This window comes from Rosa rugosa, chromosome 2, assembly GCF_958449725.1.
Source record: "Rosa rugosa chromosome 2, drRosRugo1.1, whole genome shotgun sequence".
In the NCBI taxonomy this organism is placed as follows: Eukaryota; Viridiplantae; Streptophyta; class Magnoliopsida; order Rosales; family Rosaceae; genus Rosa; species Rosa rugosa.
The window spans coordinates 8556597-8700775 of NC_084821.1; the positions used below are offsets into that span (position 1 = coordinate 8556597).

The window sequence follows — 144179 nt, forward strand, 5'->3', positions numbered from 1 at the left end:
AACACAAAAACAAAGAACTTGCTGTATAGGTGTACGGTGTACCAAAGGCTTTTAGAAGCTTTTCATGTCTGGGACTGGAAGAAAAGTTTAGGTAAAGCTTTTATGAAGTATGTACTTTGGTGGTGAGTTGTGGGGTCTCTACTCTGTATTTTCAAGATCCATGTTATTATTGTGTGACAAGGACATGGCTGGTGATAGGGAAGAGAGTCAAACCAACAGACTAAGACTAGGACTAAGACTAAGCTCGGGGTTACCACCATTACAGTCTGAGAGAGACAAAGACAGAGATAGAGAGACTCCACATTTTACATATTCTTGAGAAGTACTAGGCTAAAATTCTGCTCTTTTGGGTCTGATGGGTCGCTGCAGTTTCTCCTCGGACGATATAGTAATAAAGTCTCCGAATGATAAGAAACTGTACAGATTAATCAAGCTTGAGAATGGCCTCACTGCATTGCTCATTCATGATCCTGAGATTTACCCACAAGGGCCCAAAAGCCTTGAACCCAGTGAAGAAGATGAAGCAGCCAAAGGTGGAGATGGTGCCTCTGAGACTAAGACGGTTGGTCTACTATGATCCTCAACTCACATTCAAGTTTTTGTAGGGAAATTTGAGAAAAGAAATAGCCCAAAGTTGGACCTTTTAAAGAAATTTAGCTCTGATTTGATGTAGAGGGAAGGTCTTTGTGACTTCTCAGGCATTGATCATATCCCCTTGAGTTAAGGGTCTTTGTGATCTTTAAAGGGTCAGGTTTTTGGGTTGTTTTTGCAAATTTTATGTTTCTCTATTGAAAACCCAGTTGGAGTAATTTGAGAAGATCAGCATTACATTGATGAAAATAGCTTATTAGGTAGGAAAATTTTATGACTTTGATATTCTGCCGTCTTCTTTTGTAGCTATGAAGCATATTTTGTATTGTTTTGGTACGATTTTTCACACAAATTATGTCTATTTAGTTTATATGGTCATAGTGGAACCTGTCATCCATCCTGCTCGACTACTTGTCTTTGTCTGTTTTCAGCTATTAACTCTATTTCCAAGATGAATTACTTGCCATGATACTGATTTAAAATCTATAATCTACTTCATTATCAGATAATGTTGAGTTATTGACTCAACTCCTCATTTTGTAAGAGAAGAAAGATTGTAGCAAGAAGAAAGCTTTAAGTCGAATAATGATGTTTGATCTTCTCTGCAGGCAGCAGCAGCAATGTGCGTTGGAATAGGCAGCATGTCTGACCCTGTTGAGGCACAAGGGCTTGCACACTTCCTAGGTTTGTGTCACGTGTATACACCTCTTGTAAGGTGACTGGATGTTGATATGAACACAATACTTATATGAATTGCATGTTTTGTAGAACACATGCTCTTTATGGGGAGTACAAAGTTTCCTATTGAAAATGAGGTATGTACACATCCAACTTTTTTTCATTTTTTTGGGCCAGTTACCTTATTAAATGACCTTTCTTATGCTTCTTTTTTGCTAGTTTGGTAGTTACTTGTCCAAGCATGGAGGATGGTCAAATGCATACACAGAAGCAGAGCAGACTTGCTACTATTTTGTTGTAAAACGAGAGTTTCTTAAGGGTGCCTTATCAAGGTAAATAATAAGATCTTATACGCCGAATGTGAAAAACTGAAGTCCTTTTATTCAAGACATTCTTGGTTGGGGAAGTAAGCTTTTAGCTTATGTTTATGCTTGCTACATTGATATTGAATCTTGTCTTTGTTGAGCTAATTCATATGAGCATGTGAAAGTGAGAAGTAATGAAACATCTATTTATGTATGCTCTTTGATTTATCAGATTTTCTCAGTTCTTTGTTTCACCTCTAATGAAAAGTGAAGCCATGGAGCGAGAGTTACAGGCTATAGATTCAGGTACTTGCCAGTTATTCTGAACTTATCACTTCCAGTATCTCCACTGTCCTAGATTTGGCTTAAAGTCCTGCAACATACAAGTTCCTTATTGCTGAATTATATTCAATATTGGAATGCAGAATTTAACAGGGTTCTGCAAAACGATTTTTGCCGCCTTCAGCAACTTCAATGCTATACATCATCACCTGGTCACCCATTTAACAAATTCTCTTGGGGTAAAACTTGAATCATCTGTATTTTATTTTTCTATTTCCTTCTTTTCTGGTTAAGATTTTATTTGACTGAAATCTACAATTGATTATTTGTATACATGAAAGGAAATAAGAAGAGCTTGGTTAATGCAAAAGAAAAAGGGATCGACTTGCGTGAACAAATAATGAAATTTTACAGTGACTATTACCATGGTGGATTAATGAAGCTAGTTGTCATTGGTGGAGGTGACAGTTTCAATCCTCTTCTTTTTTTGTTTGCTAGTTGTTTCTTCTTCTCTCTTCCATTTTTAACATTACTTTTTGGAGGTTCATTAACAGATTCAGTGATGAAGAATCTAAGGCTAACATATAGTTGCATCTTGTACCACGTAGAGTGTTTAGGAATGCTAGAGATGAAAGAATTTTAAATTTGTTGGTTCATTCTAGTATTTACAGCTTGGAAGGATATATGTTTCTACTTGCTGTTTCTGATTTCTTGGTAGAAATTGGATTGTGTATATTGGTAGATGTTTATATTGGAATAGAAAACACATGCACTACTGTGATTGTGTATTATTTTTGGCAATAGTTATTGACGAAAAGAATTTGATAACAATGAAGGCGAAATTTTCAATGCTATTAGAAACTGAATGTTTTAATCTTTTAGCAGTGCCATTGTTGCTTGTAGTTTTAAATACTATCAACATATAACTTCTTTTCAGTGCTGCTCATTAATAAAAATGATTCTAATTTTTGCAGAATCTCTTGATGTACTTGAGGAGTGGATTTTAGAACTGTATGGAGATGTTAAAAGTGGTCCCCAAGTAAATCTGGAGTTCAAGGCAGAAGGTCCTATATGGAAATCTGGAAAACTTTACAGGCTAGAGGCTGTTGACAATGTTCATATACTCCACTTAGCATGGACACTTCCATGTCTTCATCGACACTATTTGAAAAGCCCAACATATTATTTACGTCATCTCCTTGAGCATGGTAAGATGATTTATTGTAAGGTAGTTTTATGTTGATAATTACCTCTGCAGAGCACAAACTGTTAAATTGGACAACAGGAAGCTTAAATGCTTCTCTCCTTCACTAATTTCATAAATGTTTATTTTCCTTGGAGTGGCCTCTGTCTATAAATTTCTGCATGTGACTTTGTTCTTTTGCATGTCTTGTATATTGAATTTTAGAAGTTTTTTAGTGCAGCTAAGTATTTTCTCCGGCTAAACAGTGCTAAATTGAGCCTTAACACTGATAAGGACTAATTTTGGTTTTCCAGAGGGCAGGGGAAGTTTGTATTTCTACCTCAAAGCTAGAGGTTGGGCAACATTTGTAAGTGCTCCAGTGGAACACTATTCTGTGGCTGATGTCTTCTGCATGATCATATACCTCACTGACTCTGGATTGGAGAAGGTAGTAGTTCAATTTTTGACAATCTTTTGGCAGAAGATTGACTTTGATTATCCCATTCCCATTCCGGAGTTTGTCTTTCATCACAGGAACCAACTTTTGTTTAGAATTTTCTTTCCTAGAAAAGTTTGGGGAACATGATGACTATAGAAATTTTATTAATTCCACTCTACATGCATGGCTTCTGGAAAGTTACCTTTTAACGTATCTAATAAAGCAAAATTAGCTCCATCTTTGTCACTTATCATCTGCTATACGTGATGCTTATCTTGCAGATTTTCGATATAATTGGGTTGGTGTATCAATACATTAAGTTCTTACGGCAAGTGTTGCCCCAAGAATGGATATTTCGTGAACTCCAGGATATTGGGAACATCTACCTTAGGTTTTTAGAGGAGCAGCCCCAGGATTATTATACTTTAAGACTTGGAGGTTTCTTTTGCTATTTAAAAGTGCATGTCTTTGTACCTGTTCCCATTGCTCATAAAATGCATTTGAAGATATCTACATTTGTTTCTTGTTAACTATTGTCAGAATTTCTGTTTTGCAGGAAATTTACTACATTATCCCGCAGAGCATGCTATTTATGGGGACTATTTGCTAGAGAGTTGGGATGAGAAATTGATAGAATATACTCTAGGTTTCTTGAGACCAGAAAACATGAGGATTGATGTGATATCTAAGTCCTCCACGTTGTCAGAAGGTAAATTTTATGCCCTTGCCAAAGAACGACATCTTTTCTTCTCCATCTAATGGTTTTCTTGTTTTCAATTATTTTTTTGTACGAAACTGTTGCAATAAGTTTCTCTAGCTGGTATTTTGGATCTATCTCTTACATTTTTGAAGATGATTCTTTATGTCCCCATCTATAATCTGATCTAGCACTAACAATTCCATCTATTTACTAACGTCTCAGATTTCCAGTGCGAGCCTTGGTTTGGGTCACATTTGACCGAGGAAGATATATCTCCGTCTTTGATAGATTTATGGAAGGATCCTCAAGAAATTGATAGTTCATTGCATCTCCCAGAAAAGAATGAATTCATTCCCTCTGATTTTTCCATCCGTTCTGATGTTCTTGATACAGCAAATACATCTTGTCCTAGATGTATACTTGATGGGCCATTGGTGAAGTTATGGTACAAGCTTGATAGTACTTACAAACTTCCGCAGGCAAACATATATTTTCGCGTCAGTCTAAAGGGAGCATCTGGTAGTGTGAAGAGTTCTGTCTTGACTCAACTATATGGCGACCTTCTTTGGGATGAGCTGAATGAGGTTGTATATCAGGTAATTGTCTCATCTCTTATAACTACTAAGTTTGTTGTTCAGTTCTGGATAGCTGAATTATTGCTGTTTTTGGGAAACCCCCTGCTTGCATTTAGATCAATTTTGAATCTTATATATGCAGTCTGCATCCAATTGTTCATTAGAGGGGCTTGGATGCTATAGTAGTTCATAGCGGATAATAGAAAAGTAACTCCTTGCTTCTTGTATATCATGTAAATTTGAACTATAAATGTCTGTTGCATCCACGTGCAGGCTAGTGTCGCCCAGCTGGGAACTTCTGTATCTGTGTACACTAACTATCTGGAGCTGAAGGTCAGCGGTTTCAATGATAAGATTCCAACTCTCTTGTCAAAAATTATGACAACAGCCAAAAATTTCTCGCCAACTTACGAATGTTTCAAGGTATGCTTGCATAGCCACTCATTTCTGCACTCCACTCTTCTGGTTAATCTTGATGTCATCTAGATGAAAATACCTTGCTGGTTCTGGCTGCACATGACAAATTCACACGTAGCAGGTTATTAAAGAGGACATGGAGCGAGCATATAAGAACACCAATATGGATCCTTGGAGCCACTCGACATACTTGAGAAATGAAGTTTTGTACCAAAATTTCTGTGATGTAGATGAGACGTTGCATGTTTTAAATGGATTGACTGTTTCTGATGTGAAGTCATTCATTCCCGAGCTTTGGTCCCCGGTATAATAAACACTTCTTCAGCTTTCATGTGTAACATGCTGTAAAGAGATTGGCATGAAATAGTAAAGACTTGGAGGGTGGCTGTCAAATGTGAAATCAAATAATTATATTTGGAGCATTTTTGTGTGAAAATGATAGAGGTACTTCAACTTACTGTCTCCCTTATTTGTGCAGCATTACATTGAAGGCCTTTGCCATGGAAATCTGTTAGAAGAAGAAGCAATCAGCCTTTTAAATATAGTGAAGACAAATTTTTCTGTGCAACCACATCCTATCGAACTGAAGCATAAAAATAACTGTATTTGTCTTCCTCCTGATGCTAACGTCATTAGAGATGTCAGAGTGAAGAATATGTCTCAAACAAACTCTGTTATTGAGGTAATCAAAAGGGTTGATTATTCTTCATATTTTTTTCTTGTTGTTTTCCATATGTAAATGTTCATTTGTTGTCTTAAATGTGAATGTCCCTTTGGTTTTGACATCCCATTGCAGCTGTATTTTCAAATTGAGTGGGCAGTGGGGATTGAGTCCACCAGATTGAGAGCATTGATAGATCTCTTTTGTGAAATTGTAAGCGAACCACTTTACAATCAGCTAAGGTGATTTCTTAAAGGCTGAAATTGTTACTTGCAACTCACCAAAAGCTCTTATGTTTGATAATACAGTCTATTTAGGGGTTGGATGACATATACCGATATGTATACTCTTATAACTGTTATGTATTTCTGGAAATAGGACAAAGGAGCAGCTGGGATATGTTGTTCAATGTAACTGGAATGTAACACTCGATGTTTTTGGTTTTTATTTTAAAGTTCAGTCGTCTGATTACAATCCAATCTACTTACAAAGAAGAGTTGACAACTTTATCAGTGATATGGAAGAGCTTTTGGTAAGCTTTCAAGGTTCCTTCTACATATTACTAGGCTCTGCCTTGAAAACAAAGTGAACATTTCATAAGCTTTAACTGGTGTTCTACTATTTGTACATTGTTCTTATAAACCAAGGTGACGTGCCTATATTTTCACATCTTAACCGTTCAGTTTTTAGGTCCTAATGTATAGATCACCTCTGCAAAATTTCAGCCAAATTAGTGATCGTTAAGGCATCCAAAACTGCAATTTACAACAATGTGCACGAACGGTTCCGGTTCGGCAGATTCGGTCCGTTCGTGTAAATTGCAGTTTTGGATGCCTTAACAATCACCAATTTGGCTGAAATTTTGTAGAGATGATCTATACATTAGGACCTAAAAACTGAACGGCTAAGATGTGAAAATGTGATCGGAAAGTGGGGAAAAAATGGAAATCCGCACCTTTTTTCTTAGGTGCGGATATCCGCACCTGAGAATGATTCTATATATATATATATATATATATGTATTTGGAATTTCTAGTTCGTGGGACAATTCTCTTTGATCTGATTTTATTGTGTTATGTCTACTCCCATGGTTAAAGTTAATTGCATGCTTTTCATACTCGTGCATTCTCCCATGAATATTTCGTCACTATTGTATCTGCATTGGAATTCTCATTTATAAAAAAATGTTGGCATTTGCAGCTAGGATTGGATGATGAATCCTTTGAGAATTACCAAGGTGGGTTAATAGCGAAGCTATTGGAGAAAGATTCAACCCTTATGGATGAAACTGCTCGATATTGGGATCATATTATCTGCAAAAGGTATTGTTTGTATCATCTCTGTCTAGACGTCAATGATTGTAATCCCTTGAGCTTTCAATGCTTGTGCTTTAACTCCCCGTCTAATAAATGCTGATCTACTACAGGTATAAGTTTGACAAATGGGAAAAGATAGCAGAAGAACTCAGAAGTCTACAGAAGGGGGATGTTATCAACTTTTACAAGACTTACTTGCAACTATCATCTCCCAAGCGTCGGAGACTTGTAACTCGTGTTTGGGGTTGCAACACTGACATGAAAGAAGCTGAAGAAGCGCGAACGGAGTCTGAGCAAGTCATTGAAGACCTTGCAGCCTTTAAGAGGTCATCTCAGTTCTATGGTCATGGAAGTTGTCAGACAGTTGCTCCTCCGATTATGTGTAAGCTTTAGAATAATGCTCTTAGAAGAGTTTCCGTTAAGTTGGCACAGTATCATGATATCATCTGTGTAGTTAAATCCCTTTAGGGGCAGAGCTGTTTTCTTGCAAAACTTGATGGATTTGCTTTTAATAGGTAAACGCAAACTTGGATTCCAAGAAACAAGCTTCCAATGTGCTAGGAAAATTGGATTTTTGTGTAGGTTTTGCTTTAACAACTTGCTATTATATCATCTTAAAGGTAAAGTTTAGAAATGGTGCATGTTTAGAGTAATGTTCAATCTTTGTCATTGTGGTTTCAAAATGTTGGGCAGAGAGGACTAAAGTCGCTCTAATTCTTGTGATTTATAAAATAGTCAATTTTGTAATAAACAAAAAAGAAAAGAATAAATTGGGGCAGGTGGTGTAATTAGGAGTCATGATGGCTCTTGGGTTGCTGGATTCTATGCCAACCTGGGAAGTGGCTCTGTTCTCCAATCTGAGGCATGGGGTCTGTTGTTGGGGCTAAAATTGGCCTATGATAATCAATGCTCCCATTTGTATGTTGAAAGTGATTCTGAAACCCTTGTTAACATGGTAAAGAATGGAGTGGATGAAGTGCATCCACTAAAGACTATCCTCAATTGTTGCTCATTCTTGCAGCAAAAGTTTCTGAGCTTTGATATTAGACACACCTATAGAGAAGTGAATGCAGTTGCAGATATCCTATCCAAGGATGGGTTGCAGGCTGAAGCTGGGGTGCATGTCATGTTGCATCCTCCTCCACAAGTCATTACCTCTCTTCTTGATGACTTGTGTGAATTTCCTAGAGTTAGGATCGTGAATTCTGAAATTTAGTTTTTTCTTTCTTTTTGGGCCTCTTGGCTCCCACTTATCCAAAAAAAATAAAAAAATAAAAAAATGAAAAATAAATAAACAAACTCGAAAATCGAAACCCCTATCAAAAGCGCAACACATATGTAGGGATAAACTTGTCTTTTTAAATGATAAGTATGTGACAAGCTATATCTCAACTTTTTATTCTTTTGTGAAGGTGGCTCATGTAGGCCAAATGGGTAATGGTGTAGCCCATCAGTTAGCAGCTTATGCTTGCTCTTTGCAGCAAGATTGTTTTTATTTTTCTACTCCTCCATTTCTTCTAGCTGCAGTTGCGGCGGAACTTTGTATGGTTTGATTGGTTTTCCATTGAAATAAAGGGCTGACTTCTTCTTTCAAAAAAAAAAAAAAAAAACAAGAAATAAGGTTTTATTATGAGTTGAATCAATAGAAACCCAAAGCACTTATTTTTTCCTTTGTTTTGTCAACATTGCATGGGTAGAGAGCCCAGTTGGTCCAACTATATCCATCACATTTTTTGTAAAACCATTCATTTTCCACTAAAAATGTTCAAAGTGTTGTAGGAAAAAGAGAACAGAGAGATTGAAGAGAAAGTAGATATGCATTCCATTGATAACATGGACCTTCATTGATTACAAGCACAATAATTTTTAGTACAAAGAATCATATTCTAATTAAGACTATGATATCTAGAATAATCTACCCTAATTACAATTAGGATAAGGAAACCTGTTTTGGGCTAGACACACTAAATATGAATTTCCTTCAATACAAAGCACCTTTGTGTCATTTAAAGCGTTCAAAGAAAGAGCTTCTGAGGCACTGTGTAAGAGTGTGCAGATTTGGGAAAAATGTGCCTTTATTGTTGAAGCCGATCAATCTCTTGCTCCTTCTCCTTTCTGGGGAATGGCTTTAGTGCCACAAGCAACCAGAAGGAGGCCAAGAGTGAAAACGAGTCCCAACATACGGTGCGCGCTCAGCAACGTTGACACTAGTCTTCCAACTTGTGCTACAATACCACCCGTACGTGTTAATTTAAAATGAAGCTGCAGAGAGAACGAGAATAGTTGTTTCCCCTGCTCTTTAATGGCTTATTAATGGATATTAGTGTTGACATTTTCTTTACTCATAAAAACAAAACAATGTTCTCAGGCTGGGAAAAATTGAGTTTATGATCAGTATGAGGTGTACCACGGTGGTAAGGAAAAGTTGATTCCTGGAAATTAAGTTCTACTTCTAATGCTTGCATTGCTCTCTTCTGTATCTTGTTTGGTTATACCAGGAAAGCAGAGAATTGCTCTCTGGATCGGTGCCGATGTCTCTAAACACGGTGAAAATATGTAAACAAGACGTCGATTTAGTTTGTTGGTGTACATGTAGCAGCAAGGAAATAACTAAAGTGGATAAATATATCACAACCTAAAGTGGTAAAAGCAAATAACTAAATCAAGATCGATGCAACTCATTCTCAGCCATGATCATTCATAGATGGCCAGCACCACAATATGAGTAGAGAAAGCACATCACTTTGTAACTAAGATCAAGTATAACAAACAAAAGTGGATAAATGTAGTAATAGCAATAGTAATTATAATTTTATTGAATACTTATTGGTGAGTTGATTCAGATACATAAAAGTGACCATGTCACTTTGAGGCATGGTGGAGATAGATGAAGGCTAGCAGCAGCACAACTGGAATGATTAGCAGAACAGTAAAAGAAGGAGGGTGCAAAGGACCCATGAGCGTTGGCAGAATGAAAACTGAAGCAGCAATAACCAGAAACAGCAATATCGCCATTGAGCCGCATTCCCATTCAATTTGGCTGTCCATGTATCCTTCAAACTCCAAGCTTTCAGACAATGTATGTGTGTTAAATTTGAGTTTCCAAGGAAGGAATGAGGAACCCCGTGGATGGACGATGGTGCATATATATATAATGTTCATGGTATCTTTTGGTGTAGGGTTACAACGTTTGGCTGGTTAGGAATGCATGCATGCAAACTGATTATGCATACGTCGCTTCGTTCATTATAGACGGTTGAAGGAAGGCAACTGTTGCCGGACGGAAGGGTGCCTTTGGCGACGTCGCGTCGTTTGCGGCCGTGGAGTTGGTCGTGGTTGAAGAAGGTGGTTTGGGCTTCGCCTGGTCCTCGGGGTCGGGGTCGGGGTCGAGGTCGGGGTCGGGTGGGTCCGGTCACCGTACACGTCGTTGTTGATTCCAACGGAGTCCTAGGGTTGATCCATTTTGAGGGATAATCTGGTCTTTTACTATTAATTTTTAAATAACAATTTTTTTTTTGAGAATAACATTAATTAAAATAGAGAATGATCAATGATCCATGTGGTTTAGACTTTAGAGTATTGTCATTGTGTTTGTGGGACAGAATTGGCACAGGCTCATTCGGGACAAGTGATCTGCTCCGAAATGATCCATGTGGTTTAGAGTATTGTCATTGTTGTTTCAAAATGTCTAATATGAGCAGAGAGGTCTCACTCTTGTGGTTTGTAAAATAGTCAAATTTATTTTTTTTTAGAAATGTAAAATAGTTAATTTGCCACTATTTAAAGCACAATAAATACGTAAGAGTTTCAATAAGAAACACGTGACAAGCTATTTCTGACTCTAGAATTTCAAAAGAATAGTAACAATGAAAACAGCGGAACTTCTACTATATGACTAAGAAAACATAAGGGTAATGAGTTGAATCAGTAGAAACCCAAAGCTCATTTTAAAAAAAAAGAAAAAAAAAGGCCATATGACTAAGAAAATATAAAACTTGTGCTCTCTAAATATGATCAAAGGAGTTGTGGATAGCGACATTTTGTGTGTGATTCTGTGGGCGTAAAATGCCAAATGATTGGGTAGAGGAGTAAATCTTTATATCATTTAGAGGACACATGAAATTGTTGTGAGCAACAGACCCTCATAGTCTGCATTACAGTCTGAGAAAAACAGAGACCCTGGTCTTTTGGGTCTGATGGGTCGCTGCACTTTCTCCTCGGACGATATTGTAATAAAGTCTCCGAATGATAAGAAACTGTACAGACTAATTAAGCTTGAGAATGGCCTCACTGCATTGCTCATTCATGACCCTGAGATATACCCACAAGGGTCCAAGGGCCTCGAACCCAGTGAAGAAGATGAAGCAGCAGCTAAAGGTGGAGATGGTGCCTCAAAGACTAAGAAGGTTTGTCCACTATGATCTAAATTTCAATACCTGCAATGCTCATATCTATATCTGATAAAGAATAAAAAATAAAAATAGCCCAAATAAGAAAAAGGGTGGTGCTTTTTAGACTAAGATGGTTAGTGTATCATCTAGACTGAAACTCTGTCACGCCCATCTGGGTTTTGAAGTTCTTTTGTAGGTAAAGTTGGAATCTTTAGAGACATTTACCCCTGAGTTATCGCATAAAGGAAAGATTTCTGGTTAGACATGTACCGATTGTACCCTTTGTGTAATGATCAAAGTATCAAACAGCTCCCTCTGAGTGGTTGTGTTTTGAAGAACATCAAAAAGTTGGTCATATGTGTTTAAAGGGTCAAACTTTTGGGTTGTTTTTGCAAATTTTGGTTTCTGTATTGAAAACCCAGTTGGGGTACTTGATAAAATCAGCATTACATTGATGTAAATAGCTTATCTGGTAGGACAAAATAGTGTTACTTTGTCCCATCATTGACAGGTTCCACTATGACAACTCAATAGGCAGAATTTGATTAGATTATCAACTCAACTTGGCTACATGCATTGATTAAATTGGATATATAACGATGTTTGATCGTCTTTGCAGGCAGCAGCGGCAATGTGCGTTGGAATGGGCAGCTTCTCTGACCATATGGAAGCACAGGGGCTTGCGCACTTTCTTGGTTTGTGGCACACTGGCACACATGCGCATACCGTTCTTTATAGGTGACTAAATGTTGTTATGCAGACATTACTGAATTTGAATGTTTAAATGTTTTGCAGAACATATGCTCTTCATGGGGAGTACAAAGTTTCCGGTTGAAAATGAGGTATGCTTGCATCGAGTACTTTTTTTTTTTCCTTCTTCCAGTTGAGTTTGTTTTGATGCACCAGCCATTAGGAAATGCACATGTTGTTTGTGTTCTTCATCATGAATTATAATAAGGTTTACTGAGAATATGTTCATGGCAATAGCATATATTCTTTTTACCACAAAAACATGATCAGGCTGTTTGGAGGACTTGCTTGTTCTTTTGCTGCCAACCTGTTCGAAGTTGTATCAGGCTGCACATTTTAGTTTTTAGAGCTCAAAAAAGGGGGATTCATGCAATTCTAACTTCAGTACATGAAAAGGAAATAACTCGCAGTTTATTCAATTTATTATCCCCTGACAAGATAAAAAGTGATTTTCTTTGACTTTGTGCGAATTCTTGTGTTTGCAAGCTAATTGGGAGACGACTGTATGCTCACTGCTATGTTCTCACTTTGTTTTATTCTTCTCTTTGCTAGTATAACAGTTACTTGTCCAAGCATGGGGGCTCATCAAATGCTTACACAAAGGAAGAGCACACTTGCTACCATTTTGACGTGAAACGAGAGTTTCTAAAAGGTGCCTTGAAAAGGTAAGTATTGAGCTAGCTCTTCATGCGTTTAATTGTTATAACTGAAGTCTTCTGTATTGAAGTCTTTTGTAATGCTTCCTGCATTGAGATTGAATCTTGTCTGGCTTACACTCATTGTTATAGGAATTGTAGTTAAAAGAATGTATGTTACTTTCTTTATATTTAAGTTGCATACATTAAGCATATTATTTATTGGTGTGACACCAACTGTATCAGAAAAATTATGGGATTGAAGTGAGGTATCATACCTACATCCTCAGCTTCGTGCTAATCATAATTATTTCATTAGAGTATAATGTGATGTATGCACTGATTTCAGTTTACTACAGAGAATAGAATGCTATAGTCTGCATATGTTCATATACAAATGTATATATTTGGCCAGTACTAGCATCTTATTTTTCTCATTTTACAATTAAAGATGCTCCCCTTAAAGTGTTTATGCTCAACTTGCTAGAGGCTGTTAATGATGTTCCTATGCTCATCTTATTTTTCTCATTTTACAATTATAGCTTTACAGGCTAGAGGCTGTTAATGATGTTCCTATGCTCAACTTGGCATGGACGCTTCCATGTCTTACTCAACACTATTTGAAGAGCCCAGAATATTATTTATGGCATCTCCTTGCGCATGGTGAGATGATTATTATTATGTAGCTTTATGTCACTGCAATCAGAGCACAAACTGTTATATTGGACAAAAGGGAGCTTGCATGCTACTATCCTTTCACTTTTTGTTTGAATGGTTGTTTTCCTTTGAGTGGCCTCTGCTCATAACCTTTGTAGTTGACATAGTTTCGATCTTTTGCATGTCTTGTATATTAAATTTTACTATGGGTTTAGTCCATCTAAGTTTTTTGGCGGACTACACTATGTTCAATGGAGCCCTAATTCTGAGGACTATGTTTTTGGTTTTCAGAGAGCAGGGGAGGTTTGCAGTTCTACCTCAAAACTAGACGGTGGGCAGTATCTCTAAGTGCTTGGGTGGAGAGCTATTCTGTGGCTTATGTCTTTGGCATGAATATTTACCTCACCGACTCTGGATTGGAGAAGGTAGTACTTCTAAGTTGATCTTTCATCAGATGAACAAATCTTAGTTTATAATTCTCTTTCCTAGAAAACTTAGGAGAACATAAAGATGCTCCCCTTAATCCCACTCTACATGCATTGCTGGAAAGCATCAGTTACTGTTGAACATATTCAATGAAGTGAAATTTGCTCCATCTTTATCACTTCTCATTTTCTATATGGGATGCTTATCTTGCAGATTTTTGAAATTATTGGGGTCGTGTATCAATACATTAAACTATTGCGTCAAGTGTCACCACAAAAATGGATATTTCAAGAACTCCAGGATATTCGGAACATATGCTTTAGATTTGTAGAGGAGCAGCCCCAGGATGACTATGCTTCAGAACTTGCAGGTTTCTTTGTTAGTGAAAGTGCACGTCTTTCTTACCTGTCTGCAAGTATCGGTGCTCATAAAATATATTTTAACAAGAAACAAATTTTCTGTCTTGTAGGAAATTTACTACTTTATCCAGCAGAGCATGTTATTTCTGCGCAATGTGGGTATGAGATTTGGGATGAGGAATTGATTGAATATGTTCTTAGTTTCTTCAGACCAGACAACATGAGGATGGATGTGATATCAAAGTTTTCAACTATGTCCAAAGGTAATTGTCTGCCCTTTTATGCCAAAGAAAGAATGCTTCTTGTCCATGCTAGTCCATCCAAAGTGTTTTGTTGTTGTCGAACTTCTTTTTTTTTTTGGTACTGAACTTGTTGTAAGAAGTGTCTCTAGCCAGTATTTTGGTGCTATTCTTATATTCTTATTATTTCTAACCAAGATTGGATGTGAAAATGATTTCTTTACTTACTTAAACTTATTTCAGACTTTCAGTGCGAGCCTTGGTTTGGGTCACATTATATTGAGGAAGATGTATCTCCGTTTTTGATGGATTTGTGGAAGGATCCTCCAGAGATTGATGTTTCGTTGCATCTCCGAGAAAAGAATGAGTTTATTCCTTCTGATTTTTCCATTCGTTCTGATGGTCTTGATACTACATATACATCTTCTCCGACATGTATACTTGATGTACCTTTGCTTAAGTTCTGGTACAAGCTTGATCGTACTTTTAAAGTTCCACGGGCAAATATATACTTTCGAATCAGTCTAAAGGGTGGATTTGATGACTTGAAGAGTTCTCTGTTGACTGTACTATATATCGACCTTCTTAGAGATGAGCTGAATGAGATTTTATATCAGGTCAATGTCTCCTCTCTTATAATTACTAGTTACTTTGTGGTTCAGTTTAGAAGGCTGATATTAAATGATGTTTTTGGGAATGCCTGTTTGCACTTGGATCAATTTTGAATCCCTATATAGTCTGGATCCAAGTGTGTCACTACAGGGACTCGGATGCTATAGTGGGTTGTAATGAAATCTACCATTAGTTTTTGTCTTGAAAATTTGTGTTTCTTTATTCAAATCTTTCTAGGCTGTTCTCTTCTATTTCCATTCTTAACACACTCCGTCATCTCAACATTTATTAATTCAGTTGTGATATACAATTTCTACTAGCAGTGTTCCACAACATTAAGTAATTTGTGCATCAAATGTTGTTTTCCCTGGAAAGTAGAAATGGTCAATCAGTATCTATACATGACAGTAACCTGTATTCTCTGTATTCAGGCCAGTTTTGCCCTGCTGGATACTTCTTTGTATGTGAATAATTGCTATCTGGAACTGAAGCTGTGGGGCTTCAATGATAAGCTTCCAGCTGTATTGTCAACAATTCTGACAACAACCAAAAATTTCCTGCTGTTGTAAATCATTATGGCTATATCATGTAAATAGATATAGGGTAAATCATTATGTTGTTATAGGCTTACCCTTTCCATGTTTTATGGATGACTTTAGGAATCCTTGTTTTATGGAGGACTTTAGGGGTCCTTGTTTTATGGAGGACTTTAGGCTACATGTTCCCTATCTTCCACTATATGTAGTCCATTTCTCATCCATGTTATGAGATGAATACAGAAAATACTACACTCCTTCTCTGCATCTAAACTCTCTCTCTCTCTCAAGTTCTTTGAAGCAAAGCTCTCTCCATTTTCTGCATGAAACACTTTCTATGTTCGTTTTACAACACGTTATCAGCACGACTAGCTCTAGGATTCGGATTGCCGATCGACAAGAGAAGAGGTGAATAACTCTTGGGTTGCAGAAAAGAAGAGGTTCATCATTCAATCAACATCAATCTACCAGCTCTACAACCAAGTATGTTTTTCCAAGCAAAAACAGATTTTACTGTTTCAGTTTACCTTCTGTCCTCTGTGTTCCCGTATTTATTTAAAATAGTAATTCAACTCCAAAATTCACCAAATTTTGTATGCTAGAGCCTCTGTGTGTTTACTGCATCTCTATAATTTTTCATATTTTTCTGGGTTGTTTTGGTTGGGATTTTGGTTTGTTTTTCGACTGCTATTCAGTAGAAGCTGCAATCACGATTTATGACTTTTATTGAAGCATCTAGTTTAACTTAATCATCTATGAGAGACACTTATTTCTCTTGCACTATAATTGGCATAATGGAATGAGTAAAAGGAAAATCAATAGCTTTTTAATTTAGCTATTAATTCATGTATATTGTGACAAATATCTATAAATACTTGTTTGGACTTTGTGATAATGATACATCTTTCCTTCATTATTTATTATGATAATGTTTTGTGGTGTTACCTGCTCATATTAAATTTAAATATTTTACCCGCTTAAATTCTTTGCATTAGAATATATATGTGCGGAATGCAGGTACTTAACGAACCGGAAGTTCACACACATAAACATTGAACCAAAATTTCATACATAAATATTGAACCAGAAGTTCACATATAGTATCGAACCTGTAGTTTTGACAACACTGAAATATTATGAATCTTTCCAAGTAGGCTCACCCAATTCGATGTGATGTCTAGGCAAGATACAATGAGGCTGTGTACTTAAGAGAGCCTCGCTCCACCCAAACCTCATACTCTTACCTGGTCGTATTTAATTGGAGTTACCAAAAGGGTTGAGTAATAACTTTTCATTCCTTGGCAGACCAGCTTGAGCCCAGCAGGCCCACTCTCCCTCTGCGGGACCTAGCAGCCCAGCAGGCCTCACACACCATTTAAATTACGCATGAAAGGCCGGGTCACAAGCCCGCAGACTAAGCCCGATAGGCTTCACTATCAAGCCCATTCCTTTGGTCCAGCAGAATCAAATAAAAGGAAAAATAATTTGATTCTACTGAGATTTGAACCCAGACAATGTACATGTCATTATGGCTATTGCAAATAAATTCACCATATTTCATATGTGTAATTAATTGCCAGAAGCATTTATTCACATAATTGTGTGACAATTAATATGTTATATTACTAGCATGCAATTAATATCTCAATTGATTTGTGATTTCCATTTATTCAATTTGTGAGATATTATTTCAATTTGCTCTATTCAATATTATTGTGTTACTTGTCTAAATTTTCGCACTAGAATATATGTGTAGAAAATGCAGGTACCTAATAAACTAGAAGTTCTAAATGAACCAGTAGTTCATACACATATCGAACTTGTAGTTTCGATAATGCCATTTAAGAAACTTGAAGTTTCCTTCATAAATTCACCACACATGATAAAACCAGTAGATTTTACATGTTTAATCCGATTTTTCATACCATGTTATAGAACCTGAAGTTCCTATTAGTTGCTTATGGACGATATTACCCAAAGCACTAAGATTATTTGTTCCTTTCCTGTAAGAAATACCAAATCTCAACAAACTTGACTTTGTTTCTTTGGAGGTTTCCGGAAGAAACTATCTAAAGTGGTTCAAGATGTGATAATTCATCTAACTGCAAAGAAGATGAGATCAACAATCAATGCTAACAATGTCGTCATTGAGGCTTTTAATATGAGTGCCATAATTTTCAAAGGAAACATATGGAGAAAACACTCCAAGTTGAGTATCCGATGAAGAGGATACACAGATTCTTTGGGTCGCTCTAGAAGAGCACTTTCACCATCAAATGACCATTTTCTTGCTTGAAGCAAGACATGATTGGCAGAACGAAATTAGCCCATATGACCGTCTGCCACTTGGCCAAAGCCCAAGAGGCCATGTAATCAGGCTCCACGTGGCCAAGGCCCACGTGGTAGGAACCATGATGCCATAACTCAGCAAGCCCGAGTTGAAAGGAACACTGGTCCGGCCCGCTGCCACCAGAATCGATCAGCATGATCTTTGTTATCAATGTGGAGGAATTGACTGCTGGTCCCGCACCTGTTGTGCGATAGCCTAAGCAGTAGATGAGTATTACGCCAGTCGCAGAACTCGAAATACCAACTTTATTAAAGGGTCATTTTCTATCGATTCCACACTAGAGATCATGGATTTTCAGGCAGTTACTGAACATACCGAGGATTAGAACTCGAAGACATGGGTATAATTGGCCCCTTGTGCCATATCTATTTCATCTTAATGAATGAAACATCTTCGGATTTTGGTGATTTATGTTTTCAATTATTTTGGATTATAGAAATGTGGTTATGTTCGAATATATTTAATTCAATAAACTTATTCATACATGTGATCCATTGAATTAAATAAATGAATAGGCATATTCTGTGGGGAAGTTTGTTGTCCGGTTAAAAGTGCTATTACGCACACCATACTCCGAGATCGGAGATATGTTTCAAACTTATTGCCCATGCATACCTCTGTGACAACCATATCAGGCCAATCCAACCTGATAGAGGGCTATGGCAAAGCCCACTTTATGTTGTCCAATGGTACTAAATTTACCATTAATGAGGCCTTATATTCTCCACGTTCCAGAAGAACGTTATTGAGTATTAAGGATATTCGAACCAACATTTATCACGTTGAAACCCCTAAGAAAAATGAGTGTAATATCTTTGCATAACCTCTGAATGTGCGGCCAGAAGCGTATATTGGAGAAATTGAAATTTGTTAGCCAGAAGCTAACCAATTCGAGCAACTACTTGCTATGGCATGACCATTTGGGACACCCAGGTCAAAGTATGATGCACCGTATCCTCAACTTATCACACGGGCATCCCCTTCTGAATAAGGGTCCTGTGTTTAGTAACACATTACGCCAAACTTGCTCGTTAGGAATGTTAAACTCTAGACCATCATGTGCAAAGACTAGTATATACACACACCATTTTTCTGCACAGAATGCAAGGAAAATTTGTGGACCTTTCCAACCACCATGCGGACAATTTAAATATTTCATGGTTGTGGTTGATGTATCGACAAAGTGATCACATGTTACACTATTGTCCACAAGAAAATGCTGCTTTTGCTAAACTCTCGCCCAGATCATGAAATTGTGGATCACCACTCGGATTATCCCATAAAGTCCATAAGACCTGATAATGCCGGAGAGTTTACAGATTGTCACTTTGATGAGACAGTCTTCCCGCCGTTAGGGGGAGATAAGAACGTTACCGTTCCTGATGAACGACGTGAATTGACGTGGAATGTCCCCACTATGTCTCATCTCGATCCCCGAACCGCACAATGCAATAGTGAAGTGCGGAGAATTCTAGATCTACAAAGTGTAGCCCAAAATATGCCAGACGCTTTCTCTGATCTAGCTAAAGTGACGAGATCACATATACCTGCTGCAAATGTGCCTGCAAGAATAGATGTCCCTGTAGGACGCGTTGTCCCGGATGGACGAGGTACGACCATGGCGGCTAACCAGTCACATGTCCCTGCCCAGAAGCGAGGTAGACCACTAGGTTCGAAGGATTCCTATCCCCGGAAGAGGGTAAAACCGGCACAAACGAATCCACTAGACATCGCGATCTCAGCTGATCCATCTCACGAGATAATTCCAGATTATGGGTCCGTCCTAGAAGAGACAACGTTGGGGGACGCTCCAACGTCTGAACCCACTCCCGAGAATAGAGAAATCTCGGTAAATTATGCATGCTTAAGTGAGATCTGGAATCGAAATGAGATTATCATCGATGATATATTTGTATTCGCAGTAGCTACCGAAATTATAAATAACGATGACATCGAACCTCGCTCCGTTGATAATGTCAACGTAGAGACGACTGGCCAAAATGGAAAGAAGCAATCCAGGTCAAATTAGATTCCTTGACAAAGAGAAAGGTGTTTTGGACCTGTTGTTCCTACACCTCCCCATGTTAAACCTGTAGAATTTAAATGGGTATTTATAAGGAAGCGTAATGAGAAAAATGAGATTGTGATACACAAAGCTCGTCTAGTGGCGCAAGAATTTTCTCAACGCCCTGTGATTGATTACGAGGACGCGTATTCTCCCGTAATGAACGTCATAACGTTCCACTACCTTATCAATTTGGTAGTTTCCGAAAAACTGAATATGCAGCTTATGAATGTGGTCATAACTTATCTCTAGGGGGATCATAATACAGAAATATACCTGAAAGTTCCTGAAGAACTTAATATACCCGATGCAAATAGTTCTAGACCACGGAACACGCTCTCCATTAGTTTTGAGGCGTTCACTTTATGGATTGAAACAATCCAGACGGAGGTGGTATAACCGTCTAAGTGAATATTTAATCAGGATGGGATATGTGAATAATAAACTATGCCCATGCGTGTTTATTAAGGAAACAAGTTCCTAGTTTAGAATTGTGGCGGTCTATGTCAATGACATGAATTTGATCGATACTCCTGAAGAGATCAAGGAAACCGCAAAGCACCTGAAGTTGGAATTTGAGATGAAAGGCCTTGGGAGAACAAATTATTGTCTCGACCTAGAGCCCGAGCACAGTGCAGATGAAATTTTGGTCCATCAACCAAATTACATCCAGAAGATGTTAAGATGCTTTAATGAGGATAAAAGCAAGCACACCCATGGTCGTCTGAAGTCTAGAGAGAACCGTATCGTCCTGCAGATGATAACGAAGAGATATTGGTACCAGAAGTCTCATATCTAAGTGCAATAGGCGCATTATTGTACTTGGCTCAATGCCCTAGATAGGACATCTCATTCGATGTGAACTTGTTAGCTAGATATAGCTCTGCGCCAACACGCCGCCACTGGAATGGCATGAAAGACATTTTTCCGCTACCTTAGAGATACAACGGATATGGGCTTATTCTATCCCTACGCATCAAGGAATGGATCAAACCCCCTTGATCCTCAGAATGATGCTCGCCTTGTTGGATATGCTGATATAGACTATCTATCAGACCCGCACAAGGCACGTTCCCAAACTGGTTATGTCTTTACCATTGGGAATACTGCAATTTCTTGGAGGTCTACGAAATAGACACTTGTTGCTACCTCTTCGAATCATGCTGAGATACTAGCTCTTCAAGAAGCAGTATGTGAATGTACATGGCTAAGAGCCGTTACAAAGCATGTTCGAAGCACATGTGGACTGCATTCCACCACTGATGAACCAACCATTATCTACGAGGATAATGCTGCTTACATAGAGCAGATGAAGACGGGTTTCATCAAAGGAGACAACACCAAACATATTGCACCGAAGTTCTTCTTCAATCAGCAACAACAGGAGCATCAGAAGATTGAAGTCAAGCAGATTCGATCTGAAGATAATCGTGCAGACCTCTTTACCAAGTCACTACCAAAGTCTACATTCCAGAAGCATGTTCAAGGTATTGGTCTACGTAAACTATCTGAATTACCTAACATGTAATTTTCAGGGGGAGTCGAAATCAGGGGGAGTATCCCGAAGCATATACACTTGACCATCGTGTACTCTTTTCGTCCTTCGTCCAGGGTTATTTTGTCCCACTGGGTTTTGTTACCTGGCAAGGTTTTAACGAGGCACATCTTTAGAATGGTCACCCCACTTATACTACATCCTGAAGATGCTTTGATTTGACATATATGCATTTGCTCATCTTTTCCCTTCGACCACGGGTTTCTCCCACTGGGTTTACCGGGCAAGGTTTTGGTGTAGCAAATCTAAATGCATCCCTCTCGTAGACATACTACCTACTTATGATGCTAATAAGAAGACTCCACTTATCTCCGAAGCTGTGATATTACTACTCCACACTCATACGCGTTGTGCTCTTTTTCTCCTTCGACCAAGGTTGTTTTTTTCCCACAGGGTTTTTATTACTTGGCAAGGTTTTTGATGAGACAACTTAGAAGCGCACAACCCATGCAACACTATTGACATGAAATATCCAAGGGGGAGTGTTGTAAATCATTATGGCTATATCATGTAAATAGATATAGGGTAAATCATTATGTTGTTATAGGCTTACCCTTTCCATGTTTTATGGATGACTTTAGGAATCCTTGTTTTATGGAGGACTTTAGGGGTCCTTGTTTTATGGAGGACTTTAGGCTACATGTTCCCTATCTTCCACTATATGTAGTCCATTTCTCATCCATGTTATGAGATGAATACAGAAAATACTACACTCCTTCTCTGCATCTAAACTCTCTCTCTCTCTCAAGTTCTTTGAAGCAAAGCTCTCTCCATTTTCTGCATGAAACACTTTCTATGTTCGTTTTACAACACCTGCCAACTTATGATCGTTTCAAGGTATGCTGGCATAGCCATTGTCTGCACTCTAGTGTGTTTTGGTTTAAGTTTGATTATTCATGTCAAAAGGAAGTACCTTGCTGGTTTCTGGCTTGTTTATGATGAATTCACACGTAACAGGTTATTAAAGAAAATATGGAGCGTCTGATAAAGAACACTAATATGAATCCTCTGAGTCATGCTGAATACTTGAAAATGCAAGTTTTGTACCAGAGATTCTACGATGTAGATGACCAGTTGCATGTTTTAAATGGATTGTCTGTTTCTGATGTGAAGTCATTTATTCCAGAGCTTTGGTCCCAGGTATACTTCACATATAGTGAAAACTTATTCACTTCCTTTTCTTCAACTTTCATGTCGGTATTATTAAATAGTGAAAGAATCAGAGAGTACATAGCTGTCAAATGAGAAATTACGTTATTGTATTTTGGAGTTTTTTAGTGGAAAATGTAGAACTATTTTCAACTTACTGTCATCTCTATATGTGCAGCTTTACATTGAAGGCCTTGGTCATGGAAATCTGTTAGAAGAAGAAGCAATTAGCCTTTTGAATATGGTGAAAACAATTTTTTCTGGACAACCACTTCCTACCGAACTGATGCTTAAGAACAAATGTATTTGTCTCGCTCCTGATGCTAACCTCATTAGAGATGTCAGTGTGAAGTAGAAGACTGAAACAAACTCTGTGATTCAGGTAATAAAAACGGATTTGTTTCTTTTTTGTGTATCCATATATAACTGTACTTTCTTTGCCTTATATGTGGATTTCTTTTCTTTTTTATGTCACATTGTAGCTATATTTTCAAATTGAGCGGGCAGTGGGGATTGACTCCACCAGATTGAGAGCATTAATAGATCTTTTTGATGAAATTATAGTCGAACCACTTTACGATCAACTAAGGTAATTTTTTAGAGGCTGAAAGTGTTACTTAAACACTGACTTGCTAGAAAACCTGAATTTGATAATATAGTCTTTTAGGGGGTGGATGATGTATATTGAGATTTATACTCTTAAAATTGTTTATGTATTTCTGGATATAGGACGAAGGAGCAGCTGGGATATGTTGTTCAGTGTGACTGGGAGGTGATATTTGGTGTTTTTGGCTTTTATTTCATAGTTCAGTCGTTGGAGTACAACCCAATCTACTTGCAGCGGAGAGTTGACAACTTTATCAATGGTCTGGAAGACATTTTGGTAAGCATTCGAGGTTCCTTTCATATACTGCTAGTGAGTAGTGCCTTAATAGCTAGATAGCAACAATAATATATATGATAATGATAGGCTTAATACTAGTTAAGCTTTTTTGATCAAAATTTTTGAATCAACATTTCATAAGCATTGTAATTCTTATGCTCTACTAATTCTCCTTCTTCTTCTTTTTTTGACCAAGATGATAATCCTATGGTCTTGCAATTTGAGTTTCCATAATGCAAGATATACAAGGCATTTCTAGTTTGTGGGACAATTGTTTTGGATCTGATCTTGTCGAGTTCTACTTCTATGGTTTAAGTTGTATTGTTTTCTTACTTGTGCATTCTCACAATAATATGTCATGATTATTGTTTCTGCATTGGATATATTTTATTGAAAGCTGTACGTTGGCATATGTAGCAAGGACTGGATGATGTTTCCTTTGAGAATTACAGAGGTGGGCTAATGGCAAAGCTATTGGTGAAAAATTCATCCCTTATACATGAAACGATTAGATTTTGGAATCAGATTATTCATAAAAGGTACGGTGTAAATATTCTCTGCCTGATACTGTGCTTGGTCTAGAGTCTAGACTAGCAAGAAGTACTACATTAATGCTTCTGCTTTAACTCTGTGTCTAATAAATGCTGATCTTCTACAGGTATACATTTGACTATGCAAAGAGGGTGGCAGAAGAGCTCAGCAGTCTACAGAAGGACGATGTTGTCAACTTTTACAAGACCTACTTGCAACAATCATCTCCCAAGCGTCGGAGACTTGGCATTCGTGTTTGGGGTTGCAACACTGACTTGAAAGAAGCTGAAGAATCGCGACCGGAGTCTGTGCAGGTCATTGAAGACCTTGAAGCCTTTAAGATGTCATCTGAGTTCTATCCTCACGGTTGTTGAACCATTAATAGAAGCAATGAAGTTATGAAGGCCTAAGTTCAAATCCTTTCTCCTAGATTCCTTCTGTGGGGTATTAATATTGGTGTTACTCAGCTAATTAAGGCTCAGCCATGTGTGGTGTTGGTGTAGTTCTTTCCCCAGTTAAAGAGCAGATTAGTATGATATATACAGGAGGGCTGTAATGAAAAATCCAAAAATCCAATAGATTTACCAAATACTAAAGCATGTTATCATAGGTAGAAATGCATGAAGGCTTTGAGAATCAAGATCCTAAGACAATCTGGAAAAATATGGTTTTAGAATCAGGATCATTGAGCACTTATGTTTCATAACTTGTTACATAAGTGCCCTCTTTATTGTCCAGAGCATGATAACTACAAGGTGGCATGGCCTTATTTCAGAGCAGCTTGTGCATTAAGTTATGCCAATTCCTGCGAACGGTTGAGTAGCATTTCTATTAATTAACTGATCTTTTTGTTCAGACTTTTACTTAATCCTGCCCCAGTTTAGTGAAATGTAACTTCAACAATATTGAACGCTGCTCATGGTAGAATGCACATCATGAATGAGAAAAGTACTTCTGTTCCAAGGTAGTTGACTTTTGCTTATTCCTTTATTTCTTGAAAGAGATCGAGAGGAGACTGCTGAGGAAAGGAAGTAGGATGAACTCATAACATGACACGGGTGTTTCCAAATCTGCCATAACATAAAGGATAGGTGATGAGTGGAGAATTCTAATCTAGAACCCATAGCAGGTTTGGAAGTCTAACCTTGAAATATAATATACTTTGCAAATGCATCAGCTATGGATGCATCAACAACCAACATCCATTAACTTGAGAATCAAACAACCATCTCAAATGAGGCTCAATCCTCATTTGTAAACAGACTTGCCGTGTTTATTGTGTTTCTTCATTAATAAAAGATTAAAAAAATAAAAAATAAAAAAATGAAAAACTAAACAGAGTTTCAGAAGAAGAAAAAAATTGCAAATTATAATTCATGAGAGCAAAATTGGTATTTTTTTTTTTTTTTCAGAAGGGCAAAGTTGGTATATAACCAAAATATAAGAAGGAAAGTCAGAGAAGTAAGATCTGAGTTCCGAGAAATCCTACCAAAAACAAAGCTGTGAGAGCAGAAACTCAAAGGCTCAAAGCAATTGTTGAATGTGAAGATGATGCGCAGCAGCAGCTCAAGAGGTATGCTTTCTTCTCTCTCCGTCAACAATGTCATCATGGCTTTGTTTCATTCGAGACAGAGACAAACCCAAACCCATGTAGAGAGGCTTGTGAGAAAACCACCCTCAAAGCCCAAAGTTGAGGAGGATGCCTTGAAGTTGTTCCGTGAAATGCTTCACAGCCGTCCTCTGCCTTGTGTTGTTCGTTTCACTCAGTTATTGGGTCAACTTGTCAAATTGAAACACTATTCTGCCGTCATCTCTTTGAATAGACAGATGGTTCTCTGTGGAATCGCTTCTGATCACTACACCCTGTCTATTATCATTAAGTGCTACTGCCATTTGAATCAAATGGGGTTTGGCTTATCTGTCTTGGGAACATTCTTCAAATTGGGTCTTCAACCAGACGTCGTCACCTTCACCACTCTAATCAACGGCTTTGTTCTCCACAATCAAGTGCCTCAGGCTGCACGAATTTTCACCAAAATGCTGGAGGCAGGAGGTCATTGTGAGCCAAACGCGGTTACGTTCAACACACTAATAAAGGGCTTTTGCATGAGGGGAGACAACACTGCTGCGATTCAATTACTTGGGAAGATGGAAGAAAGAGGATGCGAGCCTAACATTGTTTCCTTTAGCACCATCATTGACAGTCTTTGCAAGCACACACTAATTGATGAAGCATTCAACCTCTTCTCAGAAATGATCAGTAGAGGTATTACTCCAGACGTTGTTACTTACACGTCTTTGATTCACGGAGTTTGCAAACTAGGCCAGTGGAAACAAGCTACGAGGTTGCTTGATGAAATGTTGAGTAAAGGTATCTTTCCAGATGTTTGCACCTTCAATGTCTTGGTTGATACTTTCTGTAAGGAAGGGATGGTCATGGAAGCCAAAAGTGTGATTCAAAAGATGATTCAAAGACATATTCAGCCTGATACGATTACATACAACTCACTTATGGACGGTTACTGTTTGCGAGGAGAAATGGACAAGGCAAGACAAGTTTTTGATGTTATGATTAGCAAGGGCTCCATGGTTGATGTTCGGAGCTGTAGCATATTGATACATGGATATTGCAAGGGTAAAAAGGTAGATCAGGCTTACAAGATTTTCAAGGAAATGGCTCGTATGGAACTTGTTCCTGATACCGTTACTTATACCACTCTTATTGATGGTTTTTGCAAAGTGGGGAGAATTCAAGAAGCAGAAGAGTTGTTCTCTGAGATGCAGGGTTGTGGCCAGCTTCCAAATGTTCAAACTTATGCTGTGATACTTGATGGCCTGTGTAACAATCAGCAACTTTCTACGGCAGTAGAATTGCTCAGAGAGCTGGAAGCCAGAGAACTAGAACTCGATATTGTAATTTACAATATTGTTATTGAAGGTTTCTGCAAAGCTGGAGATATTGAATCCGCAAGAGACCTCTTCTGTGGTTTGTCATCAAAAGGAGTTCAGCATAATGTCAGAACAAACACTGTAATGATTCATGGACTTTGTCATCATGGCTTCATAATTGAAGCAGAAAAGTTGCTGAGAGAAATGGGAGGGAAAGGATGTTCTCCAAATGGTTGGACCTATAACACCATTATCCGAGGTTTTATCAATAACAATGAGACATCAAGGGCTACGAGACTTATTCAAGAAATGCTTGAGAGGGGTTTCTCTGCAGATGCATCAACTATGGAATTGATTGTTGATTTATTGTCGAAGGATACAGTAGATCCTGGTTTATTAGCATTGCTTAAAGATTCAGTCTGAAGTTAGGCTTTAATATCTGTGAGACTAATCAACCCAAAACCCTGGTCTTTTTGGGTCTAATGGGTCGGTCCACTTTCTCCTCGGACGATATTGTAATAAAGTCTCAAAATGATAACAAACTGTACAGATTAATCAAGCTTGAGAATGGCCTCACTGCATTGCTCATTCATGACCCTGAGATATACTCACAAGGGTATATGTGGGTATAAGAGTCTTGAACCCAGTGAACAAGATTAAGCAGCAGCTAAAGGTGGAGATGGTGCCTCTGAGACTAAGAAGGTTGGTCCACTATGATCTAAATTTCAATACCTGCAATGCTCATATCTATATTTGATATTAAAAAAAAAAAATAGCCCAAATAAGGAAAAGGGTGGTGCTTTTTAGACTAAGATGGTTAGTGTATCATCTAGACTGAAACTCTGCCATGCCCATCTGGGTTTTGAAGTTCTTTTGTAGGCAAAGTTGGAAACTTTAGAGATTTACCCCTGGGTTATCACATAAAGGAAAGATTTCTGGTTAGACATGTACCCTTTGTGTAATGATCAAACAGCACCCTCTGAGTGGTTGTGTTTCGAAGAACATCAAAAAAGTTGGTCATATGTGTTTACAGGGTCAAACTTTTGGGTTGTTTTTGCAAATTCTGGTTTCTGTATTGAAAACCCAGTTGGGGTAACTTGATAAAACCAGCATCACATTGATGTAAATAGCTTATCTGGTAAAACAAAATAGTATTAGTTTGTCCCATCATTGAGAGGTTCCACTATGACAACTCAATAGGCAGAATGTGATTAGATTATCAACTCAACTTGGCTACATGCATTGATTAATTTGGCTATATAACGATGCATGCTTGATTGTCTTTGCAGGCAGCAGCAGCAATTTGCGTTGGAATAGGCAGCTTTTCTGACCCTATGGAAGCACAAGGGCTTGCACACTTTCTTGGTTTGTGGCACACATGCGCATACTTTTCTTTATAGGTGACTAAATGTTGTTACGCAGACGTTACTGAAATTGAATGTTTAAATGTTTTGCAGAACATATGCTCTTCATGGGGAGTACAAAGTTTCCAGTTGAAAATGAGATATGCTTTCATCGAGTACATGTGCTTTTCTCCTGATGCTAACCTCATTAGAGATGTCAGTATGAAGAATAAGACTGAAACAAACTCTGTTATTGAGGTAATAAAAAGGGATTAGTTTCTTTTTTGTGTATCCATATATAACTGTACATTCTTTGTCTTATATGTGGATTTCCTTTCTTTTTTATTTCACATTATTGCTATATTTTCAAATTGAGCCGGCAGAGGGGATTGAGTCCATCAGATTGAGAGCATTAATAGATCTTTTTGATGAAATTATAGACGAACCATTTTATGATCAACTAAGGTAATTTTTTAGAAGCTGGAAGTGTTACTAAAATACTGACTTGCTAGAAAACCTGAGTTTGATAATAGTCTTTTAGGGGGTGGATGATGTATATTGAGACTTATACTCTTAAAATTGTTGATGTATTTCTGGAAATAGGACGAAGGAGCAGCTGGGATATGTTCAGTGTGACTGGAAGGTGATATCCGGTGTTTTTGTCTTTTATTTCATAGTTCAGTCATCGGAGTACAACCCAATTTACTTGCAGCGGAGAGTTGACAACTTTATGAATGGTCTGGAAGACATTGGTAAGCATTCGATGTTCCTTTCAAATACTGCTAGTGAGTAGTGCCTTAATAGCTAGATAGCAACAACAATATGATAATGATAGGCTTAATACTAGTTAAGATTTTTTGATCAAATTTTTTAATCAACATTTCATAAGCATTGTAATTCTTATGCTCTACTAATTATTCTTCTTTTTTTTAACCAAGATGATAATCCTATGGTCTTGCAATTTGAGGTTCCATAATGCAAGATATACAAGGCATTTCTAGTTTGTGGGACAATTATTTTGGATCTGATCTTGTCGAGTTCTACTTCTGTGGTTTAAGTAGTTTTGTTTTCTTACTTGTGCATTCTCACAATAATATGTCATGATTATTGTTTCTGCATTGGATATCTTTTATTGAAAGCTGTACGTTGGCATTTGTAGCAAGGATTGGATGATGATTCCTTTGAGAATTATAGAGGTGGGCTAATGGCAAAGCTATTGGCGAAAAATTCATTCTTTATAAATGAAACCAATTGATTGGAATCAGATTATCCGGGTAAAAGGTACTGTGTATATCCTCTCTGCCTGGTACTGTGCTTGGTCTAGAGTCTAGAGTAGCAAGAAGTACTACTTTAATGCTTGTGCTTCAACTCTGTGTCTAATAAATGCTGATCTTCTACAGGTATACATTTGACTATGCAAAGAGGGTGGCAGAAGAGCTCAGCAGTCTACAGAAGGAGGATGTTGTCAACTTTTACAAGACGTACTTGCAACAATCATCTCCCAAGCATCAGAGACTTGCCATTCGTGTTTGGGGTTGCAAAACTGACTTGAAAGAAGCTGCAGAATCGCGACGGGAGTCTGTGCAGGTCATTGAAGACCTTGAAGCGTTTAAGATGTCATCTGTGTTCTATCCTAACGGTTGTTGAACCATTAATAGAAGCAATGAAGTTATGAAGGCCTAAGTTCAAATTTTTCAGTTGTTAAAAGAAGAAAATCTGAAAGAAAGTAAGTGATTGGAGAGAAAAGATGCTTAGTAACACCTGCCAGGAAATTTTGATCAAAGTTGCACAGCAATTTATATGGCGAATTGTTTCGAACTTCACACTTCATCTTTGTACGAAATGCAACATACAGTCGTTTGCGACATTTTGGTGGAAGAGAAATATGATGGATAAAAATCACTGGAAATTCTGGGATGGGAGAAGTTGTGTTCTCCGAATAGAAAAGGTAGCTGGGCTTCCGGGTACTGAATCTAGCTAGCCTTGCTTGCTGAACAAGGATGAAGACTGCTTAGGCTGAGGCAAAGCTCCTGAGGACTTGCACTGCAACTCTGCAAGTGACCAGCCAAAAATAAAGGGTCTTTCTAAATGTACCCAGCAAAAATCTTTTTACACCCAGCAACATAGTTTTTACTCCTTATTTCCCATAGTACCCTTTTTTTAATAAACTGAAAATAGAAAAACAAAAGCAGCAATAATAGTAACTGCACCTGCACTCTCTTAATCAAAAGAACTGCACCTGCCCTCTCCATCGAAAAAAAATTGCCCCTGCACTCCGACACCTTTGTTCCTCTTCATCCTTTTTTATTCTTCTTCTTCTTTCTCTATATTCCCTTCTTCTTTTCGGTTTTCTCTTTTTCTCTAATCTTGGAGATCTAGATTAAGCAATCTAAGTTATAAAACCAGCAACTTGGTTGCTCCACTTCTATCTCTCACCTCTCATTTTTAATTTCATAGTTTCATATATTGTTATTGATTCACTTTTCTAACTGAATCAATCACATATATGTATATCTTGTATGTCCAAACTAATGTTAACAACGACATAAGTAAAATTTCATACGAATAACCAGTTTCACTTGAGAAAGAAAGAAAGAAAGAAAAAAGCAAAAAAAAAAAAAAAAAAAAAAAAAAAAAAAAATAGAAGCAATAACAGCAAAAGTAGAAACCTCTGTACGAGGCCTTGAAGAAAATAAGACAAGATTCTCCCTCCCTTCAATAAAGAAGGTTTTGAGACTCTCAAATTGAGAGTGTGACAGCAGGTAGCCAATGAGAAATTTGGGGAGGAACGTCTCATGGCGGGTTGTAGGTTTTTCTCTTCTTTTTCTGTTTTTTTTTTTAAATTTAAATAAGGGATCAAAATAGAAAATTAAGAACAATAATTGTGTTGCTAGGTACACTAAGAACTTTGCTGGGTACAAATAGCAACACCCAAAATAATTTCACGCGCTTTGGACTTTTCCTTGCTAACAATACTCCATGTATTCTTTGTATATAATATTGCCTACTCAACTCCTCGCGCGCTTGGTTCCTTTGCTTAATTGCTAGTTTGCTACGACTCTCATGTCGTTTAAAGCCAACACAGCTGGAACAGGATAAACTGAATTAGAGCTCATTCCCATTCCATTACATATCAACTCCATGCCAGGAGTCCTTGCACACTTTACAACTTCCAGATATCTAACACTGGATCTCAAAAGCTATGATTACAACTTCCATATACCAAAAGCAAATCCCATTCTTAGCCACATTTGTTAGTTCCTATGAATAATTCAGATAATGAGACAGAAAAGAAGACCTAAGAGAAAAGTACATGAATGTAGAAGAATCTGAGATCAAAGTATACCAAACCAGCACCTAAAAAATGGTTTTACCATGGTGCTGTGGCCACAGCCATGTTTCTACTAGTGATTTTTTCTCGCAAGTAAGTTGTTCAAAATATACACACATACATGAAAGCCAAAACACCTTGAATACAAACCTCTTACATCAAGTCAAACATTAATCATACAACATATTTTACTCGACAAAAAATAAAAATGACAAAGCAACGAATCCTTGCAAAGGATCAAGTATGCCTATATTAAAGATTTAACATCGATCCCTATAAGATTTAACCTTAGGTACTATAAGCGACTTATTTCTATTAGAGTAACAACCTCCTCGTTAAAACAAACTTGACTTCAAACTGTGCTGGGGCATGTTCAGCTACTTACTCTTGCTCTTCATCAACTGCTTCTTGCTCTTCAATATCAATAATCAACTCATCAACTTGAAGAATTTGAGGATCTATTGGTTGATCTTCATTTTCTTGATGTTGAGTGGTTGTGCAAATGACAATAAAAGTAGGGATGACTAGAAGGGTGTGATAAATACAGCACAAGACGTGCTTGAACGCATTCATAAGCAATGGGTACCAAGGAGTCAGAATTATAAGTACAGGAAAGGCAAACCAGAAGAGAGATGCTGGTAACATGATTGAGGCCATCAACAAGATGCAAAAAGGACCTGAGAAATCCCCGACTCGAAAATGGATTGGTCGAGCCGTGAGACCAAGTTTGAAAGAGGTAAAAAGGAAGAGCAGCAAGATAATGGCAAAAAACAGATAAGCGAGTTTCATAAAGGGTTGATGATTTTGGGGAAACATGCCAAGTTCTGATGCATCACCTGACTCTTTGTCTTGGGAGGTTAGGAAGAAAAGAGTGAGGTTTATTAGCGGGGGAATTGTGTACCTCAAATCTATCAGACAATGCATCTTTGTATTTCTATTACACCGTTTGAGGACGCCTACCCTGTTTTGTGTTTATGACATGCAAGTTAAAGTGGAACACTGCTCGGCTCTGAACCTTTGATATGTGAAAACATGAGGAGGTGGGGCTTTATATAGAAGGAGAAGGAGGAACCCATGTTGAGATATAGGATCATATAGGAAGGAGAAAAGGACCAAAGGAGAAAGGGGGACCCATCTCGACCTATCTATACAGGAAGTGTAGGATCATATGCAAGAATGATCCTACGAGAAATATAGGAAGGAGAAAATGACCGAAGGAGAAAAGGGGGCCCATGCCATCTCGACCTATCTATACAGGAAGTGTAGGATCATATGCAAGAATGATCCTAGAGAAATATAGGAAGGAGAAAATGACCGAAGGACAAAAGGACCGAGGGAGAAAGGGGGACCCATCTCGACCTATCTAAACAGGAAGTGTAGGATCATGTGCAAGAATGATCCTAGAGAAATATAGGCAGGAGAAAAAGGACCGAGGGAGAAAGGGGGACCCATCTCTGTTTCCTACCCTAAAAACACAAACGACTCTGCTAGGTTGGTCTCGATCTTCAACAATGGTAAGCCTTTTCCCCGCAGATCTCTAAAACCCTGGTTTTGGGTATCGCTGTTTGTTCTTAATCGCTATGGATTTTGTGGAATTTCTCAGGAAGTGTAGAGGATCATATGCAAGAATGATCCTAGAGAAATATAGGCAGGAGAAAAAGGACCGAGGGAGAAAGGGGGACCCATCTCGTACAGAAAGTATAGGATCTTTAGTCCTATATGGAGAAAGAGGGACCCATCTCATAAAGGAAGTATGAGATCAAATTTTTTTTGGTCCGAGTGAGATCCTTATGGGAAATTGGCAACCTGCCACATAAGCAGCTTAACTTGAATTGACAAATTGCTTTCGGTATCTTCATTAAGATGCTCTTAGTATCAATTTGTAATAACCACCAACCTCACACAATGCATTATAAATTGATAAACTCCAATGATCGAAGCCAGTTCCTCCCATAGCTTTTTAAATAAATTTCCATCTTAGTCTATCATAGACCTTCGATAAATCACTTTTCCATGCCATACAGTGATATAACCGATATGCCTTCGCCTATCTTATTCACTGTATGTTTAATCTGGGATTTAGGAGTTAGGATATTCATCAATAATGCAAGGGGAGTGAAATTCACCCTCCGCATTTTACAACCCACTCTCCTTGTTTTATTTTTTAGTATCTTAAGTTTTGTTTTTTATTTGGATTAAATACTGTTTACTCCCTATACTTATTGGGTTTCATCGTTTCAGTCCCTGACCTTTGAATTTCACCTAAAAAATCTCCAAACTCTCAATTTCCTCCCAATTGGTCCCTACCGTCAAAATTTTATGTTGGGCTAAATACTAGTTAGTACCCTGTGGTTTAGGTCCAAAATCAATTCAGTCCGTGGACTTCTAATTTCATCAAAAACACCCCTGCACTTTCAATTTTGATCTAATAGGTCCAATTCGTTAATATTCTTTCAAATAGTTGGATTATTTGTTGAAAAACTATTTATTTTTAATATTAGGACTCACTCCTAAATTGACAAGGCAGACCACCTTGACACCACATCATAAAACATAGGTCATATATGATCCACATTAACAAGTTAAATAACTCAATTGTCGGAAAACTAACAAATTGGACTTATTAGATCAAAATTGAAAGTGCAGGGGTGTTTTTGATGAAATTAGAAGTTCAGGGACTGAATTGATTTTGGACCTAAACCACAAGGTAGTAATTTGTATTTAGCCCTTTTATGTTAAAGTTGCCGAAAATGTCTATTATGCCCTCACTTACTTTTTTTTTTTTTTAATTTATTTTCTCTTTCTTTTATTTCTTTTTTTCATTTCACCTCTTGAAGGTCTGTGGATTGGAACCATCTTGATGAGGAGATGAACAGAAGGAGGTGAGAGAGCCAGAAGAAGAAAAGGTAAAAAGAAAAAAAAAATAAAAAAAAGGGAGGAAGAGAAATATTTTTTTTTTAAGTAAATGAGGGTATAATAGACTTTTTAGGGGAAGATAACGGAGTTTTTGAAGGATGCTTGACGGAAGGGACCAATTGGGAGGAAATTGGGAGTTCAGAGACTTTTTAGGTGAAATTCGAAGGTCAAGGACTGAAACGATGAAACCCTATAAGTATAGGGAGTAAGCAGTATTTAACTCTTTTTATTTTTAGTGTAAATTGTAAAACTGCAATGTTGAGATACTAAAAAAAGAAACATGAAGTGTGAATTTTTAAATAAGGAGTGTGAATTTCACTTCTCTAATGCAAATGTGATGGACCTATGAATTCAAATTTCACTAGTAATCATAAGAATGATAAGATACATGACATGAGATGGTATAAGTAGGTGTGAGAATAAAAAAGAAGACCAATACAAAAAAGAAAAAATTTATGGAAATAGAAATGGGCAACTTCTTTTTTCCTTTGACTAGTTATCATGTATTTATCTGTCAACAGAAAGCGTAGTTCAACCAAAAAACAAGAAGAGCCGCCTCCCTTTCTATCTACTAGGGTTAGGGTTAGGGTTTCTTTGCTTCTCTTTCTCAACGTGACCATGAGTTCCGTTGCCATGACCGCCAGGCTGTCTTTATCTCTTACGATTGCTGAGGGAAAGAAGCAAATTGATCTCCGGCCTACACAAGGCCAAGGTTTGCGACAATCAGAGGTTTTTATAGTGGGGAAGTTGTTCACTGCTCAGGACTACAAGATCAGATTTTTTCTTGGGATGTTCCGCAATGCTTGGAGGATCAATGAGTCTCTATAGGTGGAGGAGGCCGGCAGAAGGTCAGAGGGTCATGTTCACCCTGTCAGACCCTTCAGATCGGGTTCGTATTTAGAAGGGTGCACCAAGGGGGTACAACCATGCACCGGTGGCGCTGGCATGTTATGATGGAGTGATGCCCATAGAAAAGGTTCCTCTGACCATGGCATCATATTGGATAACGCTACAAGGCATTCCTCTTGCTTTTAGGTCTGAAAGAGTGATGACTATGATTGGCTATACGCTTAGGGATTTTCAGGAGATTGATAAGACCGGGAAGAAGGCTGGAAAGCTTCGCATTCAGGTGAAAATCTCGTTGAACAAACCACTACCATTTAAACGTTGGTATTCAGTGGAAGATGAGGTTGAATTTTTTTGTTAATTCAAGTATGACAAGCTGTTTGGCCGGTGTTCCATTGTGGTTTGGTGACGCATGTATGCCTGCCTTGCTCGAGGCCAGCGTTGGAGAAAGATGATGATAGGGCAGAGAGGACGGTGTTGGGGACGCAATCTGCAGCTACAATGCCGACAACTTTGGCTGGTGGTCTACAGCTGCAGTCGGGTTCTTCTACGTCCAGTTCGGGGACGAAGGGAGGCGGTAATTTGGGCTGAATGCTAGGGTTTTGGTTCATGGTAAAACCCTAGTTTTTAAGACTCCTATCCCTAATCCATCTCAAAAACCTCATTTGAGCTCTTTCTTGAACAAACCTCGAAGACATGCGGTGATTAGAGAGCTATAAGAAACTATTATGACACCGGAAAGAATTACCGGTAAGAGTAGAGGTCGATCTGAGGAGGGAGTAACTATCTCCCCAAACAAGCTAAAGCTTAGCTTGGCTGTGGGCAAGCGTAATCTGAATTTAGAGCCGGAAAACCTTGGTTTGTTCTCTTTGTCAGAGGAGGGCAGTTCTGGTAGTGGAAAGAGGAAGCAAGGTCGTCTTGTTGGCAGTAGGAATAAGCTGCCGTATGGGGAGAAAAAGAAAGGTGTAGTGAATGATGAGGTTGTGCAATTGAAAAAGTCTACCACGAAGGATAAGATAAAGGTGACATCTGCTGCTATGAGCTCCAACTCGAAAGGGAAGGAGCTAGTTATTTATTAATTTCCTTTCTGTTGGGTATGAGCCTGTGTGAGTTGGGACAAGGTTCTATGAGTCTGCTATGACGTTTCTAGTTTTTAGTTTGTACCACAATTGCGTGATTGACAAGGTAGTTGAATGATTTCATTTCCGTAGGAGGCGAGGTTTGTTCTATTCTTATATATGCTCGCTTAATTATGAGCGTCCCAGAGATTTTTAAGAGTTTGCTTTGGTTTAGATAGGTAGTTTGGATTTTCTTGCCGGATGGCTTATGTAAACTTTGTAGACTTTAGCCTTTGGCTGTTGATCTAATACACTCAACTTCTATTTCAAAAAAAATATATTTATCTGTCAACATTGCCTGCGTAGACTCGTAGAGCCCTGTCGGTCCAACTATAAGAACATTTTAGTAAGACCATTCATTTTCCACCAAAAAAAAAGGGGGGTGAAATTTGCACACCCCTCTTTACATTTGGCACACCCTTCCTAATTTTTTAATATTTTCTAATCTCCTCTTATGTTTATTTCCCATATTACCCTTCTTCTCCAACATTTTTCTTCCGTCTCTCTCTCTCTATCTCTCGCTCTCGTGCTCCTACCGGCGACCCGATTCCATTAATGAAACCATTAATATTCCTCTAGTCAATTAATCTTAGACTAATAATGCTGATAAAATAAGATGACGGAGCTAATAGTCCCCAACTCGAAGTAAATATCAGTACTGCATTTCAATTGTCTCTGATTTTACAAAATGTAGTCTCGAACCACAAAATGTGGCATTACAGAAACTGTACCTACAGATTACATATCTAATAGTTTCCAGCTTGTAGCAGAAATGTCTAGAAACTAAAAACTAAAAACAATGGCTAGAGGTAAACACATGTTTGCATGATCAAATTGATTTTAACATTAGAATTCTTCGCTGGGGAATCAATGACCGAAATCCTATACAACAACCTGAGTGGGAAGAATTGTTCAAGCTAAAGCATATTATCATCACTACATGATTGTTATATACAAATATCAGATAGTATAAAAACTTTAATGTACACTGAAGTTCCCATTCTGCATTGCATCAGCTAATTCAATCACTTGACGGAAAGCATCTTATCAATTTCACCATTCTTGTTGTAACTATCCACAATTTTCTTTGCATACGAAGGCATATGTCGATCAGCTCTGCATGAAGATCCAGTTCAAGGACGACTCCAGTGGTGTCCCGGTAGCCGGAATTCGATGACGACCGCCGGAGCTCCAAAAATTTCTCGTCGTCGATTCTTCCTCCACTGTCGACGATTGAACGAACTACCACAATAAGTGTGACAGCGACGTCGAGACGAAGAGAACAGCGCCGGTGCGCCGTCGTGGGATGGCCGGACGCCGGAGTTGCCGGAACTTGCCCAAAAACCGTCAGAGGATCATGAACTTCGGGCCTTCGATTCTCTTTCTACAGCCAATGCCTGGATGATCCGAGACCACCAAGAGGTCAACGATGAAGAGACGCTTCGATTGGTGGTGGTCCGCCGTCGTTTCGTGGCCGGACGGCGAAGATGGAATCGAGTCGCCGGTAGGAGAATGAGAGTGAGAGATAGAGAGAGAGAGAGAGACTGAAGAAAAATGTTGGAGAAGAAGGGTAATATGGGAAATAAACATAAGAGGAGATTAGAAAATATTAAAAAATTAAGAAAGGTGTGCCAAATGTAAAGAGGGGTGTGCAAATTTCACCCCCCCCCCCCCAAAGAAAAAGGTGCAAAATACAAAAGTAATGCAATATTTTCTTCTCCTCCGAAGACCCGTAAAACCAGTAATAGATATCAAGACTCTGTGAGAGCCATATAACTGAGAGGTCCTTGGCTACATAGTCGAGTTTATTGTCTCTCCCTCATTCCACACCTCTCAGTCTCGTCATGACTTGCTGCACTTTCTCCTCAGACGATATCGTAATAAAATCTCCGAATGATAAACGACTCTACAGATTAATTAAGCTTGATAATGGCCTCACTGCATTGCTTATTCACGACCCTGAGATTTACAATGAAGGAGTACCCCAACACAAACAAGAAAGGGAAGATGAAGCAGCAGAAGAAGGCGAAGGTGCTTTTAATGATTCTAAGAAGGTTGGTCTGTCATTTGTATTGAAAATTTGCTTAGTAATTTGAGTTTGTTTATATGATAAATTGGCAAATATTGATTAAAATGCTCGAAGTAAGGAAAATAATAAGAATTTGTGTCTGCATGAATGATATCAATCACAGCAATTTCAAAATCAATGCTTGGTTTTTTACTTTATCATCATGCATGGTTGGGGTAATTGGTTTTCTTAGAATCCAGTGAATCAGTATGTGTAATTTTTGTAGAAATTCTGACACAAAATGAGAAGAGTTTCTTGATCGAGAGTACTTATCGTCATAATCTCAACTGCACCCTATCATCTATCCCTTGCACAAAATTTTGCTGTGTTACTGGCATGGTGATTCTGTCTCCAAGCCTGATAAATGAAAACTTGACATATCACCATTACAACATTAATGAAAATTGGTTAATATAACCTTTTTTTTTTTTTGTTAAACCCCACCCCACTCCCACCCTTGATGGGGTTCGAACTCTTGACCTCTCATATGAGAGACCAAAGCCTTACCACCCCACCAAACACACACACCCTGGTTAATATAACCTTTGTTATCACTCAAAATTATGCCTTAATTCACATTACGCCCGATTAGCTTATTATTATTATTAGTTTTTATGATACAAATTTTTATTAAACAAATCATAATAGTACATACATTAAAATAAGCTAATCTAGGCCTACACTGATACACAACCAGTCCATAAGAAATAAACGCTCTAGGGCTTATTACAAAACAAAAGATGTCTCGCTTTCAAAGGGAGAAATAAATTTTGCTAGTCACCTATGCCGAGCACGCAATTATGGTACATGATCGAACATCTAACACTTCTAAGAAGACTCATAGAAGCACCATCGATTTGTCCATATAAGCTAACCAATTAACCTAGCTATATATGATTAAACAGTTGAAACCTTCCCTTAAGGGTTAGACTTTAGAGAGGCATCAGAGTCCTTAGTAAAAGAAAAAAGGGTAAATTACATATAAGTGTATCTTTGAATGTTTTTTTTGCCATAATGCCACCAACTAGTTTTTTCCCTCATAAGGCCACTAGATTAAAAATGGTGTTATATTTTGGATATTAAAAACCAACATATTTACATAAATGCCACTAGAGTACAAAGTCAACCATCATTCTCTCTCTCCTCTCTGGCCGACCTCCGGCGAACTCCGACGGGTCTCCAGCCAACTCCGGCGGGTCTCCGACCAACTTCCGGCGACCACAAAAATCTACTGTCACTAACACCAAAAGCTACTGTGGCTAGCAACAAAAGCTACTTAGATGAGATTTCCGGCAACCTCCGGCTAGGTCGCAAAAGCTACTGTCACCAGTAACAAAAGCTACTATGGTGAGATTTCCGGTAAAGTCACAAAAGCTACTGTCACCAGCAACAAAACATACTCTCACCAACACTAAAAGCTACTCTCTCCCACCAACACGAAGTTACTGTCGCTAGCAACAAAAGCTAATGTCGCCAGCAACAAAAGCTAATGTCGCCAGCAACAAAAGCTACTGTCACCATAAACAAAAACTACTATCACCAACACCAAAAACTGCTTAACCATCATCAAAAGCTACTATCACCGATACCAAAAGCTACTACTAAGCAAAACAAAATCTATTCGCAAAGATTGAGAAAACTATTACCATAGCCTCACAAAACTACTATCACCGACTGAGAAAGCTATTACCAACTAATACAAAAGCTACAATGAAAAATCAAAACAACTATAAATATAGCAGAGATTGAGAAAACTATTACCATAGCCTAACCAAACTACTATCACCTAACAAAACTACTATCACCGACTGAGAAAACTATTACCAATCAATACAAAAGCTACAATGAAAAATCAAAACAACTATAAATATAGCCTTGCACTGCTCAAATTTGAATGTATTGCACATATCATAATCCATCAACATAACTTGTATCCATGAGCATCATTCACTAGAGTAAGCCGTAAAATCCATAGGAATTACTAAAATCAACCCAAGGCTATCAAACTAAATGACAAATTTCAACAAATGAGTTTCAACATTTTCCAAAAACAGTAACAATGCATAATTCAAGCCTCAAATCTATACAAAAATTAAAAAAACTCAGCAAAACGAACACATAGAACAATCAAATTCCAAATCTCCAACCCTTCAAGATGATCCAACCCTTCAAATTGAAACAAAAAAACTTGTATTAGAAAAACAGGTTTCAAAATGATTGAAAAATCGACAAAACCAGACCATTGAAGACAACTTTCTAAGGGCTAAGGTCGATGGCGAAGCGAAGACAGTAAAAGTAGCAGTAATTGCCGGAATTTGGTGTTGAAGGTTCGGAAAGCAGAAAAGCAGTGGGGATTCTGGAAATCAGGGACCGGTGCCGGAATCTCAATTTCAGAATCGGAGGACGGCGGCGTCAGCTACACGCTTAATTTGGAGGACGACTCCACACGCGTCGACGACATCCTCCTCCGGTCGCGGCTGCCGGCCTTCGCCTCCTGGAGTCTGACCCCGCCGGACTTCCGCCGGAGAAGTCGACCGCAAGCCGACATATTCTAGATCACGTTCTAAAGGAAGATGAGGATAACCGGAGTTGGAGGTCACCGACGGAGAACAATCTGAAGGAGAAGCGTCACCGATCGATGTGCTGACGGATCTCCCGAGCTCAAATTGCGACACCGCTATCCAAGACCCGAAGGTTAACCCGCTTGTGGAGAACCAGATGCTTCGGGTAGGCTCAAAATCTACTCGCCGTTCAACGATCAGGTACTTCGCCGGCGAGATCGTGAGGTCTGCAACGTCGTCGTGTCAGTTTGTGAAGGAGAGAGAGAGAGAGAGAGAGAGAGAGAGAGAGAGAGAGAGAGAGAGAGAGAGAGAGAGAGAGAGAGAGAGAGAGAGAGAGAGAGAGAGAGAGAGAGAGAGAGAGAGAGAGAGAAATCTGAATTCGATCTGTTTCAGATCGAAAATGAGAGAGAAAGGGGGTTGAGGGCAAAATAGGAATAGCACAAAAAGAAGCTGATGGTTTTGGGCTCTAAAGTGGCCTTATGTGTACAAAAAAATTTAGGTGGCCTTATAACTAATTAAAGTCTCAAAATGACACTTATATGTAATTTGTTAAGAAAAAAATAGGCAAACCATTCTCACCCACATCAGCTTTCTTCTTAGTACCCTTTATACGTTTTTTTGGAGATCTTTCCTCAATTAGAATCCGAACCAACAGTAGTCTTTTTTTGTGAGGCCTTGTTCTTGCTTCCCCTAAGGCGCCACCTTTTCTTCGCAGCCTGCAAGACAGGAACCAATGCAAGCCCCACACTCTCAGCATCTAACTTAGACTTTCCCACAGCCAAGCTCAACTTGGCTTCTTTGGAGAAGACTCCAATAGCTACTCCCTAGGTCGCCGTTTCCCACAAAGGGAATCACCAGAAGACTCTCCAGCCTCCAACTCCCTTATCACTACCTTCTTCTTTTGTTTAGGAGTAGCCAGAGAATATCCTCTAAAAGGCAACGCAGCAATTGATGTAGGCACCACAGAGGTAACTTATAGCCTTTAAGACCAAAGTAGGTCTTGCAACAGCCTATACCACCTCCATCACACCTAAAGAGGACGCTTGAGAACTGTGCCCTATTAGAAGTTTGTACCTGACATAGCTTTGTTGCTAAAAGTGTCAATCTTTTATTTTTTATGAGAATAGACGAAATTTAATTGGTAAAAGAAATTGAAAAAATTGTGTGCCCTATTTTATCAATATTGGGTTGTAAATGGGTCTGTCCACTTCAGTATCGGACCAAACTAGAAGATAGGCCAAGCCCAGAAAAGAGACTCCGTCCTTGTCCCTGTGCCTACTCCCATAGACCCACGGACGGACCCGGCTGGTTGCCCTACATATATGTCCACACTTGGGTTAGTTGTGAACCCAATTACAATAGGGAGTGTAATTCTTAAGCCCTCGTCAATTCTGTCAACCCTTATTGGCCCCTATTTCGTAGTAAAAGGCTTAAAGCTGTTTGAAACTTTGGAAGAGACCCCTCCTAGCGGCGCGAGACTCATACAACGACTTTCTCATCGGACGACGTCGTTTTGAAGTCTCCGAACGACAGACGACTGTACCGATTGATCAAGCTCGAGAATGGCCTCACTGCATTGCTAGTTCACGATCCTGAGATTGGAGATTCCCAACTCTCCAAGGGCTCTGAGGAAGCTGAGATGGAAGAAGAAGAAGAAGGAATGGAGGAGGAGGAGGATGAGGAAGACGACGATGAAGAAGACGAAGATAGTGAAGGAGAGGATGAAGATGAAGATGGACTGAAGAAGAAAAAGGGAGGGGATTCTCAGACTAAGAAGGTTGGTATTGTGATTTGTGTTCAAAATTTGTAATGCCCAATTAGTATTGGAGTTTATTATAGAAAACCCAGTTGTTGGAATTTGATAATTTCAGTGTTAGGTTGATGAAAAAGCTTAGAGGTTGGAAAAGATTGGAACTTTATGGCTTCGGGACCGAAACCCAATTATATAAACTTAAATATCACTGCTTGGTTAGTAGTACTTATACATGGCACCATCATTCTTTTTCACACAAATGTTTAAGTTTCTTGAGCTAATTTGGATGGAGCTTTTGCTCTGTGTTTGGTTGTCTTATGTTCAAGTATAATTACTGAGAATGATACGGTGGAATGGTGATTACCAAGTCTAGTTACTAGTATTTTGTTTGATTGGATAAGTGAACTTGATTGCTTGTCTTTGCAGGCAGCAGCGGCAATGTGTGTAGGAATAGGCAGCTTCTCCCTATCCTCCTGAGGCACCGGGGCTTGCACACTTTCTAGGTCCGTGTTACATGTGCGCATATGCTTAACCAAAGCGTGGTTAGATTTTTGATGTGTCGACTTAACTTATACATTGTATGTTTTGCGTGCAGAACACATGCTCTTTATGGGGAGTACAGAATTTCCAGATGAAAATGAGGTATGTTTGGCGTTTAAGTATTTTCTTCTTGCCAGTTAACTTGGTTTTGATTTACAAATCTTTGGGAGTGCACGTGCTCCTTTGTCTTCTTTTTCATAAATTGAGATTTACTGAGAGCTCATGGCAGTGATTCAGCAACATCATTTTTCTTTCTAATAGAGGTTACTACATGGAAAATCAAGAATTATATCTACTTGTCATTTACCCACATCATCAACATGCCTTTCTAACTATACAAGTTGGGGATGACTTTGCTGCAAACCTGCTTGCCTATATGTCAGGCTGCATTTAACAACTAAGTAAATGTTGTGATTTCTTTAACTAACTATTAGTGTTTAGGAGATTAAAAGATGGGTTTTTTTTTGTTATTCTCACAGTCTCACTTGATTAGGAAATAACTGCTGTTTCATTCAGTTTGTTATGCCCTGAAAAGATTTAATGATGTTTAGGGTGGCACTGGTATGGTACTGTGACTTAGGAATCATCTTAGCTGTTTGACTTATACCTTACTGGATTGGATACTAATAGTTTGTATCTTGGTTAATGGTAAATAATTTTTGAATGAATAGCGTTTAGTTGATAAAACTTTCAAAGCTTGCATGCAAGTTAATATGGAAAATTATCTGCTACACTGCTATAGCCTATAGTGCTATGTTATGGTTATAACTTGTTCTGACTTGTTTTGTGCTAGTATGACAGTTACTTGTCCAAGCATGGAGGATGCATACACGGAAGTAGAGCATACTTGCTACCATTTTGAAGTGAAACGAGAGTTTCTCAAGGGTGCCTTGACAAGGTAAATACTGAGCTCTTCAAGTGCTCAATTTGAGTAAGTCATTTCCTTGGTATTGAAGATATTTGTGATTGGTAAACTGAAGCTTTGTCTCACTCATTCATATGAAAATTGAACGGATATATGTCTGCTGGTCATACTTACGTTCCAAAACAAATGTGAACTGACAACAGGATCTGTGGTGTAAAAGTTTATATGCATGTTTGATCGTCTTTGCAGGCAGCAGCAGCAATGTGCGTTGGAATAGGCAGCTTTTCTGACCCTATGGAAGCACAGGGGCTTGCACACTTTCTTGGTTTGTGGCACACATGCGCATACCGTTCTTTATAGGTGACTAAATGTTGTTATGCAGACATTACTGAAATTGAATTTTTTAATGTTTTGCAGAACATATGCTCTTCATGGGGAGTACAAAGTTTCCGGTTGAAAATGAGGTATGCTTGCATTGAGTACATATTCTCTTCTCCTGATGCTAACCTCATTAGAGATGTCAGTGTGAAGAATAAGACTGACACAAACTCTGTGATTGAGGTAATAAAAAGGGATTAGTTTCTTTTTTGTGCATCCATATATAACTGTACATTCTTTGTCTTATATGTGGATTTCCTTTCTTTTTTTATTTCACATTGTAGCTATATTTTCAAATTGAGCGGGCAGTGGGGATTGAGTCCACCAGATTGAGAGCATTAATAGATCTGTTGATGAAGTTCTAGACGAACCATTTTACGATCAACTACGGTAATTTTTTAGAGGCTGAAAGTGTTACTTAAATACTGACTTGCTAGAAAACCTGAGTTTGATAATAGTCTTTTAGTGGGTGGATGATGTATATCGAGACTTATACTCTTAAAATTGTTGATGTATTTCTGGAAATAAGGACAAAGGAGCAGCTGGGATATGTTGTTCAGTGCAACTGGAAGGTGATGTTCGGTGTTTTTGGCTTTTATTTCATAGTTCAATCGTTGGAGTACAACCCAATCTACTTGCAGCGGAGAGTTCCTTTCAAATACTGCGAGTGAGTAGTGCCTTAATAGCTAGATAGCAACAATATTATGATAATGATAGGCTTAATACTAGTTAAGGTTTTTTGATCAAATTTTTTAATCAACATTTCATAAGCATTGTAATTCTTATGCTCTACTAATTATTCTTTTTTTTTTTTTTTAACCAAGATGATAATCCTATGGTCTTGCAATTTGATGTTCCATAATGCAAGATATACAAGGCATTTCTAGTTTGTGGGACAATTATTTTGGATCTGATCTTGTCGAGTTCTACTTCTATGGTTTAAGTTGTTTTGTTTTCTTACTTGTGCATTGTCACAATAATATGTCATGATTATTGTTTCTGCATTGGATATCTTTTATTGAAAGCTGCACGTTGGCATTTGTAGCAAGGTCTGGATGATGATTCCTTTGAGAATTACAGAGGTGGGCTAATGGCAAAGCTATTGGCGAAAAATTCATCCTTTATAAATGAAACCAATCGACTGGAATCAGATTATCCATGTAAAAGGTACTGTGTATATCCTCTCTGCCTGGTACTGTGCTTGGTCTAGAGTCTAGACTAGCCAGAAGTACTACTTTAATTCTTGTGCTTCAAGTCTGTCTAATAAATGATGATCTTCTACAGGTGTACATTTGACTATGCAAAGAGGGTGGCAGAAGAGCTCAGCAGTCTACAGGAGGATGCTGTCAACTTTTACAAGACGTACTTGCAACAATCATCTCCCAAGCGTCGGAGACTTGCCATTCGTGTTTGGGTTGCAAAACTGACTCAAAGAAGCTGCAGAATCGCGACGGGAGTCAGTGAAGGTCATTGAAGACCTTGAAGCGTTTAAGATGTCATCTGTGTTCTATCCTAACGGTTGTTGAAAAATTATGGATTGTTTCTGAATTCTGAGTATTTATCAGAAACTGAACCATTAATAGAAACAATGAAGCTATGAAGGTCTAAGTTCAAATTTTTCAGTTAAAAGAAGAAAATGTGAAAGAAAGTAAGTGATTGGAGAGAAAAGATTCTTAGTAACACCTGCAAGGAAATTTTGATCAAAGTTGCTGAGGCCGATCAATTTATGCGATGAATTTGTTTCGAACTTCACACTTCATCTTTGTACGACATGCAACCCAAGTTGCATGCGATATTTCGGTAAAGGAGGAGCATGATGGACAAAAATCATTGGAAATCCTGGGATGGGAGACGTAGTGTTCTCCAAATCGGAAAGGTGGCTGGGCTTCCGGGCATTGAATCTGGCTACCCTTGCTTGCTGAACAAGGATGAAGACTGCCTAGGCTGAGGCAAAGCTCCTGAGGACTTGCAGTGTACATAATATTCCATGTTTTCACGCGCTTTGGACCTTTCCTTCAACTCCATTGGACAAGCAATACTCCCTGTTTTCTTTGTATTTAATATTGACTACTCAACCCTAACTACTCAACTTCGTTTGAAGCCAATTGGTACCAAAATACCCAAAAAAAACTATAAAATTACCAATTCATTCCATTCTGGCTTACCCATGGACCCCATCCAGAGTTGTTTTATGGTAACAAAATTGATTCCTGGTAATTCTTGCAGAGATGAAATTCTCAAAGAAACCCAGTTTTAATAGTTCAAACCAAAAAGCTATGTATAAATTCAAACACATCTGCAAACAGAAATAATTCCAACACATCTGGAACAAGATAAACTGAATTAGAGCTCATTCCCATTCCATTACATATCAACTCCATGCTAGGAGTTCTAGCACACTTTACAACTTCCAGATATCTAACACTGAGACTGGATCTGAAAAGCTATGATTACAACTTCCATATACCAAAAGCAAATCCCATTCTTAGCCACATTGGTTGTTTCTGTGAATAATTAAGATAATGAGACAGAACAGAAGACCTAAGAGAAAAGAACATGAATGTAGAAGAATCTGAGATCAAAATAAACCAAATCAGCACCTAAAAAATACTGATTAGAACTATATAGATTCCAAGAAAGCAATGACTGAGTCCCATCTCATGAAATAACTATCCTTCATAAGCACGGCCAGGACAATAAATTGTACAGACAATTACCAAGTAAAACAGATTAGCACTGCTCAAGATTAATCTTCAGAGTGGATGAACCAAATAATGAATTAACAGTAGGAAAAGCAAAGTACTGAGGCATATGAATAAATTTAAACATCAAGAGCCTAGCTTTCAGAATGTGTATACCTGGTGGAGATCCCTTCCATTCGGAATCAAATCCCTAGCCTCCGTCAGTTTTGAAAATTAGGGTTGTCAGACGTTTCAAATTTTTTCAGCTTGAATCATCCAAATCCACTTTCAGGTAGCAGATAGCATTAGTGTTTTAATATTAAAAAGCTTTCATGAATATCTAGTAATAGATAAAGCTCTTGAACCTTATAAAATTCAGATGGTTTGTGAATGGAGTCATGCAATTTAACAAGGTGATAACATGTAATCAGAGGCTTCAAAAGCAGACTTATAAAATGTGAGTATCTAGGCCATGCATGGAGGTGTGATATTACCTTACAGAAAGAGACTCTGGACGAGGAAGTGCATGCATCAAATGGATGGTTATCATCTTTAAACAGTGGGGCCGGCGTGTGAATTTTTTTCTTTCTTTTATCATGGATAGTTGGATACTGCGGCGATGGGCCATATTTCTAGTATTTCGTCGAAATTTTCATTGACTTGAAAGGTCATTACAATCAAAAAGTATCATCTTCCCCACAAAAGTTAGTTGATCAGAGCATACAAATGGGAATCACCACACAAAAAAATATATACACATGGGGATATACACATACATGAAATCCAAAACATCTTTTATCATGGATAGTTGGATACTGCGGCGATGGGCCATATTTCTAGTATTTCGTCGAAATTTTCATTGACTTGAAAGGTCATTACAATCAAAAAGTATCATCTTCCCCACAAAAGTTAGTTGATCAGAGCATACAAATGGGAATCACCACACAAAAAAATATATACACATGGGGATATACACATACATGAAATCCAAAACATCTTTTATCATGGATAGTTGGATACTGCGGCGATGGGCCATATTTCTAGTATTTCGTCGAAATTTTCATTGACTTGAAAGGTCATTACAATCAAAAAGTATCATCTTCCCCACAAAAGTTAGTTGATCAGAGCATACAAATGGGAATCACCACACAAAAAAATATATACACATGGGGATATACACATACATGAAATCCAAAACATCTTGTATACAAACATATTACATCAAGTCAAACATTAATAAAACAACATATCAAAGAATAAAAATGACAAAGCAACGATCCTTGCAAAGGATAAAGTGTGCCTATATTAAAGATTTAACCTCAATCACTATAAGATTTAACCTCACTAGCTATAAGCGACTTATTTCTATTATAGTAACGACTTCCTCGCTAAAACTGTTAAACAGCGACAAGCGTGGCCCGTGGCCCACCATTGTACCGATACTGTCCCAACTTAACCACCCGTTAGGTGTTGGGTTTTAATCACAAAAGACCTCGGTACAATTGGGTAAGAGCCACCCACTTATAAGTTATATTTTATTTGTCACTTTTCCAATGTGGGATCTTTCTGTCACGCCCCGAATTTTGAATAATAAATTCAAATCCGAAACATGAATAATTACAATTACAAAATCCAAATCTCGAAACTTCGAGTTCATTATTACAATTCACTCTCACAAGCAATATTGTAAAGCTCAAATGAGCATAACACACCTCACAACGTACAATTGCTGTAAAACTCTAACAATTGCTCTAACCGCACGATCACCGTCCTGGTTCTCCTGTCCTGTAGGATTACCCGCTACACAATTTGAATAGTGTACCGGGAGTTGCAACAACACAAAACCCGGTAAGCTTTTTACAGCCAGTATGAGTAAACAAGAAGAACTGTTGATTTAATAAAATACATTTCCTTTAACTCAAGTATAGAAATGTAGAAACATCACAATTACAATGATCACCACAAAACCACTTCACTTTCTCACTCTCATATATATATAAATATATATATATATATATATAAATATTATACACTTATGAGTCACTCCCCGTTACCCTCATAAGGTCACTCAACATTTGGCAGACAGACTAGAGCTCTAACTGATCGTTTCCACCTACCCGGCGCGAGGGCGTGGTTCACGATTTAATGCTATTAGTTTCCACCTACCCGGTACAAGGGCGTGGTTCACTAATAGATGCCATGGTCACCCCCGTGACCTATTGATCTCCACAGATCAATATATCTCAACAAATCAACAATTTATTGTTTCTCAACAATAAATTTAATACCTCTCACAATATTGTTGCTTTTCAACAATAAACTCAACACAACCATAACAGTACATAATATCTCACAATTTCAACAATACATATTATTTCACATAAATAATATATATATAGATAGACATTCACACAGGAATGCCCATTAATACCAACTATAGTTCATATGATTGCAAAATAAAGCAATTAAATATATTGGGTTCGTAATATGAACCACGTGAGGTTTACTCACCTCTAATCCAGCTGCGTCTTCTTAACAGCTCCATTAACAATCTCACGAATCGTCCGCCAAATAAATCCATCGATCACCTAATCCAATAATGATCTTAACTTAGCCAACAACTCAAAAGCACACATATACGGAAACCCACGGTCGGATTCTAATTTTAATGATGATCCAACGGTCAGATCGAAATTATACGATGATCCAACGGTCGGATCTGAATTTAATGATGATCCAACGGTCGGATCCTCACGGATCGCCTTTAGGATCATCCTCCAAAATTATCACGAAGACTCAGATCTTCTTGAATCACTCTAACAAACATCTCCATAAAATTATATGAAAATCCGACGGTCAGATTCTCACGAATCGCCTTCCGAATCACTATTTCTCAATTATACGAAGATCCAACGGTCGGATCTTCGCCCGTGACCTCACAAAGTCACCGGGACAGTCATACGATCAACATATCCAAAATTGAAGCAAAACCGATGGTCAGATCTTCACAGATCGTAAACCGAAGATAAACGTAAAAACGTTAAATAGTAACGTCAAAACGTAAATCCACTATTTATCAACTTTTTCTAACATGACCATGTTATATATCAAAACGCTCGTATGGATGCATAGATCATCGCCTAGATAATGAAAACTCGAAATATGGTCTGATGCGCCGCCACAAGCGGTGGTCAGTGGGCGGTCAACGCGGCGGTCAACGCCGGTCAACCACCTCAGATGGCAAAGTGACCAACTACAAACTGGTTCAAAATGAAAGGGTGGTCGACTTTCATACCTGGAGCTAAGTCTGGTTTGGCCTAGATCGTCCTAGATCAAGCGTTGAAGTTGGATTAATCTCGTGCGTCTGATCAGATTTCAGATTAAATCAGGGACGTCGAAAAAGTCAAACCATGATCTAGCGTTCTATACACAAAATCGTGATGAAAGGCTTACATGGGGATGATCAGCATGAAGAGGAGATCACGAAAATGGGAACGATCGGCCCATGCAACGCCGGAAAAGTGGTTTTCCGGTCGGGTCGGGTTCTAGCTTCGGGGGGGCTTCGATCCACTTCTGGGGGCAGCGGCGGAGCAAGATGACACCACCAGGCGACTGGGCGTGCGGCGGCGAGTTCGGGAGGCGCCGGGTCCTGAGCTGGAGGTGGCCGGAGGGTGGTGAAAAAGCCGGGTCGGGTCGAGCTCGACCCGCCGGGTCTGAGGGTTTTCGATCGAGAGAGAGAGAGAGTCCGGGGGACTATTCCGCAAAAACAGAAAAGTTTCGTCCTTAATGAATAAATCAGAAATTTTTCCTATTTATAGAAAATTCCCAATTTTCAAATATTCATAACTTAATCATACGAACTCGGAATAATGCGTTCCACATGTCCACGAACTCGTATCGACGAGCTCTACAACTTTCATGAAGGAAGTTTTCCCAAATTTTGAACGTATAAAAAGTCAACTTTGTTGACCCCCTAAAAACGTTCGTTTTCGAAAATAAAATCGTTCGAACTAATTCCACAACTTCTCCAAGCTTCGTACTCGCTCCTACTATCGTGAAATCATTTCTAAAAATCCACGGAATTTAATTTGGATTTTTTTTCCGGGGTATTACACTTTCCTCTCCAACACGCCCCCTCACGTGCAACCTAACTCTAGGTTAGTGCACGTGAAATTAATTAATCCAATTCCCACATTGGAAATTGGGACACAAGTCTCATATCGGAGACTTGGTCAATACAATCCAAGGCCCACATTGGACACTTGGTAATTTCAATGGCAATACAAGGAACCCCAATTTGGGCTCATGATACGTGCCTACGTGGAGACGCAATTGGAGAAGGACCCGCTCTGATACCATGTTAAACAGCGACAAGCGTGGCCCGTGGCCCACCATTGTACCGATACTGTCCCAACTTAACCACCCGTTAGGTGTTGGGTTTTAATCACAAAAGGCCTCGGTACAATTGGGTAAGAGCCACCCACTTATAAGTTATATTTTATTTGTCACTTTTCCAATGTGGGATCTTTCCTCTCCAACAAAAACAAATTTGACTTCAAACTGGGGCATGTTCAAGTACTTACTCTTGCTCTTCATCAACTGCTTGCTCTTCAATATCAATAAACAACTCATCAACTTGAAGAATTTGAGGATCTATCGGTTGATCTTCATTTTCTTGATGTTGAGTGGTTGTGCAAATGACAATAAAAGTAGGGATGACTAGAAGGGTGTGATAAATACAGCACAAGATGTGCTTGAACACATTCATAAGCAATGGATACCAAGGAGTCAGAATTATAAGTATAGGAAAGGCAAAGCAGAAGATAGATGCTGGTAACATGATTGAGGCCAACAACAAGATGCAAAAAGAACCTGAGAAATCCCCGACTCGAAAATGGATTGGTCGGGCCGTGAGACGAAGTTTAAAAGAGGTAAAAAGGAAGAGCAGCAAGATAATGGCAAAAAACAGATATGCGAGTTTCATAAAGGGATGATGATTTTGGGGGAAGATGCCAAGTTCTAATGCATAATCACCTGACTCTTTCTCTTGGGAGGTTAGGAAGAGAAGAGTGAGGTTTATGAGCGGCGGAATTGCGTACCTCAAATCTATCAGACAATGCATCTTTCTAATTCTATTACACCGTTTGAGGACGCCCCCTGTTTTGTGTTTATGACATGCAAGTCATTTATTGGGAATGCTATATATATAGTGCTCCAGATCGTTTGTGTTCTTACATATTTTATTGAGAGGGTGTGGAAATTAGTGATAGGGCTACACCATAGGGGACTCATAGATATGGTGACATAGTGAAACGACGAAGATTTATACATATTTTATTGAAATGGTATGAAAAATGATAGGGTTACACTGTAGGGGACTCATAGATCTAGTGACATAGTGAGACGACGAAGATTTATACATATTTTATTGAAATGGTATGAAAAATGATAGGGTTACACTGTAGGGGACTCATAGATTTAGTGACATAGTGAGACGACAAAGATTTATACATATTTTATTGATATGGTATGAAAAATGATAGGGTTTACATATTTGATGGTGTGAAAAGTAATACGGTTACACCGTTGACATAGATTTATACATATTTTATTCAGTTGGTGTGAAAAGTAATAGGGTTACACCGTAGGGAGGACTAAAAAGCTCCCCCAAACGTACCCATAAGACATCATTCTAATTTCCTAGTAGCTGCAAAAAAGTATTCTCATTCTTTAACTTGAAAAGGGATCTTAGAAGCTATTAGAAGCTAGAGATTTGGGTGTGTTTGGTATGGCTGTGCTTTTAAGAAAGGGTAAAGCTATGGTATGTTAAAATTTCTCATACATCAACTATTTTTACCACTTTAAGGACTCATGTTACCACTTTGAGGACTAATATTACTATTTTGATGACTCATATGGTAAACTAAGAAAATTTACCACTTTAAGGACTCATGTTACCACTTTGAGGACTAATATTACTATTTTGAGGACTCATGTGGTAACTAAGAAAATTTACCACTTTAAGGACTCATGTTACCACTTTGAGGACTAATATTACTATTTTGAGGACTCATTTTACAACTTTTAAGGCAATTGTATGCATGTCATACGTTAACACATTGTAGAATTTTCCTTTAAGAAAAGCTGACTTCTGCTTATTTATGAGAATAAGTGGCTGAAAAGCAAAGCAGCTGAGTGTTTGGTAAACTGGCTTTTTATAAGTATTGTCAGTGGTAAAAGCAGTGGCAAAGTGTTTGGTAAACTCAAAACAGGCTTGTGCTTTTTGTTTGTAGAATGACCAATTTGGACATGAGAGATTATTTTGCCTTGATTGTTTAGTTGTTTATCACGTTCAACATTAATTTAGTAAAAACAGAATCATACGGATTTGTTGCTACCAATTGGGGCTACTAAGTAAGAACAATTTCAAGTGTCATTTGACACATAATACACGATAATAGATCATCCCAATATCCCATCACATAGTACACAACAATAATGTCTTATTGTTATCATATCATTGCAAATAATGATACAGCAGATATTACACTGGACAAATATCACCGTTACAAAGAAGACATTAATATCATGAAAAAACCCAAATTTTGATGCCTATCGGATCTCAATATCATGGTCCACAATCTTCCCCAGATGGTACTGGGAAAGTGAAGAACTGGATGACATTCAATGAGCCTAGAGTGGTGGTTGCTCTCGGCTATGACAATGGGATGAATCCTCCGGCACGGACTTTAAAATAGGGTGGGCTAAAAAAAAATATTTTCTTAAAAGTTTACTAATGCTTTCAGATTATTTTTTTTTTCTTAAGTTTTACAAGTAATATGTTTTATTCTTTTCTTAAATTAAACTACATTATATATTAAATACATATTAAATAATCAAATAGCTAAATGACCCAAAAAATCAACATTATAAGTTTATAACGTGTGATAGAAATTCGATAACAAAAGTTTAAGACAAAAGAACACACCTACTCAAATTGTACCCCGCGCCCTTGAATAGAAGTAAAAATCTTTAATTATTGAATATGTATTATAATTCTTAGTTGGCTCTTTTTCAGACCTAATTTACCAAAAAAAAAAACACAAAATTTTTATGCTACTATGCCACTTAAAGCATAATACAAAAAAAAATCAAATCAAATACTTCAAGCAAATAAATAACATATCTATACTTGTTGTAGAGAAACTGAAATTGAGAGGAAATTGTTGTGTATTCTCATTGATAATAGGGGCCTCTTTATATAGAGGATTACAATGCATAGAATCTCAATCGTACAAGGAAAGTAATCGTACATTGAATATGAATCTAGATCTTTCTAATTTAACCCTATTACCACTAGGTCAAGTAACCTAGAGTTTGGGCCAAACACATAAAAGAGAGATTTCCTTAAACACTCCCCCTTGTGTTGCCCAAACGCGGTGCTTCTCTCGTTGCCTCGTTAAAAACCTTGCCGAGTAACAAAAACCCAGTGGGACAAAAATAACCTGGGTCGAAGGGGAAAAAGAGCACAACACACCCTTCACGTTTCGAGACCATACATGTAGACATCTCCCCCTGATGACTACGGTCATGGGAGTTCGGATAACTTCCGTAAACGATGCTACCAACATGTTTCTCGAAAGTGGAATTTAGGCAATGACTTAGTGAGCAAGTCTGCCACACTGTCCTCAGATCGAACCTAGTTCATTTTGATCTTGAGGAGAGTTTGTTGTTGCTGATTAAGCTTGGTGTTGTCGCTTTGATGTAGCCTTGCTTCATTTGTTCAAAACAAGCTGCATTATCCTAAATGCTCGTAGGCTCATCTATGGTAGACTTCAAACCACAATTGTTCGAACATGCGTAATTATGGATCCAATCCATATACATTCACGAATCTCTTCGTGAAGAGCAATAGTCTCTGCATGGTCCGAAGATATAGCGACTAGGGTCTATTCTGTAGACCTCCAAGATATCGCAGTCTTTACCCATGGTGAACACTTAACCAGTTTGGGAATGACCTTTGTGTGGGTCAGAGAGATACCCAGCATCAGCAAAACCTTCCAAAACGCTAACTTCGTTTTGGGATGGGGAGAGGGGACGCAGGCCAGTGTTGGCGGCGTTCCTGGTGTGTGATGGGTCCGAATCCATCATCTCTCTGTAGGGATAGAACAAGCCTATATCAATCGTACATCTCAAGTACTGAAAGATATCTTTTACACCAATCCTAATGGCGTCGCGTTGGCGCAAAGCTATATCTTAGTTAACAAGCTTACTGCAAATGAGATGTCCGGTCTTGTGCATTTAACTAAGTACAATAATGCGCCTATTGTACTAAGTAAGGCACTTCTGCCTCTAGCACATCCTCGTCATCATCCTTTTGACGAAGAGGATCATTTTCAGGATCAAGACTACGGACGATCATGGGGGTGCTTGAAGGCTTGACCTTGTCAAAATTCCTAAGCATCTATTGACACGATGCTCAAGTTCCAAACCGAGACATAATCGTGTTCTCCCAAAATCCTTCATCTCAAACTCGGATTTCAAATGTTTAGCGGTTTCCCTTAACTCTTTAAGGGCTTCTAATGAAGATCATGTCCAACATGAACCGCGATAGAATCCGAAACTTGTTATGGAAACGCGTGGGCATATCCCTTCCCAATCAAGTAGTCACTTTAGTGAGCGTTTCAACCTCTTTGTAAACGCGCTCCGTGGTCTAGAGCCACTTGACTTGGGTAAATGAAGTTCACCATGAACCTTCATGTATATTCCGTATCTAGATCCCCATAGAGATACGTAGTGACCACATTTGTAAGCTGCATGTTCAGTTATTCGGAAACTACCAAACTGACAAGGTAGTGGAGTGCAATGACATCCATTACGAGAGAATATGTCTCATCGTAGTCGATTCCAGGGCGTTTTGTGAGAAGCCTTGCGCCATAAGGCGAGATTGCCATCTCTTTTTCTCATCACGCTTTCTAACGAAGACCCATTAGTCAATAGGTTTTATGTCAGAAGGTGTTGGCATCACTAGCTCAGAAAACCTTCCTCTTCGTTAGAGAATCCATCTTAACCTGGATCGTATCTTTCCATTTAGGCCAAATATCTCTACGTTGGCATTCATTCATGAACGGAGCATGGTTCGATATCATCGGACTCAACAAACTCATGCGCAACGAAATGCGTGACTACATCATCAATTATGATGGAGTTTTTATCCCACGTCTCATGTACACTAGTGTAAGTTTCATAGAGCTCTATATTCTCAGGAATAGGTTCTGACGTTGAGGCGTCTCCCAACAATAACCATAACCCAGAAGATACTCATGAGACGGATTTTGAGTGTCGATGATCAAAGGATTGGAATGTGCCAAAGTATCCTTCGAACCCACGGGCCTCCCATGCATCCTAGCTGGGGCCATGGCCTGTAACGCCAGAGTGCCACTCTCTATGGCGTTGGCGCCATGCCTACCTCTGTGTAGGGTGGCGCTACGTCCTCTCGTAGGGACGTCCATCCTTGCAGGCATGTTTGCAGCATATTTGTGTGATCTCGTCACTTTAACAGGGATCGAGATGAGACATAGTGGGGACAGACTACGACAATTCCTATCGTTCCTGTTGAACATTCGTGTTCGTATCTCCCCCTAACGACGGGAAGACTGTCTCATCAAAGTGACATCCGCAAATCTAGCAGTAAGGAGATCGCCTAGCAAGGGCATTAAGTGGCGGACGATAGTTGGAGTCTCAACTCCAACGTAGTTGCCCATTCGTCTATGAGGACCTATCATAGTGAGCTGTGGCAGCGCAATTGGCACATAAATGGCTCACTCAAATGTGCGTAAGTACAAAATACTTGTACCCAGTCACTAGCTGTAACGCAGAGAGACATTGAGTGGCGGTAGGTCGTAGACGAATTAGCATGGCTGCATGCGATATTGCATCACCCCAGGCGGATATTGGTGCGCATTACCAATGTCCGGACTACCATCGTAGTCGTTTCCGCGAGACCATGTGGGTGTGTTCATGGGAATATAATGTCCAACATCAGTCCCAATGCAATAACCATCGAAAGTCTTCGATGTAAACTCTCTAGCATCGTCAAGTCCAATTGACGGAATAGGATGATCCGGGGAGTGAGCCCGTTGTTGTATGATATGTGCTAGGAGTGTAGCATAAGCAGCATTACAGGTGGACAATGGCACAACACGGGACCAGCGTGTTGGCATATCAACCAACATCATGAGATATTTAAATGTCCGCAAGTTGGTGGAATCAGTTCACAGAATCCCTACGGATTCTATGTAAGAACATAATGAGTATTTTCATATCCTTTGCATAGGACGGTCTCAGTCCTAATTTTCCTAAGGAAGTGGCTTTGTAAAATGAGCGAGAGGCCTTAGAAGCAACCAAGGAGAGTTTTGGTTGGGCCTGAGCGTTTGAAACGCATATTGAAGCAAAGTTTGTGACTACATCACCCATCATGGTGTCATGACCATGGGAAGTGGCATCCATGGCGTTATAACCATGGGGATTGACATCCATGGCGTCTTGGCCATGGGTAGCGCCATATATGGCGTTGTCACAAGGGACTTGGGCGGCCATATGGCGCCCCAAGACAGCTGCAGCGCCAGATGCTGCAATTGTTGCGGTCTTGCTAAGTCCAGGAACCAATTTTTGATTCTTGCTTCATTTCGCTCGAGGGTGTCCATGTGAAGTCTTTCGTAGACGGATCATCATATCATGACCAGGGTGACTTATCCTGTCGAGACAAAGCCAATATGTGTCCAAATCCAAGAGATATTCTCTCATAACTTTATTGGATTTAATAGCTCGAATAGTGACATATAAACTTCTCTAAGATGCGCCTTCGTTCGCAATCATTAGAGGCATTGCAAAGGAACTCATTTATGTTCTCTACATGCGTTTTCGCATGGAATCCGTTGGCTATCCATAGGTGCGAGTTGCCCTAGGAGCGTAGAGAGTTTCTGTGACATTAATCAAGGTGCCATTTGGCAAAGAGAACTTGGGCTATTCCATGTCCTTGAATTAATACTGATGGCCCAGCCATCGTAGTCACAAAGTAACATGCTCATGAATCAAAATGGAGTCATAATGAAAAGAACTCAAAATTTTATTCATAAGCCAACGGAGTACATCATTGTCTCTTAACCATTAGGAGAATCTAATCCAAATGCTTAGCTAATGCAAAACAATGGAAGTCGTCTAACTTCTTTCGGTAATTCCAATGCAAATGTGACCAGGTGAGTAGGGAGATGTCGGTGGAGCAAAGCTCGCTTAATTACCACTTATCTCAAAACCTTCCTAGACATCACATTTACATTGAGTACGCCTACTTTGAAGAAAGACTAAACCATAGGCATCTACTACAAAAATAATATGGCAATTGCCTACATCTCTTGGAAAATAAAGACTTAAACAGAATTGGCGATCTATTGATCCCAGCCAGATTCGTAGTCTTCAACCCTTCACTCTAGATCATCTTCTTGATATTCTTGTTTTACATAGTGAGCTTCTCTTGCTTCACAAATATGCTTTGTAGGCGGTGACAAGTTCTTCACGAGCTCTACAAATGTGTGCCCAATGATCAAACACTCCACATTGAGAACATGCATCTCTTTGCTCAAACTCCATTGATTGAGGCGCTTTGAAAGCGTCATTAAGATGGCTCTTAGTGTTGGTGGAGCCACCAACATGGCCAGAGGCGTTGCCTCCCTCTCTCTTTCCACGTTGACCTCTTCGGTTCCGTGTTCGCCTATTTTGGCAATTACCTTCCCAAGTAGAGCGATTATATGGACCAGAAAGTCCAGAAGTATCCCTAATGTTAGGGTTTTGCTTTTGGCGCCTTCTCTTAGGGGCACGACTATAATTGGATTCCGGAATATGCTCTATTTCCACGGATCTCGAATTATAGTTCTTCACAAAGATGTTGTCATACTTTTCAGTGACATTCATAGCTCCAATGAGCTCATGAAACCTTGTGATCCATCCTGCAGTAACATCAATTCGATAGTTCTTAGCAACCATCAATGCAGAAACGGGGAAGGTAGAGAGAATCTTCTCAATCAACATCGCATTTGTGATCTCTTTACCACAAAATTCCATTAAGGATTTAATGCGAAGTGCTTCCGAGTTGTAGTCAAGAACTGACTTGAAATCATAGGAGCGGAGGCTATGCCATCTCACTTCTAGGTCAGGAAGCAAGGAAGGAGTCACGGACGTTGCCAAATCTTTCTTCGAGTGAGACCCACAACCTTCTGGGGTCTTCTTCCTTCATACACTCGTACTGGAGCGAATCATCCATATGACGAGTCATTAGGATGATGGCTTTCGCCTTATTTGCCTCTAAGGCTGCTCTATTTGCTTCCAAAGCTTGAGCTTGCTCAACAGTTAGCACGTCCTGGCTAGGCTCGAGAATCGTATCCAGGATTCCATCGGCCTTGAGATGCTGGCGGACATCACGAACCCACCTGTGATATTCAGAGCCAGTTGTTCCCAATGGAGCAAAGTCCAATTTGTTCAGGTTACTCATCCTAAAAGAGAACAAGAAATTAAGGTTAGTTTCGGAGCGTGAAAGGCTACCACGAAAACATATAAAATTTCTGAGCGTAGTCGCTTCCAAGAAATTAGGAATTTCCGAGCGTAGTTGCTTCCAAGAAATTAGGAATTTCCGAGCGTAGTCGCTTCCAAGAAATTCGATTCCAAGAGGGGTTGGATTAGATCAAAACAATGATGTGTGTGGTCGATCGTTTTCTTCTCAACAAACTCTTAAGTTTGGAGGACTCTACAAGCTCCAAGCTTGGAGTGAGCACGAACCCCCACAGTTCGGCTTTTGGTCTCCCCTATGAAGAAGAAAGGGGGGTAGAAGAAAGGAGGTTGAAAGTCCTCGAGAAAAGAAGAGAAATTGAATTTAAACACTCTAAAAAACGGGAAAGTTTAGTAAAAAATACCTCGAAATAAGGCGCCGGAAAATTTGGCCGGAAAGTCGACAGGAAAAAGGATGACCGGCGTTGACCGGAGGGTTGACCGGCAATGCTGATGTGGCACCGGTTGCTGACGTGGCAGACTGATGCTGACGTGGCAGGCTGATGCAGTTGCTGACGTGGCAGTGTGGGTCCGGTTGCTGACGTGGCGATAGGGTCCGGCTGATGACGTGGCAGTGGGTCCAGATGATGACGTGGTGGCTGCTGAGTTGGCAGGCTGATGTAAGTGGGCTGGGCTTTGACCCTTGGGCTGGGCTTTGACTTCTTCCTTTTGGGCTGGGCTGCTTCTTTCTTCTTCTTTTCTTTTTCTTTTCTTTTCTGCCGGTTTTTCTGCCGGACGATCAGGCGGCCGGTTCAGCAAGTTTTAGGCCGGTTTTCATGGAATTTTTTCCGGTTCTGGATTTCTGGGTCAGAGGTGCTACTGCTGGAAAAATTTGGTAGCAATCGGAAGTCCGGAAGGTGGTGAACCGGGTAAATATTTGATGAGGGTTGTTTGGAGCTTCCGGTGGCCGGTTCGGTGGGTTTCCGGCCGGTTCGTGGGGTGGGGCCGCCGGTTCTGGACTCCTGGGATCGAGTTCTTCAATGTGTGAGGTGGAGGCAGAAAAGGCTTCAATGTTTTGTATTCGGATTCAAGGTTTTTAGCTTCTTGAATCAGGGTTTGGCTATTTGTTTCAGGGTTAGGGCTTCTTGCTGATAACGTGTTGTAGAGAAACTGAAATTGAGAGGAAATTGTTGTGTATTCTCATTGATAATAGGGGCCTCTTTATATAGAGGATTACAATGCATAGAATCTCAATCGTACAAGGAAAGTAATCGTACATTGAATAGGAATCTAGATCCTTCTAATTTAACCCTATTACCACTAGGTCAAGTAACCTAGAGTTTGGGCCAAACACATAAAAGAGAGATTTCCTTAAACAATTCTATTATTAAGAGAAGAGGTTTTGTTAGCCAAAAATGAAAATTTTGACAGATTTAACCCTGAAAGATTAAAAAACTTTGAGAATAAATTAAATCAGAAGGATAAATAAGACAATTATAAAATATATTTTTATTAAGAAAATTAAAAAGAAATATATGATTCCACAACCCCCACTTTTCTGTCCCACTATTTTCTCTCTGCAATAACTATCAATGAATCTACTTCTTCTGCAATAACTACCCACCTTTTAAAAAAAAAAAAAAAAAAAAATTTCGTACACATGCAGAGCATGTGATTGCAGACTAGTGTATGACTAAAACAAGAAAAGAAATAACATATGGGCTAAGTTTAGAAATTTCAGGTGGGCTAATTTTTAATATTTAATCTGTTAAACCATAATTAAGCTACAAATCTATGTTTTTTCAAAATCTGGGGTGGGCTGTAGCCCAACGGAGCCCGTGTGTAGCTACGCCTTTGGGCACGGTGCTCCAAAGCTTATGGAAATTGCACAGCTGGGAATTCACGAACTGAGCCTTACATTGTTGCTCATCATTTGATTTTGTCACATGCAGCTGCTGTTCAGAGATACCGTGAAAAGTATCAGAAAACACAAAAAGAGTGGTCTTGCTCATCCACAAATATTGGCTTAATTTCCTTGGTCTCTCTCTCTCTCTCTCATCTCAGTTTAGAAACATATATGTCAACGATTACAGTAACATTTCTGGGACCATCACAACACTAATGAAACGAATAATGATCGCCCTCAGGTCTAAGAAACAAACCTATAGCTTTATAAGAAACTTCTTGCTGCTGCAACTCGAAAAATAGTTTACAACTCCTACTATTCACACAATCTGGGTTTTGATGTTCTTCGTGAATGAATCTGAATATTGATTCACTGCTCGGAACTACTAAAGAGAATAAAAAAGAAGTAAACAGCCTCTACATAAGTACATGACACACTAATAATCCAAGAAAATACACTTGAGACTATTTGTATCTGAATCGCCTGGACTGACAAACAGACTAGGGAACCATGAGGACAGAGTAGTGAATGGGTCTTCAACTGACCGATTTCCCTAGTGTTGCTTTTGTTTAGCCTTCACGGAGTCAGACTGGGTCAAGGTGCCTCGGAAGGCAATTACAAAACAAGGTCTTCCCCTCCAGTGAGTGGTGACGTATGGACGGATCGAGGAGGCTTGTATTCAGAAATGGCACCAAAGATGGAAAAACCAACATCATCCACCAGTTTACGGAGCAACTTAAAATGAAAGAACTCCCACCAAGGAGGAGCAAGGGCCTCAGAACCTTCACGCTTCTCTTGGCGGTCGCGCTCAAAAGAAGCAAACTAGCAGCAACAGAAGCGTGAAGGTTGAATCACAACCACAGTCAATACATCATCACAAAAATTCACTCTCGAAACTCGAAACTCAAAACAGTAAAACAATGCACCGCTCACAAGAGAATCACAAAGCCATTAATACAACCATTTCCAGTATTCCATTACTCTGATGAATCAAAAGCAACAAGAAGATTCAAAAACAGAATCATCGATCCAAAACAACTTCACATATCCAACCACCACAAATCATACATATTCAATTTCATTTCCTTCCGTTCACTCTGACCAGACGCAAAACACAATCACAAGTAAATTGGAGCTAAAAATTTACCGACTCTAGGATCATTGAGAGCTGGCAAGCTGTAGTACTTTCCGAACTCGCCGCCGTCCGTCTTCTCAAGCGATTTCAATATACTCTTGAACGGACTGCGATCAATCAAAACAGTCACAAATGAACCAAAAACAAAAAAACAAAAATTCACAGTCAGAAAAAACAGACTGAGACGATCGAGTTCGTAGTTCACAATACCAATAGCGAAATCGATCGGAGAAACAGAGATGCTGATCTGATCGGAGCGGTTAGGGATCTGATATGATCGGAATCGGAGTGAGTGATTTGACGTCAATTCTCTCTTCATAATCGGAGTGAGCAACAGAGAATTGTTTTGCGTCTGCGTGAAGAGACTCCGGTGCAATATCTTCCTGGACGGCAATGCTGGTATTAGGAAAGTATCATTAATCTACTACAGTAAATAGCGCTACAGTGAGCACTGCGGCTTCTGCTTCTAAAAGCAGGTCTCTCCTAACTTCTGCTTTTCCCTTGAAAAAGCCCTAGCTTTTGTTAGAAGCGGGCTACAGTCAAGAGTTACTAAACACTTCTTGTGCGTTGCTTATAAGTGGGAGAGCTTAAAAGCCCCTCCAAACACAAAGGTCTCAGGTAAATGGTCAGACAAATATATTTTCGCGCTTTAATTGGGCTTTTCCATTTCCTCTTTATAACTTAATTCCTGAACAGAATAGGACAGAGTTGGATTGGAATTTAAAGGTAGCAGATTTTATTCATCATAGTACTTGGGATAAAGATAAGACTTTTAGGTGTTTTACCTCTTGATGTTGTTACTAAGATTATGGCTATTCCTCTACCAATCTATGACCGTCCTGATTCTTTTGTCTGGGGAACTTCTAGCTCTGTATATTTTCCATAAAGAGTGCTTCTGCCATGCAATTTGCTAATACTCCTCCTCATTCTAAAGCTAAACTTTTTATCTAAAATGCGGAAGTTACATATGCCTCCCAAAATAAAAATCTTTGCTTGGATTCTCATTAGAAATAAACTAAAAACTCGAGATAGGATTTCACATTATAATTTGTCAGTTTCTCCTCTTTGTCCTCTATGTAATACTCATGTAGAAACCTCTGATAATTGGTTCTTTTGCTTCACAGGTTTGGTCTTTTTCTAAATTGCCTAATTCTTTGAATACTTCTAGTTCTTTGATTTCTTGGTTGGAGCATTTTTCAAATCAAAGGAACTGTTCCGACAATCTTTCTAAAATCTTTATGCTACTCCTGTCATGTCAAAGCTAAAGCTAAAGTTAAAAATGTAAATTGAAAAAAAGAAAAAGGAAAAGAAGGCTGATTGGTCGTTCGGTGATGTACAACTGAGTGGGGGTACGAATTGACTTACGCCAAGTAAAAATTAAAGGATAGTACAGGAGCATCAAAGAAGGCAACTAGCAAAGCAAGAACCTTTTATTCTGGAATCAAAGTGTCCTAGATTAGAGACTCCCAAGACTCGAGCTTTCTCAAGAAAACACATACCCATTCGAAACTCGAGATGCTGAAAATGATGGGGAAAGCGTGTTCTCCTTCTTCCAATTCTTATTGCGGCAGAGGTATGCCATTTCTTCACTCTACTCCTCTTGTTGTTGCTGCTGCTGCTCTATTTCATTCTCAATCAAAGCCAACCAAATCTATAGAATCCCACCCTCACCCACCCTCAACCAATTTCATGGCTTTGTTTCATTCTCAATCCTCCTCATACCCAATTACATCGAGACAAACCCATCTAGGGAATCGACCCAATATTGTGAGTAATGTTGAGGATGCCTTGAAGGTGTTCCATGAAATGCTTCACTCCCGTCCTCTGCCTTCTTCTGTTATCCCTTTCAATCAAATCTTGACTCAACTTGTCAAATTGAAACACTATTCTGCAGTAATCTGTTTGAATAGACAGATGCTGCAGTGTCGAATTGCTCCTAATCACTACACTCTAAACATTCTCATTAATTGCTATTGTCATTTGAATCAAATGGGGTTTAGCTTATCTGTCTTGGGTAAATTCTTCAAATTGGGTCTTCAACCAACAGCCGCAACCTTCAACACTCTCATCCACGGCTTCGTTCTCGACAATCAAGTGGCTGAGGCTGCACGAATTTTCACCAAAATGCTGGACGGAGGTCATTGTAAGCCGGATGTGTTTACTTTCAGCACACTAATAAAGGGCTTTTGCAAGATGGGAAACAACAGTGCGGCTATTCAATTACTGAGGAAGATGGAAGAAAGAGGATGCGAGCCTAACATAGTTTCCTATAACACCATCATTGGCAGCCTTTTCAAGGATAGGCAAATTGATGAAGCATTCAACCTCTTCTCAGAAATGATTAGTAGAGGTATGGCTCCAACCGTTGTTACCTACAACTCTTTGATTCAAGGAGTTTGCAATACAGGCCAGTGGAAACAAGCTACGACGTTGTTGAATGAAATGGTGAGTAAAGGTATCTTTCCAAATGTACACACCTTCAATATCTTGGTTGATGCTCTTTGTAAGGAGGGGATGGTCGTGGAAGCCAAAAGTGTGGTTGACATGATGATTCAAAGACATATTGAGCCTGATGCGATTACATACAACTCACTTATGGACGGTTACTGTTTGCGGGGAGAAATGGACGAGGCAAGAGAAGTTTTTGATCTTATGATAAGCAAGGCCTCCATGGTTAATGTTCAGAGTTATAACATATTAATTAATGGATATTGCAAGGGTAAAAATGTTGATAAGGCTTACAAGATTTTCAAGGAAATTCGTCGTACGGAACTACTTCCCAATACCGTTACTTATAACACTCTTATTGATGGTTTTTGCAAAACGGGGAGAATGCAAGAAGCAGAAAAGCTGTTCTCTCAGATGCAAGGTTGTGGCCTGCTTCCAGATGTTGAAACTTATGCTGTGATACTTGATGGCCTATCTAACAACCAGCAACTTTCTACAGCAGTAGAATTTCTCAGAGAGCTGGAAGCTAGAAAACTGGTACTCAATATTGTAATTTACAATATTATTGTTGAAGGTTTGTGCAAAGCTGGAGAAATTCAGTCTGCAAAAGATCTCTTCTGTGGTGTATCATCAAAAGGACTTCAGCCTAATGTGCGGACATACAATATAATGATTCATGGACTTTGTTGTCATGGCTTAATAATTGAAGCAGAAAAGTTGCTGACAGAAATGGGAGGGAAAGGATGTTCTCCAAATGGTTGCACCTATAACACCATTGTAAGGAAATTAATCTGTCGTATCTTCAGTATTAATGCAGATTGTTATACAGATCGAGTTGTACAATAGCTGTATCTTTCCTTCTATGTAATCTAGGTAGAAAACAGGTTCCTGACTTGTAGGAACTGATTGTAATCATCCCTGTATAAAAGATACGTTTCTGTGTAAATGAGATTATCACTTCAGTCTATTGATTTCTCCTTCTTTCATGGTATCAGAGCAGGACTAGATCCTGACTCTTCTCATCTGCTGCACTCTAACATCTTGTGTAGCCTAACCTTCATTCCCTCATCGTTCCAGCCAACATGGGCAACGATGATGTCCTCTCACCACCACTCAAAGATCACGGCAAATCAAAAGCCGATTCCTCCAATCCTCCTACATCTGAGATGTCAAAATCTGACCTCTCTAATCCCTTTTTCACACATCATTCAGATCATCCAGGTCTAGTCCTAGTCTCTAAACCCCTGAATGGAGACAATTATGCGGGGTGGAAAAGGGCTATGACCCTAGCTCTGAATTCTAAGAACAAACTTGGTTTTGTGAACGGCACAATAAAAGCTCCCTCAGAAGAGACAGACCCAGAAGGCTATGCGACTTGGTCGCGTTGTAATGATATGGTTCATTCATGGATCATCAACACCATTGATTCAGAAATCACCGACAGCGTCATCTACTATCCTACCGCTCACGAAGTATGGGAAGATCTTCGTGAACGATTCTCTCAAGGCAACGCACCACGAATTTTTGAGATTCAGCGAGAAATCGCTTGTCTCCGACAAGAGCAGCTGTCAGTCTCAGCCTACTATACAAAATTGAAGGGCCTATGGGATGAATTAGCTACCTATTCAGAGATATCTCGTGGACCACAGGCAGAACAACAAAGACTCATGCAGTTTCTAATGGGTTTGAATGATACTTACAGTTCTGTTCGCGGACAAATTCTTCTAATGATTCATTTGCCAACAGTTCGTAAAGCATATGCAGCAGTCGCCCAAGATGAGAAGCAACGTTCTCTTTGTGCTTCTCATCCTATTGCAGATTCATCTTCAAGCGCAGCCATGGCCGTGCACAATTCAGGGAGACCCAATCCCAATTCAGGAAGAGGAGGACGTTTTGAGAGATTTGACCGACAAAACCAGCGTCAAGACCGCAATTTTGCATCTCAGGAAGTACGCCGTGTTGACACTGAACGACGTCAAGGCTCCGGCAAGGGGAGACCGCATTGTACTTACTGTGGCGATCCGGGTCATTGGGTGCAGACTTGTTATCAATTGATTGGGTATCCCCCAGGTCACCCTAAAGCCAAACAGGGCACCGGTTTTTCAAAGCACTCTAGACCAGCAGTGCCTTCCGTCAATCAGGTTGGTGATGCAGTTGGCGATGCTAATGGGCCCACAGTGACACTTACTGAAGCCCAGTTTCAACAATTTATGGCTGCTCTCAATAATCCAACTTCGAAGCCCAATTCAAATGCAAGCTCAAGTCCTACAGCCAATGCCGTTACAAAACCAGGTTTGTCTAAGGTCGTTTCCCGCAATTGGATCATTGACAGCGGTGCGACCGATCATATTACTTCCTCTACGCAATTATTTCACAAAAATAATTACTGCTCCTTACCACCTGTTCTATTGCCTAGCGGGGATAAAGTTGACATTATTGCAAAAGGATCAATACCTCTGAGTACCATGTTTTATCTTCGTGATGTGTTGTTTGTGCCAAAATTTAAAGTCGATTTATTATCGGTTAGTCGCTTGACGAGAGGATTAAACTGTTCAGTGACTTTCTTCCCATATTGGTGTATTTTGCAGGATCTGGCTACGAAGAGGATGATTGGTTTGGGTGAACAACGCAACGGATTATATTATTTGATGGCCTTAGCGACGGAGAAGTCCAAGACCAGTCCATCTTTTTCCACCACACGCCCTACTTGTCATCTTACCGTCACCTCCACCGATCTATGGCACAACCGCTTAGGGCATGTGTCATCCACTTGTTTAGGTTTTATTGCTAAGAATTTTTTGCATGTTTCCATTCCGTCTAATAATGCTTGCCACATATGTCCTTTGGCTAAGCAGAGTCGCTTACCTTTTCCTACTAGTACCATTTCGTCTATCAAACCATTTGAAATCATTCATTGTGATATTTGGGGTCGATATCGATTCCCTTCCCTTTCTGGTGCTCATTATTTTCTTACCATTGTTGATGACTATACACGTTTTACTTGGATATTTTTAATGCGGCTTAAAGATGAAGTCCAATCACTCATCAAACAATTTTTTAGCTATGCTATCACTCAATTTGATTCTCGTATTAAAACTTTCCGTAGTGATAACGGTAGTGAATTCCTCTCCCTTCGCTCCTTTTTTAATGATCAAGGTGTCGTTTTCCAACATTCTTGCGTTTACACGCCCCAACAAAATGGGGTTGTGGAACGCAAACACCGACACATCCTTCAAGTGGCTCGTGCACTCAAGTTTCAAGCCCATCTCCCTTCTCAATTTTGGGGGGAGTGTGCCCTTACCGCAGTCCACATCATCAACCGTTTACCTTCTCCCATCCTCAACTTCAAAACACCTTTCGAACTCCTTTATTCCACACCTCCTTCCTTCTCCCATCTCCGTGTTTTTGGCTGTTTAGCCTATGCTACCAACGTTCACCCCTCTCATAAATTCGATCAACGTGCCATTCGGTCTGTTTTCATCGGATATCCCATCGGTCAAAAGGCCTACAAATTGTTTGACTTAGCCCGCAAGAAGATCTTTACTAGTCGCGACGTCAAATTTCATGAACACCTCTTTCCTTATTCCTCTCAGCCCGGTCCTGTTGTCTCGTCCTTGGGTCACCACCCAGGCCCAATTCCCTTGCTTCCTAACCCCTCTCTTTCTGCCTCAGACGTTGACTTTTCTTTCTCTCTCCCCACGTCCTCTTCGTCTCCTTCTCCAGATCGCGATCTCTCTTCCACCTCGTCTCCTTCGTCTCCCCTCTTGTCCTCTTCGCCACCACCACCACCTCCATTGCCGCCGCCTCTTCGTACCTACTCCCACCGTCCTTCGCTGCCCCCTCCGCCGGTCGGCGATGCCTTTCTTCCCGCTCCGCCCTCTGTTCCTTCTCCCTCTCCGGCGCCGCTCCCTCCTCTTGAGTCGCTCTCTCCTCCTTCCCCACCGCCTCTTCCGGCTGCTGCTGTGCCCACTTCCACCTCCGCTGCTGACCCCGACCCTGCTCCCAATCCCGAACCGGCTCTTCTCCGTCGCTCCGGTCGTCCAACCCGTCCACCGGACCGCCTCACCTACCATGTCTCCACCACTGTTCCTTCCGACCAATCGTCCTCTTTGCTGCCTGGTCCAATCAAAGGTACTCGCTACCCCTTGGCTCATTATGTTTCGTATCATCGATATCTGCCACAGCACCAAGCCTTCACGGCCTCCCTCTGCTCCGTTACTGAGCCACGCACCTATTCTGAGGCTGCAGTCCATCCTGAATGGCAGGCCGCTATGCTTTCTGAATTACAGGCTCTTCAAGCTAACAGAACTTGGACCCTCACTTCTCTTCCGGCTGGTAAGGTTCCCATTGGCTGTCGTTGGGTTTATAAGGTGAAACACAAGGCCGATGGTTCTGTAGAACGGTATAAAGCCCGCCTGGTTGCTAAGGGTTTTACTCAGTTGGAAGGGGTTGATTATCAGGAAACATTTTCCCCTACTGCCAAAATCATTACTGTTCGGTGTTTGTTGGCTTTGGCTGCAGCTCGTGGTTGGTCACTGCATCAATTGGATGTGAACAATGCGTTCCTTCATGGAGATTTGTCCGAAGAAATTTACATGTCTCCTCCGCCGGGTCTTCGGCGACAGGGGGAGGAGAATCTGGTATGCCGATTACACAAATCCTTATATGGTTTGAAGCAGGCTTCACGGCAGTGGTTTGAGAAGTTTTCTGATGCTGTACGGTCAGCCGGGTACGTCCAATCTAAAGCTGATTATTCATTGTTCACTAGAAAACATGGGAATTCATTTACTGCACTTTTGATTTACGTTGATGACATATTGATTACCGGGAATGATTTGAAGACTATTGCTGCACTTAAAGCTTTCTTACATAGTCAATTTCGTCTCAAAGATCTTGGAGACCTAAAGTATTTCCTTGGTATTGAAGTTTCGACTTCCAAACATGGGATCTTTATATGTCAACGTAAATATGCTCTAGAGATTATTGAAGACACAGGGTTACTAGGAGCCGCACCTGCGGATACTCCCATGGAAAAAGGTTTAAAATTATCTGATCGTAGTGATTTGCTCAAAGAACCCGGAAAGTACAGAAGATTAATTGGCAGGCTTATATATCTCACTGTCTCACGCCCTGACATTACCTATGCAGTCCATGTCCTTAGCAGATTCATGAGCCAACCAAGGAAAATGCATTGGGAAGCAGCATTGAGAGTGGTACGTTATCTAAAAGGCGCTCCTGGACAAGGTTTGTTTTTCTCTTCCATCAATGATCTGAAGTTGAGAGCTTATTGTGACTCTGATTGGGCGGGATGCCCTGTCACTAGAAGATCTACCACCGGATACTTTGTCTTTCTTGGACCTTCTTTAATTTCTTGGAGGTCAAAACGCCAAAAGACAGTTTCTTTGTCTTCAGCAGAGGCGGAATATCGTGCTATGACAGGAACATGTTGCGAGCTGACTTGGTTGCGCTATCTGCTTAGAGATCTCGGCCTGTCTCTCCGTGAACCAGCCCTGCTGTTCTGTGATAACAAGGCTGCACTACACATTGCAGCCAACCCCGTATTTCATGAGCGAACTAGGCACATCGAGATGGATTACCACTACATTAGAGACAAAATTCTAGATGGTACTGTGGCCACGAGGTATGTAAATTCTGCTTATCAGCTTGCCGATGTTCTTACTAAACCTTTGGGGAAAGATATCTTTGTTCCTATGATTCGCAAGTTGGGAGTGCAAGACATCCACTCTCCAACTTGAGGGGGAGTGTAAGGAAATTAATCTGTCGTATCTTCAGTATTAATGCAGATTGTTATACAGATCGAGTTGTACAATAGCTGTATCTTTCCTTCTATGTAATCTAGGTAGAAAACAGGTTCCTGACTTGTAGGAACTGATTGTAATCATCCCTGTATAAAAGATACGTTTCTGTGTAAATGAGATTATCACTTCAGTCTATTGATTTCTCCTTCTTTCAACCATTATCCGAGGTTTTATCAATAACAAGGAGAGATCAAGGGCCACGAGACTTATTCAAGAAATGCTTGAGAGGGGGGGTTTCTCTGCAGATGCATCAACTATGGAATTGATTGTTGATTTATTGTCGAAGGATACAGTAGATCCTGGTTTATTAGCATTGCTTAAAGATTCAGTCTGAAGTTAGGCTTTAATATCTGTGAGACTAGTTAACCCAAAACCCTGGTCTTTAGGGTCTGATGGGTCGGTCCACTTTCTCCTTGGACGATATTGTAATAAAGTCTCCAAATGATAAGAAACTGTACAGATTAATCAAGCTTGAGAATGGCCTCACTGCATTGCTCATTCAGGACCCTGAGATATATCCACAAGGGTATAAGTGGGAATAAGAGTCTTGAATCCAGTGAAGAAGATTAAGCAGCAGCTAAAGGTGGAGATGGTGCCTCTGAGACTAAGAAGGTTGATCCACTATGATATAAATTTCAATACCTGCAATGCTCATATCTATATTTGATATTAAAAAAAAATAGCCCAAATAAGGAAAAGGGTGGTGCTTTTTAGACCAAGATGGTTAGTGATCATCTAGACTGAAACTCTGCCATTCCCATCTGGGTTTTGAAGTTCTTTTGTAGGCAAAGTTGGAATCCTTAGAGATATTTACCCCTGAGTTATCACATAAAGGAAAGATTTCTGTTTAGACATGTACCTTTTGTGTAATGATGAAACAGCACCCTCTGAGGAGTTGTGTTTCGAAGAACATCAAAAAAGTTGGTTATATGTGTTTAAAGGGTCAAATTTTTGGGTTGTTTTTGCAAATTTTGGTTTCTGTTTTGAAAACCCAGTTGGGGTAAGTTAATAAAACCAGCATTAAATTGATGAAAATAGCTTATCTGGTAGGACAAAATTGTATTAGTTTGTCCCATCATCAAGAGGTTCCACTATGACAATTCAATAGGCAGAATTTGATTAGATTATCAACTCAACTTGGCTACATGCATTGATTATTTTGGATATATAACGATGCATGTTTGATTGTCTTTGCAGAGCAGCAGCAATGTGCGTTGGAATAGGCAACTTTCTGACCCATGGAAGCACAGGGGCTTGCACACTTTCTTGGTTTGTGGCACACATGCGCATACCGTTCTTTGTAGGTGACTAAATGTTGTTACGCAGACATTACTAAAATTAAATGTTTAAATGTTTTGCAGAACATATGCTCTTCATGGGGAGTACAAAGTTTCCGGTTGAAAATGAGGTATGCTTGCATCGAGTACACGTGCTCTTCTCCTGAGGCTAACCTCATTAGAGATGTCAGTGTGAAGAATAAGACTGAAACCAACTCTGTTCTTGAGGTAATAAAAAGGGATTAGTTTCTTTTTTGTGCGTCCATATATAAGTGTACATTCTTTGTCTTATATGTGGATTTCCTTTCTTTTTTATTTCACGTTGTTGCTATATTTTCAAATTGAGCGGGCAGTGGGAATTTGAGTCCATCAGATTGAGAGCATTAATAGATCTTTTTGATGAAATTATAGACGAACCATTTTACGATCAACTAAGGTAATTTTTTAGAAGCTGAAATTGTTACTTAAATACTGACTTGCCAGAAAACCTGAGTTTGATAATATAGTCTTTTAGGGGGTGGATGATGTATATTGAGACTTATACTCTTAAAATTGTTCATGTATTTCTGGAAATAGGACGAAGGAGCAGCTGGGATATGTTCAGTGTGACTGGAAGGTGATATTCGGTGTTTTTGGCTTTGATTTCATAGTTCAGTCGTCGGAGTACCAACCCAATCTACTTGCAGCGGAGAGTTGACAACTTTATGAATGGTCTGGAAGACATATTGGTAAGCATTCGAGGTTCCTTTCAAATACTGCTAGTGAGTAATGCGTTAATAGCTAGATAGCAACAATAATATGATAATGATAGGCTTAATACTAGTTAAGGTTTTTTTATCAAATTTTTGAATCAACATTTCATAAGCATTGTAATTCTTATGCTCTACCAATTATTCTTCTTCTTTTTTAACCAAGATGATAATCCTATGGTTTTGCAATTTGAGGTTCCATAATGCAAGATATACAAGGCATTTCTATTTTTTGGCACAATTATTTTGGATCTGATCTTGTCGAGTTCTACTTCTATGGATTAAGTAGTTTTGTTTTCTTACTTGTGCATTCTCACAATAATATGTCATGATTATTGTTTCTGCATTGGATATCTTTTATTGAAAGCTGTACGTTGCCATTTGTAGCAAGGACTGGATGATGATTCCTTTGAGAATTACAGAGGTGGATTAATGGCAAAGCTATTGGCAAAAAATTCATTCTTTATAATTGAACCAATCGATTGGAATCAGATTATCCGGGTAAAAGGTACTGTGTATATCCTCTCTGCCTGGTACTGTGCTTGGTCTAGAGTCTAAGACCAGCAAGAAGTACTACTTTAATGCTTGTGCTTCAACTCTGTGTCTAATAAATGCTGATCTTCTACAGGTATACATTTGACTATGCAAAGAGGTTGATAGAAGTGCTCAGCAGTCTACAGGAGGATGTTGTCAACTTTTACAAGACTTGCAACAATCATCTCCCAATGTCGGAGACTTGCCATTTGTGTTTGGGGTTGCAAAACTGACTTGAAAGAAGCTGCAGAATCGCAACGGGATTCTGTGCAGGTCATTGAAGACCTTGAAGCCTTTAAGATGTCATCTGTGTTCTATCCTAATGGTTGTTAAAAAATCATGGACTGTTTCTGAATTTTGAGTATTTAGTAGAAATTGAACCATTAAAAGAAGCAATGAAGTTATGAAGGCCTAAGTTCAAATTTTTCAGTTGTTAAAAGAAGAAAATCTGAAAGAAAGTAGGTAATTGGAGAGAAGATGCTTAGTAACACCTGTAAGGAAATTTTGATCAAAGAAATGTGGCGAATTGTTTCGAACTTCACACTTCTTTGTACGAAATGCAACATGTAGTTGTCTGCGATATTTAGGTGGAAGAGATGTATGATGGACAAAAATCATTGGAAATTCTGGGATGGGAGAAGTTGTGTTCTCCGAATAGGAAAGGTAGCTGGGCTTCCGGGTACTGAATCTAGCTAGCCATGCTTGCTGAACAAGGATGAAGACTGCTTAGGCTGAGGTAAATTGCAGTGTTTATTTGTCTTCAGCCACACTCGCGCTGGTTTTTTCCTTCCTGACAATAGAAAACTCTAACTCCTCACACGCTTGGTTCCTTTGCTACGACTCTTTAGGTCATCCGAGGCCAATTCCTTTGCGGGAAAATTTTGAGAAGGGTACATCAACTTAAGGCCACTATGCATTTCAGTACATCAAGTTTCAAAATATAAACTTTGGTACATGAGGTTTCAAAATCGACCCAGTATACATACACAACGTCAATGACGCCGTTAGTCTCGTGCCAGCTGTCGTATTTCAAGGGATAAAACGGTCTCTTCACATTTTTTACTTTGAGCACCCAGCTATCTCTCCTCTCTTATTCTGGGCACCCATCTCTCTCTCTCTCTGTCTCTCAAAATAGAGGGCACAGCTAGATGGCTCGTAGCTCGCACCCATCTTCTTCAGACCCAATTTCTCCGCCACACCACCACGCAAACTAACCCACCTCCGTCGCCCAAAATCTCATCTTTGACAACAATTTCTTGATGTAGAAATTGCCCACCATCGCCCACATCGAATTTTCCATGAACTTGCCCACCATCATCGCCCAAAATCCCATTTATATTAATCCTGGCATGTTTTGTCTTCCAACATTTACTGGAGACTCTCCAAATGATGTTGCAGTCTTCTTCTTCAATATGAAAGCCCTCTCACTTCCTCTTCAAGCTCAACAAAATAGTTAGAATCATACACACACACCAAATCAGGAAGAGAGAAAAAGACAGACACAATCAAATCAAAAGCAACCCATCTGAGTAAGAAAAAAGAAGAGGGCAGAGGTTTCAACCCATCACAGCCACCAATATATTGTTCCAGATCAAGCGGAGGAAATGGAGGACGAGGAGGAAATGGCGGCGAGCAACAACGGGGAGATTTCAGCAACGGAAATTCTGGGAATTCTTCGATTTAGGGTTCTTCGTTTGGGGATTTTCCATTCAGGAAATTTCGGGGTCTGATAGAGAGTGAGAATCATGGGCCTTCTGAAGATGGCGGAGAGATATGGCGCCGACCTTCTGCAGGTGGCCTATCTTCGGCCTGGTAAGCTTCCGGTCGCAGCCGAGAAGAGAAAGGGGATGGGTTTGGAAGGTGGATGAGATATGGTGGTCGTGGACATGGAGGAGAGAAAGAGTATGGGTCTGTGTACATCGAGAGAAAGAGGAGAGAGGAGAGTGAGTGAGTCAGAGAGCGTGTGAGAGTGAGAGTGAGAGATTGAGGAAACTGCAAGTACTAAAGTACCCTTAGACAAATGAATAATGACATAAGGGTTAACACCGTTATTGACGTCATGTACATATATTGGGTCGGGTTTGCAATTTGATGTACTAAAGTTTATATTTTGGAACTTCATGTACAAAAATTAATAGTGGGTCAAACTTCAAGTACTATTTCTGAAATTTTCCCTTCCTTTGCTACAACTCTTTAAGTCATCCGAGGCCAATTGGTACCAAAATACTAAAAATATATATAGAAAATTACACACAAGTGTCATTCTGAAACTTAAATTAGCCATAAGGCCACCTAACATTTTTTGTCATCTTAAGGCCACTTGAGAACTCAAATTTTTCCCTCCCTGACGATTTTACCCTTCTACCTCAAAAAACTAACCGCACCACCAAAGCCAATTACAGATCAATCACTCTCTCTCTCTCTCTCTCTCTCTCTCACACACACACACACACAGAGTTCAATTCCAAAACCTAGACACGGAATCGACCTCCTCCGTCTGATGGCGCTGTTCTGGTCTGAAGAACTTCGACGACGCTAGCCACAGCTAAAACGGCGCAAAGCTCCGATCATCGCTCCGACGAAAATGAATGGCGGCCGCACAAGAAGATGAAGAACCTCGAGCTTCCGATCATCGAACCCGGCGGCCAGGAGCTCAAAATCGAAGCCAAGTCGCTCTCCTTGAGCCGTACTCCAATATTTCGTAGTCTCAATGTCTGGAAGGCATCTGAATCGGAGAATGATTGAGCTGTGCTTTGTACTCGATTTGGGAGATTTTGTTGTCACCGACTTGGCGCAAATCGGAGTCGCTTGGAGATCTGATAGACCTGTTCTCGTTGATCACCTCCTCCGATTGTATTCCCATCACCGTCATCGACACCTCATCCAGGTTAGTTGTACTTATCGATTTCTGATGTAAATCCCTATGCAACTGTAAGCGGAGCTCCGTTTGATTTTGATTTTGATTTTGTGGATGTGTGAATTATTATCATGGAGACTAGTATTAAGCGCAGTGAAGAACTGAAGCGAGCTGATGCGCGCAGTGATGCTAATGTACGCCTATGATTAGCCAATGACGCTTACTCGTATCTCTAGCTTCTAGCTCCCTGAGCTTCGTCGGTTGGAGGTCTTGCTTTGTAAATTCAAGTGGTTTGCTTAGCTGATACCTAATTTGGTGGTTAGGTTCGTAGGTAATATGATTCGAAATGGTTTAGGTGAATGTACTAGTAATTTTGGTTGGATGCAAGTTGGATTTGAGAGACGAGCATGATTCGATGAGCATGGAGCAGGTGATGACACCAATCATGCAGCGGTATAGGGAAATTGAGACTTGCATCGAGTGTTCTGCTGCTACTTTTAGATTTTGTATTCATATTTTGTGCAAGAGCTTGAAGTCTAAACAGCAATTTGCTTGTGTTTAGGTTCCTGATGCATTCTATTATGCTCAAAAGGCAATTCTTCATCCAACATTGCCTTTGTTTGATTAAGAAACATAGTCTCTGCAACCCCGTTGTGTTAGTGCTTAATTTGCTACTACTCCAGAAAGGTAAATTCATTCATTACACTTTATTTATTAGTTTGATGTGGTAATACATTGTGTTGGATGTCACAGGTAGTGTTGTTGTCTTCCAGACCCCCAGAAAAAAAAAGTTCAATGAATGGTTACCAGCATTTGATAGTGAGCATTGAATTTGCAGGTAACTATTGTGATCTATGAAAGATAGGTTTTGCTATTTTTGGGTACTAGCACTTATGCTGGTGTGCAACCAGTCAACCACTATCAAAACATATTGATTATCTTGTTAGATTGATAGGTAAATGTGACAGAAATAGGAGGGTGAAGTATGAATCATCACTCATTTTTCTTTGTTGTGTCGCCAGTGATTTGGTTTTTTAAGTGGGTTTTCAACACAGTGATAGTAGTTTTTTATTACTATGTTAGTATCTTTTCGACATGATGTTAGTAGGTTTTTTTTGTTTTCATTTTATTTGATTTCAAGTCAGTAGCTCTCTATAATTGTTATAGTGGCTTTTCAATACATTGATAGTAGCTCTCCGTCTATTTTAGTATCTTTTCAAGCTGGTAGCTTTTTGGTTTTCATTTTGATTGATTTCAAATCTGTAACTCTCCATAAATGTTACAGTGGCTTTTTAATACAGTGATAGTAGCTTTCTATTCATACATTAGTATCATTTTAAACTAATGTCAGTAGCTTTTTTTGTTTTCATTTTGATTAATTGAAGTCAGTAGCACTCTATAACTATTATAGTGGGTTTTCAAGACAGTGATAGTAGCTTTCTATCCCTATGTTAGTATCTTTTCAATCTGATGTCAGTAGCTTTTTTGTTTTCATTTTGATTGATTCTATGTGGTCATTTGTTAATAACTTATCAAATTGGAAAAACATAATTATGAATAAAATTCAATTTTCTTTTTGTTATGATTTCGCATCTCTTATCATTTCTTGTTTGAGATTTGTGTTACACTATCAACATGGATAATCAGCAGGTTTTGTGCGACCTGTATGTCAGTAGCTTTTTATTACTGGTCCAATAACTTTGTACGTGTGTTATAGTAGCTTTCTGTACTTATGTCAATAGCTTATTAGATTGCTTATTTTTTATTATCTAGTTGATAAAGAGTGCCATGTTTGCGGCATTAGCAATACATTGTTGTTTTTAGTTTTTATTTCAAATACTAATATTTTGTTGTATCTTTGTTCTTGTAGAATTCTTCCCCTTTGCATTTGTAGCGGTACATTTCGAAACTCATGTGAATTTGGATATTGAAGTCTTCATTGGCCAAGAGATCATTTGGCTAACCAAGAAATGTGGAAATGAAGTCTCGTGCTAAAGGTGGCAAAATTATGCCTATCGGATTAGGGCGTCACCATTGAAAAATCACAATAGCATTACAACATTGACAGTAGCTTTATACAACTAATGTAATAGATTTTCACAACTATATTAGTAACTTTTTACAACTATGGAAGTAGCTTCTTACATAGTTATATCATTGTTGAACCGTGGATACTTTTTGTATCATTGAATATGATTTCTTTTCTCGATTGTAGTAGCATTTTTATTATGGTTGTATCATTTACATTTCCATAGCTTTGTTAGTCTCTGAGAATAGCTTTTTCAGTCTCTGGGAGTAGCTTTTGTTCTACTTGGTAGTAGTTTTTTTCTAGGTTATTACTTTTGGCATTGATGAGAGTAACTTTTGGTGATAGTGAGAGTAGCTTTTGTTACTGATGAGAGTAGCTTTCTGGTATTTGTGACAGTAGCGTTTGTTGCTGGTAAGAGTAGATTTTGGTATTGGTGACAATAACTTTTGTTGGTGGGGATAGTAGCATTTGGTTTTGGGGAACATAGCTTTTATTGGTGACACTAGCTTTTGTTGCTGGTGACAGCAGCTTTTGTGACCTCACCGGAGGTTGCTGGAAATCTCATCAGAGTAGTTTTTGTTGCTAGTGATAGTAGCTTTTGTGACCTCGCCGGAGGTTGCTGGAAATCTCATCAGAATAGCTTTTGTTGTTAGCCACAGTAGCTTTTGTGGTTTCCGGAGTTCGCCGGAAGTCAGCTGGAGACCCACCGGAAGTTCGCCGGAGGTCGACTGGAGACCCGCCAGAAGTTCATCGGAGGTCGGCTGGAGACTCACCGGAGTTGACCGAAGACCTCGACGAAGAGGAGAGAGAGAATGATTGTTGACTTTTTACTCTAGTGGCATTTATGTAAATATGTTAGTTTTTATATCCAAAATATAACACCCTTTTTAATCTAGTGGCCTTATGAGAGAAAAAAATTAGTTGGTGGCCTTATGGTTAAAAAAATATTCAAAGATGCACTTATATGTAATTAACCCAAAAATATATATGTAAAATTACCAATACTGGTTTTCTACAAATTCCATTCTGGTTTTACCCATGGACCCCATCCAGATTTGTTTTATGGTAAGAAAATTGATTCGTGGTGATTCTTGCATGGATGAAATTCTGAAAGATACTCGGTTTTAATAGTTCAAATCAAAAGTGAAGTATAAATTCAAACACAACGGCAAACAAAAATAATTCCAACACATCTGGAACAACATAAACTGAATTAAGATCATTCCCATTCCATTGCATATCAACTCCATGCTAGGAGTTCTAGGTATCTAACACTGGATCTGAAACCACGCGGTGTGGTGTGCTGGTCGAGTGGCCTAGTCTGGAACCCCCAGGTCTAGCGTTCGATTCCCAGCTCCATCCCATGGCCAGCAGATTTGAGGGACCTTTGTTTATTAACACGAGGGTTCGTGCGTCTGCGGTGCAGTGATTATTCTGGCAAATCTAGGATACACTGCATGAGGGTGCGTGTGTGGTTCTATTGACGTCTTCCCCCTAAAAAAAAACACACTGGATCTGAAAAGCTAAGATTACAAATTCCATGCAATTCAAAACACCCAAAAAAACTTGAAACCCTAACGGACCTCGCATTTGGGCTATTTCCTCAGATCCAATTCATAAAAATATAGAGGAGAGATCAGCAATCGCTGATCGGTTGATCTGACAAAAATCAAGAGACTGTGTAGTGCCTTATTGAAAAAAGAGACTGTGTAGTGGGTCAGTTGTCCCTCGCCTTTGGACGGAGGCAACGATCGGCCAGCGTGGAAGAAAGGGAAACAAGACTGGTTTTTGTTATTATTATTATTATGTCTCTTTTTTTTTTTACTTTGGCAAATGAAAAAAAAAAAAAGGATGGATAGTATCCTTAAACTGTTAGGCCGGCCTGTGACAGAAAAAGGTTTTATCATGACTATTGTGCAGTGGCGATAGGCCACTTTCTAGTAGTGATTTTTCCTGGAAAGTTGGTTGATAGACATATACACATGATGATATACACGTACATGAAAGCCAAGACATCTTGAATATAAACCTATTACATCAAGTCAAACATTAAAACAACATATTCTCTCAACAAAGATATAAAGGATAAAGTGTGCCTATATCAAAGATTTAACTTCAATCACTGTAAAATTTAACCTTATTTTGAGCGACTTATTTCTATTTGAGTAACTATCTCCTTGCTAAAACAAACTTGATTTCAAGCTGGGGCATGTTCAAGTACTTACTCTTGCTCTTCATCAACTGCTTGCTCTTCAATATCAATAAACTCACCAACTTGAAAAATTTGAGGATCTATTGGTTGATCTCCATTTTCTTGATGTTGAGTGGTTGTGCAAATGACAATAAAAGTAGGGATGACTAGAAGGGTGTGATAAACACAGCACAAGATGTGCTTGAACACATTCATAAGTAATGGATACCAAGGAGTCAGAATTATAATTATAGGCAAGGCAAAGCAGAAGAGAGATGCTGGTAACATGATTGAGGCCAGCAACAAGATGCAAAAAGGACCTGAGAAATCCCCGACTCGAAAATGGATTGGTCGGGCCGTGAGAGGAAGTTTAAAAGAGGTTAAAAGGAAGAGCAGCAAGATAATGGCAAAAAACAGATATGCCAGTTTCATAAAGGGATGATGATTTCTGGGGAAGATGCCAAGTTCTAATGCAGAATCACCTGACTCTTTGGCTTGGGAGGTTAGGAACAGAAGAGTGAAGTTTATGAGCGGGGGAATTACGTACCTCAAATCTATCAGACAATGCATCTTTTTATTAATTTCTATTACACCATTTGAGGACGCCTACCCTGTTTTATGAAAGTGGAACACTGCTCGGCTCTGACCCTTTGATGTGCAAAAACATGGGGAAGAGGGTGGGGCTTTATATAGAAGGAGAGAGAGAGAGAGAGAGAGAGAGAGAGATGCATCACGTAGGGAATCAATGTGAGCGTTTATTTTAATACCATTTTACACAGAGATTGATATGACAGTTTACACAGTGCTTTGCACAGAGATCAAAAGAAAACAAGAGCCCTACTCTAGATGTGACATTTTACACAGTGCAAAAGAAAACAAGAGCCCTACTCTAGATGTGACATTATACACAGTGCATGACAAAAGAAAACAAGTGCCCTACTCTAGATATGACATTTGACACAGGTGCTTTGCACATAGATCAAAAGAAAACAAGAGCCCTACTCTAGATACGACATTTTACACAAGTGCTTTGCACAGATGTACGGTCTAATGATGTGGGACGATCTGATTGGCTATATATGAATGTACGTTCTAATGATGCGGGACGATGTGACTGGCTATATATGTTCAAAGTCAAAGGTTCAAAATGAGGTTCATTATCTCAACTATATAATCCCGCTACGCAAGTGAAAACAACAGAAAAACAGACATAATGCCTCATTGTCGGCTAAGCCATTTTGTCCAAAGCCCATTTTCTTGGTGGGCCATTATTCATGGTACAAATTATGTGGAGATGCTCTCGTGCTCATCAGTTATCAGGAATTTAGGATTGATCGATGATGGATAATTTCTTTTTTTGGATGATTTCTTTTTTTGGAATGTTATGTAATGTTTTTTTTTCTTTTTTTTTTTTCGAATGCTATGATATGAAAAGTTATAGGACAGAGAAATCCATACATTCTTTTTTGGACTAAATACTGTTTAGTCATTGAGCTTTTGACCAAAAAACACTTCAGTCCCTGACCTTCTAATTTCACACGTTTAGTCATTGTACTTCAAAATTTCGGACCAATAGGTCCTTTCTGTTACTCTCCGTCTAAAACCTCCGTTAAGTAGCTGACGTGGCAATTTTTCGACACCAAAGTGTCTATTATGCCCTCAGTTCTTTTTTTTTATAATTTTTTTCTTTTTCTTTTTTATGTTCTTTTTTTTCTTTCTCCTTTTTATCTCTTCTTCTTCCTTCTTCCGCCATCACCAACACCACTGCTCCGCCGCCCAAAAGGCCAAAACCCAGCTCCCCAAAAACATGATCAAATCATGTCCCTCTGTCGCCGCAATTGTCACCAACCCACCCTCCATGCCTTCACCGCAATTGTCTATCATCAAAGCCACGAAAGATTGAATTGATTTCAACTCCGGCAACCCTTCCCTCAACATCTTCCTCTGCAGCATCCCTTACACCTCCGTCCCCATTCACCACTTGCATCAACACCTCCCATAAACAAAGAAAACATAGGCAAGCCATATAACTGCACAAGTTCATCCCAACTCCAAATCACAGAGTTTTAGAAACAGAAAATCAAAGGCAAGTGATATACCCACCTCAAAATCAAATCCCCTATAATTCCTAATACCCAACTCTTCGAGATACTATTTTTTCTTCCCTCTCCAATCACCGATTTCTGAGCAAAATATAGAGGAGGAGGCTGAGGTTGACGACGAAGGCAGTGGAGGACAAGCTCGATGAAGAGATCACAGCCCTAGATTCGGTGGATGACGACGTTGGGTTGGGGTGGGTTCCTCTTCTGCGACGCCGTTCTTTCAAGCTGGGTTCCTTTTTTGCGGCGCCATCACCGTCGCTCAGCCCTCTTCTACGGGCCGGATCGGATGATGCAGAGGAGGCAGTCTGAAGCTAAAGAATCGGTTTGCAGGATAGAGGTGTAGTAGTGGTGGGGCAACATGGAGCCGTCAGTTTTTTCGGCCATTGAGAAGGGTTTGCAAGTGTTGCGATCGAGGGAGGTCAGAGATGGAGATTGAAGAGATCTGTGGGGATGGGTTAGGGGGTGTTGGATTTCGTGAGGATGGAGAGGAGAAGAAATAAACAGGAAAAGAACAAAAAAAAAAGGATTAAAAAAGAAAAATAATAATAATTATAAAAAAAGCGGGGTACATCGACATTTTGACACGGATGGAATGCCACGTCAGCTACTTAACGGAGGTTTTAGACGAATAATGACGGAAAGGACCTATTGGTCAAAAATTGAAGAGTATAAGGACTAAACGTGTGAAATTAGAAGGTTAGGGACTGAAGTGTTTTTTGGTCAAAAGCTCAAGGACTAAACAGTATTTAGTCCTTCTTTTTTCTTTTACGATTACACCCTCCTCTCCACTTTTTTATTTTTATTTTTAGTATTTCTATTCGGACTTCTTATGATAGCATGTGGACCTCCTCTCAAATATTTTACGCTCAAACTTACAATTTTACCCTCTCTTTTTCTACCTCTTTCTCTTCCTCTCCATCTGCAAACTTACGCTAAAATATCTTCTGCAATCTCCATCTGCAAGCATCCAAATGTAAAATAATTACACACATATGATAATTGTAATACCTCCAAGCATGCAATTATCATCTTGTATCTTAAAAAAAATAGAATCAATTAAATTTTGTTAAAGTCTACATAGAGAACATGCAGGGTTTGGCACCATTATGCTCTCTGGTGCCGCAGGCCTCCATATGAGCCTTCCAATCATTTTGCAGTGCGTATTTCTTGGAGCATTGTTCACACCTCCACTTCTCGCTAAGCTCTTTCCAAAACTTGCTTTATAATTCCCGTTGTACTGTACACACAGAGCTTAGTAGCTATAACAATATTCAACATTCAAACAATGACCTCAATGTTAATTAATCAAATTAACAAGGAATTATTCTGATTAGCGTATATTAAAGAGCTTATGGTGCCAACGCCGGGAAGGTTTAGATTGTTGATTTGTTGGGTACTTGGAACTTGGAAGGAGATGGTTGTGGTTTTTTGTTTTGTTTTGTTTGGTGCGAGGGTAAAATAAGAAAAAAAAAATTTCAAAAATATTGTGAGGTCTAAATGCTAATAATGGAGATATGAAAGAAGCACCCTGTTATTTTTTATTTTTACCCAAGAAAATAAAATGCATGAATTGAAATTCATAATACAAGCCAGTGAGCTGTGATCTGGTGATACGTTATAATTCTAACATTGTAAATGTCATGGGTTTGATTCTCATTGACATATGTAAATGTGGGTTGGACGAAGGGTCTTAAACAATAATAATAAATCGGCTTCATAAGTGAAAACACTAGATGGAAAAGTTATGAAAGACTTATCAACAAATGCAGTCCTATAATGACAATCACGCACACAATTTTGACACAAGTATTTGTTGACGCAGTGTAAACCTCACCACTGAGGAAACTTCATTGCGAGGCTTATAACGTAGCCTACACGAGAATCAAATCCAATATGAATCAAAGTGATTAAAACACTAGATGGAACAGTTATGAAAGACTAATCAACAAATGCAGTCCTATAATGACAATCACACACACAATTTTGACACAAGTATTTGTTGACGCAATGTAAACCTCCCCACTGAGGAAACTTCATTGCGAGGCTTATAAAGTAGCCTACACGAGAATCAAATCCAATATGAATCAAAGTGATTACAGTTCACGATTAGTGGTATTCAACACAACCACATTAACTAGCAACAATGCTAACTTGTTTACAACTGAATGATCAATTCTACACAAAGTACTAATAGATCTTTGTTGATAGAAGAAACTGAACTCTGAGTATTGAGTAGAAATTGAACCATTAATAGAAACAATGAAGTTATGAAGGCTTAAGTTCAAATTTTTCAGTTGTTAAAAGAAGAAAATCTGAAAGAAAGTGATTGGAGAGAAAAGATGCTTAGTAACACCTGCAAGGAAATTTTGATCAAAGTTGCACAACAATTTATGTGACGAATTGTTTCGTACTTCACACTTCATCTTTGTACGAAATGCAACGTACAGTTGTTTGCGATATTTTGGTGGAAGAGAAGTATGATAGACAAAAATCATTTGAAATTCTGGGATGGAGAAGTTGTGTTCTCCGAATAGGAAAGGTAGCAGGGCTTCCGGGTACCGAATCTAGCTAGCCTCGCTTGCTGAACAAGGATGAAGACTGCTTAGGCTGAGGCAAAGCTCCTGAGGTCTGAGGACTTGCAATGTGTACTGGTCTTTAGCCACAAACAATTTCACGCGCGCTGGACCTTTCCTTCCTGACAAATACTCCATGTTTTCTTTATATATAATAGGGAAAATTTTAAGAACAGTACACGAAGTTTGGCCCATTATTAATTTTCGTACATGAAGTTACAAATTATGAACTTTGGTAAACGAACATTTGTTCCCGACCAAAGACTTGTACACGACGTTAATGACGCCATTAGAAGGTGTGAAACGTGGCAATTTTTTAGGGGTAAATATGTCATTTCACTGTTCATCTTCTCCAAACCTCTCTCCCCTCTCTCTGCAATATCAGATTATTTTTTCTTCTTCTTCATACCTCAATACAAATTGTTCTTCTTCTTCGTTTGGATTCTACCATTTGTATCCTTCTCACCCTTCTTGATCAACCCGAAATGCCAACCCATCAAATAAGGCCAAGCCAAATATAGTTCTAAACAGCCTTCCTGATCCCATAAACAAAATATAACAGTCCCTTCCTCAGGATGAGTTCCTCTCCACAAAGAACACCATAATCCTAATCCAACCTGAAACCAGCCTCCCACAAATCGAAACCAAAATCAGCACCTCCCATTTCCACAGTATCAATTTCCACAGATTCATCTCTCTCAAAACTCCACAAAACTCCACAGATTCATCTCTTGCACAAAATTTCCACCTAACCAAAACAAACCAGAAACTAAGTCCTTACTGTAGGCGAATTCTGCTGCTCCTAACCATATCCTGCACATTGCAAACACAAAAAGCAAGAGGTAACACAAATGAGAGAGAGAGAGAGAGTTCCAGAACTAGAGTCACGAAATCGATTTCAAATCAGATCTGATACAAACAGAAGAAACAAATCTAAGTGAGTGTGAACGGAGTAGAGGCTTCACTCACCTTGAAAGCCATTGTGAATACCGAGAAGGAAGAGAAGAGGCACGAGCATAGAAAGCAGAACCAGGTCTAAGACTCCTACCACCAAACCTTTCCATCTCTTCTTTCCGGCGTACGCCATCTCTCTCTCTCTCTCGCCGCCGTCGTCTCCTAATCCGATATCATACCACCGTAAATTTCCCCATCCACGGCGACGATTCCAACCGCAATCCACCGCAATTAGGGACTGTGGTGGGGAGAGAGGGATGATCGGAGGGCTGAGAGAGGAGGAGGGTGTAGGAAGAAGAAGAGAGAGGAGGGATTATAGAGAAGGGTTATGCGAAGGAGAAGAGAGATGGGTTTGCGGTGAAAACCCTATTCTACCCTTCATTATATGGATAATGACATACCCACTGACGGGGTTATTGACGTCGTGTATAAAAAGTTGGTCGGGTTTATAAGTTCATGTACCAAAGTTCATAATTTGTAACTTCGTGTACGAAAATTAATAGTGGGCCAAACTTCATGCACTGTTCCTAAAATTTTCCCTATATAATATTGCCTGCTCAACTTCTCACACGCTTAGTTCCTTTGCTACGACTCTTTTAAGTCATCCGAGGCCAATTGGTACCAAAATACCAAATATATATATATATATATATATATATATATATATATATATAAAATTACCAATACTGGTTTTCTACAAATTCCATTCTGGTTTTACCCATAGACCCCATCCAAAATTGTTTTAAGGTAACAAAATTGATTCCTGGTAATTCTTGCAGAGATGAAATTCTCAAAGATACTTGGTTTTAATAGTTCAAATCAAAAGCAAAGTAAATTCAAACACATCTGCAAACAAAAATAATTTCAACACATCTGGAACAACGTAAACTGAATTAAAGATGATTCCCATTCCATTACATATCAACCCCATGCTAGAAGTTCTAGGTATCTAACACTGGATCTGAAAAGCTATGATTACAAATTCCATGCAATCCAAAACACCCAAAAAACTTGAAATCCTAACGGACCTCGCATTTGGGCTTTTTCCTCATATTCAATTCATAAAAATAGGGTGCGGCTATTGCCACCCTATCATTTACTTTGTTCACCCTACTTGCTCATTACACCCTACATTTCAATTTCAATTATTAATTTTACTTTTCTAACTCATTTCTCTTTCAAGAAATATCCTTATATGACATATCCAATTAAAAAAGAAAAAAATTTAACAAAAATATGTCATGTAATTTATACCAATAACAAAACTAAAATATTAAAGTTTCTTAATAAAATCATAATCTGATTTACTTCCTTTTTTTTTTTTTTTTTTTTTTTCAGTTTCAATGTTCCTATTTTAATCTATATCAAAATATTAGTAAGTTAACAACTATGAGCAATGAAGAAAAGATTGATTTTTATTCAAAAAAAAAATTTTGATTTTTTTTTTCGTGTTTTAATTTTTTACTTTCAGTGTTCATAAAGAATATTGCAAAGATTTTGATGAAATCATGGTATGGAATGGGAATTAATTTCATTTTCCATTCAGATGTTTCGTTTGGTTGTAATTAAAGATTGGAAAGGAAATAAAAAATAAAATTTGACTGGAAATTGACTCCCTCATAAAGCCTGAATAGAATTACTTAGTCAGGGGTGGTATTCTATTTCCATTTCCCACTGTCAAAGGCAAAATTACATTAATTATCCCTCTAAAAATTTATATTCCCCACCAATATTCCTTATAAATTGATGTACTTTAATTAGTAAAAGAGCGTTATTGAAAATTATAATTTCATATTCCATTCTTATGACTTACCAAACACTACAATAGAAATGAAAAATTAATTCCAAAATTTAATTTCTAGTAATATTCCAAACACTCACATGGAAATACCAAAACATATTCCATTCCATATCCATCTGGAAAGGAAAATAAATCATTTTCCAATTTTGACATTCCTGCGAACCAAACGGGGCCTAATGGTTTTGTGAATTGAATAACGAATTAACCATGAGGAGAGAACAAAAAGACAAAAAAAAAAGTAATAAATTTAAATTTGGGAGGAGAAGAAGAAGATTAATGTTATCCATTGAGAAATTAAGTAGTCTTTGTATTTAATTAATTGGTTATGTATTTAGTTTCTTTACAAATTTACATTTTAGAAAATTAGTGTACTTATTAGTCATTTTGCACTTGGATAATATAGTCTTTCAATAATTCAAATGTTTGTAGGGTGAACTAAAAAAATGGTAGGGTGGCAATAGCCGCACCCTAAAAATATAGAGGAGAGATCAGCAATCGTTGATCGTCCGATCTGACGACAATCAAGAAACTGTGAAGTGGGACAGTGGGTCAGTTGCCCCTTGCCTTTGGACGAAGGCATCGACTGGCCAGCGTGGAAGAGAGAGAAACAAGACTGGTTTTTATTATTATTATTATTATTATGTTTTTTTTTCTTTGGCAAATGGGTGAATAGTATTTTTAAACTGTGGGGCCGGCCTGTGACAAAAAAAAGGTTTTATCATGACTATTGGGCAGTGGTGATAGGTCACTTTCTAGTAGTGATTTTTCCTGGAAAGTTGGTTGATAGACATATACACATGATGATATACACGTACATGAAAGCCAAAACATCTTTAATACAAACCTATTACATTATTGACCAAAAAAGAAAAAAAAACAAACCAATTACATCAAGTACTCAAACATTAAAACAACATAGGGGCCGCGACCACTTACCCAATTTCAGCTTACAAATTGCCCACTTGCTCCACCAACAGTTATTTAACCTCATTTACCCAATCTAACATCTATTGACATTTTAGCCCCTATTAATTAAATTAAAACTCATCCCTCTCCTATCAGTCTCTCTCTCCTTCCCAGACTCTCTCTCCCTCTCCCCCCGATCTCCATCTCCAGTCTCTCTCTCGCCTCCTCCCCTCTCCGATTTCTTAATCAAAACACCCAAATCTGAAAAACCCAGTTTCTTAATCACCCAATTGCAGTCACTTTCCGATGGACTTGGTCGGCAAGAGCGCCGGAGCGGTGACTCCGATCAAAGAACAACACGGCTTCCGATCCAAAAAGCAAGAAAACTCCAGAAACTCCGAGAATCTGAACCCAACGTCTCTCCCGGCCGGAAATCGGATTCGCCAGACAGCTTCAGTTTCTCTCTCTCTCTCCACCTCCGGCCGACTGCATCGCCCAGCCCCCCACCACTCCTTCCAACAGAGAAAGACGAACACGACCCGACTCCAGTCTCCCGGCTTGAGATAAGCCAATCACCGGCTAGTTCTCCAACCCCCGGTCGCATCTTCCGCCTCCCAATCCAGTCACGACCTCCAATCTGCCTCCGGGGAAGCACCGGCGAAAAAACCAGCTGGCCTCACAATCCGATGGGTGCCCAGAGCACCTTTTTTTTTTTTTTTTTTGGTATCCTGAGATTTTTTTATATTTTTTTTATTTGCGGTAGTGTAGAGTTTTGCCCAGAAGCAAAATTCTGGAAAACCTTCTGTCCAAATGCCCAATAGGTGATGACAAATACCCAAATGTTATATACTACCAAATTACCAAGCTTGTTCAATTGTTTCTTGCAAAATCTGTGATCCATCACTTCCCTTTTTTAAAGTACGTGTGTTTTTTAAGCTTGTAACTAATAGAGCAGATAAAAAATGATTTTTTTGTATCTGTAATATATTCATTTTGGTTCACTTGAGGGCAATAATATGATTATTGGAGGGTAATAATATGAGTATTGGGGGGCAATAATATGATTACTGGGGGGCAATAATATGATTATAAATTGATCAATTGTGCCTGTAGTGTATTCATTTTGGTTTTGGGAGTTCATACAATTCAATAGACGGCAATAACATGATTATTGGAGGCAATAATATGATTTTTGGGAGGCAATAATATGATTTTTGGGGGGCAATAATATGATTACTGGGGGGCAATAATATGGTTACTGGGTATTATTAGGGACCGATGCTAGATTCCGGTCACCGGTCGCCGGATTCCGGTCACCAGAGTCCGAGGTCGGCCACTAGTCACCGGAGTCGGCGGCTGCCACTGGTCACCGGAGCTTAGCAAGGTGGAGGATGACTTCTCTCTCTAAGTGAGAAAGAAGGAGAGGGCAAAAAAGTCCCAAAAATAAATAAAAAGAATTAAAAAAGAATTAATTGGGTAAAAGGGAAATAATCCCTTAGAGTGTTTTGGGTAAATGGGGTTTTTAAACTCTTCGTTGTGCAAGTGGGCAATTGTTAAGCTAAAAATGGGTAAATGATCATTTCCCCAACAACATATTCTCTCAACAAAGAATAAAAATGACAAAGAAACAATCCTTGCAAAGGATAAAGTGTGCATATATCAAAAATTTAAGGACTAAATACTGGTTACTACCCTGTGGTTTAGGTCCAAAATCAATTCAGTCCTTAGACTTATAATTTTATCAAAAACACCCCTGCAGTTTTAGTTTTGATCTAATAGGTACAATCTGTCAGTCTTCCGATAATTGAGTCATTTAACTTGTTGACGTGGCTCATATATGACCTATGTTTTATGATGTGGTGTTGAGGTCGCATGCATAGTCAATTTAGGAGTGGGTCTCACTATTAGAAATCTATCAAATAAAAAGTTTTTCTTCAAATAATCCAACTATAAGTTGAATCCATAGCAGAATATTAACGAATTGGACGTATTAGATGAAAATTGAAAGTACATGGGTGTTTTTTATGAAATTGGAAGTCCAGGGACTGAATTGATTTTGAACCTAAACCACAGGGTAGTAACTAGTATTTAGCCCAAAATTTAACCTCGATCACTATAAGATTTTACCTTACTATAAGCGACTTATATCTATTAGAGTAACAACCTCTTCGCTAAAACAAACTTGACTTCAAACTGGGGCATGTTCAAGTACTTACTCTTGCTCTTCATCAACTGCTTGCTCTTCAATATCAATAATCAACTCATCAACTTGAAGAATTTGAGGATTTATTGGTTGATCTCCATTTTCTTGATATTGAGTGGTTGTGCAAATGACAATAAAAGTAGGGATGACTAGAAGGGTGTGATAAATACAGCACAAGATGTGCTTGAACACATTCATAAGTAATGGATACCAAGGAGTCAGAATTATAATTATAGGCAAGGCAAAGCAGAAGAGAGATGCTGGTAACATGATTGAGGCCAACAATAAGATGCAAAAAGGACCAGAGAAATCCCCAACTCGAAAATGGATTGGTTGGGCCATGAGACGAAGTTTAAAAGAGGTAAAAAGGAAGAGCAGCAAGATAATGGCAAAAAACATATATGCCAGTTTCATAAAGGGATGATGATTTTGGGGAAAGATGCCAAGTTTTAATGCATAATCACTTGACTCTTTGTCTTGGGAGGTTAGGAAGAGAAGAGTGAGGTTTATGAGCGAGGGAATTGCGTACCTCAAATCTATCAGACAATGCATCTTTTTATTTCTATACTACACAGTTTGAAGACGGCTACCCTGTTTTGTGTTTATGACAAGAAAGTCATTCATTGGGACTGCTATAAATAATGCTATAGATCGTGTGGGTTATATTTGTTGTGGACGATGGGAAGGGTTATATTTCTTGTGGGTAATATGACAAGCTTGGGTTATATATTTGTTGACATGCTTGGGTTATATTTGTTGTGGGTGATATGACATGTGGGTGATATGACATGCTTGGGTTATATATTTGCTGACATGCTTGGGTTATATTTGTTGTGATGCTTGGGTTATATTTGTTGTGGGTGATATGACATGCTTGGGTTATATTTGTGAGTGATATGACATGCTTTGTTGTGGGTGATATGACATGCTTGGATGATGTGACATACTTGGGGTTTTTGTACTGGAAGATTCCTTCAAAGACAAAGGTTCAAAATGAGGTTCATTACCTCATAGGTTCATACTTATCCTCGGGCTCAAATCTGAGTTAAATTTTAGATTTTTGTCCATTTACCATTCTAAGGTCATTTATCCCACATACCCCATAAGTTTTTTTAATTCTTCCTTACCCATAAAGACTCTAATAAAGTCTTCCCTAATACCCAATTAAGTTTAATTCTTTTTTCTTTTTTTTTTGAAACTATTTTGCCCTCACCCCTTTGTTGCATAGAGAGAGAGAGAGAGAGAGAGAGAGTGGAAGAGAGAGAGAGAGAGAGTGGAAGAGAGAGAAGCCATAGGAGACTTCGCCGGAGTCCGGTCACCGGCCGCCAGATTCCGGCCAACGATCGCCTGAATCCGGTAACCGGCCGCCACCCACCGGACTTCTCTGAAAATCTAGTTGGAGGTCCCAAAAAGATTGTCGGAGATCTCATAGGTCGCCAAAAAGGTTTATTGCTCCCAAATAAACCTTTATTTCCCTCAATAAACCTCTATTGCCCCCCAATAGTGGTCTATTGGGGGGCAATAGAGGTTAATGAAACCTCGCCAGAAATCCCCAAAAAGTTTGTCGGAGATCTCATATGGGGCTAGAGAGGTTTATTGACCCCCTCCCCAAATAAACATTTATTGCCCCCCATTAGAACTTTCGGTCGCCGGAATGGGAACTAATCTCCCTAAAATTAGACAAATATAAAACTTTGATTAAGAAAAAAAGAGAGGAGATTACATCAATTCAAAACATTTATTGCCCCCCCCCCCAATAGACGTCTATTGCCCCTCCATAGACCTTTAATAAAAGTTTATTGCCCCCAATAAAACTTTTTTCTTTTTCTTTTTTCTTTCCTTCTGGGCAGACCCCATTTTACCAAAAAAAAAATTGATTTGGGCACCTAGAAAATGCTCTGGGCCCCAAAAATGAACACTGGAAATCTCTTGTATGAATTGAAGGCTGCAAACACCAGCACTCAGACTTCAATTATTCACCAATCACACAATAGATTCAAAATAAAAGAAATACCAACTGAAAAAAAAAACCATAAGAATTCTTTCAAGGCAAGAACACCATAAATGAACCTTCAATTCTCACCAATCACACAATAGATTCAACATCAATTGATCAAAACCATAAGAATTTATTTCAAGGCAAGAACTGAAAAACACATCTCCTAACAGTGAGGGATGCCTTGATTGCAGAGGTGAGGACGTCACCGACGAGATGAGTATTGGAGCGATTAGTGCAAATTGGTGACGACGTTGTTACTGGACGCCAACCCCAACCTCACCCTCTACGACTCCTACCACCGCCACTCTCAATCGGAGGTCCATTTTCGAATCCCCGACGACTTGGATCTACGTCATGGTTTCTTCGGCATCCTCAACCGTTGGATCTGCAGCATCGATTACCACCGGTTCGGGTCAGGGTTGTAATTCAGGTTTAGATTCAGGCTCCGGTTGAACCTCAGTCTCTGGAGCTGCCTCCGGTTGAGCTTCAGGCTCTAGCGCTGGTGCTGATTCGGCTTCAAGCGCTAGGACTGTCTGTGATTCGGGTTGGAATTCCGGATTTGTAGTAAGGTCGGGTTGGAGGTAAGCGATAGAGACGACGACAGAGGCAAACTGGCCAGCGACATCATCTGTCCGATTCCGACCAGGAGGGAGCGACGGGGAGAGAGAGAGAGAGAGCGGATCGAAGGGAGGAGAGAGATGAGAGAGTGACATGATGTAGTTTCTTAATTAGGTTAAGGGTAAAGTTGTCATTTCTCTTTAAATTGGGTTAGTGGGAATAAAAAATTTGTTGCTGGGGTAAGTGGGATAGTTTTAGCCAATTTTGGTGCTTTGGATTAAAGTCCCTTAAATTTTTTTAATCCCGCTAAGCTAGTGAAAACAACAGAAAAACAGACACAAGGCCCAATTGTCGCCTAAGCCATTTTGTCCAAAGCCCCATTTTCTTGGTGGGCCATTATTCATGGTACAAATTATGTGGACATGCTCTTGTGCTCATCAATTATCAGGAATTTAGGATCGATGGATGATGGATGATTTCTTTTTTTCAAATGGTAAGGAATTTTTTTTTTTGAATGCTATGGAATATGGATGAATGAATAGTTATGGGACAGAGAAATCCATACCTATTTTAGGAAATCGAAACTAGGAGAGAATTTGTTGTGTCTTTCATTGTTAATAGGAGCCTTTTTATATAGAGGATTACAAGCATAGAATCAGAGTTGTACAAGGAAACATAATCATACAATGAATGGATATCTACGAAGATATCTTCGAGAATATCTCTAAGATTAACCCTATTACAACTTCGACAAGTGACTAGAGTTTGGGCTAGACACACAATTCAGATATACTTGAACACTCCTCCTTGTATCGCCCAAACGTGATGCTCCTCTCGTTGCCTCGTCAAAAACCTTGCCGAGTAACAAAAATTTAGTAGGACAAAAATAACCTCGGTCGAAGGAGAAATAGAGTACAACACACCCTTCACGTTTCTAGACCATACATGTAGACATCTCCCCCTGATGTCTGCATCTCCCCTTGATGACAACAGTCATGAGAGTTGGGAACTTCTGCAAACGATGTTACCAACATGTTTCTCGAAAATGGAATTAGGCAATGACTTAGTGAACAAGTCTGCCACACTGTCCTCAGATCGAACCTTGTTTACTTTGATCTTGAGGAGAGTTTGTTGTTGCTGATTATGTTTGGTGTTGTCACCTTTGATGTAGCCTTGCTTCATTCATTCAATACAAGCAGCATTATCCTCATAAATACTCGTAGGCTCATCTGTGGTAGACTTCAAACCACAATTGCTTCGAACATGCTTAATTATGGATCCAATCCATATACGTTCACGAACCACTTCGTGAAGAGCAATAATCTCTGCATGATTCGACGATATAGCGACTAGGGTCTGTTTTGTAGACCTCCAAGATCTCGCGGTCTTACCTATGGTGAACACATAACCAGTTTGGGAATGGCCTTTGTGTGGGTCTTAGAGGTACCCAGCACCAGCAAAACCTTCCAAAACACCAATGACGTTTTGGGATGGGGATAGAAGATGCAGGCTAGTGTTGGCAGCATTCTTGGTGTGTGATGGGTCCAAATCCATCATCTCTTTATGGGGATAGAAGAAGCCCTTATCAATCGTACATCTCAAGTATCGAAAGATATCTTTTACACCAATCCAATGGCGTCGCGTTGGCACAAAGCTATACCTAGCTAACAAGTTCATTACAAATGAGATGTCCGGTCTTGTGCATTGAGCTAAGTACAATAATGCGCCTATTGTACTTAGGTAGGGCACTTCTGCCTCTAGCACATCTTTGTCATCATCCTTCGAGCGAAGAGGATCCTTTTCAGGATCAAGACTACGAATGATCATGGGGGTGCTTGAAGGCTTGACCTTGTCAAAATGCCTAAGCATCTATCAACACGATGCTCAAGTTCCAAACCGAGACATAATCGTGTTCTCCCGAGATCCTTCATCTCAAACTCGGATTTCAAGTGTTGAGCGGTTTTCCTTAACTCTTTAAGGGCTTCTAATGAAGATCATGTCACCAACAAGAACCGCGATAGAATCTGAAACTTGTTATGGAAACGCGCGGGCATATCCCTTCCCAATCAAGTAGTCACTTTACTGAGTGCTTCAACCTCATTGCAAATGCGTTCCATGGTTTAGAGCCACTTGACTTGGGTAAATGAAGTTCACCATGAACCTTCATGTATATTCCGTATCTAGATTCCCATAGAGATACGTAGTGATCACATTCGTAAGCTGCATGTTCAGTTATTCGGAAACTACCAAACTGACAAGGTAGTGGAGTGCAATGACATCCATTACGAGAGAATATGTCTCCTCGTAGTCAATTCCAGGGCGTTTTCTGAGAAGCCTTGAGCCATAAGGCGAGATCACCACCTTCTTTTCTCATCACGCTTTCTAATGAAGACCCATTAGTTAACAGGTTTTATGTTAGGAGGTGTTGGCATCACTGGTTCTATAAACCTTCCTCTTCGTTAGTGAATCCAACTTAACCTGGATCGCATCTTTCCATGTAGGCCAAATTTCTCTACGTTGACATTCATTCATCAACGGAGCGTGGTTCGATATCATCGGACTCAACAAACTCATGCACAACGAAATGTGTGACTACATCATCAATTATGATGGAGTTTCTATCCCACGTCTCATGTACACTAGTGTAATTTTCATAGAGCTCTATATTCTCAAGAATAGGTTCTGATGTTGAGGCGTACCCCAATGATAACCATAATCCGGAAGATTCTCATGAGATTGATTTTGAGTGTCGATGATCCAAGGATTGGGTTGTGCCAAAGTATTCTTCGAACCCACAGGCCTCCCATTCATCCTAGCTGAGGCAATGACTTCTAACACCAGAGTCCCACTCTCTATAGCGTTGGCGCCATGCCTACCTCCGTGTAGGGTGGCGCTACTTCCTCTCGTAGAGACGTCCATCCTTGCAGGTATGTTTGCAACAAATATGTGTGATCTTGTCACTTTAACGGAGATCGAGATGAGACATAGTGGGGATAGACCACGACAATTCCTGTCATTCCTGTTGAATATTCGTGTTCTTATCTCTTCCTAACGACGAGAAGACTATCTTATCAAAGTGTCAATCCGCAAATCTATCGGTAAGGAGATCACCTAGCAAGGGCATCAAGTGACGGACGATTGTTGGAGTCTCAAATCCAACTTAGTTGCCCACTCATTTGTAAGGACCCATCATAGTGCATTGTGGCGGTGCAATTGGCACATAAATGGCACACTCAAATATGCGTAAGTACGAGATACTGGTACCCAGTCACTAGTTGTAACGCAGAGGTAGATTGAGTGGCGGTGGGTCGTAGACGAATTAACATAGCTGCATGCGATATTACATCACCCCAAGGGAATACAAGGAGATTGGTGCGCATTACCAATTTTCAGGCTACCATCATAGTCGTTTCTATGAGACCATTTGGGTGTGTACATGGGAATATGATGTCCAACATCAGTCCCAATGCATAATCATAGAAAGTCTTCGATATAGACTTTCTAGCATTGTCAAGTCCAATTGACTGAATGGGATGATACGGTGAGTGAGCCCGTCGTCATATGATATGTGCTAGGAGAGTAGTATAAGCAGCATTACAAGTAGACAATAACACAACACGTGACCACCGTGTTTGTGTGTCAACCAACATCATGAAATATTTAAACGTCCGCAAGTTGGTTGAATCAGTCCACAGAATCCCCACAGATTCTATGTAAGAACAGAATGAGTATTTTCATATCTTTTGCATAGGACTATCTCAGTCCTAATTTCCCTAAGGAACAGGCTTTGTAAAACGAGCGAGAAGCCTTAGAAGCAATCAATGAGGATTTTGGTTGGGTCTGACGTCTGAAACCTATTTGAAGCAAAGTTGGTGATTGCAGCATCACCTGGGGCACCATCACTATAATGGACGCCATCCATGGTGTCATGGATAGGGACTATGCCAGCCCTAGGTTGGTGGTGGACGGCGGTGGTGCTAGAGGTAGCAGCGGCGGTCACACTTAGTCTAGAAATCAACATTTGATTCATGCTTCGTTGCGCTTGAAAGAATGGATGTTCGTGTGAAGTCTTTAGTAGACGAATCATCATATCATGACTAGGATGACCTATCCTGTCGTGACAAAACCAATATGTGTCTAAATCCAAGAGATATTCTCTCATAACTTTATTGGATTTAATAGCTCGAATAGTGGTGACATAAAATCCACTAGAGAGACACATACGTTTCTCTGAGATGCGTCTTTATTTGCAATGATTAGAGGTAGTGCAAAGGAACTCTTTTTCGTTCTCTACATGCATTTCTACATGGAATCCATTGGCTCGAATAGCTCAATAGGGCGCGATTTGCCCTAGGAGCGTAGAGAGTTTTTGTCACAGTAATCAAGGTACCATTTGGCAAGCGGAATTTGGGCTATTCCATGTCCTTGAACTAATCCTGATGGTCCAGCCATTGTAGTCACAAAGTAATATGCTCAGAATCAAAATGGAGTCATAATGAAAGGAACTCAAAATTTTATTCATAAACCAACGGAGTACATCATTGTTTCTTAACCATTAAGATAATCTAATCCAAGTACTAGCTAATGCAAAACAATGGTAGTCATTTAACTTCTTTCGGTAACTCCAAAATAAATATGACCAGGTGAGTAGAGAGATGTCGGTGGAGCAAACCTCGCTTAAGTACCACTTATCTCAAAACATTCCTAGACATCACACTCACTTTGGATGAGCCTAGTTTGAAGAGAAACTAAACCAATGACATTTAGTACAAAATATATAGCAATTGCCTATTACATCTCTTTGAAAAATAAAGACTTAAACAGAATTGGCAATATATTGATCCCAGCCAGATTTGAAGTCTTCAACCTTTCACTCTAGATCATCTTCTTGTTCCATATAGTGAGCTTCTTTTGCTTTACAATATGTTTTGTAGGCGGTGACAATATCTTCATGAGCACTACAAATGTGTGTCCAATGACCGGATACTCCACATCGGGAATATACATCTCTGTGCTTAGACTCCCATGATTGAGGAACTTTGAAAGAGTTATTAGGATGGCTCTTAGTGTTGGTGGCGCCACCAATATGGCCAAAAGTGTTGCCTCCTTCTCTCTTTCCACGTTGACCTCTTCGGTTCCGTATTCACCTATTATGGCAATTACCTTCCTTACTAGAGCGAAAATATGGACCAGAACATCCAGAATTGTCCCTAGATTTAGGGTTTCGCTCTTGGCGCCCTCCCTTAAGGGCGCGACTATAATTGGACTCCGGAATATGTTCTGTTCCCATGGGTCTCGAATTATAGTTCTTCACAAGGATGTTGTCATGCTTTTCAGCAACATCCATGGCTCCAATGATCTCATGAAACCTTGTGATCCATCCTGCAGTAACATCGATTTAATAGTTCTTAGCAACCATCAACGCAAAAATGGGGAAGGTAGAGAGAGTCCTCTCAATCAGCATTGTATCTATGATCTCTTTTCCACAGAATTCCATTAAGGATTTAATGCAAAGTGATTCCGAGTTGTAGTCAAGAACTGACTTGAAATCACAGAAGCGGAGGCTATGTCATCTCACTTCTAGGTTAGGAAGCAAGGAGTCACGAACGTTGCCAAATCTTTCTTCGAGTGAGACCCACAGCCTTCTGGGGTCTTCTTCATTCATATACTCATACTGGAGTGAATATCCATATGAGGAGTCATTAGGGTGATGGCTTTCGCCTTATTTTCCTCCAAGGCTGCTCTATTTGCTTCCAAAGCTTGAGCTTGCTCAACAGTTAGCACGTCCTGGCTAGGCTCAAGAATCATATCCAGGATTCCTTTGGGCTTGAGATGCTGGCGGACATCACGAACCCACTTGTGATATCCAGAGCCAGTTGTTCCCAATGGAGCAAAGTCCAGTTTGTTCAGGTTACTCATCCTGAAAGAGAACAAGAAAAAGGTTTAGTTTCGGAGTGGGAAAAGCTACCACGAAAACAATAGAGATTTCTGAGCGTCATCGCTTCCAAGAAATTAGGAATTTCTGAGCGTAGTCGCTTCCAAGAAGGGTTGGATTAGATGAAAATAATGATGTTTGTGGTCGATCATTTCTTCTCAACAACTCTAAGTTTGGAAGACTCTACAACCTCCAAGCTTGGAATGAGCACAAAACCCCACAGTTCAACTTAATTAGGTCTCCCCTATGAAGAAGAAAGGGGGGTAGAGGAAGGGAGGTTGCAAGTCCCGGAGAAAAAGAAGAGAAATTGAATAAAAACTCAAAAACAAGAACTTTTAGTAAAAAATACCTTGAAATAGGTTGTCGTAAAAATCTGCCGAATGTGGCTGAAAGTCGGCGGTGGCCGGGTGTTGGCTGGTAGCGAGGCTAACGTGTAATGCAGCAGGCAGAGGTTGTTGCAGGGCTGCGCATGGCTGTGTACAGATGTTGGCAGGAGCTGTCGGCAGGACTCGCGAGAGCATACAAAGGCTGCGCGCGGATCTATCGGTGTGGGTGTTGGGGGCTACGCGCGGATCTGTCGAGGGCTGTCGAAGCGCGCATGCGCGCTGGTAGGCAGTGATGAGAGGCACAGGAGCACGCAGGCAGGCTGGCGAGGCTAACGGAGTCATTCAAAAACTTCCGGTGGCCGGTTCAGGTGGATTCTGGCTAGTTCTAGGGGTTTTGCCACCGGTTCTAGGCTTCTGGGATCGAGTACTTCGAGGTGGGCGGCCGAGGAAGCTAGGGTTTGAAGGTTACGATTTTAGGATTTCAGGGTTAGGGCTTCGTGCTGATAACGTGTTTTAGGAAATCGAAATTGGGAGAGAATTTGCTGTGTCTTTCATTGTTAATAGGGGCCTCTTTATATAGAGGATTACAAGCATAGAATTAGAATTGTACAAGGAAACATAATCGTACAATGAATGAATATCTACGAAAATATCTCTAAGATTAACCATATTACAACTTCGACAAGTAACTAGAGTTTGGGCCAGACACACAATTCAGATATACTTGAACAATACCTTATTTTTTCTTGGAGCATTGTTCACACATTCACTTCTCACTGTGCTCTTTGCAAAACTTGCTTTATAATTCCCGTGATATCATACACACAGAGCTTAGTAGCCTTAATAGTATTCGACATTAAAACAATGACCTCAATGTTAATTAATCAAATTAACAAGGAATTATTTTGATTAGCGTATATTAAAGAGCTTATGGTGCCAACGGTAGGAAGGTTTAGATGGTTGATTTGTTGGGCACTTGGAACTTGGAAGGGGATGGTTGTGGTTTTTTGTTTTGTTTTGTTTTGATTTGTTTGGGGCGAGGGTAAAAGAACAAAAAAAAAATTTCAAAAATGTTGTGAGGTCTAAATGTTGATAATGGAGATATGAAATAAGCACCCTGTTATTTTTTATTTTTCGGTAAAATAAAAGGCATTAATTGAAATTCATAATACATCAAATTTTAGTACATCGAATAATCAACTCAAAATTGAATGCAGCAAATAAAAATGCATATTTAGTATGCGCTGCCTGATTATTCATTTTTTTTTTCAATTAAAGGAATCATAGTATATTAATATGACCTTAGCCGAAGGTTAGACCAGAGAAAATACTTATTTTAAACACTTTTGCGCTCAGAGCAGTGTATATCTAAGCAAAGACACTTCGGCTTCATAAGCAATCTTGATTACTTACTAGTTACTACCCAACGCCGAGCATGTAATTGTAGTACGATGACTAGTAAATACTTCTACAAAGACTCATAGAATAGCCCTCACTGGTATAGACTAGAAGAAAATAAGCAACTAGACAACTACAAATTTCTTCCCCTTAGAGTTGGAGAATTTAGCAACCTTGAGTTGGGAAAAACCCAAGCCTATGATAATCACGCCCACAATCAGACCCAATTGAATGGGCCTAAGCCTAACAAAGGACACGAAAGACTCTCGTTGCTCGCAAACCTGCACCACAACCGATAGCAGACTCAACTCCTTCATATTAGCTCCTCAAGTGTTGACCCCGTCGGCATGTCATACCACTGCTAGTCATCAAAATCTAAATGCCACCAAACAACAGTCTCCTTGATCAAGCAACCAAATCAAGTAAGCAGCATCCAAGAGACGCATCTTAGCAGCAACGGATTTGCCAGATAAGCATTTTTAACAGAATAATTGACGAAAGTACTAGAGGGGCTAACAGAGGGATATGAGACTCCCTAAAAATTTATAGGTACTAAAAGTGTATTTAGTGATAGTTCGAGTATCATATGATGTTTTACCCTAAAAATAATAAAAGTGGAGAGAACAAAATGAGATAACGCATGGGATGGAAGGGAGAGTATCCAAATTGGCAACCCGCCACATAAGCTGTTAAACTTTTTTTTTTCTTGTCAATGATTATATTAGAAGATCCAAAGGATCAAGCAAAATACAAGAGGTACATAAGACTCCAGCAAAAGAGGCACATAGGCCTAGATAAAGAGGCACATAGTCCCAGCAAATGAGACACATAGGCCCAGCAAACATAAAATAAAGCCCACAATGGGTCAAACCCAGCTACAAGCCAAAAGCCCAAAGAAAAATTACAAACCCTAATCCTATCAAACAGCCACCGAAACCACTGCCGCAAAGAAATACCACCGCCGAATTCATACCGCTCCATGAACAGAAGCCACCACCGTAGAATCAAATCATGCCACCTCCTCCACCTATTGGAACACACACAAGGCTCAAGAACGTCCAAGAGAAACAAAGTAACCGTAAAGGGTGTGATTACTGAAGCAATTTGGACAACCTCTTTAAAGTGGACAAAAATCCACCAACGGGAGAAAGCTTGCCTAGATGTGGTGGAGAAGTAAGCAGATCTGGAAGCAACCATAGTCAATCCCGTCCAAAGAAAGCATGAACAGATTTGGGGGTAGAACTCAGAGAGAAAAATTTGGTGACTTGAGAGGAAAATTGGTCTGTGAAGAAGGAGAAAACGAGGGATGGAGAGGAGGTGAAAATGGTGGTGAACATGGAGTTTTCCATCACTGAAAATCTCAGGGCCGTGAGGAAAGAGAGGAAGTTGGTAGATGATGAAGTGGGCAAATCTGGTTGAGAAAAGAAGTTGGGTGAAGGTGGAGATGGAGGTGAAGGTGATGGGGGTAGTGGTGGTGGCGGTGGCGGGTGGGGTGGGAGTGGACTCTCAAAATAATGGCAGATCTAGAAAAGACTTCTAGAGAGAAGGAGGACCCTCTCTCTCTAGAAATTTTCTCTCACGGGTTTTTGTGAGCTGTTAAACTTGAATTGACATATTGCTTTTGGTATCTTCATTGAGATGCTCTTAGTATCATTTTGTAATTTACCACCAACCTCACACAATGCATTATAAATTGAAAAACTCCAATGAAGCCAGTTCCTCCCATAGCTTCTTCAATAAATTTCCATCTTAGTCTATCATAGACCTTCGATAAATCACTGTTCCATGTCATACAGTGATATAACCCATATGCCTTGCTCCTATCTTATTCATTGTACATTTAATCTGGAAATCATCATTTAGGAATTTAGGAGTTAGGATATTCACCAATAATGCAAGGGGAGTGAAATTCACTCCCTATTTTACAATCCACATTCCTTGTTTCATTTTTTAGTATCTTAAGTTTTGTTTTTTGTTTTTTTTTTTTAACAAATTACACTTAAGTTATTGATAAAAGATGACTTAGCAGATACATCCTTTAAAGATTGAATTAAACATATAATGACTAAATCTTACAAATAAGGACAATCTGCTATCCACTTGCCACATGTCATGAGTTAATTTAGTCTTTTACCCTTAACTACTCCTTTAAAGATTGAATTAAAAATATAAAGACTAAATCATACAAATAAGGACAATCTGTTCTCCACTTGCCACATGTCATGAGTTAATTTACTTTTTTACCCTTAACTACTTCTTTTGACTTCTAATCCCTTTATGTTACTTTTTTTTTCATGAGAATAGTCCCTTTATGTTAATTTTTTTTTAGAATAATATTTTATCTGCTATCCACTTGCCACATATCATGAGTTAATTTAGTCTTTTACCCTTAACTACTCCTTTAAAGATTGAATTAAACATATAAAGTCTAAATCGTACAAATAAAGACAATCTGTTCTCCATTTGCCACATGTCATGAGTTAATTTACTTTTTTACCCTTAACTACTTCTTTTGACTTCTAATCCCTTTATGTTACTTTTTTTTTTCATGAGAATAGTCCCTTTATGTTAATTTTTTTTTTAGAATAATCCTTTATGCTACTTCTCAAAAGACAAAAAAAAATTATCTTCCTTTTACACGTTGCTAAGAGAGAGAATCTCAGAGCTCTTTTTCTTCTTTATTGCTGAACGTGTCCTCAGTTCAGTAGCAGCTTCATTTGAAGTAGCAGTAGTAGTAGCAGGAGCAGCTAAAAGTGTCCTCGGTTTAGTAGCAGTTTCATTTGCAGTAGCAGGAGCAGCTGAAAGTGTCCTCAGTTCAGTAGCAGCTTCATTTGCAGTAGCAGTAGCAGGAGCAATAGTAGTAGCAGGAGCAGTAGCAGTAGCAATAGTAGTAGCAGGAGCAATAGTAGTAGCAGGAGCAGCTGAACGTGTCCTCGGTTCAGTAGCAGCTTCATTTGCGGTAGCAGTAGCAAGAGCAGGAGTTAGATCTGTCAAATTCAATTTTTTGGCTTTAATCTGGTTCATAAGGAAAATCCAGCAAATCATACAAAATCGGAAAATTCAGATCCAACAAGTTCATAAGGAATTCACCAACTACACCAAATTGAATTTGATAAGGTTAAAGCACAAAATGCTAATATGTTTTATGAACAATTGGTAATTTTATAATTCTTTAACCTCCATGAAAAGCACAAAATGCTAATATATTTTATAAACAATTGGTAATTTTATGAACAATTGTAAGTATTGTTTTATTCATAGTATTGTTTTGGTGGTACGTCTTTGGTTTAATGTGGGGCTGTGGGCGTATGAAAATCATGTACTCGGTCCTAATTTTTGCTCCTCACCTCCAGCACCAACTCCTACAAATATAAAATCTTACACAACTCAAAACAATACTTTGAATAAAACACAAAAATCAAAAGCTAATAAGGTATCAATTCTATGCGATATAACTTTCATATAACACACACACACACACACCTTACAGTTCAGTAACAGAACAACGCAAGATTTGTAATCAACAAAGAGAATCATAAAGAACTTACATTACCTATAGTGCCAATGCGTGCTAAAGTAATCCCCAGCCAGTCAAATTTGAAATGTCTATATCACATAACATTAATCATACATCATCTTCAAGATGATAGGGAAACCATGAAAAACATGGATGGATCCAAAAGAAGTATACTCAATCAAAATAGCAATTCACAACTTGGATTACAATCCAAACCACTCCTCTACTGTAACAAACCAAAACAAAGCTCAAAACACAAAGCTTAACTTTACCAAAACCAAAACCAAAACCAAAACCAAAACCAAAACCAAAACCAAAACGTGAGAATCAGCTTTCACTGTACATAATTAAAACAAAACCAAATTGCATAACGGAAAAGCTTGAATTGGCAGATTGAAACCAACCAGAGCTTCTCGCAGATCTCAACCAGATCAGAATCATCCGAAACGACGCGATCATCATCAGCAACGACACCACCATCCCTCTGTTCCCGTCGCCGGCGTAGGAGCGCTTGGACGAGGCGGACTTCCTTGACGCCTTGAGGAGAGGACGCAAGAGCTCATCGCCGGCCTACTGTACTATGCATATCAGACCTCTGTTAGAATAAGGGGAATCCTACAGTGGCATCATTGTAATTTCAACTAAAAATTATTCCAATTTGTAATTGCAGATGAAACATAAAGGATTAAGTCCTTATTTTCTTTGGGCTTGGGCTCCTTGTCCTTATTTGTATAAAACTTATTCAAGGTGGGTTTTCTGTTTTTCAATATTTGGTCTGTTATTTATATGTAATTTTCTATTTTTTTTAGCGTAAATTGTAAAATTGTGATGTTGAGAGTATTAAAAAAAGAAACATGAAGTGTGGATTGTAAAATAGGGAGTGTGAATTTCACTCCTCTAATGCAAATGTGATGGGCCTATGAATTCATATTTCACTAGTAATCATAAGAATGACAAGATACATGACATGAGATGGTCTGAGTAGGTGTGGGAATAAAAAAGAAGACCGCCACTACCAAAAAAAAAAAAGTTATGGAAATAGAAATCGGCAACTTCTTTTTTTTCTTTGACTAGTTATGATGTATTTATCTGTCAACATTGCCTGCGTAAAGCCCAGTTGGTCCAACCGTCCATCTATCAAGAACATTTTTGGTAAAATCATTCATTTTCCACCCAAGAAAAAAAAAAACAAAAGTAATGCAATATTTTCTTCTCCTTTGAAGACCCGTAAAACCAGTAACAGATATCGAGACTCTGTGGGAGCCATATAACTGAGAGGTCCTTCTACGTAGCCGAGTTTATTGTCTCTCCCTCGTTCCACACCTCTCAGTCTCATCATGACTTGCTGCACTTTCTCCTCGGACGATATTGTAATAAAGTATTCGAATGATAAACGACTCTACAGATTAATTAAGCTCGACAATGGCCTCACTGCATTGCTCATCCACGACCCTGAGATTTACAATGAAGGAGTACCACAACACAAACAAGAAGAGGAGGATGAAGAAGCACAAGAAGATGGAGGTGCTTTTGATGATTCAAAGAAGGTTGGCCTGTGATTTGTATTGAAAATTTGCTCATTAATTTGAGTTTGCTTATTTGATAAATCGGCATATATTGATTAAAATGCTTGAAGTAAGGAAAAGAATTAATAAGAATTTGTGTCTGCATGAATGATATGATATCAAATCACAGCAATTTCAAAATCACTGCTTGGTTTTTTACTCTATCATCATGCATGGTTGGGACGGGTAATTGGTTTTCTTAGAATCTATTTCCAGTGAATCAGTATGTGTAATTTTCGTAGAAATTCTGACACAAAATGAGAAGAATACGTTTCTTGAGAGTACTTAATTATCGTCATGATCTCAACTGCACCATATCATGTAGCCCTTGCATAAAATTTTGCTGTGTTATTGGTGATTCTGTCTCCAAGTCTAATAAATGAAAAGGCCACTGATGAAACTTGACATATCACCATTATTACATTGATGAAAATTGGTTAAATGGGTAGAAATCTAACATATATAACCTTGTTATCACTCAAAATTATGGAGAAATTTTAAATACACATCCCTAATTACTTAATACGTACACACTCCTTACTCAATACACCTATCATTTAATTTCTCATTCTAATTAACATTTTACTAAATACACAACCCAAATGACCTAAAATATCCTTAAACTTAAAAATCATGAAATACACTATTATTTATCATTTGATTAGTATATATAATTGACCATATTAATTACTTTTGTTAGTTATTGGGAAATTCATAAGGATTCATTATTGTTCCCTTCAAAGTTCAAATAGATGCTTAGAAATAGGTTTTGTATTATTTGAGTTCTCATCCACTAAACATCCTATTCATCAAGTATAAAATTTTGAGTCGAACATTCAACCAAAACTGTATCAGTAGTTTCTCCACAATGGCGGAACTACGTAGTTGTCATTGGATGGTCAAACACATTAACAATTATAAAGTTTTATACCTGTGATATTTTATATTAGATAATAAGTTGTCTAATCATCACTTTTAGATAAATAAAAAAAAGGATTAATTTCACTTTACCCCCTCCAACTTGGGTAGAAAATTATGTTAGTCCCTGATCTTATTTTTTAATCAAGAACACCCCTACACTTCCAATATTCCTCTTCCGTGCCCAATCCTCCAAACTCCATCCAATTTTGCCGTCAAATAGTGACGTGGCACTAACAGCCTGACAATTTTTTCACGTCGGGTCCCACCTAAATGGCAAAAATCCCAAAATGACCTTTGAAAAAGAAAAAAACTAAAACAAATTATGGGATCTTCCTGTTTCACTATTCTTCTTCTTCTTTATCTGTCCACAGGCAGACCCCGTATGGGATAACTCCGATCCCCAGATCCACCTTCACATTTTCCTCATTACCACGCATATATTCACACACATATTTGTAAATGAAATGAAAGAAATTTCCCAAAATCATAATCTGTGTCCAAGGAATGGATACAAGCTTACAAAAGAAGAAATCCCAAGGCTGACTTCCACAACAAACCGTGCAAATATTGTCACTAAATCACCATTGCTCAAAAACCCAGAAACCAAAAGTTGTACTATAAAACTATACACAATTAGCAGTAAGCAAAACTCAGCAATTTCAGTACTTGAAAGGCAAGTGCTTGCAAGTCAATCGAATGGATAGCAAATGGATATAAAGCTTTCTTCTTTGCAGAATCAAATCAATCAGAATAATCTGATAGCCCCCAACAAAAATAATATGATACTCCACCAGCTTCAAACCCTTTTCTTCTTCCTCTCTAATTTTCTTAGTCTCTGTTTCTCTAGCGCCACAGTTCTTCAGTCTGTTACCCAGAGCCTGGCATCCATCCTCAACAATCCTAACGCCTCCGTCTCGTCCTCCTGTGCTGGGTGGTAGTCATCCTCCGCCTTCGTTGCCCCGCCCGAATTCCTGCCCCTATTCTGATCTTGATTATATTCATCCAATGCCATCAGCACTCGTTTCTTCACAAACACACTCCCCTGAACCTAATCTGCATTCCACATTTACCTTAAACTAAACAAACCATTTCCAACACAATGCTCATCTCAAACCCATAAATTTAATACAGTGAAAGAACCAAACCCAGAAACACAGATTAACAAAAACAAAAAATCCCACTTCTTCATCTTCACGAACCTGCCCTTCCTGGAGCCGCTTTTCGTTTACACTTCCTTGCGAACTTCGTCGGTAGAAGGCTTCACAAACCCCTCCACCACCACGGAGTGCCACTCCTGGAAAAAATCCGACAAGGAGCCCTTGTACTTGAACAAGATATCGGTGATGACGAACACCATCCTTTGTCGTCAAACCCTTCGCCTCCGCCCAAGCTCATCGAGACAGCTCGGATCTTTTACCCCGTCGAATCCAACTCCAATCGAAAGGAGGTTATCGAGGAGCCTTGGGCTTTTCGACCTCCGAGGAAGATCGCAAGGTCAGCAAATGACTGAAATTCTCTCGCCGTTCTCAGAAATATGCTGCGCATGCCTACCACGCCGGAATCGCATCCTTCGCCGGATCGAGTTGATCGGAGGAAGGCAGGGGCATTCCAGTGCAAAAGGGAAGAGGATATGGAAGTGCTATGAAGTTAAAGATGAGAGCTTCAAGGAGAAAGATGGAGACTTTGGAATTCTCGAACGCACTCGATTTTTCTTGTAATCTCATAGCCCAAGAGACTTTGAGAGGAGGAGGAGAAGAAGATGGGAAAGCAACAGGTGAGGATGAAGGCGGTGGTGTACGAAGAAAAGAGAACCACAAGGTGTCGATATGTTGGGAAGTGTCCATTTTACCCTTCTAGTGGGCCATACTGTCGGTGCCGTGTCACCATTTGACGGCAAAATTTGATTGAGTTTGGAGGATTGGGCACGGAAGAGGAATATTAGAAGTGTAGGGGTGTTCTTGATTAAAAAAAAAGATCAGGGACTAACATGATTTTCGACCCCAACTTGAAGGGGGCAAAGTGAAATTAATCCTAAAAAAAAGAACTAAAAAGTGGGAGTAAATCGATATGTTTTAAAAACATTTAATGATATTGATTTCAAAATTCTAAATTACATAGTATCTCACCCCATTTAATTACAATTCATTTAAGAAAAATTTAAGTTAGATGATTTCTAACTTTATTCTTGTTTTAAATGAGGATGCCATGCATTTCAAAAAAAAATAAATGAGGATGCCATGTATAGAAATTCATTGTGTTTATAATTATAGAATAATATAAGGAACATATGATTATTATTATTATTTTTCTTTTAATACATAGATGTCTATTTTGGTCAATTAACCTACCTATAAAATCTGATTTGAAATATAAAATAATAGGAATGTGTATTAAGTAGTTTGAGGTGTGTATTTAAAATTTCTCAAATTATGCCCTAATTCACATTATGCCTTGTTACATTATTATTATTAATTTTTATGGGTAAAACTTTTATTGAACAAATCAGAATAGTGTATACATCAAAATAAGCTAATCTAGGCCTACACTGGTACAAAACTTAGTCCATAAGAAATAAATGCTCCAGTGCCTATTACAAAACAAAAAGTGTCTCACCTTCAAAGGGAGATATATATTTTACTACTCACCTATGCCGAGCACCCAATTGCAGTACATGAACATCTAACACTTCTAAGAAGACTCACCCACATCAACTTTCTTCTTAGTACCCTTACATTTTTTTGGAGAAGACTTATTCTTTCCTCGGTTAGAATCCAAACCAACAGTGGTACTCTTTTTTGGGAGGCCTTGTTCTTGCTTCCCCTAAGGCGCCCCCTTTTCTTCTCAGCCTACAAGACATGAACCAATGCAAGCCCCAAGCTAGCTCAACCTACGCTTCTTTGGAGAAGACTCCAATTATATAAAAATATCCATAACACCCAATCATTGTGTCCCATTTTTCTTTTCTATAAAGACCAAAGACATTTCATCGGCTAACAATATGAAAGTTTGTACTGACAGAACTTTGTTGCTAAGGGTGTCTCAGCTTTTATTTTTTTTTATGAGAACCAACAAAATTTCATCGGTAAAAGAAATTGAAAAATTATACAAACGAAGTCTAAAATTGTGTGTCCTTTTTTTTTTTATTTTTTTTTTAATTTTTTTTTTATCAATATTGGGGCCTAGCCCTCTTGGGTTGTAAATGGGTCCGTCCACTTCAGTATCCGGACCAAACTAGAAGATAGGCCAAGCCCAGAAAAGAGACTCCGTCCTTTGTCCCTGTGCCTACTCCCATAGACCCACGGACGGACCCGGCATATATGTCCACACTTAGGTTAGTTATGAACCCAATTACAATAAGGAGCGTAATTCTTAAGCCCTCGTCAATTCTATCAACCCTTATTGGCCCCTATTTCGTAGTAAACGGCTTAAAGCTGTTTGAAACTTTGGAAGAGACCCCTCCTAGCGGCGCGAGACTCATACAACCCTTGATGCCTCGCCGGACTTTCTCATCGGACGACGTCGTTTTGAAGTCTCCGAACGACAGACGACTGTACCGATTGATCAAGCTCGAGAATGGCCTCACTGCATTGCTAGTTCACGATCCTGAGATTGGAGATTCCCAACTCCCCATGGGCTCTGAGGAAGCTGAGATGGAGGAAGAAGAAGAAGAAGAAGAAGGAATGGAGGAGGATGAGGAAGACGACGATGAAGAAGACGAAGATAGTGAAGGAGAGGATGAAGAGATGGATGAAGATGATGAGGGAGAAGATGAAGATGGACTGAAGAAGAAAAAGGGAGGGGATTCTCAGACTAAGAAGGTTGGTATTGTTATTTGTGTTCAAAATTTGTAATGCCCAATTTGTATTGGAGTTTATTATAGAAAACCCAGTTGTTGGAATTTGATAATTTCAGTGTTAGGTTGATGAAAATGCTTAGAGGTGGGAAAAGATTGGAACTTTATGGCTTTGGGACCGAAACCCAATTACATAAACTTAAATATCACTGCTTGGTTAGTAGTACTTATAGATGGCACCATCATTCTTTTTCAGTCAAATGTTCAAGTTTCTTGAGCTAATTTGGATGGAGCTTTTGCTCTGTGTTTGGTTGTCTTATGTTCAAGTATAATTACTGAGAATGATACGGTGGAATGGTGATTACCAAGTCTAGTTACTAGCATTTTGTTTGATTGGATAAGTGAACTTGATTGCTTGTCTTTTTGCAGGCAGCAGCGGCAATGTGTGTAGGAATAGGCAGCTTCTCTGATCCTCCTGAGGCACCGGGGCTTGCACACTTTCTAGGTCCGTGTTACATGTGGCACATATGCTTAACCAAAGCGTGGGTAGATTTTTGATGTGTCGACTTAACTTATACATTGTATGTTTTGCGTGCAGAACACATGCTCTTTATGGGGAGTACAGAATTTCCAGATGAAAATGAGGTATGTTTGGCGATCAAGTATTTTCTTCTTGCCAGTTAACTTGGTTTTGATTTGCAAATCTTTGGGAGTGCACGTGCTCCTTTGTCTTCTTTATCATAAATTGAGATTTACTGAGAGCTCATGGCAGTGATTCAGCAACATCATTTTTCTTTCTAATAGAGATTACTACATGGAAAATCAAGAATTATATCTACTTGTCATTTACCTACATCATCAATTTGCCTTTCTAACCATACAAGTTGGGGACGACTTGCTTGTTCTTTTTGCTGCAAACCTGCTCGCCTATATGTCAAGCTGCATTTAACAACCAAGTAAATGTTGTGATTTCTTTAACTAACCATTAGTGTTTAGGAGATTAAAAGATGGGTTTTTTTTGTTATTCTCACTTGATTAGGAAATAACTGCTGTTTCGTTCAGTTTATTATGCCCTGAAAAGATTTAATGATGTTTAGGGTGGCACAGGGTATGGTACTGTGACTTGAGAATCATCTTAGCTGTTTGACTTATACCTTACTGGATTGGATACTAACAGTTTGTATCTTGGTTAATGGTAAATAATTTTTGAATAAATAGTGTTTACTTGATAAAACTTTCAAAGCTTGCATGCAAGTTAATATGAAAAATTATGTGCTACACTGCTATAGTGCTATGTTATGGTTATCACTTGTTCTGACTCGTTTCTTTGCTAGTATGACAGTTACTTGTCCAAGCATGGAGGGTGTTCAAATGCATACACGGAAGTAGAGCATACTTGCTACCATTTTGAAGTGAAACGAGAGTTTCTCAAGGGTGCCTTGACAAGGTAAATACTGAGCTCTTCAAGTTCTCAATTTGAGTATGTCATTGCCTTGGTATTGAAGATATTTGTGATTGGTAAACTGAAGCTTTGTCTCACTCATTCATATGAAAATTGAACGGATATATGTCTGCTAGTCATACTTACGTTTCAAAACAAATGTGAATTGACAACAGGATCTGTGGTGTAAAACTTTATGCAACTTTTCTTGTACTTCTTTTATTTTTATATTTATATCCTCCATATATTAAGGATATTACTTGTTAGACTACCTTATCAGAAAATTTTGGGATGGACATGAGATTTAGGTTGCAAATCTAAGAACCAATTCTGTTCTTTGTGGTCCCCCAGCATCTCATGTGTTATATCATTTCAGTGAATTCTAATCAAATATGTAGTAGTCTAAAACTCATTTAGTAGAATATTTTTGCATATGTTACTGTAGCAATATATTTCCCTCTGTCATAACTTTTCATTTTTCTCTATTTACATTTCTATTTCAGTAACTTGACTTCTGTTTACTGGGGCTCTTTGATTTATCAGATTTTCTCAGTTCTTTGTTTCACCCCTTGTAAAAATTGAAGCCATGGAGCGGGAGGTACAGGCTGTAGATTCAGGTGCATGCCACTCTTGTCTGAGTTTTTATAGTTTTTCTTCAAGAAATGTCCCAGTTTTGCTAAACAATAGTGCAGCATACAAGTTTCTTATTGCTGAATGGTATTCTATGTTAAAAAAAAAATGGAATGCAGAGTTTAACCAGGTTCTGCAGAACGATGCTTGCCGCCTTGAACAACTTCAATGCCATACAGCCTCACCTGGTCACCCATTTAATAGATTTGCATGGGGTAAAACTTAAATCTTGGGGTTTTACTTTTATCTTTCCTTTTCTTTTTGCTCAAGTGAGATCTTTATTATGTAATAGTGCAACTAATTGTAGTTGTGTATGCATGAAGGGAATAAAAAAAGCTTGAGCAATGCCATGGAAAAAGGGATCAACTTGCGGGAACAAATATTGAAATTGTACAGAGATTATTACCATGGTGGATTGATGAAGCTAGTTGTCATAGGAGGAGGTGAAAGTTTTCATCTCTTTGTCTTGTTGTTTTCTTTGTTTTTACCAGTGTCTTTTGAAAGTTGAATAAAAGATATGCCAGTAGCAGAGAATTTAAATTTGCTTAGTAAATTTCAATTAGATTACATTTATTAGATGGATATACTTAGCGACCAGGGATTTTGTTGATTATCATATTTGATTCTGGGAACTTGTAGAGGACCAGAGGTTGATGTTGGAGAACACAATTAAACATTATGGGTTTGTCAGTAATGGTGTTCATAGTGAGTATTCTGATACCCGGAATTCCAAATAGGCAATGCACTGGAGAAACTATGGTACTTTTTGGCCTATGAAGCGGAAAATAATTTCACTAGCACTTTTGGATGAGGCCTTTGGGCCATTAGAAATCACAGTGGGAATTCCAAATAGGCAACGTGCTGGAGAGATCTAGGGTATATTTTGGCTTTTGAATCCGAAAATAATTTCACTAGCACTTTTCGATGAGGCCTTGGGCCGTCAGAAATCATAGTGTTTTGGCAGTTGTTATTATAATGTAGATGGAATTTTGTATGCTGCTATTGAGCCATTGTTATTACATTGACATATAATTCCTGCTTTTTAATGCTCCGGACATGTCAAAATATATATTCATTGTGATGTTGTACTTGATGCAGAATCTCTTGATGTACTTGAGAATTGGGTTTTGGAATTGTTTGGTAACGTCAAAAAAGGTCCCCAAGTAGATCTGGAATTCAAGGCGGAAGGTCCCATTTGGAAAGCTGGAAAAGTTTACAGGCTAGAGGCTGTTAAAGATGTTCATATACTCCACTTAACATGGACATTGCCATGCCTTCGTCAAGACTATTTGAAGAAATCAGAAGATTATTTATCTCATCTCCTTGGGCATGGTAAGATGACCATTATTAGTTAGTTTTATTCATTGTTCCTATGCAGGGCGCACAGTGTTTTTATTGGATAAAAGAGTGTGAAGTTGAGAATTTGATTTTCCTTTTTAAGGAAAAGGCAGTAGTTATGAGTCTTGTAACTCCTTGAAGTAGACGTCTCTGAAAATTTTAAGTTAGCTTAGATCCAGGGAAAGGAGCTTGAAAGCTCCTGTTCTGTTACCTTTTGTGTAGTACTGTAGTATATTTCTTTTGACTGGCATCTGTCCTGCATTAGATTTTGTAGCTCTTATGTGCTTGTGATTGTTTGTCATCCAGCTATACAGTGATTATCTGACTTTTAACATTGAGCACTATGTTTTGTGTTTCCCAGAGGGCAGGGGAAGTTTGCATTCCTATTTCAAAGTTAAGGGGTGGGCAACATCTCTGGCTGCTGGTGTTGGGGATGACGGGATGCATCGTTCTTCTGTGTCTTATGTCTTTCGCATGGACATTCATCTCACTGACTCTGGATTGGATAAGGTAGCATCTCTATTTTATCTTCAAGAATCTTTTGTTAGAACAATAACTCCTTTTTGGTGGGTAGAAGAATAACTATTCCATTTCTGAGCCTGTCTATTGTCATGGGAGTAAACATTAGTCTATGATATTGCAATCCTACATAAATTTTTGAGAAATTATTGGTTTTATGAATGCATGCCTTAATGTTCTCTCGATATGCATGGTACTGGTAAAACATCAGTTAATTTACTGTTTGAACATATCCAGTGAAGCAAAATTTGCTCCATCTTTGTTACTTCTCATTTTCCATCTACGATACTTCTCATGCAGATTTTTGATATAATTGGCTTGGTCTACCAATACATAAAGTTATTGCATCAAGTGTCCCCACAAGAATGGATATTTAAGGAACTGCAGGATACTGGGAACATGGAATTTAGATTTGCAGAGGAGCAGCCTCAGGATGATTATGCCTCAGAACTTGCAGGTTTCTTTTGTTATTGAAATTACACATCTTTTCTTAGACATATTTTAACAGACAGTATCACCAGATCCCCATCATATATTTTATATTTTAGAATATTAAGTTCATGTCCTGGTAACTAATGTCAAGACTTCTATATGTTGCAGGAAATTTACTAATTTATGCAGCAGAACATGTTATTTATGGGTCCTACGCATACAAGATTTGGGATGAGGAATCGATCAAATATGTTCTTGATTTCCTTAGACCAGAAAACATGAGGATTGATGTTGTATCAAAGCCCTCATTTAAGTCAGAAGGTAATATTTCATTGTCTCATGCCAAAAAGGAGGATGCTTCTTATAGAACTATATCTTGTTCTATCTTATTGTTTTGGTGTTCTCAGATTGTGTTTTTCATTGCATCATTATAGGAAGTGTCTCATAGATGGTCTTTTTGTGTTATCCCTTGTAATTTTATTATTTGTGACTCAGAATGGACCATAATTTCTGTGTCTCTTTATATGTTAAATCATGCTATAAGCATTTGTTTTCTGGTTTATACTAAGTGAAACAAATTTTAAGCATTGACATTTCTGTGTATTTGTTTTAACTGTTTCAGATTTCCAGTGCGAACCTTGGTTTGGGTCACATTATACTGAGGAAGATATATCTCCATCTTTGATAGATTTGTGGAAGGACCCTCCAGAAATTGATGTTTCATTGCATCTCCCAGAAAAGAATGAGTTCATTCCTACTGATTTTTCCATTCGTTCTGATGGTCTTGATACTACAGATACAGCTTCTCCGAGATGTATACTGGATGAGCCATTGGTGAAGTTCTGGTACAAACTTGATAATACTTTTAAACTTCCGCGGGCAAATACTTATTTCCGCATCAATCCCAATGGTGGATATGATAATGTGAAGAGTTGTGTCTTGACTGAACTATATGTATCCCTCCTCAAAGATGAGCTGAATGAGATTGTTTATCAGGTTATTGTCTCATCTCATATGGACTAGTGGACTTTGTGGTTTAGTAATGGCTGGTGCTTAATGCTTTTTTTTGGGGAAGACTCTTGCATTTCGATCATTTTTTTTTAATCTCTGTGTAGTCTGCATCCATGTTTGTGCACTAGAGGGACTTGAATTCTATAGTAACTTATAGTACAGACTTGAAAACTAGAAAATCGTTCTATGTAACTTCCAAATAAAGTACCCTGTTGTTACCTTTTATCATTTAAGTTATAAATTACAAATGTTTTCTCTCTCCATTCTTGGAAACTCACTTATTTTGATCTTCAATTTAATTTATAATGGTAGTCTTCCCCAGCCTTGCGTAGCTAATTTTGAGAACTAAAGAAACGTTTACCGATGTCTATTAAGTGTATACTCAATTTAGTTGAACAATATTGGTCAGGTTGTCCTCATTGACTTATTCTCTGCGTGTAGGCTAGTGTTGCCAAGCTGGAAACTTCGGTATCTGTATCGACTGACAAGCTGGAGCTAAAGGTCTACGGTTTCAATGACAAGCTTCCAGCTCTGTTGTCACAGATTCTGAAAACAACCAAAAGTTTCATGCCAACTTCTGATCGTTTTATGGTATGCTTAGCCATTCACCCCTGCTATCCACTCTATGTCTGGTTTAAGTTTCATATCGATAAGAATACCTTGCTGGATTCGGGCTTGTTTATGACAAAGTTACACTTAACAGGTTATCAAAGAAGATATGGAGCGAAAGTTAAATAACACCAATATGAAGCCTCTGAGTCACTCTACATACTTGAGAGTGCAAGTTTTGTTCCAGAGATTCTATGATGTTGATGAGAAGTTGCAGGTTTTAAGTGGACTGTCTATTTCTGATATGAAGTCATTTATTCCCCAACTTTGGTCCCAGGTATAGTACACACAAACAGTCCAGGATTGTTGATGTCCTATTCTTCCAGTTTCATGTGTAACCATCAAGTAGAGAGTAGTAAGAAATACTGGAGGAATTGGAGATTGGCTGTCAGATGTGATGTCTAGTGATTATATATTGTTGTTTCCGGAAAAAGGATAGAATTATTTCAACTTATCTCTTCTATATGCACAGGTATACATTGAAGGCCTCTGTCATGGAAATTTGTCAGAAAAAGAAGCAATCAGCCTTTCAGATATATTTAAAACAAATTTTTGTGTACAACCACTTCCAATTGAACTGAGGCGCAGTGAACAGTGTATTTGTCTTCCTCCTTCTGCTAACCTCATTAGAGATGTCAGTGTGAAGAATAAGTCTGAAAAAAATTCGGTGATTGAGGTAATCAAAAGTATTAATTATTTATTTTTTGGTTTTCTATATAAATGTGCCTTTGGCTTATGTGTGGCCCCCTTGGTCTTGATTTCACATTGCAGCTGTATTTTCAAATTGAGCGGGAATTGAGGATCGAGTCCCCCAGATTGAGAGCCTTGATAGATCTTTTCAATGAAATTGTGGAGGAACCACTTTTCAATCAGCTAAGGTAATTTTTCGAGTCTGAGAGTATTACATTTACTCTTATTAGCTAAAGAATTTGTATGTGATATTGTAGTTGGATGAATTTATAATTTGATGTACAGTCTTACGATTGCCTTTATACTTCTGGAAATAGGACGAAGGAGCAGCTTGGTTATACTGTTCATTGTGGCCCACGGGTTACTTGCAATATATTTGGATTTTATTTTTGCGTTCAGTCAGCTGAGTACAACCCAATCTACTTGCAAGGGAGAGTTGAGAACTTTATAAATAGTCTGGAGGAGTTGTTGGTAAGCATTCAAGGTTCCTTTGAAACTGCTGCTAGTTTAAGGGCTTTCACCCCCCCCCCCCCCCCCCCCTCCTTAATAGCCAAAAGATGATGATAATCATAATAATCATATGATGATGATGATTTTTACCCAATCTTTTTTATAAACATTTCATAAGTATGAACTTTAACTGTAGTATACTATGTTTATACTTTTTAAAACCAAGATGACATGCCTATAGGATCTTGCAACTTGAGGTGCCATAATGAAATGGTACAAGGCATTTCTAGTTCATGGAAAAATCTCTTGGATCTGATTTTATTCTGTTATGCTCACATACTTGGTGTAACTCGTGTGGTTTTCTTATTGAGCATCTGCAAAATGATATATCATGATTGTTGGACATGGAATTTCTTATAACTCAAATGTGCTCGCATTTGCAGCAAGGACTGGACGATGACTCTTTTGAGGATTACAGAGCTGGGCTAATTGCAAAGCTGTTGGAGAAAGATCCATCCCTCCATTATGAAACCAATCGATATTGGTTACAGATTACCGATAAAATGTAGTGTATATATCCTCTCTGCCTGCTGGAATGCTTTGCCTAGACCTTTCTAATGCTTGTGCTCTGACACTTGCTCAAATAAATGTTGATCTGCAGGTATATGTTTGACTATACAAAACAGGAGGCAGAACGACTCAGGAGCATTCAGAAGGAGGATGTCATCAACTGGTACAAAACATATTTGCAACAATCATCTCCCAAGTGTCGGAGACTTGCAATTCGTGTTTGGGGATGCAACACAGACTTGAAAGAGGCTGAAGCACGGCCGGAGTCTGTACAAGTCATTGAAGACCTTGCAGCCTTTAAGATGTCATCTGAGTTCTATCCAAGCATTTGTTGAAACGTTATAGACAGGTTTCTGAATTTTTGATGGAAACCGAGCATTTTGAGGCCTTATTGTTTACCAGGTTTTATTTGCGTTTATTATAAGCCACCTGGACCATGAAAGTGAAAATCAACATCATTGTAGATACATTCATATAAGAAATTATATTGATTCACTCAATTTTTTAGTGAAATTATATTGCTGGTTTTTTTTTTCTTTCCTTTTGGTCTTAGTACTGCAGGTTAATCTCCTTGATGTGATATGGTAGGGATTGGATTTGGTGATTCACATCATACTAATGGCCAGTGGTGGAGCCACTTTATAGCATGCAGTGGCAGTGACCATGCTTGTTTCTACGTACTAAGACCGTATATCCTGTTTCTACGTATAGCATATAAATTCATCGGATGAATCAAGCAAAACATTAGAATTCTGCTTTCAGATTCTCAATTGAACTCAATAAAGCAAAAGGCAATGAATTTCCAATCCTCAAAATTCAAAAAAGTAGTTAGTCTTATATGCTAAATAGCCTAAATATCAAGTTACTGATATCATTTTTAAGTATATATTTTCTTTATTCAGATAATCTCAAGCCACAATTGTGCACCATTTCAGCACAATGACCTGCATTCTTAGCTTCTTCACTTTCTAAGTCCTCATGTCCATGTAAATCACTCGATGAGTTTCATCATTACTTGAAAATGGTTTTCAATGCACATAATCAAACTGTTTCAGTTAAATGATAAATCATCAAAATTTGAGCATTAGACTAGTTAAAAGCATCAGACTTTGGCACTACATTTCCACCTCAAATAGTAACAATGCAATATGTCCCAAGAGCAATAGAAAAAGTGAGATTTAGAACTTGACATTAATTCAACAACCAACATCCATTAACTTGAGATTCAAACAACCATCTCAAATGAGGTTCAGTTCTCATTTGTGAACAGACTGTCCGTGTTTATTGCGTTTCTTTATTAATAAAAAATAAAACATAAAAAACTAAACAGAGTTTCAGAAAAGAAAAATTGCAAAATTGTTTAAGTAAAATAGATTCGAGAGAGAATTGTAGAGAGAGATGTGTATTATTATTGAGAATATGAGCCCTATATATAGGGATTACAAAGTACTAGTTCTAATGTTACAAGGAATACCAATCCGTGTAGGATTGGGAAATCTAGAACCTTCTCTCCTATTGCTACTCCTAGTTTGATAAGGCACACTAAATCGATATTCCTTCAACACTCCCCCTTGTGCCGCTTCAAACTTGGTGGTGACGCTTCATCCGTTGCCTCGTTAAAAACCTTGCCAGGTAACAAAAACTCTGTGGGATAAAAATAACCCTGGTCGAAGGACAAAAAGAGCACAACACGTCCTTCACTCTTCGAGATCGAACATGTAGACATCATAACTCCCCCTAATGTCGATATCTCCCCCTGATTGCTACAATCGTGGGAGTTCGGATAACTTTCTCAATCCGATGCTCTTCACATGTTTCTCGAAGGTGGATTTAGGTAACGACTTAGTGAATAAGTCCGCTACATTATCCTCTGATCGGATTTGATTCACTTCAATCTTTAGAAGTGATTGTTGTTGCCGATTATAAAAGAACTTAGGCGATATATGCTTGGTGTTGTCGCCTTTGATGAAACCTAACTTCATTTGTTCAATACAAGCTGCATTATCCTCATAAATGCATGTAGGTTCATCTGTGGTAGACTTCAAACCACAACTTCCTTGAATATGTCGAATCACAGATCTTAGCCATATACATTCACGAACAGATTCATGTAGAGCAATAATCTCTGCATGATTCGAGGAAGTAGCAACAAGGGTCTGTTTCGTAGACCTCCAAGATATCGCAGTGATTCCCATGGTAAAGACATAACCAGTTTGGGAGCGACCTTTGTGAGGGTCAGAGAGGTACTCTGCATCAGCAAATCCCATCAAAACATTATTGTCGTTTTGATGGAGGGGGATAGGGTGAGGCCGGCCACCCTTGATGGTGGTGGCGGCGTTGGCAGCAACATGGCCGGCCACTATGTTATGGTGGACGACGGCTCCATGCCTAATGGGGTCCGATCCCATTCTTCCGTCATTCCTCTTCTCTCTGTAGGGATAAAATAGGTCCATATCAATCGTACCTCTTAGGTGCCGAAAGATTGTCTTTACACCAATCCAATGGCGGCGTGTTGGCGCAAAGCTATGTCGAGCTAACAAGTTCACTGCGAATGAGATATCCAGTCTTGTGCATTGAGCTAAGTACAATAATGAGCCTATTGCACTCAAATAGGGCACTTCGGCCTCTAATGGTTCTTCGTCCTCATCCTTTGGACGAAACGGATCTTTTCCGGGCTCAAGACTACGACCAATCATGGGAGTACTCACATGCTTTGCTTTATCTTCATTAAAGCGCCTTAGGATTTTCTGAGTATATGCAGACTGATGGATCAAAATCCCATCACTACGGTGCTCGAGTTCTAAACCGAGACAAAACCGTGTTTTCCCAAGATCTTTCATCTCAAATTCGGATTTCAAGTATTTAGCAGTTTCCTTCAACTCATCTAGAGTTCCAATTAGGTTCATGTCATCGACATAAACTGCTACGATTGCAAATCCAGAACTTGTTCTCTTAATGAACACGCATGGGCATATTTCATTGTTAATATATCACTTCCCAATCAAGTAGTCACTTAGACGGTTATACCACATCCGTCCGGATTGTTTTAATCCATATAGTGAGCGTTTTAATCTTATTGAAAACGCGCTCCGTGGTTTAGAGCCACTTGATTTGGGTAATTGAAGTCCATCTGGAACCTTCATATATATCTCTGAATCTAGATCCCCATAGAGATATGCTGTAACCACATCCATAAGCTGCATGTCGAGTTTTTCAGAAACTACCAAACTGACAAGGTAGCGGAACGTTATAACGTCCATTACGGGAGAATATGTCTCCTCGTAGTCGATTCCAGGGCGTTGTGAGAAACCTTGCACCACAAGGCGGGCTTTATATCTTACCACCTCATTTTTCTCATTACGCTTTCTAACAAAGACCCATTTATGGCCAACAGGCTTTACACTTGGGGGTGTCTGCGTTACAGGCCCAAATACCTGTCTATTTGTTAGTGAATCCAATTCAACCTGGATCGCATCTTTCCATTTAGGCCAATCTGCTCTTCGTTGACATTCTTCAACAGAGCGAGGTTCGATATCATCATATTCTATAATTCCTTTTGCAATATGATATGCAAATGCATCATCAATCGCCATAGAATTTCTATCCATCATCTCATGTACACTAGTGTAATTTATGGAGATCTCTCTATTCTCTGGAGTTGGTTCTGACATTGGAGCGTCCCCCAATGATGTCTCTTGGACATAACCATAATCCGGAATATTCTCATGAGATGGATTATTCACATCGATGATTAATGGATTATTTTGTGCCAAACTCGCTTTCTTTCTTGGGCGAGAATCCATCGAACCTATGGGCCTCCCGCGCTTCCTGGCATGAGCCATGGGCCTAGCCAAAACGTCACCATCACTGTGAGAGGGGACGTTGGCGCCATGCTCATATCCTCTTGAGTTGGCGTCATGTCCTCTAGTTTTAGGGACATCAATCCTTGCAGGCACGTTTGCAGCAGGTATGTGTGATATCGTCACTTTAGCGATATCAGAAAACGCATCAGGCATCGATTCTGCTACGTTCTGAAGATCGAGAATTCTCCGCACTTCAATTTCGGACTGTACGGTTCGGGGATCAAGATGAGACAGAGTGGGGACAGACCACGACAATTCCTGTCGTTCCTGTTGAACATTGATGTTCTTATCTCCCCCTAACGACGGGAAGACTGTCTCATCGAAGTGACAATCCGCAAATCTAGCGGTAAAGAGATCGCCTGTCAAGGGTTCTATGTAGCGGATAATCGTTGGAGAATCATATCCAACATAAACGCCTAATCGTCTTTGAGGACCCAATTTGGTGAGCTATGGTGGCGCAATTGGCACATAAACTGCACACCCAAATATGCGTAAGTGTGAGACATTAGGCTCATACCCAGTCACCATCTGGGACGCAGAAAAGGGTTGAGTGGCAGTGGGCCTCAAACGAATAAGCACAGCTGCATGCAATATTGCATAGCCCCAAGCAGAAATAGGGAGATTGGTGCGCATTACCAATGCCCTAGCGACCATTTGTAGTCGTTTAATGGCGGCTTCTGCGAGACCATTTTGGGTGTGAACATGAGGAACAGGATGTTCAACAGCTATCCCAATGGACATGCAATAATCATCAAAAGTCTTTGATGTAAACTCTCCAGCATTGTCTAATCTTATAGACTTAATAGGATGATCAGGGTGGTGAGCCCTTAACTTAATTATTTGTGCTAGGAGTTTAGCAAATGCAGCGTTCCTTGTGGACAATAGCATGACATGTAACCAGCGTGTCGATGCATCAACCAATACCATAAATATCGAAATGGTCCGCATGATGGTTGAATAGGTCCACAAATATCACCTTGGATTCTTTGCAAGAATGGTATATTTTCTTTGGTGTCCTTTGCATAGGATGGTCTCGATCCTAACTTTGCTAAAGAGCAGGCTTTGCAGAACGAATGATGGGCTTTAGAAACAACCAATGAGGATTTTGGTTGAGCCACAAAATCACAAGTGACTTGAGAAGTAAAAGTTGGAGACAAAGGAGCCTTGGTGGCGTCAATGCCACCCTGAGGCCGCAGGGGGAAGGTGGCGCCGGCCAAGGATGGCCGGATTTGGGGGTGAACGGCGCCGTGAGGCGCAGGGGCTCATTCGGTGTCCAAAAACCGAGTTTTACTTCTTTTCGTTCTGAAAAAGGGATGTCCGTGTGAAGTCTTTAATATACGGATCATCATGTCACGACCTGGGTGTCCCAAACGGTCGTGCCAAAGCCTATATGTGTCGGAATCCCATAAATCATCTCTCATGACATGGTTGGATTCAATGACTCGAATAGTGGTTGCATACAACCCACTAGAGCGACACATAAGTTTTTCTAAGACTCGTTTATGTCCGTAGTCATTAGAGGTGATGCAAAAGAACTCTTGTCCATTCTCACAATGTGTTTCCACATGAAAATCATTGGCACTTACATCTTGTAAGTAATAAAGTTCGAAAAATATGTCCATGACATGAGATAAAATCAATCGATACTTTATTAATGTTAATGTCTAAAAGTTCGGCGGTAGCTGAACCTTTGTTAACGCTAATCCGGTGGGCGGATTGGTACTTATGTTGTTCTCAAAGCTTCCGCTACCTGTCAAGTGAAATACACAGGGCGTCAGAGGGAGACCGCGCCGGGCGGTCTTCAACTCTCCGATGCCTAAGTTAGTCAATGTATTTATGTTGACAGAGTAACAGTAGATAAGTATTGAATGCGTAATTAATGAGGAGAGAGGAGAGAACCTTTTATTGGTGAGGAAGAGGTTGATCTTCTCTTTGTTTTCGATGTGGGACTGATGTGCTTCAGTCCCCAGCTCTGGGAGCTTCTGATGCTACCTTGGCGCGGCGCGTTGGCGGTGATCTGGGGGTGATCCGCCGCCGAGGTTGTAGCCCGCCTGGCGGTGTGTTTGCATGTCATTCCTTTGGTTGGAATTAGTACCTTTGGCGGTCGAATGAGCGTGGCCCATTATAGCTAATTATGCTTGCAAATGTACATGTATGTACAAGTCCCCCAATTCCCCAGTCAAGGAGGGCAATCTTGGTTGGGGAGTTGTTCGGCGGTTCGAAGCGTTTTCTTCCGCTAGGCTTGCAAGAGCATAATTAGTGTCAGTGCGTTGTCAACCATGGATTTTACTGAGCAAACGCTTTATACTCTTTCGGGTGGGCCTCTGCTAGGCCCCCCAGGGAGTCCCCCACTCCCAGGCTAAGATAGACCTCCGGATGGTCTGTAAATTGTTTGTTGAGGGGGAGCTGCGCGGAGCAGAGGGTGTTGGGGAGCGAGCCCAATCTTTAGCACCCAAGTGACGGGGGTCAACGTGCCTGATCAGGGCCGTCGTAGACTGTTGACACAAGTCCCCGTGTCCCGTAGGGACCGTCTGACGGTAACGCCGCGTGGCGGTCGTTGTCAGAGTGAGGCGTGGCCTCGGGATCCGGCGCTGGCGGAAGTCCCCCCGCTGATTGGAGCAGGAAGCAGCGTCCAGTAGACGTGCCTGGCGGTATTTTATTGAGCGATACTGCGCTGAACAAAGTACGCGGCCTGCAAGATGATAAGGGGCTCCGCTAGAGGTGTGTAGCGGAAGATGCCCCGCTTGCAAGATGTTAAGGGAGAAGTTCCGCTGGCGGGGTTTCGCTCAGCGGAGACTTCGTCACTTGGAAAATGACAAGGGAGAAGTTCCGCTGGCGGGGTTTCGCTCAGCGGAGACTTCGTCACTTGGAAGATGACAAGGGAGAAGTTCCGCTGGCGGGGTTTCGCTCAGCGGAGACTTCGTCACTTGGAAGATGACAAGGGAGAAGTTCCGCTGGCGGGGTTTCCCTCAGCGGAGACTTCGTCACTTGGAAGATGACAAGGGAGAAGTTCCGCTGGCGGGGTTTCGCTCAGCGGAGACTTCGGACGGTTGGGGAATCCATCGCAAGTGGTTACTTCCACCAGACGCTTCGTCTGGTGGTGGTTAACACGTGTCCAACCCGTAGAGGGTTAGCGTGCGGAGGCTTGTCTCCTAAGCCTAGCCGTCTTCTCGCCATTAATGATGGTAATCATGGATTCCGTAACCGAGGCGACGCCTCGGTTAATCCGGAGAGTAAGTGGAAGATCGCGACACGTGTACGGCCGGTGCGTGATGTTGTTCTTAGCGGACGGCTGAGAACGCGCTGATGTTGACATAAAAGGGGGGGAAACTCAGCGAGATTTGACACTTTGGCAAAAGCTTCAAACGCAGTCGTCGTCTTCCTGCCTTGCTCGTGTGATACCGAAGGGAGAGGCTGCCAGAGTTTGGAGGTATCGTTTCCGGAAAAACGAAGATTTTCCCCCCTGAAGGCTCTCGCTCACCACTACTCCGGAGTTTTCGTCACTAAGGTTGGTTTCTTGATTTCTGTCCCTGTTTTATTGAATCTGCTATTTTCTGGGTTTTGGTGTTTTTGGATTTTGGGAGTTTTTCTGTGCTTTTCCGTGTTCTGAGGTGTGAGGTGAGATTTGGGGGGGGGGGGTGGTTTATTGTGGTTGGCAGAGAGTTGGCGTTTAGGGATGTGCTAGATGGTCGAATCTGGGTGGAGTGTGCTTGTTCTTGTTTTGGCATTTTCTGGGTAAATTGCCCTTGATGTTCTTGGCTGTGACTGATGTAAGAATAGGCTAGATCTGTGTTTGTGCTAACTGGTGTGGGTTTTAGGGTTTGGGATGGCTAACGTCATAGAGATTTCGAGCAGTGAGGATTCCGGGTCTGACGTGTCATTCAGCGCGGCGGATAGGGCTTTTATTGACTCGTTGCGTCCGTCTGCCCATGCAGGAACCTCACTGCCAGAACCGCTAGAGGTTGAGCCGCTACAGACCATATTCTGGGAAGTAGCCATGGGTCGTGGTCCACGTCCAGAGAGCTCTAGGGCGGGCGAGGCCGCTGCTGCAAAAGCTAGGTGCGACGAGCGTTTGGCGAGCAATAGCGCAGCCAGCGGCTCCGCTGAGGTAGAAGAAATGGCGGGGGAGCACGTTGAGTCAGCGTGGTTCTTCCCAGATGGCACTGCTGTTGATGAGGCAGGAGGGCGGATGAATGCCGCCGCCGTTACCCGAATGAAGAAGGCCTTTCGGCTGCCGGGATCGGTGAAGCTGCGCCCGCCGACGGTAGATGAGAAGGCGTCGATTCTCCCAGAGGGCGCGGCGGCTGTACATGAGGCGATATTCCGCCAAGGAGTGACACTCCCGCTGGTGCCGAATCTCCAAATCCTGGTGTGCGAGTTTGGCCTTGCTTTTGGTCAGATTTGCCCCAACATGTGGCGGTTGATGTTGGCGATGAACTCGCTGTGGCGGTTGTCCGGGTGCGAGGGGCCTACTGTGGCGGAGGTGCTGCACTTCTTCGAGCTAACCTACGTGAAGCGCCAGGGTTGTAGAGGGCAAGTGAACCTGAGCCGCCGCCAGGGAGCGCCCAAGTTGATTGAGAATCTAAGGGATTCCATGTCCTATTGGCGGGGAAGCTTCTGCGTCGCCACAGAAGGGTGGGAGTACCAGGCTGTGGGGAACGAGGGAGGTCCGGCGTTTAGGATTAAGTCGGAGTTCCAACCTATTCGAGGTCGGTAACTAAGTTCCGCTGACTGCATCTGGCGGGTGCCCGTATTGTATGTATTTTGACTAATTGGTTTGTGCTTGTGCAGCGGGATTGCGGTACAACTTAACGCGCGAGGAGGAGTGTCGCGTGGCGCGGATTAGAGGTTGTTGGCGGAACCGCAACTTGCTGGACTTCCGACTCCTGACTGGTTGGGAGTTGCTAGTTGCTCAGAAATTAACTCGGGCCGTTGGTAAGAAATTGCCGTCAGGTTGCCCTTGTTTTTTTTTTTTTTGTGCTAAGTAGCCAACTGACTGATTGAGTTTTTTTTTTTTTTTTTTTAGAAACGCCGCCAGGTAACAAATCGAGCCGGGACGCTTTCGAAAAAGCCATGGACCGCGCGGAGATTGATAATTTCCTGGAGACGATGTACGCCGAGGGGATGGTGGCCCAGCAGACCGTAGTGGACCTCGAGACACTGGCGCTAAGCCAGTCAGAGGTTCCGGTCTTGTTGCAGATGCCGCTTCACTCGCACCTTGGCGATGATGGGCTGCCCGTCGTTCAAGGGGCCGCCACAGCGGCTGCGACGAAGGAGAGGGTACCCGCCAACCGGCGTGGTGCTCAGAAAGAAAAGCCGGTGCAGCCGGCAGGGAATGTGACCGCCCCAAGGGAGGACCCGCCGCCGAGGGTGACGAGGGCTGCTGGCGGAAATACCAGGGTGCTTGAGAGGAAGCGCCGGCAGATAAACTCCCCCAACGAGGAAGAGGATGAAGATGTGGAGACGATTGGGGCTCGGCATCAGAAGAAGGCCCGCCAAGCTCCGCTGAAAGCTGCGGTAGTGGAGGGAGAGGTGCCCGCCGCCAGCGACCTGGACTCATTTGCCGCCTACGCGGAGTTTATGACAGGTGGCGAGCGGGAATTCCTCTTCCACCTGTGCGAAAGGCTAGGGTTTGGCGGCCTAGCGGGGATCTCACGCCCGACAGCGATTGACCAATCGCCCTACAGCTCGGCGTTTGGTCAGGTATCAGCCGGGCTGTACGACATGTTTGAGGCGGCGAAGAAGCAGCCTCTGGTCGAAGGGGAGCTGAGGGAGGAGATTCAAAGTCTCCAGAAGGAGCTGGGGGAGTCGAGGGAGAAGCTGGCGGAGACAGAGAGGCGGCTTGTCAAGGCTGAATGTGACTTCGCCGACGTCCGCGGTAAGCTCAACGTGGCGATCGAGCGGGACTTGGATAGAAATGACCGCGTGATTAAGCTGGAGGAGAATAACTCCCTGCTGGAGGAGCGGATAGCTGCCAAGGATAAGAAACTTATTATCGTGCAGCGGGAGTCGGTCGCCAGGGCGACGGAGCTGAAGCGGCTGGAAGGCCAGGTTGCCCGTCTGACGGCTGAAGGGGATGCTGCCGCGGCCGCCGCTGTGGAAGCGTTCAAGCGGTCGGCGGAATATGCGAAGGCAATGACCGAGTCTGCGAAGGCCGGGGCTTTAGCAAACATAGAAATGCTGAAGCGGAAGGGCGCCATCGACTTCGCCAAAGCGTCAAAGCCTGATGCGCCGCCGGCCAAGAGTGCCCCGCTGGACAAAGAGGTCGTGCCTGCCCCAGCGGGAGGTGCCCGCTCAGGCAGTGGGGAAAGCAGCGCACATCCGATGGAAGGGTCCCAGCAGACCTCCACTCCCACACCGTCGGAGGTGTCGCGTGCCGGATTTCTGGCGGCGCACACCCGGGCGGATGGCACAATAGAGACCCCCAGCCCGACAGCTCGAGGGTCCGATCAAACGAGTCGAGCGATCGTGCCGCCGCCTGCTGCAACAGAAGATGCCAAGGGCAACCCCTGAAGCCAGCTGGGACCGCCAGAGATTCCCCCCTGAACTTTGTTTTTTTTTTATATATATAGCCGTTGAGGTACAATAGCTTGTAACAGAAATTTTGAAATGGAATGAAGTTTCGACGTTGTGTTTGTTATGATGTGTTTGTACCGCTAGTACCTTGACTTGTATATATATATATTTTTTTTTTTTTTTGTGTCAATGAAACATTAAAGGAATTAAGATTGGTCCAAGTGCACCACGTAGCGGACGAGGTCCGCTGACGATTGCTGGCGTTGCCAGTTGCCCTCAGTGCTAGACTTGGTAACAATGGTTTGAATAATTCCTCGTTTCATTGATAGCTGACTGATCAGCGTGTACAAAAGTGGGGTGGTACCCGTTGGGTAGCTTCCCTTAGCTAAATATTGAGCAAGAATTTAGCTAAGTCAAGATGCTCTTGGGTAGCGGTATGACTATTTGTAGTAATACCGAAGGTGTTCGGTATTCCAAGGGTGGGTCGTCGTGACGCCATCCTTGTCCATTAAGTAGAAGGTGCCTGGGCTAACGACTTCCACAATTTTGTATGGACCTTCCCAAGTTGGGCGGAGTTTTGTTGGCGGTGGAATCACTTCCTTCATTACCCAGTCCCCCAGTTGGAGGTTCCGGGCCTTGACTCTGGCGTTGTAGAAACGCGATACCCGTTGTTTGTTTTGCAAGTTGTGCAAATGGGCCTTGTATCTTTTTTCTTCTAGGAGGTCTCTGTCCAGGTTGATGCCGTCGCTGTTGGTCTCCGGGCAGTAGCCTTCGACCCTAGCGGTAGGCTGAGTTACTTCAACAGGTAGGACAGCCTCTGTTCCGAACATCATACAAAAGGGTGTCTCGCCGGTGGCGGAAGTTGAAGTAGTCCGGATGGCCCATAGAACCTCTGGTAACTTCTCCGCCCACAAACCCTTGGCGTCGTCGAGTTTCTTTTTGAGCAGCTTCTTGATTATCTTGTTGGCCGCTTCGACCTGGCCGTTGGTTTGGGGATGAGCGACTGACGCAAAATTCATCTTGGTGCCAAGGTTGGCGGTGAAAGATATGAGTTCCTTATTGTTGAACTGTGTGCCGTTGTCTGTAATGATTGTATGTGGGACACCATAGCGGCAATAGATGTTCTTCCAGAGGAAGCGAATTACCTTGGCGGTAGTTATTGCCGTGAGTGGTTCCGTCTCTATCCACTTGCTGTTGTAGTCGATGGCGACGATGATGTACTTGAACTGACCCTTGGCGGTTTGGAACTTTCCCATCAAATCGAGGCCCCACGTGGAGTGAATCCATGGGCCGACGATAATTGACAGCGGCTCTGCCGGTGCATGTGGGAGATCTGCAAATTGTTGGCATTTGTGGCAAAATCTCGAAATCCGCCTGGCGTCATCGCCAAGTGTGGGCCAAAAGTAGCCCTGCCGCATTGTGCGGTTGGTCAAGGATCTGGCGCCTGAGTGGTTTCCGCATTCTCCGCCATGGATTTCCTCTAGGACGGCCTTTCCCTCCTCTAGGGTTAGGCAGCGGAGGTTGGGATGAGTGAATCCTTGGCGGTAAAGTTTACCATTCTGGATATTGTAGCGGGTTGCTCTCCGCTTGAGCTGCCGCGCCTGAACCTTGTCCTCCGGCACTGTACCGTTGCGCTTGTATGCAATGATCTCATCCATCCAGCTGGGGTTGATCTCAATGCTGAAGATCTCCGCCAGGGTCTTTGTGATACTTGGTTTGTCAAGGCATTCCACCCTTGTGTCCGCTGGACTTTTATGTGGTTGGGCGGTTGCCAGTCTCGCCAGTGAATCAGCCTTGGCGTTCTTTTCCCTGGGGATTTGTGTGATGGTGTGAAATTTGAACTTTTTGAGCAACGTTTTGACATACCCCAAATATGCCGATAACTGCTGGTCCTTGGCCTGGAAGCTGTCGTTGACCTGGTTAACGACTAACTGAGAGTCACTGAATATGTTGACGCTGTCAGCCCCTGAGTCAATGGCGAGGAGCAAGCCGGCAATGAGGGCCTCGTACTCCGCCATATTGTTTGAAGCTTTGAAGTTGAATTTCAACGCATACTCCGCGTTCAGTCCCCCAGGTCCTGTTAAGATGACTCCGGCGCCGCTGGCCTTGGCGCTGGCGGAGCCGTCCACATGCAGGTTCCAGTCTGAGTGTAGCGGAGCTGCCTCCTCCGCGGTAACCATTTCTGTTCCAGGCTCCGCCCCGGTGCCGGGTTCTGGCTGACGCTCGGTGAGCTCGGCGATAAAGTCCGCCACCGCCTGACCTTTCATGGCGGTCCTTGGCTTGTATTCTATGTCAAACTCGCTGAGCTCAATGGCCCACTTGCTGAGGCGCCCTGAGTGTTCAGGGTTCTGCATAACCTGCCTCAGCGGTTGATTGGTTAACACGTGGATCGTGTGAGCCTGAAAGTATTGGCGGAGGCGTCTGGCGGCAACTATGAGTGCGAGGGCGAGCTGCTCCAAGGGAGGATATCGTGTCTCTGCCCCGTTCATGCCCCTACCGGTGTAGAACACTGGGAGCTCGTCCTGAGCCTCCCGCCTGACAATGGCGCAGCTTATTGCCGATGTTGAGACCGCTAGGTATATGAATAGCGTCTCTCCTTGCACAGGGATAGAAAGGAGAGGGACTGCCGCCAAGTATTCCTTCAGGCCTTGGAACGCCGCCTGACATTCTGGGTTCCAGTTGATGACCTTCTTGTGAGTTGTTTTGAGGAGCTTGAAGAATGGGGCACACTTGTCGGTGAGTCTGGAGATGAATCGAGAAAGGGCGGTTAACTTGCCCTGGAGGCACTGGACGTCTACCTTATATTTGGGGTCCGCCAGACTGAGGATGGCCTATACCTTGTCTGGGTTAGCCTCGATGCCTCGTTCGCTGACGATGTAACCCAGAAATTTGCTGGCGGTGACCGCAAAGAAACATTTTTCTGGGTTGAGGCGCATACCGTAGGCTAGGAGAATAGTTATTATGATTCTGAGGTTTGCCACATGTCCGCTGGCCTTTATGCTCTTAACTAGCATGTCGTCCACGTAGACCTCGATAATTTTTCCCAGATGTTCGGCGAACATGGCGTTCATCAACCGCTGATAAGTTGCGCCGGCATTCTTCAGACCGAAAGGCATGACATTGTAGCAGTAGAGGCCTTTGTCGGTGGTGAAGGTGGTGCATTCTTGATCGCCGGGATGCATCTTGATCTGGTTATATCCGGAGAAAGCGTCCATCATGCTGAGGAGCTCATGTCCGGCGGTTGCATCGACCAGCTGATCGATACGGGGTAGCGGGAAACTATCTTTTGGGCATGCCCTGTTGAGATTTTTGAAGTCGACACACATTCGCCACTTGCCGCTGGGCTTCTTGACCATAACCAGATTGGAGATCCACTGGGGATAGATGACCTGGCGGATGAATCCAATGCCCTGGAGCTTGGCGACCTCCTCTCCTATTGCCCGGTACTTTTCCTCATCAAAGGCTCTCCGCTTCTGCTTGATAGGGTAAAAGGATGGTTTGATGGTCAGCTTATGAGTGATAATTTCAGGGGAGATACCTGGCATGTCTGCATAGGACCATGCAAATACTGCGGCATTATCACGCAGGAACTGGGTGAGCTCTGCCGCCACCTCTGGGTCTAGGTGGGCGCCTATGCGGACTGTCCGCTCAGGGTGCTCGTCCGAGATGCAGACAACTCTCAACGACGTGTCCGGGTTGACCGGCTCTTTCCTTACATATTTTTCCTCCTCGTCTCGAGGATCCTCGAAAATATCCTAGGGCGGTGCGTGGTTGCCCACGGTCAGGATCTCATGGCGGTGCGCCGAGCGCGCAATGGTCGTTGAGTAGCACTCCCGGGCCAACTGTTGACTTCCTCTCACACAGCCCGTGCCGTTGGGTGTGGGGAACTTCATGAGAAGCATGTATCCGGCGATGATGCACTTGAGCTTGTTGAGTGCCGGCCGCCCAATGATGGCGTTATACGAACTGAAGCAATCGACAATGATGAATTCCGTATGCACCTCCGCCATACATGGACTAGTGCCAATAACCAGTCTCATGTAATCAGACCCAGCGGTTGTGTGACGTCGCCGGAGAAGCTGAGCAGTGGTTCGTGATCCTGGAGTAGTTTCTTGTTCCGTTTGAGGTTGTTGTAGCAGCCGTTGAAGATGACATTGACAGCGGAGCCATTGTCCACCAAGATTCTCCCCACTGAGAATTTGCCAAGAATGGCGTCGACCAAGAATGGGTCGTCATGGGGTAAATTGACTCCGCGCTCCTCCTCCTCTGAGAAGGTGATAGGTTCCCAACCTGACTTTGGGAGTTTGGCGGATCTCTCGTAGCGGATGTTGCAGACCTCCTTTGGGTGATTGGCACGTGCATGGCGCTTTCTAGCCCTGTGGGACATGCTGGTGATTGGAGCGCCGCCATCGATGGTGTTGATGCGGCCCAAGGTCTCAACATTGGCAATCACTGGTGGTGGCTGGCGTACCTTGAACTGCTCCAACTTGCCGTCGCGGTACAGAGTCTCGATGGCCGTTTTGAGGGCATTGCAGCTGTTGGTATTGTGGCCGCTGTCCTCGTGGTACTTGCACCACTTGCCGGTGTTCCTGGGCTTGCCCGTCCTTGGGTACCTTGGAGGGGGTGGCGGTGGGATCTGATCCTTGCACTGATTGTAGATGTTCTCATATGAGGCCGTTAGGACCGTGAACACTGCATACCGCTGTGAGGACTCCGCCAGCTTGTTGCGGTTATCCCCGTGGGTTTGGCGGTTGCCCTTGTTGTAATGCTGGTCCTTCTGCCGCTTGCTCTGATGGTGGCCCTGCTGCCATTCCCTCTTCTTGTCAGGTGGCGGTGTTGAAGGGGTCTTGCTAGCGGTTTCCTGATGACTGGGTGATGGCTGTGATGATTTTGCTGGAGTTGCTGGCGGTGGTGGGGTTTCTCCATACGTAATGAATTCCGCCTGGGCGTGGATGACCGCCTCACTCATAATGTGGTCGTACGCCGCATTTGGGTGATTGTAGTTGAGGTGATAGAGGAATGGCCCCTTGAGAAGTCCCTTCCTGAAGGCCGCCGATGCCATTGTTTTGTCTAGGTCACGGCACTGAGATGCTGCCGCCCGCCACCTTGTGACAAAGGCCTTCAGTGATTCGTCCTCCCCCTGCTTGACGCTGAACAGTTGACTTGTGTTGTGGTGTCCGGCGGACAATAGGATGAACCGGGAGAGGAAGGCATGTGATAGCGCATGGAATGAGTTGACAGACCCCGGCGGACACTCAAAGAACCAGTTCATTGCCTCACCGTCCAACGTCTCACTGAACAAGTGACACAAGGTGGCGTCATCGAATCCTTTGTTGTTGGTGACTTTCTTGAAGGTGTCCATGTGGACAAAGGGATCGGACAATCCGCCGTAATGCGCCATCTTTGGGGTTTTTGCAGACGCTGGTCTGATAGCTTGCAGAATCTCAGCGGTGAATGGCCCAGGTCTGGAAGCGAAGAGTGGATTCTGGGTTGGCGCTGGGGCGCCCGACTCCGCCCGGATCAGCCTTTGCTCCAGTTGGTGCATCCTTTCCAATATCTGGGCGGTTGCATCGCTGGCGGTGTCAGCCCGGGTACTCCGCTGGACCTGCCTGCGCCTTGGCGCAGGCGGATGGCCCTCAGTCCTTGCCCTAGCCTCCGAACGGTTGGTATGCGGCACTGACTCCGCCTCCTGCTCAATCATTAGTTGGGGGATGGGCGGTGGTCCCATTCCCGACAACTCAGGTGGGTTCAGCGGTACCTGCATCTGTATGACTGGCCCTGGTGCCAATGTGCCAGTGCCGGGTCAACTACGTCTGGTGCTGCGTGACTGCTCGCTCAGTGCTGGGCGGGCGGTAGGCTCCAGGGTCCTCTTTAGCTCTTCAAAACGTGCCAAGAGCGTAGCCACCTGTCCCTGGGCCTCAGCCTTCTCCTTACGCTCCTCCTCACGCTCTCTGTTTGCCCTATGAAGATCCGCCAGTGCTATCTCGTACATAGCGACGAGATCCTGGCCCGGCGGGCGGCTGCTGCTTGGGTTTGCCTCGCCGCCGGGGTTGGCCGGTGTTGTAAATAGTGCGCGGTTAACGCCTATCGTTGGATCGGAGGGTTGGGGGATGGTGGACTGGTCCGCCCGCTCCTCAGCGTTCCTTCCGCTACCGTTAGTCATGGTGGATGTAGTGGGATGACCTTTTGTTCAAGGATTCCCACAGACGGCGCCAATGTTAATGTCTAAAAGTTCGGCGGTAGCTGAACCTTTGTTAACGCTAATCCGGTGGGCGGATTGGTACTTATGTTGTTCTCAAAGCTTCCGCTACCTGTCAAGTGAAATACACAGGGCGTCAGAGGGAGACCGCGCCGGGCGGTCTTCAACTCTCCGATGCCTAAGTTAGTCAATGTATTTATGTTGACAGAGTAACAGTAGATAAGTATTGAATGCGTAATTAATGAGGAGAGAGGAGAGAACCTTTTATAGGTGAGGAAGAGGTTGATCTTCTCTTTGTTTTCGATGTGGGACTGATGTGCTTCAGTCCCCAGCTCTGGGAGCTTCTGATGCTACCTTGGCGCGGCGCGTGGCGGCGCGTTGGCGGTGATCTGGGGGTGATCCGCCGCCGAGGTTGTAGCCCGCCTGGCGGTGTGTTTGCATGTCATTCATTTGGTTGGAATTAGTACCTTTGGCGGTCGAATGAGAGTGGCCCATTATAGCTAATTATGCTTGCAAATGTACATGTATGTACAATTAATAATAGCCAATGATTACATCAAAGTTTCTTGACCAAAATCTAATCCAACATAAAAATCAAACCGTAGACAAATCGTAGTCACTCAATCCGTTCGGTAATTTCAATTTGGTTGTGACCAGGTAAGGTAAGGCGAGATTTTGGTGGAGCGTTGCTCACTTTTAAAACCGTTCTCTCAGATCAAACCTTGCCTAGACATCACAATTACTCTTGAGTACGCCTAGAGGGAAATAGTTAATACAATAAGTCATTTTATTGATTTAAGGCATAATTGCCATTACATAATTCTTGGAAATATAAAAATCTGCGGCATTTTGTCTTCATCGCCAGATTTAAAGTCTTTGTGAACTCGATGTCTTGATCACCATGATGCGACTACCTTCGCAGGTACATTGCAAATTCAGGTCCATTGATCAGACGTTCCATATCAGAAATAGACACCATAAAGAGGATTCTCCCTTGATTGAGGCGCATTGGCGCAATATGCATAGTCCCTAGGACTGGTGGCGTTGGAAAGTGATGCCCATGGCCAAAGTTGGCTCCATGGTTTCCAACCCTATTTCCCTCAAAATCACGCCTCCTACGGTCGTGAGATTGTCGCCTTGAGCGATTACCTTCTTGAGCATTTCGATCGTATGGATCATGACGTCTATGGCGACTTTCTCTAGCCATAGGACGATGCTCTTGATAGCTATCTTGAAGCCTATCAAATCTTCTTTTCACAAGTTCATTGCCATGTCTTTCAGTAGTGGCCATAGCTTCAATAAGCTGTTGAAAACTTGTGATCCGTCTTGCATTTACATGAGTCCGGAATAAGTCAGAGGACCTCATAGCACAGACGGGGAAGGTATTGAGGGTTTTCTCAATCAATTGGTCTTCTGTGATTGTTTTTCCACAGAGACGCATCATTGCTCTGATGCTGAGAGCTTCCGAATAAAATTGCATGACAGTGTCAAATTCAGAGAAGCGAAGATCTTTCCATTCTGCTTCTGTATTCGGAAGTATGGAGTCACGAACATTGCCATATCGTTCGCGAAGCGCATGCCAAAGCTTTATGGCGCTATCCTCATTTATGAACTCAAACTGTAGGTCACTATCCATGTGACGTTTCATGAAGGCAAGTGCCTTGGAATTATCTTTCTCAGTTTGAGGGTCTGGAGCTGTTTCTATAGGACAAAGCTCTTAGATTGTATGCAATAAATCATGGGCAATAAGGTGGACCTCGATATCAGTGACCCAAATTAAGTACCTTTTGCCTGCATAATCCAATGGAACAAAATCGAGTTTGTTCATGTTTGACATCCTGAAAGATGAAACAAGAACAAGTTAGTTTCGGAGTCAATGCTTCCACGAAAACTAATATAAATAAGATTTCCGAGCTATGCTACCAAGAAATCGATTTCCAAGAATAATTGGATTAGACCGAAACAATGATGTTTGAATAGTCAAAATAGATGCTCACGAACGCTCTTAGTCCGTAGCATACGAACGCTCTTAGTTCGTTAAATCGATGCTTACGGACGCTCTTAGTCCGAAGTCTTACGAACGCTCTTAGTTCGTTAATTGCATGAATCCCCACGATTCCGCTTTTCAAGAATCGAACCCACGTTATAAGAAAGGTGGGATGTAGAAGAAGGGAGGTTTTCAAGTCCCCGAGAAAAGAAGAAATATTTGAATTATAGGAACTTCAAAACTTACTCTTGAATACTTACTTGTATTTGGACCACGCGCGTGTCGATGCAGGCGTGATGGAGCGAAGCAATCCGAGTAGAGGCGTGCAGCGAATGTTTATAAGGTCAAGCTTGTTGAAATTCGGAGCAAATTCTCTTCTGAACAGTTTTCACTTTGATTGTTGTACTGGTCTCAAAATAACTCCGATAAGGCTGAAATTCGGAGGTCAGATGGAAGAGACAGAGATGAACAACTTTGATGAAGAAAAGATTTTGATCCGAGGTTCCGAACTAGATGTTTCGGAGCCTGCAAACAGACGGACGTGCACAGGAAAGGGGAAAGGTGCAGTCGGTGTGTGTTGGTGCTGCAGGGGCAGTAGGGATGCGTGCGCAGGGGCGCGTAGGTGCTGCAAGGACAGCAGATGTGCGGCAGAGCTGCAGGAGCAGTAGTGCAGCGACGCGGGGCTGCAGACGCACGGGCGCGTAGGCGGGCAGCACGGAGCGCAGGGGCGCGTAGCGCTGGGCGCGCAAGGAGCAGGCTGCAGCGAAGGCTTGGCTAGCTCGGGCTAGGGGCTGCTGGGGCAGTAGGCACGCAGGTAGGCAGACCGAGAGGGCTGCAGGAGCAGGCGGGCTAGCAAGGGGCTAGGTGCTGCGGCAGTTTTGGTGAAAAAGGTTTTCGGGTTTTTGGTTTTTGCTTTGTGGTTAGAACTCATGCTGATAACGTGTTTAAGTAAAATAGATTCGAGAGAGAATTGTAGAGAGAGATGTGTATTATTATTGAGAATAGGAGCCCTATATATAGGGATTACAAAGTACTAGTTCTAATGTTACAAGGAATACCAATCCGTGTAGGATTGGGAAATCTAGAACCTTCTCTCCTATTGCTACTCCTAGTTTGATAAGGCACACTAAATCGATATTCCTTCAACAAAAATATAATTCATGTGAGCAAAATTGGTTTTTTTTTAGAAGAGCAAAATTGGTATATAACCAAAATATAAGAAGGAAAGTCGGAGAAATAAGATCTGCGTTCTCAGAAATCCTACCAAAAACAAAGCTGTGAGAGCAGAAACTCAAAGGCTCAAAGCAATTGTTGAATGTGAAGATGATGCGCAGCAGCAGCTCAAGAGGTATGCTTTCTTCTCTCTCCGTCAACAATGTCGTCATGGCTTTGTTTCATTCGAGACAAACCCAAACCCATGTAGAGAGGCTTGTGAGAAAACCACCCTCAAAGCCCAAAGTTGAGGAGGATGCCTTGAAGTTGTTCCGTGAAATGCTTCATAGGCGTCCTCTGCCTTGTGTTGTTCGTTTCACTCAGTTATTGGGTCAACTTGTCAAATTGAAACATTATTCTGCCGTCATCACTTTGAATAGACAAATGCTTCTCTCTGGAATTGTTCCTGATCACTACACCCTGTCTATTATCATCAACTGCTATTGCCATTTGAATCAAATGGGGTTTGGCTTATCTGTCTTTGGAACATTCTTCAAATTGGGTCTTCAACCAAATGTTATTACCTTCAACACTCTAATCAACGGCTTTGTTCTCAAGAATCAGGTGCCTGAGGCTGCACGAGTTTTCAGCAAAATGGTGAAGACAGGTCATTGTAAGCCGGATGTGTTTACTTTCAACACACTAATAAAGGGCTTTTGCATGATAGGAAACAACAGTGCGGCTATTCGGTTACTTGGAAAGATGGAAGAAAACGGTTGTAAGCCTAACATAGTTTCCTATAACACCATCATCGACTGTCTTTGTAAGGATACACTAATTGATGAAGCATTCAACCTCTTCTCACAACTGATTAGTAGAGGTATTGCTCCAAACATTGTTACTTACAACACTTTGATTGACGGAGTCTGCAAACTAGGCCAGTGGAAACAAGCTACAAGGCTGTTGGATGAAATGCTGAGTAAAGGTATCTTTCCGGATCTCCTCACTTTCAGTGTCTTGGTTGATACATTTTGTAAGGAAGGGATGGTTGTGGAAGCCAAAAGTGTGGTTCAAATGATGATTCAAAGACATATTGAACCTAATGTCGTTACATACAACTCACTTATGGACGGTTACTGTTTGCGAGGAGAAATGAACGAGGCAAGACAAGTTTTTGATCTTATGATTAGCAGGGGCTCCATGGTTAATGTTTGGAGTTGTAGCATATTGATAAACGGATATTGCAAGCAGAAAAAGATCGATCAGGCTAACAAGATTTTCAAGGAAATGCGTCGTATGGAACTTGTTCCCAATACCGTTACTTATACCACTCTTATTGATGGTTTTTGCAAAGCAGGGAAAATTCAAGAAGCAGAAAAGTTGTTCTCTGAGATGCTAGGTTGTGGCCAGCTTCCAGATGTTCAAACTTATGCTGTTTTACTTCATGGCCTGTGTAACAACCAGCAACTTTCTACGGCAATAGAATTGCTTAGAGAAATGGAAATCAACAAAGTAGAACTTAATATTGTAGTTTACACTCTTGTTATTGAAGGATTGTGCAAAGCTGGAAAAATTGAATCCGCAAGAGATCTTTTCTGTGGTTTGTCATCAAAAGGAGTTCAGCCTGATGTGAGAACATACACTATAATGATTCAGGGCCTTTGTCATCATGGCTTAATAATTGAAGCAGAAAAGCTGCTGAGAGAAATGGGAGGGGAAAGATGTTCTCCAGATGGTTGTACCTATAACACCATTATCCAGAGGGTTGTTAAATAACAGTGAGACATCATGGGCTATGAAACTTATTCAAGAAATGCTTGAGAGGGATTTCTCTGCAGATGCATCAACTATGGAATTGATTGTTGATTTATTATCGAAGGATATAGTAGATCCGGCTTTGTTGCCGCTGTTAAAAGATCCACGATAAAGTTGGTTTGAACACTATTAAGCTCAGGTATGTCAATTTCTTCACTGCTCCAAAGTTTTTAATTTCAGTTGCTGTTTTTAATTTCATTAATTAGATTCAGAATTATTTAGACTCTCTGACATATTAGAGTAGGATTTGCTCCTTCCACTTGCTTAGTTTATTATTGGTCTTGGCCATAGTATTGCAACTACAGTTATGAGTTATGACCTTAGATTTATTTTAATGGTCTTAAATCAGGGCTGCCACTGTGCAGTTAAATATATGCTTTTCAGAAGAGAAAGCTTGTACCTTGCACTTATTTGGGGCTTTAAATGACGATTTCTATTTGAGTCTTTCGGCGTGCCATGGTAGCCAGCCACCTTTTTTGCTTGCTTGTTATTGTTTTAATAAGGCTCTATAGCAGCTTCTCTGTTTTCTGCAGTCTTAGTTTGTTTGCGTATATGATGCAGTTTTCTGTTGATAACTGCTTACAAATTTCAGGTTATTTATGGTATGTATTTGTGTAGATTCAGAAGTTGAACTAGTTGGCTTAAGGTAACTCTTGGAACTCAACCTGTAAGGTTGCTTGATTGGTAAACTAGAACCTGACAGGCACAGGAAGGGTTCTTAGGAATTGTATAGAGACCTTTTAGTGGCATATTCAAAAACCATTTTGGGTCTTGTATGAATCTGGTAATGTAATAAAATTTCCATCTCTAATCGTAAATATCTACTCCCACTTACCTAACAGCAGGAGGTTCAATCTAGTCTACATAGTTGACAGTGAGGCATAGAGTAAATTCTTAACCTGTAACTAGTCTGCATATGCTATACTTCTTGTATTCATCAAGTTCCCATTGAAAAAGGATCCACACAAGCAAAATGAGGTATTAGACTTTGTTGTTCCCTGAATCAAAGGAAACAATCAATAAAAGAATAAAAATTTTCAGTTCAAAGAAAGGATCTGAACAGTGATTCAATACAGAAGTCTTGCTGATGTTTTCAAGTTATTTGAATAATCATGGCTACTAGTTGGCGGTAATTGCTTTTGTATATATTGTGCCTTGAATCAATTTTCTCTTCATCTAAATGCTGGCATCTAAAGCAAGGACTGGATCATGATTTCTTTGAGAAGTACTGAGCTGGGCTGATGGCAAAGCTACTGGAGCAAGATTTATCCCTCGAATATGAAACCAAACGATTTTGGAGTGGGATAACCCAAAAAAGTAGTGTATAACTATATCCTCTCTGCCTGCTACAATGCTTTGTCAAGACTTTGACCCCTTGAGCTTTTGCTCTGACGCTTATTTGAACAAATGTTGATATGCAGGTATATGAGCTGAACAACTCACTGACTCAGAAGCATTGAGAAGGAGGATGTCATCAGCTGGTAGAAAACATATTTGCAGCATTCATCTCCCAAGTGTAAGAGAGTTACAATTCGTGTTTGGGGGTGCAATACAGACTTGAAAGAGGCTGAAGCACAGCCGGAGTCTGTAAGAGTCATTGAAGACCTTGCAGCCTTTAAGATGTCATCAGAGTTGTATCCTAGCATTTGTTGAAAAATAACAGACGGTTTCTGAATATTTGATGGGAATTGAACCGTTAGAAACTTTTTTGGTCTTAATGTCTTGTTGTATACCAGGTTGTATGTGGGTTTACTATAATCCACAAGGAAGATGAAAGTGAAAATCGAAATCATTCACCATTATAGTGAGGGATTGTAGATAACATATATTGATTTATTCTTTAAGTGAAATAGTACTGCCGGTTCTGTGTTTTTTTTGTTTTTGTTTTTTGTTTTTTTCTTTTGTTGAGGTTAATCTCCTTGATGTGAAATGGTTTGAAAGTACTTCAAATATTGGTTTACCTGGTTTCTTGTGGAAATTGCCTCGAGTAAAACTTGACCCTCACACAGCCTATGAGTATCAAATATCAAACGTTTACAAAGGAAAATAATGTAGGGCTATATTGTGGTAACGGTTGGTAGAGGACTCAACATTCGGCCACCGCTCGGTAATTTCAAAGAATCAATTACATATACTAGCTAGTTAAAAGCATTCAACATTGGCATTACATTTCCACCTGGAACAGTAAATTATATGTCCCAAGAACAGTAGAAAAAGTGTGGCTCAGACCTTTAGGCCATCTCCAACCCTGGGCTAAGGGGTTAGTAACTTAGTATAGCCCAAAAAACATCATTTTCCATCTCCAACCCAAGACTAATGCTATAATAAAAACTGATTTGGGGGCTAAACAACCAACATCCATTATTCTTTGTAATTATTTTCCTTAAATATATATATATATATATATGTATGTATGTCAGAGTTTCAGAAAAGAAAATTTCAAAATTTAATTGTGAACGGAATATAGGAAGGAAAAGGCACAGAAATCGGATCAGAAACTCAAAGCCACTGTTGAATGTGGAGATGATGCGCAGCCGCAGCACAAGAGGTATGCTTTCTTCTCTTCCCTCTACTCATCTTGCTGTTCCATTCATCAACAATTTCATATCTTTGTTTCATTCGAGACAAACCCATCTGGGAAATCGACCCAATATTATTGTGAGTAATGTCGAGGATGCCTCCATGTTGTTCCATCAAATGCTTCACTCCCGTCCTCTGCCTTCTTCTGTTGTCCCTTTCACTCAGATATTGGGTCAACTTGTCAAATTGAAACACTATTCGGCTGTCATCCCTCTCTTTAAACAAATGCTTCTGCGTCGAATTGTTCCTAATCTCTATACTCTCTCTATTGTCATCAACTGCTACTGCCATTTGAATCAAATGGGCTTTGGCTTATCTGTCTTTGCACAATTCTTCAAACTGGGTCTTCAGCCAGACGTCTTCACCTTCACCACTCTAATCAACGGCTTTGTTCTCCACAATCAAGTGCCTCAGGCTGCACGAATTTTCACCAAAATGGTCGAGGCAGGTCATTGTCAGCCGGATGTGTTCGCTTTCAACACACTAATAAAGGGCTTTTCCAAGATGGGAAACAACAGTGCGGCCATGCAATTACTTAGGAAGATGGAAGAAAGAGGATGCGAGCCTAACATGGTTTCCTATAGCACCATCATCGACGGTCTTTGCAAGGATACACTAATTGATCAAGCATTCAACCTCTTCTCAGAAATGATTACTAGAGGTATTGCTCCAAACGTCGTTACTTACAACTCCTTGATTCAAGGAGTTTGCAATATAGGCCACTGGAAACAAGCTACGAGGTTGTTGAACGAAATGGTGAGTAAAGG

At 40.4% G+C, this 144179-nt stretch overlaps 6 protein-coding genes, 3 long non-coding RNA genes and 1 pseudogene across 18 annotated transcripts in view; 9 read left to right on the plus strand and 1 right to left on the minus strand.

Annotated features, from left to right (window-relative positions):
• The first annotated feature begins 249 nt into the window (after nt 1-249).
• Nucleotides 250-7778, plus strand: LOC133733042 (nardilysin-like). The gene is made up of 19 exons (XM_062160653.1): nt 250-562; nt 1200-1275; nt 1360-1406; nt 1489-1601; nt 1807-1880; nt 2000-2095; nt 2198-2317; nt 2831-3064; nt 3354-3487; nt 3760-3916; nt 4035-4187; nt 4401-4774; nt 5027-5176; nt 5292-5474; nt 5649-5852; nt 5967-6073; nt 6210-6363; nt 7032-7153; nt 7258-7778. Exons 1-19 carry the CDS (start codon nt 356-358, stop codon nt 7538-7540), a joined length of 2988 nt encoding a protein of 995 aa, XP_062016637.1. The 5' UTR covers nt 250-355; the 3' UTR covers nt 7541-7778.
• A 3510-nt stretch (nt 7779-11288) lies between these two features.
• On the plus strand, nt 11289-15785 carry LOC133730284 (nardilysin-like). The gene is made up of 11 exons (XM_062157907.1): nt 11289-11553; nt 12158-12233; nt 12334-12380; nt 12841-12953; nt 13042-13081; nt 13466-13586; nt 13872-14005; nt 14220-14376; nt 14476-14628; nt 14848-15221; nt 15648-15785. Exons 1-11 carry the CDS (start codon nt 11344-11346, stop codon nt 15783-15785), a joined length of 1563 nt encoding a protein of 520 aa, XP_062013891.1. The 5' UTR covers nt 11289-11343.
• Nucleotides 15786-22534: 6749 nt separating this feature from the next.
• On the plus strand, nt 22535-74377 carry LOC133731780 (uncharacterized). 3 transcript variants are annotated; one of them, XR_009856813.1, is made up of 7 exons: nt 22535-22559; nt 22680-22862; nt 23050-23253; nt 23354-23460; nt 23601-23754; nt 73836-73956; nt 74077-74377. It is a non-coding gene; the product is annotated as an uncharacterized LOC133731780 (long non-coding RNA). The 3 variants fall into 3 exon arrangements; XR_009856811.1 differs by lacking the exons at nt 73836-73956; nt 74077-74377 and adding exons at nt 24172-24293; nt 24413-24855; XR_009856812.1 differs by lacking the exons at nt 73836-73956; nt 74077-74377 and adding an exon at nt 29677-29798.
• LOC133731777 (pentatricopeptide repeat-containing protein At1g12300, mitochondrial-like) lies at nt 25763-29259 on the plus strand. 2 transcript variants are annotated; one of them, XM_062159184.1, is made up of 5 exons: nt 25763-27876; nt 28464-28539; nt 28632-28775; nt 28901-28982; nt 29121-29172. In XM_062159184.1, exon 1 carries the CDS (start codon nt 25834-25836, stop codon nt 27595-27597), a length of 1764 nt encoding a protein of 587 aa, XP_062015168.1. In that variant the 5' UTR covers nt 25763-25833; the 3' UTR covers nt 27598-27876; nt 28464-28539; nt 28632-28775; nt 28901-28982; nt 29121-29172. The 2 variants fall into 2 exon arrangements, with proteins under 2 accessions (XP_062015168.1, XP_062015169.1); XM_062159185.1 differs by lacking the exon at nt 28901-28982 and having other exon boundaries at nt 29121-29259.
• LOC133731779 (uncharacterized) lies at nt 42747-46490 on the plus strand. Of its 4 annotated transcripts, none has more exons than XR_009856810.1 (10): nt 42747-43134; nt 43537-43613; nt 43706-43752; nt 44452-44548; nt 44765-44840; nt 44933-45076; nt 45178-45283; nt 45423-45560; nt 45943-46060; nt 46178-46490. It is a non-coding gene; the product is annotated as an uncharacterized LOC133731779 (long non-coding RNA). The 4 variants fall into 4 exon arrangements; XR_009856809.1 differs by having other exon boundaries at nt 42749-43134; nt 44444-44548; nt 45939-46060; XR_009856807.1 differs by having other exon boundaries at nt 42752-43134; nt 45939-46060.
• LOC133731781 (uncharacterized) lies at nt 62953-63946 on the minus strand. Its single transcript, XR_009856814.1, has 2 exons — nt 63366-63946; nt 62953-63262 (listed from the first exon to the last, which is right to left on the minus strand). It is a non-coding gene; the product is annotated as an uncharacterized LOC133731781 (long non-coding RNA).
• LOC133731778 (putative pentatricopeptide repeat-containing protein At1g12700, mitochondrial) lies at nt 64577-72029 on the plus strand. Its single transcript, XM_062159186.1, has 2 exons — nt 64577-66374; nt 71577-72029. The coding sequence occupies exons 1-2, from the start codon at nt 64671-64673 to the stop codon at nt 71754-71756; spliced, it is 1884 nt and encodes a 627-aa protein (XP_062015170.1). The 5' UTR covers nt 64577-64670; the 3' UTR covers nt 71757-72029.
• A 36816-nt stretch (nt 74378-111193) lies between the features above and the next one.
• Nucleotides 111194-119816, plus strand: LOC133731776 (nardilysin-like). Of its 2 annotated transcripts, XM_062159183.1 has the most exons (19): nt 111198-111635; nt 112040-112115; nt 112209-112255; nt 112945-113057; nt 113595-113668; nt 113801-113896; nt 114005-114124; nt 114780-115013; nt 115381-115529; nt 115839-115995; nt 116139-116291; nt 116593-116966; nt 117423-117572; nt 117685-117867; nt 118063-118266; nt 118362-118468; nt 118598-118751; nt 119174-119295; nt 119392-119816. In XM_062159183.1, the coding sequence occupies exons 1-19, from the start codon at nt 111306-111308 to the stop codon at nt 119633-119635; spliced, it is 3087 nt and encodes a 1028-aa protein (XP_062015167.1). In that variant the 5' UTR covers nt 111198-111305; the 3' UTR covers nt 119636-119816. The 2 variants fall into 2 exon arrangements, 1 of the variants encoding a protein (XP_062015167.1); XR_009856806.1 differs by lacking the exon at nt 118598-118751 and having other exon boundaries at nt 111194-111635; nt 119392-119532.
• Nucleotides 119817-139118: 19302 nt separating this feature from the next.
• Nucleotides 139119-142687, plus strand: LOC133731798 (putative pentatricopeptide repeat-containing protein At1g12700, mitochondrial; annotated as a pseudogene).
• A 545-nt stretch (nt 142688-143232) lies between these two features.
• The window catches only part of LOC133731797 (putative pentatricopeptide repeat-containing protein At1g12700, mitochondrial), a 4512-nt gene continuing 3565 nt past the window's right edge, over nt 143233-144179 (plus strand). For all 3 annotated transcript variants that reach the window (XM_062159211.1, XM_062159213.1, XM_062159212.1), the window contains exon 1: nt 143233-144179. This exon is cut by the window's right edge and continues 967 nt beyond it. In XM_062159211.1, coding sequence (XP_062015195.1) covers nt 143242-144179 — 938 coding nt within the window. In that variant the 5' untranslated portion in view covers nt 143233-143241.

Bases quoted from the DNA above. Each gene is read 5' to 3' on its own strand.
- LOC133733042 (XM_062160653.1), top strand. From the start codon at position 356: ATGGGTCGCTGCAGTTTCTCCTCGGACGATATAGTAATAAAGTCTCCG. The intron at 5,177-5,291 runs GTATGCTTGCAT...CACACGTAGCAG, and splicing joins CAACTTACGAATGTTTCAAG to GTTATTAAAGAGGACATGGA. The intron at 7,154-7,257 runs GTATTGTTTGTA...GATCTACTACAG, and splicing joins GATCATATTATCTGCAAAAG to GTATAAGTTTGACAAATGGG.
- LOC133730284 (XM_062157907.1), top strand. From the start codon at position 11,344: ATGGGTCGCTGCACTTTCTCCTCGGACGATATTGTAATAAAGTCTCCG. The intron at 14,377-14,475 runs GTTTCTTTGTTA...TCTGTCTTGTAG, and splicing joins CTATGCTTCAGAACTTGCAG to GAAATTTACTACTTTATCCA. The intron at 15,222-15,647 runs GTCAATGTCTCC...CTCTGTATTCAG, and splicing joins TGAATGAGATTTTATATCAG to GCCAGTTTTGCCCTGCTGGA.
- LOC133731777 (XM_062159185.1), top strand. From the start codon at position 25,834: ATGATGCGCAGCAGCAGCTCAAGAGGTATGCTTTCTTCTCTCTCCGTC.
- LOC133731778 (XM_062159186.1), top strand. From the start codon at position 64,671: ATGCTGAAAATGATGGGGAAAGCGTGTTCTCCTTCTTCCAATTCTTAT. The intron at 66,375-71,576 runs ACCATTGTAAGG...CTCCTTCTTTCA, and splicing joins CAAATGGTTGCACCTATAAC to ACCATTATCCGAGGTTTTAT.
- LOC133731776 (XM_062159183.1), top strand. From the start codon at position 111,306: ATGCCTCGCCGGACTTTCTCATCGGACGACGTCGTTTTGAAGTCTCCG. The intron at 118,267-118,361 runs GTAATCAAAAGT...TTCACATTGCAG, and splicing joins AAAAAAATTCGGTGATTGAG to CTGTATTTTCAAATTGAGCG. The intron at 119,296-119,391 runs GTAGTGTATATA...GTTGATCTGCAG, and splicing joins TTACAGATTACCGATAAAAT to GTATATGTTTGACTATACAA.